Source organism: Grampus griseus, assembly GCF_964374135.1.
Source record: "Grampus griseus genome assembly, chromosome: X".
In the NCBI taxonomy this organism is placed as follows: domain Eukaryota; kingdom Metazoa; phylum Chordata; class Mammalia; order Artiodactyla; family Delphinidae; genus Grampus; species Grampus griseus.
In genome coordinates, this window is record NC_138999.1 from 10,773,042 (window position 1) to 10,878,993 (window position 105,952).

Sequence of the window (105,952 nt, forward strand, 5' to 3'; positions counted from 1 at the left end):
CCAGGACATCAGGAAAGGGATCAAATTCCCCACTTCATTCCTGAAGGTTAATGCCTGTGTCATTCTGCCCTCTGTAATTGCCCAGGTTAAGCTATGTTTAGAGTGTGGTAAAGAAAGAGCAGCGCTATTCAACATGTACTTATTACTTTTAAGAGAGCACATTGGATTTAGTTATGGATAGAGAAAAAATTATAATTTCAGTTTTTCCATCAGTGATGAAGATCTTGTAATAGTTTGCATCTTTATTTAGAATTTGAGTGCAGCTACATGCTAGGTTCTTGGTGAACTGCTGTGCCCTCATCCTGTACCAGCCCTGCCCACTGCTACTTGCTCATCATGAGTTACCTCCTCACTCATGCCTTCTCTGGTCCCATCACCCTGTATTCCCACCAGCCGCACCTTGTTTATTTCCTTCAAGGCCCTTAATCCAATTTATAACTGCACATTTATTTAGTTGCTTATTGAATGTCTTCTCCACTCTTCTGAGCTCTCTTAGGAAAGGGACTGAATCCAATTTATTCAGCAAGGTAAGGTCATATGATATAAACACAGCTGGTGGATAGAAGCAAAAATGAGGGAGGGTGCCTGGGGACACCCCTGAATTCCTCCAGTGTCTTGTCTACCCGCTGTAGTCTCAATGCCTGAGAGGTCACATATCTGATTATTTAGATACGTCATTTAATGGTCAAATTGCCGACCATTGAGTCCTGTGTTTTTTCCCTGTATGTGAAAAGTATAATCAATTTAATTTTCTTTCTTTTTTTTCTGGCCGCGCCACGGGCCATGCGGGATCTCAGTTCCCCGACCAGGGGACCAGGGATCAAACCCGCACCCCCTGCAGTGGAAGCGTGGAGTGTAAGAAGTCCACAGTCAGTTTAATTATAATCAATATTTATTATACCTGAATCTGGGGTCCACTTACTTGTAGCTTTTCATCAGAGACACCAGAGGTGATTTCTTTCAGACTCCAGCTTGAAATGGAGTATTAACTCCCAGTGCTCATAGTAATAAGTAGGTGTTATTTAAGGAAAGGAATCATTAATGCCCAGCAGCCTTGATCTCTTTTTCCTCCTTGAGTGATGCACTAGATGTTTACAGAATATAAAGGCGAAAACCCTAATTAGATGAAGGGGGCCAAAATACGTCAGTTCTTCAATGTTTTTCGTCAGTAAACAAGCTCATGGAGCAAGAGTGATAGAGACCATCTATCTAAGTTGTGTCAGCTTGCCAGCCACACATGTCCAACAACAAAAATGCCCCAAACTTGCCCTTCAGGGAAAAATCTTTCCACCCACCCTACTCTTGCACTGTCAAATCGATTAGGTAAAGAAGTGGATGGTGGGGACTTCCCTGGTGGCGCAGTGGCTAAGAATCCGCCTGCCGATGTAGGGGACATGAGTTCGATCCCTGGTCTGGGAAGATCCCACATACCGCGGAGCAACTAAGCCCGTGCACCACAACTACTGAGCCTGCGCTCTAGAGCCCATGAGCCTCAACTACTGAAGCCTGCGCCTAGAGCCCGTGCTCCACAACAGGAGAAGCCACCGCAATAAGAAGCCCACGTACCGCAACTAAGAGTAGCCCCTGCTCACAGCAATTAGAGAAAGCTCGCGCACAGCAATGAAGACCCAGTGCAGCCCAAAATAAATAAGTAAATTTAAAAAAAAGAAAAAGTGGATGGTGGAAGAGACCAAAATATACAAGTATTCTTAAGAGTCAGCTGGCTAGTGTCCAAGTAAGAGTTATTTCAGAAAAAGTAGCTTTCTGCAATTCTTTCTTCAGGTGCTGACTATGGCTACACTCAGATATGTTTATATGCCTCACTCACATTTTGGAACAGCGTAAGAATCACTTGTAGGACCTTCTTAGGGCCCTTTTTCGAAAAATCTTAGCTTTCTCAAGGCTTACTTTAAGTCAAGATACAATAATTTCGTAAGTGCACCTGTTAATAGCTGGTTGGTATTACCGGTTACAGAGATAAACCCTTACCCCGTCACTCCTTGGCTATGATTATGACACATGATTTTCAGGTAGCATTTCCTTAGTGACCCTATGGAATGCTTGTTGCAGTTTAGTCCAATGTATCTGACATTACGTATTTTTATTTTCTTTTGGAAAATTAACTCTAATGTTCTTATATGTTTGTTTTGTTGTGTAGTTTTAATTATGTGTTTTAAAATAAGATAATGAATATCTCTTCCTCCTCCCTATTGTCAATAGGTTTGTATTTTATAAGCCTTTACTCATGTTTCCTTGGGGAAATAACCTATATGGATAAGATTTTTTTTAATTTAATTAATTAATTTATTTTGGCTGCACCAGGTCTTAGTTGCAGCATGTGGGCTTCTTAGTTGCAGCATGCATGTGGGATCTAGTTCCCCCCACCAGGGATGGACCCCAGGTCCCCTGCATTGGGAGTGTCCAGTCTTACCCACTGGACCACCAGGGAAGCCCCTAAGATTTTTTTTTTCTATAAAAGAAAAATTCATTGAAGCTCAAACTAGAACTCAGTCTTTATTACATGTCCCACTTCCACAAGTATTCTAAAATTGTCTTTTATATTGATACTTGTGACAAACTCTCTCAAATAGAACCGTTCTAGTACTGAATGAAAAGTCTTAAATTAGATTCATTACCTGAAAATGACTCCCTAAAGAGCCAGAGGTTAATGATTGTGGGCCCAGGAAATAATAAAAGTGAGATCCTTCTCTTGGAAAATAAACAAACTAAATCTGCGCTACAAAATATATTTAGAGGGACTAAAAATCCCTCTTTGGTCTCCAGGAGCCTGTATCGGAAGACCCGTGCGATCAACTCCATGTTTAAAGTGAGGAATTAAGATGAGTTTCCTCAGTACCCCCTTTTCCCACTACTGCTTTTTATTTAGAGAGGACAGAGGCAGTAAAATTTTTAACAAGAGCAAGGAAATTTAAAAAATTTACTCAAAAATCCTGTTATTTCACAGTATCACAGCTGTTCTCATTTTTCATCTACTCGTTTGTCTATTTGCATATTCATTTCTCAACGTAATCACAGCATCCTGTGATTGTGCTTATGCGATCTGTATATTTCCACTTTACGTCACCCTTTAAAGATAACTATTATTTCGTGCTCTCTCTCGCGGAAGCGTAGCCGTAGGACCAGAGGAATAGCCGACCGGAGGAGAACCCGGGATTTAGCTAGAACTGACAGGCACGGAGCGGGTGAGGGCTGGGCGAAGGAGACCTCGAGGCCCCGCCGCCCCCGGGCCCCCCGACCAGGCCCCGCCCCGCCTTCCCAGGGTTCCCGCCGGCCAGGCCCCGCCCTCTTTTCCCCGGCCCCGCCCCGTCGCCATGTTGTTCCCTCGGTGCTGGACGGGAGCAGCTGTAGTCGGACCCGGACAGTGCTGCGGACGTCAGCTGGCCGCTGGGTCCTCGACCCTCTCTCTTTCCTCACTGCACCCGGACGGGCCGGCCCGGAGCTCCCGGGCTTCCTCCGTGTGGCGGCGAGGTGAGCGGGGCGCTGACTCCCCTCGGGGCCGGGCGGGGGCCTAGGCGGGCTGCGCGGGCGTCAGAGTCTGAGAGGAGCCCGCGGGCCGCGTGTGCGGCCTGGGCCTCGGGCAGCTGGGGCGGGAGGCGTGCGTGGCCCGTGCGGGTCACTCTCCCGCCCCCGGGGTGGCGGGGCGGCCTGTTGCCCCCTGCCTCCTACTGACTGACGCAGGTGGAAAGATGGGGTCGCGCACCCGGGGAGAGAGACACACGCCCCAAGACAGACGCCCAGACGTCCTGGAGACACACACACGGGGAAGGAGATCCATCGACACCTGGTGACACATACCCAAACACCCAGGGAAAGGGACACATCCACACCAACCCCCGGGGAGACACACAGGGTCACACGGAGAAACCCACCCAGGCACGCCAACCCAGCGCACTCCCGCATGACTCGGAGAGAAAGCAGAGGCGCGCACGATTTGATATTGGCGACCTCCGACCTGCTTCCCAGGTGGATATTTGCTAAGGTGTTGGGGCCACTCGGAAGACCAGTTGGGACGTGTGGGGTGTTATCGGATTCAGACTCTCGCTAGGGTTTCGTAATCGTGTTCCTCTCTTTCTTCCAACTTAGTATGTAGGGAGGCAAGATGAAAATTTTAAGTGCTGACCAAATAGTTGTGGAGGTATCAGTTGGTTTTTGGGTGGTGGTTTTTTTCTTTTCAAATGATGACACATCCCGTGACCGGGGTTCTTTTTAGGAATGACTTTTCTGCTAGTTTCCAAATTGTCACGTGACCACGCTCTTTTTGTAGGATTTCGGAGGCCTGATAAAAATCAATAGATTTTGGTTCCTTTTAAAAAAATCAATTAAAAAAATTTTTCTTCCGGGTTTGTCTTTCTCTGGCATCATTGTAGTGGAAAATACGTAAATTGCCCGTAATCTCAAAAACCGTTGGGTGGAACAAAACTGAAGAGATGAAGGAAGCTCGGTATTCTTCAGCCAGGGACTTTTAAGAAGACTGTTCTTTGTTTCGCTTTTAGAAGCTTAGGTTGAAGTTATCTTCACTGCTTGCCTCCTACTCTCTGCATCTGCTGTGGCCGTCTGGGGCTTTCAGTATTTTTGTGTGGACATTGTAAATTCCTCTTGTTTGTACTAAAAAGTTTCTGGCTTGCTGACTTATTTACTTTGGAGAGTTTTGTGAGTTGGGGATATTTTTGGTTTATCATTTGTGAGGTTAGAATAGACGGAGGAAAACTAAGTAGAACATTGCTGGCCTTGACTCCAAGCCGGGTTCTTGGAGACTAAGGAAATACTTCAGTGCTCTTCCCTCTTGTCCAGCCTCTCCTATTTTCATTTCTTTCTTCCTCAGCCACTTCTTCCATCTAGACTGTGGTACTCTGGAGGCCTGCAGATAAGTACCTTTGGTTCTAGAGACGAACTTTTAGTCTACCCTCATTTCTTACCATTTCTTGGGCGGCCACTCCAGCACTGGGAGTTCTGTGCATGTAAATCCTGTAAGTACATCATTTCATTTACTTCTCACAGCATTTCTGTGGTATTAGCTCCATTTTAAAGATGAAGAATTTGCTGGGGCGTAGGAGGGGTAGGTCTGGGTGGTGAGGGGGCAGAGCCGGGATTCAGAGCAGGGCTGTGTGAGTTTAGAGTGGTAGTTCTCAGTGGGGGGTGGAGGGTATTTGACAGTGTCTGCAGGCATTTTTGGTTCACACCTGAGAGGGTGTGCTGCAGGCACCTATTGGGTGGAGACCGGAGATGCTGCTCAACAGCCTACAATACACGGGACCCACGGCAAACAGTTGTCTGGCCCAGAATGTCGCTCGCACCCAGGTTGAGAAGCCCTGCTTGACCTCAGTCTGTGTAACTCCAGAGCTCACAGTCAGCGCTTCTCTAGTTCTTCAAATGTGATGTTGGTTCTTATTTAGGGTACCGCCTCCTCATTTTTAGAAAGAGCAGGGGGTGGGGAGGATTTGAGAACTTGAAGAGATTTCCCTTGATTAAGGGACATATTCATTCATTTGAAAGATTGACCAAAAAATTTCTGATAACAGAATCTCCCCCCACCCTTTTTTTAAATATTTATTTATTTGACTGTGCCGGGTCTTAGTTGCGGCACTTGGGATCTAGTTCCCTGACCAGGAATCGAACCTGGGCCCCCTGCATTGGGAGTGTGGAGTCTTAGCCACTGGACCACCAGGGAAATCCCTCCCCCCCTTTTTTCTTCCGAAGGCAAAAGTGTCAGAACTTGAGAGTCACTGAGAGCCCTTGAAGCAGACATAGGGAATTTGGTTTCTGTATTATTCCACTTGTCAACAAACATTTTCTGAGTAGCCCGTCGGTTGCTGATACAAAGGTGCTGGTGATATGAAGGGCAATGGGGAGTCCCCACCTCCCTGAAGCTTACAGTCTAATCACAGTCATGAGATCACGTTCTAACTTTGTCCTAGAACAAAATTTATTGCCCAGCCAAGGTCATGGGCCAGGTGTCTTTAAACAAAACAGCTGGGGCTTCCCTGGTGGCGCAGTGGTTAAGAATCTGCCTGCCAGTGCAGGGGACACGGGTTTGAGCCCTGGTCCGGGAAGATCCCACATGCCGCGGAGCAATGAATCCCGTGCGCCACAACTACTGAGCCCGCATGCCACAACGACTGAAGCCCGTGCACCTAGAGCCCATGCTCCATAACAAGAGAAGCCAACGCAGTGAGAGGCCCCCGCACCTCAACAAAGAGTAGGCCCCGCTCACCGCAACTAGAGAGAGCCTGTGCACAGCAACAAAGACCCAATGCAGCCATAAATAAATAAATAAATTTGTTAAAAATTTTAAAAAAAATAGCTGCACGCCAGCACATAGGTACCTGTGTCATGGCATTTACTGTGGGTGGACTTAGGTGAAATGGGGAAAGGTTGATGTGTTTTTCTTTTAAATTTTATTGGAGTATAGTTGATTTACAACGTTGTGTTAGTTTCAGGTGTACAGCAAAGTGATTCAGTTATACATATATGTATATTCATTCTTTTTCAGATTCATTTCCCATATAGGTTATTACAGAATATTGAATAGAGTTCCCTGTGCAGTACAGTAGGTCCTTGTTGGTTATCTATTTTATATATATATATTACTGTATGTATGTTAATCCTAAGCTCCTAATTTATAAGGTTGATGTGTTTTTGATAGTTTTGTCAGTTGACCACATGTGAATATTTACAAGAAACAAATTGGGAAGCCATTCTTGTTGAGCATAAAATTCTTCCTTGAATTAGCCTAAGTAGACAATAGTTCTGCATGCATTTTATCATTGAAATCAAGAAATATGGGGCTCCCCTGGTGGCGCAGTGGTTAAGAATCTGCCTGCCAATGCAGGGGACACAGGTTCGATCCCTGGCCCGGGAAGATCCCACATGCCGTGGAGCAACAAAGCCCGTGCGCCACAACTACAGAGCCCAGCCACCACAACTATTGAAGCCCACGCGCCTAGAGCCCGTGTTCCGCAACAAGAGAAGCCACCGCAGTGAGAAGACCACGCACTGCAACTAAGAGTAGCCCCCGCTCGCCGCAACTAGAGAAAGCCCATGCACAGCAACAAAGACCCAACACAGCCAAAAATAAAAATTAAAAATAAATTTATTTAAAAAAAAAGAACAAATAAGCGGTGACATTTTTTTAAATTGAATTTTGCATTCTTCCTCTGGCATTCTCCAGCCTGTTTTCACCATGCCTAAATCTAGCCCCTTCAGTCCATGTAGTGCTTCATTCTGGTGGCAGATATAACTCTTAGGTGAACTTTGGGAGTGAGTGAGAGGAGTCCAAAAGGGTTGGTTCTGGGAGTTCCCTGGTGGCCTAGTGGTTAGGATTCTGGGCTTTCACTGCTGTGGCCTGGGTTCAATCACCGGTTGGGGAACTGAGGTCCCACAAGCTGTGCAGCACGGCCAAAAAAAGGGTTGGCTCTGTTTAGCAATCACTGTGAGTGTTATTCTGTTATTCACGCGGTCGGCACGGCATCTTTTGTGAGGAGCTTTGCTTTTTGACTCGTGCTGATGGACAGTGTGTTGTTCATTGCTAATGGATAGATTTCTCTGCCTCTTATCAATTTTTGTCTGCTGTGGGGTAGAGGGAATGCTAAATTATACACCTAAAAATGATTGCTATCGCGTGGCGTCTAACAAAGGGATGTGTGCTCTGTTACTACTGGAGGGGTTTTATTCTGGGAAGGATCAGAGGAATTGGTGCAGGAAGAACATCCACTTGGAGGAGTCTTGCTGGATCTGCAGTTGGCTTGCTTCTCTGGCCAGGTTAGGTCACCACATTTCTTTCTTCATAAAATGAGATGCTTTTACTTTATAATGTATGTGTATGAGAATACATGACACCAAGTAAAGACGTCACATAATTGGCTTTCAAGTACAGGCATACCTCGGAGATATTTTGGATTTGGTTCCAGACCATCGCAATAAAGTGAGTCATACAAATTTGGTTTCCCAGTGCTTATAAAAGTTACATTTATACTGTACCTGTCTATTAAGTGTGCAGTAGCATTATGCCTAAGAAAAACAATGCTTGTACCTTAATTAAAAAATACTTTATTGCTAACAGATGTTAACCATCATTTGCGTCTTTAGTGAGTTGTAATCTTTTTGCAGTACTGACATCAGTGATCACCGATCAGCATAGCAAACATAATAATAATGAAAAAGTTTAAAATATTGCAAGAATTATGAAAATGTGACACAGAGACAAGTGAGCAAATGCTGTTGGAAAATGGCGCCGATAAACTTGCTCCATGCAAGGGTTTACCACAGACCTTCAATTTGTAAAAGCCCACAGTATCTGTGAAGTGCAATAAAACGAGGTGTGCCTGTAGTTCTGCCTCAGGCAATTTGCTGGTCAAGGAGAGAGAGAGAGAGAGAGAGAGGGAGAGAGGGAGAGAGGGAGGGAGGGAGGGAGAGAGGGAGAGAGAGAGAGAGAGAGAAACACATCTCACTTGAAAGCTAGCTAGGTAATAAATTTGTTAGTCAAAACCAAGGACAAGAAAACAGGGCCTGTGACTAAGTAGGTCTTCAGCAGAACATTTATTAAGGATTTTTTTTTTTTTGAGGGGGTGAACTCACAAAACGCCTCAGCGAGTTTGGAAAGCTGTGATGCAGATGAAAGGTCAGGGTACCTGAGGGAAGGAGGGGGGACCCAGGAGTGTAGGTGGAGAGGGGCCGGCTACCCTGGGTTAGGGAGGTGAGGCCAGAGCTTGCCAGAAAGCCTGGGCGTGCCCGCTGGGGAGAGAACTCGGAAAACTCTCCATTTCCCAGCGTGAATCTTGGTATTGTACGTGTAGTGAAGTTGAGCTCTCCGTGTTTCCACGTTCTGGGTTCTTCCATTACTTTCTGTTAGTTTTTGACCGTGGCCGGTACAGGGTTTAGGATGCTGTTGCTTATCATGAACACAGAGAAGATGAGATCTAAGTGAATGTAGGCGAGGTCATAGCTAGATCAGCATGGGCTCGGGAGAGCCGGCCGTGCGTTTTGGAAGAAATATAGAAAGAAGCGAAGCAGGCCTTGGAGGCTTCACGCGGCTTCACTGAACCCGGCTCATTTCATCACGGGGAGTCTGAACACAGGCTCCACTTGTGTCCGAGGCCTGATGCCTTACAAATGTCTACTGTGTTTGATGGGGATGGAGAAACAGTATGGAACAACTTTCTACATTCATCCCATGGCCACATTTCATTATCCAAGTGTGAAGGACAGCAGAGCAGTGTAGCCAGTGAACTGAGCTGCTGGGTCAGCGTGAACTGTTTTCATTCCAGGTTCTTATGAACTGGATTAGGTTTGGGGGTACAGAAGCCAAGCTCGTTTCCAGAAGGTTTGTTCTCTTGAGAGTGGTTGTGTTATCAGTGTTAGAGAAGCCTGAAAGACGCCTTACAGATTCCTGTTTCTGGAACTTGCTCTGTAGAACTTTAACAGATAGGGAGTGTTTAAATGATTTAACAGGTTTGCAAATGCTGGAATTCCCTGGGGTGTGGTGTGTGGCTAGGCGATCTCTCGGGTGTGCGCAGTTTCACACTTGCATGTGTAACCAGAGCAGTGATTAGGTGAATACACCTGAACATACATATGTGGTTTAGTTGGAAGTCAGAACAGAAGAGCTGCTTGAAGGCCACATGTTGGTGAGTGCAGAGCATTTTCTAGAATGAGTTCCAGTACTCTTAAATAAAATTTCAGCTATGCTCTTTGGGAGCAAACAGCTCCTACCCTCATATCCTCTTCCACATTAATATTTGCACAGTACCTGAATTTTATCACACTAGCCCTGGGAAACCCCGCCTCACAAAGATACGGTGTCATCGAAAGGAATGTGGTGTGAGCTAACGTGGGGACTGAACTCCCTTGAGCGCCAGTTGTGTGGCATCCTGTGGGCGGCCAGGACCTCTGTGGTGCCCTCCAAAATATCACATACCCTGCCCTGCCTGGTTTCCTGTGTGCACTGTCGCTTGATCTCCCCTCCCTCATCGTCCAGAGTGTTCCATCCCCAACTTCTGCTGCACACAGTTTATTAGGAAGTGGGTCTGCTGGTGGAGAAAGGGGCCCCTGGGTGCAGAGGAGGTGTCATGGGGTCTACCCTTGTGCTTTCCGCCCAGCCAGCCTGTCTCAGTCAGTGTTGAGAAGTGCCTCGTGCCCTCTGGGGTCTGTGTGCTCTCTGGGGCTGGTTTCTCATCGTCAGCTGCTTCTCCCCAAGTTAGGATTTCTGTCTCTTCAGTTTGTCACTGCTGGACCATTTGCTTTCCATCTTCTCGGTTTTGTTGTCTCTCATCTACAGTTGTTCTCTCTTATTGTCCTTTTTGGGTTTGTACATTTTTTAGACCTTTCCTGTCTTCTGATGGGAGTGAAGGTCACACATGTTTGACCTGCCCTGTTTAATGAGACCAGGGGGAAGTTATTTAATCTTTATGAACTTGGTTTATTGATCTATAAAACATGGGTGGTAGTGTCCGACTTGCAGGTGACTTCAAGGTGCTCTCTGCCAGGTACCTAGTAGACATTCAGTGAACAGTGGTGGCTGATGTTACTATGGTCATAGCGTTTGTTATTTGAGCAAACAAAAGAATGGCAGTAGGTAGGGAGGGAAGTGGACATGTTTCTTGTGTGGGTGAATGAAGTGGGTAAGACAGAAGAAGAAAGAGATTTTGAAAATGGGGGAAATACTTAGTTTGGTGTTAGATATGTTGAATTTGAACTGCCATCAGAGTACCAGATGAATATATTATAAAGGGGGTTGGAATTCTTATCTGGTGCCCAAGGGGTGGGAGGGTGGAGGTGGGCTTTAGTTTAGGAATCACTGGGTTTTATATCCCAGGAAGATATGGTTTGGGAAGAGGTAAGCTCATCAACCTTGTGGTACATCTCCTTAAGAGCCCGTTAGAAAAGGGAGCCATCTAGGTTGCAGAAAGCCAACGGGGTGAGGGGAAGAGAAAGCAGAAACTATTATCAGAGTAGTTTTATGAACAATGAAGTAGGAAGCATTTTCAAGGTCATTGCCAGGCTGTTTAGACCTAATAGAGGCAGTAATGGTGGCTGAGTCCTGGCTAAGACTTGAAGGTCCTACTGAGGCCTCCAGCTATGGATGTGATACTTACAAGACCCTTTCCTAGTTGGGCCTCCATTACCTTATTTGTTTAAAAAAAAAAAAAAAGCCTTGTGTACCCTTCTGAGATTTTATATCATGTACATTCAGATAAATCTCTACATCTCAGAGTTCACTGTCTACTAGGCGGGCCTCTGGTGAGAACATTGGTCAACCATGAGCGTGTGTCTCTAGAAGTGTACACAGGGAAGTCCTAAGAGAGGCACTTTTTTCATTATTTAGGGCTGCATGTGCCTTAGGGCATTTAGATGAGTACCGAGGAGAAGCCAATGGACTGGCCATTAGGAGGTCTCTGGTGACTTTTGCTGACATTCAGGGGGATAGAGGGGTTGAGAAGCTGCGTTTAGTGAGAGGGTAGAGGGTTGATCAGGCACAGAGCCGAAATGGGTAGTGATGGCAGAGTAAGTTGGGGCTTGGAAAGCTTTTTGTAAGCGAAGTCAGCTTCAGTACCTTGGTGGGGACAAACTGGAGCATCACTGATGGAGAAGTGGGATGAAGTGAACTTTATATTTCTTTAATTGATCACACGAAATATACAAAAGCTACCTGCAGTGCTCTTAAATTTCTTCTCATTTTGACTTGGTGACAACTTCCTTGAAGAATGGGAGCCTCTAATCTAATTGAGTCCTGTATGCCAGACATACAGCTGTTCTCTTTAAATAGACCTTGGGAAATTCCACTCCTCTTATTTAATTTCTCTAACAGCCAAAGAGTTCTACCTGCTGTGGCCCTCGTGGTCAGTGTTGCTATACTAACTCTTCCCTGAGCTTATATGGAAGTTCTCCAGCTCTTAACCTTTTCTGCTCCAAATTAAAGATACCAGTTTTCTTATCTAACTTGAAGAGACAAGTCAGAACCAAGGTTCCCTTAAGTTACAGCAGATCATTTAGGAATCACATTTAGTTTGTGTTTTGCTGCTTTAATGTATTTTTCTAACATGCATATTAAAATTCATTTCTTTCAGGACTTCCTTGGCAGTCCAGTGGTTAAGACTCCGTGCTTCCAATGTAGGGGGCGAGGGTTCGATCCCTGATCAGGGAACTAAGATCCCACATGCTGTGCGGCATGGCAAAAAAAAAAAAAAATCATTTCTTTCATAATGCAGTCTTCTTCCTGAAGTACCTAGGTGTACTTCCCAGTATAGTTTTCCTATTTTGTGACCTTTATCCATTTCTTTGCATTTTAATTCTGTCCCCCAAAGTGCAGCCTTTAACTATCCCCACTCTTTTCTGTCAAGCATTTCAAGTGCCTTTTTCAGGTGTCTTATTATAGGTAGATTTATGCTTGTTCCTTTTAAGGACTTCATTAAATAAAACAAAGAACAAAATGTGATCCTCACTTATAGGATTAGCAGTTTCCTGGGAATAAGTCTCTTCATTGAACTGTCACAGTTCATGGTCAAAGTGTAATATTAGGAAAGTCTTATGGGTGAGGGAAATAGTAACGCCACGTAAAGATGAAAGTCTTGAGGGTGTTATGAACTACACAGATCGATCACACGAAATATACAAATATTGCAGACATGTATTGATCATTTCTTGAGGTCCAGATTCCTTTAAGAATCTGGTGAAACCTTTTTATACTCTTTCCAGAGAAAGGCTCAAGTACATGCTTCCATCCGTACCCTCATCCTTATTTCACATGTGATTCTAGGAGGTGCATTTTCCCCCTGCAGCTCCTTCATTAAGCACACTGGATACCTGTACTGTTTAATACAATACTCATGTAGCTATTTAAGTTTAAACGAATTGATATGAAATAAAATTAACAATTCACTTCTTCAGCTGGACCAGCCGCATTTCAAGTGCTCAGGAGACACATGTGGTTAGTGACGACGGTATTGGGCATAAGAACATTTCCGTCATCACAGGAAGTTCTGTTGGATCATGCTGCTCTGTACTTTCAGGATGATTTAAGAAAATTGAATTCCTTAACCAAATCTGTTTTTTTCTCCTCTCTTCTCCCTTCCCACTCTCTCCACCACTGTTAATGGTTAGTATACCTAACTACAAAGGTGCCTTGTTTTAAGCAAAATTGAAAGTATGTATTTCTTTAAAGTTTAATTAGCTCATCTTCATAAAAGAGTACTTACTGAAACGAGTTCCTTAAGTAGAGTGAGCTGCTCTGATATCGTGGTAGCGTGGTTTGATTTACACAGCATTTTCCTTGTCTAGCTGTCTCTGAGGTAATGCTCAGTGGCCACCTAGATAATTTATTTCATCTGCCAAGTTGTGCCTCCAGTTTGATCTGTTCTTGTGGAATTTTGCTTAATGCTTTTTGTTTTGGTTGACCTTTTGCTGTAAGAGATCACGCCCATTATTACACTTAATGACTTCCTTGACTTGCCTCTCTCGTGTGTTTCAGCAAAGACGACCAGGAAGACTGGAAATAAAGGGTGGAGCTAATAGGCTGTTAAGAGAGACACCTGTATTAAGATATGAGGAAACAAATACACCTCAGGCGAAAATAGAAATAATGTAGGGATTATCCATGCTTTTGTTGCCTTGGTTAGTTTCTTCAAGCCTCGGTTTCTCAAGCTATGAAATGAAGTGGCGGGCTTCCCTGGTGGCGCAGCGGTTGGGAGTCTGCCTGGCGATGCAGGGGACACGGGTTCGTGCCCCGGTCCGGGAGGATCGCACATGCCGCGGAGCGGCTGGGCCCGTGAGCCATGGCCGCTGAGCCTGCGCGTCCGGAGCCTGTGCTCCGCGACAGGAGAGGCCCGCGTACCGCAAAAAAAAAAAAAAAAAAAAAAAAAAAAGAAATGAAGTGGCTTGCCTCTCACTAGGGTATTCAGAGTGAGTGCAAAAGGAATGTGTGATTTTGGGGGAAAAAAATTGTTCCTAAATTTAAACCAGGAGTGATAAATTCAGTTTAAGGTTTTGGAAGTGAGAGTTAGTCACGGGGTTTCAGATTTGAAAATCTGAAATTTTGAGGAAGCAGTTTATAAACCCAGCCTACTCTCCCTTTGATAACTTGTTAGAGGAATGTCGTTTTTCAGCGTTTCCTGTTGCATTCAGTACTTATTTTAAAGAGGTTTCCTCATGTGACTTTCAAGTAAGAATCAATTTTTTTGTCCTCTCCCACACATTTCCCCCCCCACACATTTTAATAGACCTCAAAAATAGAATGGGGGAAGGAACTAATTGAATAGAGAAACACAGAACTGTAAGTACGGTAAGTACAAATAGAAAAATAAGAGTAGAATAACAAGAATGAAGGAGGAAGTAGTTCACTCTTTGTTCTCAGTTTAGCATTCATTTGGTACCTCATCGAATGGAAAGCTTTGTACTAGATGTTGCAGAACCAAAAAAGGACAAATGAATGGATGGCATTAGGTGTTGTGTGTCCCTCCCAGGGAGTTGACGCTGTAATTAGGAAACACATGTACACAACTGACAGATGGTTAAAACATAAGTGAAGGAGAGCTGTAATAGAGGTGGAATGATGATGAGAATGAGGAGAAAGATTAGGTTTCAGGGGGCGGGGGGTGGGGGTGGCAAAAGTGGGCCTTCGGATGACTAGGATTTTCATAGCTGTTGATGTGTGCGGGGGTCCTGCTAGTCCAAGATAAGGACCTGAGCAAAGGCTGGACAGTAAATGCCTGTGATAGGTTTGGGGATGGTGACTTGTAGGGATATAATTGAGACAGGCAGGTATATGAGGTTGGATCGCTCTTGGAATGCCATGCCCAAAATCCTGTATAATAAAAGTTATAAAGAAATAAATGGGTTTCATTATCTGTAAGAATGGAGGCAGTTAGATCAATGACCAATAAATACTGTCTACCTTTAATCCATACAAACATTTCTATTTGAGATATATATTCTCCATGCTTGGGTCTGACTCCCCCTTGGTTTACTGTAATATAGTAATTGGCTTTGGAAGCCAGCATGGGGGTGGAGAAAGCCAGGGAAAAGGCTACTACTGATATACTATCCATAAACAATTGATAGTGCAAGATAAAAGTACACAATAGAAAAGCTGGAAAAATAGTGTTATGAAAAGGAAAGGGTTGGCATACAATGCACTTTTTTTATCTTTAGTTTTGAGGTATTTGCTGAAAGCATGGTTTATTTTCTTTCCTGCCAGTAACCTACTTAACCAACTTCCTGTTCAGATTACTGTGCGCCATGTATGACATGCATTGGTGCCACCACATGGTATTGTAATCCTAATAGAGTATCTATTGTGTGTGTAACTTTCTTATTGAAAAGGATACTGCTGAAGGGACAAGGAGATCATCTGTGGCACGTGTAAATCTAATGTTAGGGTCTTACTGCTAATTCTGAGGCCGATGTAATTCCCATACCGTAAAATTCACCTTTTTAATGTATACAATTCAGTTGTTTTTAGTATATACACTAAATTGTGCAACCGTCACCACTATCTAATTCCAGAGTATTTCTGTCATACCCGCCCCCCCGAAAAAAAAGAAAGAAAGCAACCCCATACCCATTAGCAGTTACTCCCGATTCCCTGGAACCACCAATCTACTTTCTGTCTCTATGGATTTGCCTATTCTGAACATTTCATATAAATGGGATAATATATATATGGCCTTTTGTGTGTGGCTTCTTTAAATTATAATGTTTCTGAGGTTCATCCACGTTGTTGCGTGCATCAGTACTTCATTCCTTTCTTTGACTGATTAATCTTCCATTGTATGGATAGGCTACATTTTATTATCTATTCATCAGTTGATGGACATTGGATTGTTTCCATTTTTTGGCTATTGTAAATACTGCTACTTTGAATATTCATGTACAAGTTTTTGTGTGGATGTGTTTTCATTTCTCTTAAGCATATGCCTAGGAGAGGAATTGGCTGGGTCATGATGTTAACTCTGTGTTTACACCTTTTTGGGGAACCGCAGAATCGTTGCACCATTTTACCTTCCTTCCAGCAGTGTATGAGACTTCTAGTTTTCCCACATCCTCAGCAACACTTGTTATTGTCTGCCTTTTTGGTTTTAGTCATCCTAGTGGGTGTGAAGTGGTGTCTCATTATAGTTTTGATTTGCATTTCACTACCTGGCCAATGATGTTGACCATTTTTGCCCATTTTTAAGTTTTTTTTTTAAAATTATTATTGTTTAATTTAAAGAGTTCTGGATACAGGTCCTTTATCAGATATATGATTTGCAAATATTTTCTCCCATCCTGTGGGTTGTCTTTTCACTTTCTTGACAGTATCCTTTGAAGCACAAAAGTTTTAAATTTTGATGAAGTTCAGTTTACCTAATTTTTCTTCTGTTGCTTGGGTTTTGGGCTTCATATTGAGTTATTTTTAATATAATCTGAGTTACAGAAAAATTTAAGAAGCAGTTGTCCTTAAGGTCTGGTGGATAGCAGTATTTGATGAAACTTTAAAAGAAAATCATTTCTATTTCATTTCAATTAAGGCATTCAGTCAAGCTAGGCTTTAAGTGAAAATGAAGCTTTAAAAAATACTTTTGAGTCTGCCAACCCCTGCCCAAATTGCAGATTCAAGAGCAAAATAAATTATTTTGGTTGCTTTAAAAAATACACATTTGACATTAAAAAAAGCAGTATGAATTTGCAACCAAATCAGGACTTTGAAGACTGAACTCGGTATTGATTATTTGAGGTTTTCTTGCAGACTTTCATGTTAACCTGTGAGCTTTTACATGGTGTCATCACGGTGTGCACGTTCTTCAAGTTTATCACTTAACAATGTATTTCTACAGACCCGAGTCTCCATGTCTCCTCAAGGGCGGCAGACGATCCCCAATTATGCATTTAGGTCATTTCCATTTGCCCCACTGGGAAAGTCCTTCCTTCCTTCCTTCCTTTCCCTCCCTTCCTTTCTTTCAAGATGGTTTTAGAATGGTATGGGTATGTATTTTTTGGTAGAGTCTAGAAAACTGACAACTCAGGGAAAAGTCTGGGCATTTTTGTCATGGTATAATACATTTCCATTAATTGAATCTTTTTAGAGAGCTTGTTTCATTATAAAAATGAAATTACCATGGGACTTCCCTGGTGGTGCAGTGGATAGGACTCCGTGCTCCCAATGCAGGGGGCCCAGGTTTGATCCCTGGTCAGGGAACTAGATCCCACATGCATGCCGCAATTAAGAGTTCGCGTGCCACAACTAAGGAGCCCGCGTGCCGCAACGAAGGAGCCCACGTGCTGCAACCAAGACCGCACGCATGCAAATAACTATTTAAAAAAATGAAATTGCCATGATAGGCATGCTGATTTCAGTATTGTCTCTGCACATAGAGGTACGTTTAGGGTGTGCTAGGAGCGCAGGGGAAGGGCTTCACGGGGAGACGAGGTCTAGCTGCATCTCCAAGGGTGAGCAGGAGTTCGCCGCCCACCAGAGAGCAGGAGGAAGGGTTTGTAGTGAATATCCTACTGCAGTCTCAAGTACGAGGCCCAACCACCGCAGTTTTCAACCCCAGAGCTCACTGATACCATTGGTATTGACAGTTGAGAGGGATCGTAAGGGATCCATCGCAGCTCTACCCGAGGCCTCCCTCCTGCCCTCGCCACAGTCTGCTCTTGATCGCAGCCAGCTACCTTTCTGGACTCCGCATCTGTTCAGGTTGTGGGCTGCAGAAGCCATTTCAGGGCTCCGCTCACTCCGAGGGTGTCAGCAGAAATCCTTCCGTGGCTGCTGAGGCCCTGCCCCTCCAGTCCCGTCGTCACAGCTTGCTCCGCTCTCCGCGGCTCCAGGTGTTTGGCCCACCCTGGGCTCTCCCAGGACGTGCGGGGTGCCTTGGCAGGGCCTTTGCACCACTGGTCCCGCTTCCTGGTTCTGGCCCCTCCCCCTTCTCACAGGTTCCTCCTCCTGCTGCTGAGCTTTGTCGGTGGTCAGACCAAATCCCCCAGCAGTGGACTCAGCCTTTGGGGAGGCTGGTCCTAAGGACAGCGTGCGCCTGACATGGTCATGGAGACGCTGCTTTTGAACAGCCCACGCTGGAGACTGGTGCATAGTCTCGCGCTAACGCAGGTGAACACTGCCAGTGGTCCTCTGGCCTTGGAAGTTACCACTTTCTTTAACTGAGCGGCAGGTGAAGTAGCTCTCTGTGTTACAGGATCGTGTTGGATGAAAATGTAATTCCCTTGATAGCTGGAATCACGCAGCTCCGTGAGATGCTCACACCTGGGGCCTGGTCTGACCTAGGGAGCCGCAGGGGCAGAATCCCTGCACTGTTTAAGCTGTTCTTTGGGTTTTGGTTGGGTGTTGTACTCTATAGCACGTACCTCTCATCTGTAAGACTTGCATCAGTTGTAACACAAGAGGGTTTGTGCCCGGATTGTCAGCTCCCCCAACTACTAGCCCCACCTGCCAGGGCCTGAGTGTGGCCTGCATCCTGAGTGCCTGGGCCGGAGAGGCACGCACTGAGGACTCCTGCAGAACTGCTTTCCCACCTGCTCCACGCGCTTCTGGGAGGCGCCGCAGGGTTCTGCAGATGTGTGATTGCAATTGCATTTAAAACATGTTCAAACTGTGGAAACTCTAATAGAACTCAGATGTGCTTTATCTATGTGTCAGTGGATTGAATACTAGTAGTTCTGTCAGATTAACTTGTTTTTGTGCAGGTCTCGAAATAAAGCAAGCAAGTGGAAGACGCTTGCCATTGCTACCCCTTCTTTTCATTGTACGTACGAGAGTAACAGGAGAACCCTCTGAAATAAATGCAAAGGCAGCCGAGACTGCCGCGCCTGTGGGTTAACTACTGCGCTTTGGAGTCGGTCGCATTCCGATCTCACTCCCCCCGTGCCCCCCCCACTAGCTGTGTGAGCTCAAGCAAGGACCGTAACGTCTCTGAGTCAGTCTTCATCCATAGGGTAGGGATAATGAGAGGCTTGTGAGGAGTGAACACAGTGAAGCAGAGTCAGTGGCTTGCAGGGCTCAGTCAGTGTTAGCGTGGTGATGGTGGTGATTTTATCCTTAACCCCCAAATATCAAGATTCTGAAGGGTAGCATTTTTTTCATCGATTGAATTTATAAGTTGAAGGCTGCTTTATGTAAGTCCCACAAAAATGCCCTTTGCTTTTAAAAAAGGGAGGGACAGGGGTTTGGAACTGTGGGTTTAGACCGAAAGAGGCTAGTACTTCAGCACAGCTCTGCCTACTCGGCACAGGAAACCTTCACCCTGAATTTGGTCTGTAGGACTGGGATCCTTTGGCTTCCTAATGTCTGCCTGCATTGCCCTCTCGTTTGTTCTGCCCATGACTCTTCTGAAATTTGACTGAAGAAATGGCCATAAAAGAAATCTACCTAGTTTCTGTAAAACTCTCAGTAAAGACTTCTTCATGCGTCCATTCCACAGAAACTCCCTGCACTCCTATAATGAGCCTGGCACAGTGGTGAACCGCTTTCCCTGTTGTCCATGTCCAAGTGGATCTCCCCGACAGCCCTAGAGGTAGGTACTGCTGTCACCAGAGTCCCCAGAGCTGCAGGATGTCAAATAGCTTGTCCACAAGTCTGTGCTCTTGGCCTTTGGCACGGGGAACCAGTTCTCCTTTCTGACGGTGGGCCTCCATTCGCTCACAAAGTTTCCTGTCTGCCTTGGCTGCCCAGAAAGAAGCTTCACGAAATTCTGCACTGCCTTTAGTCTTTGCCTGACGTTTCCTGTGTCACATTGGGTGCCTCTCCCTTGAGTGGTCCTTCTTTTTTCCTTCTTTGTGTTAGCTTTATTCTGTGGAATATGGTTGTTCTGAACCACTCAAAATTTGGGCAGATTTTGAATAATTTATATTTTACATTTCATCTTAACCAAATTTTACAGCTGTCTAAATGGGATACTTAGAAAGGTAGGATGGGTGGGGGCAGGTGAAAAACTTGTTGGAAAACAACAATGGTTAAAGTGTAGTATTTGATTCTAGGGCTATTTTTAGGCTGAGAAAGGTCATGGGCAGCTTTCAGGTGTAGTTTTCCTTTTAAATTAAGAATCTAGCTACTAATGGAAGTCAGACATTTCTTTTGCATTTTAATTCTTGTGTTTACTCTTAAAGTTATGAAAACAGATTGAATGTACATTGCTAAGGTGTGCTTTATGATTTTTTCTTTGCAGATGATGATGTTTGAACTGAACAATTAAGGTAAGATTATGGCTTATGTGACATGCTTTTCTTATGCATATTTCTTTGTAGGGTTTAGCTGATTGCTAAAGTCATGTTTTAGCTTGGGTGAAGAATATTGCCTTTGGGCAGTCCTTCTAAACTGGAGTATAAAAGGCCTTCATATTACATTTTAAGGTAAGTTTTGAAAAGAACGTATCAGGATACCTTTATTCATTCAGCTTATACTAAAGAAGTTTCAAAGCATTTTACTGTTTTCAGAGAAGAAAAAGGGAACATTTTTAATGTTCATAAACTCATTATGTTAATGTAGAGATTGCATGAAGCTAGCTTTTGTTAGATGTCAGTGGGAAATAAGATAGTTTGTATAATTATCTATATCACCATGCATGTTTATATTCAATGCTGCAGTTAGACTCGGAGAGCTGTTTGTGTCTGCATTAGTTGTTTGAGCAAATGCCAACGTACCCCCAAATAGGATATCTGGGAGGCCCCAAACTATAGATGAGAAATGTAAAAAATTGTACCCTATTTCCTGGTGTGTGGGTCTAGCATATCCCAAATTTGTTTGCTCAGAATAAGGGCACAAACTAGGAAATCCCACATTATTATGAAAAAAGAAAAGAACTATGGAAGTGTCCTGATAGAGTTAATGAATTACAAATCTCAAGGAATTTCTAAGACTTAATTTGGTAGATGTATGTAACCACACATCTGGGTGGAGGTTGTCAGATTGCACAGTCTGGTTTATAATTTGATGTACAGATCCTAACAAGTTGATGCTGTACAATGAAACTTTGTGTCCAGTGAGGCAGTTAGAGACTTATTAAAATCCTGAGATAAATGATAGACTAGAATTCAACACATCTGTTACACCCTTGTAACACAATGTGGAACGTCTGTGTTTATGTATCTTCAAAATCATGGGAAAGGAACAATCTTGGGATGGGGGGCTGCTGGGGGAGGTTCCCAGTGTGGGGGATGACTGTGCTGAGCGGTTCTGAGGGCCCCGTGGTTAGTTCGTGAAGCGGGGCTGGGTTCGCCAGCAGAGCGAGCAGCACGTGTCGGTACGAAGGCAAGGGCGAGCGTGAGGGCTGAGCCCGTGGATCTGAGTTTCACTTCCCTGTAACAGTGCGTTTCTGAATGGCTGATGCCAGGAATGGGGAGCAGGGTCAGGTGTCTTGCCTTAGAAGTTGGCCTTAGAACTGAATCTCTGGAGAAGCACTGAAGAATGTTAAGGAGGGAGCATTAGATGCTTTCCTTATGTCAGAATAGTTGGTGTGCTGTTTTGGTTTTGCTACTCTTTTTTTCTAAGTTGAAGTCGTGTAATCAAGATTCCAAAGAATTAAACAAAGGAACCGATTTAGTGCACTGTTACTATGTCAGGAAATTAAAGGGCTTGAGATAGTTTGAGTTTCCTCCCTAACATTAATTTAGCCGGGGCATTGGGCAGAGCCATCCACTGAAGTCGAAAAGTCTCCAAGTAGTACGCACTTTAACTGCCTCACACTTTTGTTGGCCAGTTTAAATTGTATTAATTATAGTAGTAATTACTGTAGTAATTTAAAAACACCAATAAGAGTTAGGGACGAGTTGCCACATATTTATAAGAATAGTGTGTAGCATGTAGTAGGAAATGCAGAATTCTTGCACGTTATGGGAATTGTTCAGTTACATTATACTGGGTCATACTTGCATATAACCAGGCGATTGCCAGATAATGTTTGTTTACTGCAGTGATTTTGCAAATTCATCCTAGTCAATACAACAATTATTGTTCATGTCTTTATTACCTTCCCATTGAGGGATTCACAATATCTACTTTCATGTGAAAGTTAATTACCAATTTTGCTCTAGGGCTGTGCTGTCCAATACAGCTGTTGGCTCTTTAAATGTGACTATTCAAATTAGTGAAAATAATATAAAATATTATTTTATATAAATTCATTTATATATATGTATATAATTATATAAAATATAATTTTATATAAATTCATTTTCATTTTATATAAATTCATTTCCTAGCTCCCACTAGCCACTTGTGGGTAGTAGCTGACAGTCCAGATGGAGGACATCTCCATCATTGCAGAAAATTCTGTTAGTGCTACTCTAAAGGTTGTCTTCCTTTACAAATATCTTAAAAGCCATTTAATACTGAAATATTTACAGTTTAAATGATATAATTTGATTCAGAATAATTGGGCAGAAGGAGAATGGGACGCTGTGGAGGAAACAAGATTTGCTGTAAGTTGATAATTGGTGAAGCTAGGTTTAGGGTCTGTGAGGTGTCATCATATTATTCTCATTATTCAGAAATTGTGTATGTTTGAAAATTTTCATAATAAAGAATTAAAACAGAAGCCTTAAATAGGAACAGTGCTCCCACCAGCCTACAAAAGGGCGTCTGAATCTCCGTACCCCCCCAGCCCCCCCCAGGGGACTGGTGGTGGGGAGGGGGAGTTAGTCCTGCCCCAGGGCTTCCCCTAAAGGGTACGCATGGTACCACAATTTTGTTTAATGTTCATTTTATTCCCCCTCGAAACACACGAGTAACAGCCCAGGCTCACATTTGTTCAGAAGAGTTGGAGCTGCCCAAATGAATCTTGTGGGTAGAATGTGCTAGGTTATAATATTATATCAAAAATTCGAGTGGTGCTGACATTAATGTTAGCCAACTCAAAATAGTGTTCCTAATGAAAAGAATAGAGTCCTTTACTCGGTGGTTGGCTTCGATCTGTTCACAGCCAGATCAGTCAGTTCTGTCTCTGGTTTCCTGCTTACCAGCTCCTGTGGTGATGGCGCTGGGAGAGAGAAAGAGGGGGGTTGTCTAGAAACCCGCTGGCCTGAGAGGAAAGCCATCAGTGAACACTGTCACCATGCCACCAGAGGGCTGTTTGCAGTTGCTACAGAAACGTGCCCACTTCGGTGTCCTACTGCATCTCTAACAGATGGTGGCAGGTCTTATTGTGAGCCAAGAGGAACGGTTGAGAGGACAGTCTTTGGGGTCAGACTTGGCCTTGAGTGCTAGCCTCAGTCAACGGTGGCCCGAAGAAGGGGAAGAATGAGCCCTCAGCAGCTGTCAGAGAGAGTGACGGTCGGGTGGTGCCTGGCATGAGGTGGAGGGCTCAGTAGGTGACATCTCTTGCCGTCCGGTATTCCCTGTGCAGAAAGGAATTGGGGCTCTGTGTTTTATTTCCCTTAGACACTGACATTCATAGAGGCATGTAGAACCATGTACAGGTCTAAAGGAATGTAATGGTACCCTTTTATTTTACAGGGTTCCGAAATCAGAGATCTTGAGATTAAAAATGGCAGGAAAATCATCGCTTTTTAAAGTAATTCTCCTTGGAGATGGTGGAGTTGGGAAGAGTTCTCTAATGAACAGATATGTGACTAATAAGTTTGATGCCCAACTCTTCCATACAATAGGTGTGGAATTTTTAAATAAAGATTTGGAGGTGGATGGACATTTTGTTACCATGCAGATTTGGGACACCGCCGGTCAAGAGCGGTTCAGAAGCCTGAGGACGCCATTTTACAGAGGTTCTGACTGTTGCCTGCTTACATTTAGCGTCGATGATTCTCAAAGCTTCCAGAATTTGAGTAACTGGAAGAAAGAATTCATATATTATGCGGATGTGAAAGAGCCCGAAAGTTTTCCTTTTGTGATTTTGGGTAACAAGGTTGACATCAGCGAGCGGCAGGTGTCTGCAGAAGAAGCTCAAGCCTGGTGCAGGGACAACGGCGACTATCCTTACTTTGAAACAAGTGCAAAAGATGCCACGAATGTTGCAGCGGCCTTTGAGGAAGCAGTTCGAAGAGTGCTTGCTACCGAGGATAGGTCAGATCACTTGATTCAGACAGACACGGTCAGTCTGCACCGAAAGCCCAAGCCCAGCTCATCTTGCTGTTGAAGTTCGAGAGGTTGCCCTGGCGATCTAACCAGGTCACACACATGCACAGATAAGCACAGGGTGGAGACAAGAATTCGTGTTTGCAGCAATGGATCGTGTACTCATAAAATTAAACTAACCATATTGCTGCCTTGTTAGTGGGTGGGAGAAGGGACACATCCACTCACAGGAGAATCTCTTTACGCAGTAATGGCACCTTACCTTTATAAGTTGTAACGGCTGTCTAATAATGTTTAATTTAAATATGTATGTCACAGAGCTAATAAATGAGATGACCAAGACTTTATAATTAAAACAAAACACTTGAGTATTCTAGAAGTTACTGTTTTTTCCCCGGGAAAATGGAGAACTACTTTTTCTATGTGTATATTTTTATGTAATTAGCACTCTGTTCCTGGTTCAGGGAAAACATGTCCTAAAGCAATAATGTTAGATATTAAAGATTAAAATCCAGTGCATTTGCCGTGTAGTCATGTGATTTGAGGATGTGTTCATTCGGTTTAGAATTATGTGCGTGTTCGCTTTTTCATTCTACGTATCAGGATTGATCTCTCTTGTAATCACTTGTCGTTTGTGTGCCCCCCTCAACCCCCAACACAGAAGCCGGCTTTATCACTCTTGGAGGAGGTACTGCTTCTGGATTGTACTGTGTGTGCGGGTAAATGAAGACATCTTTATTTGGTCATGTATTTATTCTGTGTCTTCTACGTCACTGAGCTTTGTTTAGTGATTTGGTCTCAAGGAGCTTTTTCGTCATTCTGCTGCAATGAGCAGCCTTATTGATAGAGCAAGTTGTGGTCTTTCATGGGTAAAGTGCACCCACTGCGCCATTCATGCCGATCCCATCCCGCAGAGGCACACCAATGCCAGGCGCACGTGTTAGAGAGGACAGGACCCTTGGCTGTGGAGCGGTGGGTTATCAAGCGACAAGCTTTGGGGGGGCTGTCCTGTGCGGGGGAGTACATTTCGGAACAGCTAGGTTGGGAGATTTCTCTCCCTGGCCCCGCTCCTTGGAACCACTTGACACAGAACGCCAATACAGTAAGCTCAGCTTTTGAAAATCTAATTTCCTAACACAACAGATTTGGCTCTAAGCAAAACATTTTCACATTTTAAATCTGGGGAAATTAAATCTCCTTAAAGTCTCAGGTTAGAGAGAGCTGTAGTTTTTATTATTTATAATCAATTCCGCCCCGCCCCACCAAACTATAATCCTCCATTCAGAAAACAAAATAGGAATCCACCATTAAGAAACGAGTGTGTATTATATATTCCCTTTGTTTTTTTCTCTAGGGGACATGCTTTGTTATTTTAAATCATGTGTACTCATTGTTTTGTGACTTGCCCTTTTCTCTCAATCTGTCTGGGTATATGTCCATTATATAGTAGATCTACCTCATTTATCTGCTGCATGGATGTCTAACAGTTTATTCAAACCGTTCTCTGCTGATAGCTAGCTAGCAGTAGTATATTAAAGTTTCCCACACCTTGCTCACCAATGGATGTTAGGAGTACTTTTTTTATCATTTGAATAGATGATAGAGTCACACGGTTGAACATTATAAGGCACAAGGGACAAATATCTACCCTTGCCACCGAGTTCCTGCACGTGGAGGCAGCCGTGTGTCAGTTTCTTGGGTATCCGTCTAGATTTTTAGTATCTAAGGGAAGCATATTGTGTTAGTTCACTACTGCTGCCATAACATGCATACCCGGTGGTTTAAACAATAGGGATTTCTTTTCTCACAGTTGTGGAGGCTAGAGGTCCAAGATCAAGGTGTTGATAGGTTTAGTTTTTCCTGAGTCCTCTCTCCATGGCTCGCAGGGGATCTTTCTCACACACACACACACACACACACACACACACAGACACACACACAGACACACACACAGACACACACACACACACACACACACAGACACACAGACACACACACACACACACACACACACACACACACACACACACACAGACACACACACACACCCGTCTCTCTGTGTCCAGATTTCCTCCTCTTATAAGAACACCAGTGAGACTGGATTAAGGGACCACCCTAATGGGCTCAATTGAACTCACATTAACTCCTTAAACTCCTTAAAGGGCCTGTCTCCAAATACAGTTACGTTCTGAGGGACTGGGGGCTAGGTCTGTTGATTATGAATTTTGGGTGGGGGGGGACACAATTCAGCTCATTACACGTCTGTGTGTGTGTGTGTAGGTATTTACAAAATGTATAATTTTGATACTTGTGTAGATTTAACTAGTACCTTAGTGGTTTTTCTAAACTTTGAAGCATCTTTTCAATAACCTCTTTTTCAGCTAAATATTCAGGGATTAGATTAGTTGGCATTCCAGAGGTCTAGAGCTGGGCAGCGAAAAAGGATCAAAGGACCGAATCCTCGTGTGTGTAGACAGGCTGACGGAAGGGAGAGTAATGGAGCTTCACAGCGTGACTTAAAGGGACCCAGTGAACAGAGGCTGACCAAACCCAGTACTGAAATGGGACGAGAGGAGGAGGAACAGGACCTGACTGACTAGCTTCCTCCTTCACAGCAACGACAACTCGTTCACCTGACGGAGGAGCTCTTCAGACAGCAGCAGAAGGTAGCTGAAAATCTGAATCTTTTAAGAAAGTAACACGGGCTTTGCCTGGCTGGTGTTACTTACACAAAGATGAGAACTAGGGAAAAAGTGAGAGCTGGGGAGCAAAGCAGGCGACTGCGGTGGCGGCAAGAGGGGCGGAGCAGCTGCGGAGCAGGCAGGAGGGAAGGACTGCGGAGCGCGCTGTCCCGTTCAGGGCCGGGCCCCAGTGTTAGAGGCCGGCGACTGCCGCCGTGATGACAGGTGCTTTCGTGCTGTCTGCGCATGTAAAGCCTTGGAGACAGAGTTCAGGGTTAAGAAAAAGGCAAACTACTGAACTTGGGAGGATGGACAGATGTACACTTGCCAGTCGATGTAGCAATTACAATGTGCCGCGTGGAAGATGGAAAAGTGCACATTCCTCAGTGAATTACTGCTTTTGTGACCTTCTTCCCCCTTGGGGAAAACTCCCTAGTTGAAGTTAAAACATCCTAGATGGTCCTCATGTTAAAACCTGGCGTTTTACATTTCTATAAAACCTTGTGTAAGCTTTCACTTCAATAGCATGACCCTGGGATGCCAGTTCCATCCACAGTGCCAGCGGCTTGTGGGGCAAGGAAGCGTTAGGTAGAAAAGAGGATCTTTGTAGTCAGTGGATTCTGAGAAGTTACCACCGTGGACTGTCAACCAGGAAGTGCTGTCGTGACCATAAAGTGAAAGGACACGGGTGTAGCAGGGTGGAGGAGAGACCAAAGGTCTCTACATACATGGAGAACGTGGGCACCACCAAAGCATCCTAGGCAATGGAAGAGGACCAAACCCGATTTGTGCATTCTATTTGGATCACTTCGGGAGTGCTAACGTAGATTACAGGTTTAATACTGACTTGCGTGTGCTCAGTGGAGCCTGATGCCCTGGGTGCTACTGATGTCCCCCAGTTGGTCTTGTGTTCCAGAGCTTTAAGTGACGGTCACCTACTACCAGATCTGAGTTTTGCCGGCTCTTTTGCCGTTTTTTTGTTTTGTTTTGTTTTGTTTTTTGCGGTACGCGGGCCTCCCACTGTTGGGGCCTCTCCCGTTGAGGAGCACAGGCTCCGGACGCGCAGGCCCAGTGGCCATGGCTCACGGGCCCAGCCGCTCTGCGGCATGTGGGATCTTCCCGGACCGGGGCACGAACCCATGTCCCCTGCATCGGCAGGCGGACTCTCAACCACTGCGCCACCAGGGAAGCCCTTCTTTTGCTTTTTTAATGGTCAGCGCCTGGTTTTCCCCTTGTACCAGCCCTGGTTCCATCCTTTGGGCTGTCCTATCCGTGTGCACACAGGCTTTCCCAGCACGGCCCTCCTTTGAGGTCCTACCCACTCCTACGCTCATCACTGAATCTGCCTTCATGCTCCTTCAGAGGCAGTCATACGTGAAATCTGACACTTAACTACACTGATCTACTCCCATGGGGCCTGTGTTATTCGTTCCCATCTCACCATCACAAGCCTGGTGCCAAGGCTGTTTGCAGGGCACTGCTGTTGTGTGGCTGAGCTGGGATCCAAACCATCTCCATGCTACAGCCTCCTGAAGCACCACGCCACTACTCCTCACTGGAGCATTGCCACCCTCTGCACTACATGCTCATTGAGGGCAGAGCAAACTGTATACAGTAAGTACATGTGTGGGTCTCTCCAATTAGCATGGCGGACATCACTCCTGGATTTCTAGCTGAGTATCTCTTATTCTGCTCCGGCACCTAAGTTTGAGGCGATTTGAATCCTGTAAAATGAGTTGCAATATATGTTAATATGCAGACTTTCATTAGGGGAAACAGGACTAAAATGGTAGTAGTAGTGGTGGGGTGAGTAGCACTTAAAAAATTCAATATTGGGACTCCCCTGGCGGTCCAGTGGTTAGGGCTCGGCGTTTTCACTGCCCGGGCCCGTGTTTGATCCCTGGTCAGGGAACTAAGATCCTGCAAGCCGCGCGGGGTGGCCAAAAAAAAAAGAATAAAAAAAATCGATATTAAACTTTCATAATCTTGGACAAACATCTTTATTTAGGAAATCAAATAAATATGGTAAAAAATTATGCTAGCAACTTCACGCAAAGATACAGGACCAAACTTAGAATTACTTGCTCAGGTTATTCAGAATGGAACAAAATTCTTCAGGTGCTCACTATTAGCACAGAAAATAACGCGGTTATATTACTTGCTTTTCAATGGACATTTACTGGTTTACTGTAAGATCCCACGCTCTTACAGTACAAAAGAGAGGCCACTCCTGCCCCCTCCGGTATACAGCCTAAGTGGCCAAGATGGCCAAGAGCGCAAGTGTTAATGTGATGCAAGCTTTTCTTTGTTTACAATTCTAAAACTGCCTTACAGCTGTTTACTAGTACAGCTATCAACGGGTTCACTTAATCTTTAGTTTACTGTCTGAGGGAAAGGAAACATAAGAACATAACCTGTCACTTTGGTCCTAGCCTCCCACTTGACAAACATGGATCCAGGATTCTAGGATTACAGCAGGATCACTGTTCCCAGTCTCCGACAGGGGCAGACCTGTGGCACTTGGCACTGCAAAGCTGTCTGCTCTGGCTTCTTGGCTTCTTAGTGTACATATACTACTTCTGTGTATACTACCTATACCTTTTCATAACATCTCTAGATGTATAGATGAACCCATGTATGTGCTATCAACTTCATTCCCTACTGCAGAAGCTTTTGGGTTTAAATCTGCCTCTACCAAATCTTGACCATGACATTCGGTTCAGGATTGTTACAACAAGATCAAGCTATCTGAATAAGGAAAGTCAAAAGCTTATTCTCAATTTTTAAAATAAAAATACTTCAAGCTTACTGATAAAGAGCTCTTCATAAATAACACTGTTCACAAGCAAATAACAATCTGTTGATAATCATAAGAAACTGAATATGCTATTTTTAAATATAAAAGCAATTTCATTAGGTTTAGATAAATTGAGACTACAACTAAAATTTTTCCATGCTGTTTAATCAAGTTACTTACAATGTACACATTCCTGAGTACACCCCATTGTAGTGACACTGTTTACTTCTGAATTTTTTGCATTCAGCTTAAAAGGTGTTTCTTCCCAAGAAACTGAACTTTTCTGTCAAATGCGCTTGATCGAATAGGAGAATTGGGTTCATAAAATGGATTCATTGCAAACTAGAAGAGAAGAAAGTATTAAGGTGAGCTTGTCAAAGTAAAAAGGCTGACATCATTAAGTCTCTAAAAGGAAAATCTTTTAAAGTTTTAAATTAAGTCATTAAAGACATTCAAAGCAAAAGTCTGAAGACCACATTTTTAAGTTTTAATGAAGATGTTCCACTGTTAAATATTAACAGCCCCTTAAGGAAATTTCTGTCTTGGTGTTTAAGGGAAGTACCTGTGGCAAAACCCATGGTGGCACGTATGGTAAGTGCTGCCTGTGTGAGCAAAACCAACTCCTGGGATCCACCGTGTGTGTGAAATACAACTAGATTCAACGTTCATTATCAAGATGTGGATTCATCCGGTAGGCCCTTTGGCTATATGAAACACACTAAAAATCTGATATGCTCAGAGTGGAGGAAAAGTTATACCACACTGCTTTTAAAAGTTACTCTTGTGCGGTAGTTTTTAAGAATCAGGTTTTTAATACTCTCCTTTAACACAAGGTAAGCGATCAGTTTCTCAGATAATGTAATGAGTATATCATAATATGTGTGAGGGAAAATTAGTACTGGATGGAATCACAAATGAGGAAAGGAGTTACCAACTTTTACACCTTAATCACTTGATGTTGTCCATCTTGATAAGATGGCTAAATATTCTTATTTGCTACTTCTGACTAGGAATATTGATTGTTAACTGTGCTGATATGCAAAAAATCTTGTCCAAATAGAGAATGTTTAAATTATTAAGAATATACTGTCAGCACTGCAGTTTAACCACTCATATCTTATTAACTATTTCATTTTTTCCAAATGAGTATCAAGAAACGCGTGTGGCCCCTTTCTCCTTGAGTGACTTTGATAATACATGAATCACTTCCTGTTTATGATCTACATTCATTGCACTGTAACTTACTTGTTAAGTAGATGGAAAACATTTTACATTAAAATTATGAAGCAACTTCCCTTATACAGACTGCTTCTGTCTCTCGCTTTAGGGTTCCCTCATAAAATCAACTATATGCACCAAAAGGGGGAGAATGAAACCGATTTAAAAATAACTAAGTTGTTGTCCTGCATACGTGTTAAGCTGGTGGTAAAGACCTGCCTGGTGAGGGAGCTGTCGGAATGGTCCTGCTGGAGGAGAGCTCTGCTGAGAGGAGAGCTGTGCGGTCTAAGGGGGCTGCCTCAACAGGCCAGTGTCCTGCCAAAGTTGGAATCTCTTTTATAACCAGAGTTTACAAGGTACAGAACATACCATACCTTTATATATAAATCATAGACATCAGTAAAGAAGTTCTTTATCCCGTCTTCTTGCCTGATGTCATGCAGCATAATAAATCTCATATGTGAAATAATTAAGGTATAATCTTTAGAAATGAAAACTGAAAAGCGATCAGTCACAATATTCTTCAAATGAGTCACATGCAGTGTATTTTGCGATGGAAAAGGTGAATCCGTAAACTGGGTTCAAAGTTAGGTTAGTTTTATCTTGAAGAGAACATAATCTTTTTAAGTTAGAAAATAACTACAAAATAAAATCACCATTGATATGGTTCAGATAAACCTTAACTTTATATATGAAACTTGGTTTTAAAATTATCTATTAAACAAAAGGTGTTTTTTCCCCCTAAAAAAATAAAAGCCCCGTAAGTGGCAATGTTTACCTAATATTTTGCAGTCCACAGACTCAGAACCTGGCATCTAGGTCCCATGTTGGTCTAGTCTGTTACCCCAACCCTGTGTTAGAGCTCTTTATTAAACAGGTAAGGATATGACCCGCAGTGACGAATGCTGAAACAAACCACTCATTGAACTTGTCCACCGTCTTCAAGTACATGTTGTTTGACAGCCACATGTTCTCATCTACGAGGTCGAGAGCCGCGTGAGCTATGAACTGGTTCAGATGGCGGTGATCGTCCTAGGTGGCAGCGAGCAGCACCAGATTAACATTTCCTTACAGCGCCAAGACAGCCAGACTTCACTCTGCAAACGCTAGACACAGCTCTCTGGGGTGCGGGGGGAAGCTTTCTGCTTTTACTTCGATTATTGTCATGAGACAGAGGTCTTCAGTGCTTTCACATTATTTTCTATTTTCTAATCTGGTATCGAAAACTCAATAAATAGAAACAGCCAATTAGTAATTGAAATGTGTCCAAGAAACTATATTTTTAAAATTTTGCAAGAAGGAAGTTACCAAGTTCTGTAACCATTTAAGCATGTGAAAAAAGGATATACTACATTAAAAGAAAAAAGTAGATCCTGCTTTTTTGTTTGTTTTTCTCCCCCTCCCCATTCCTCCCCTCCCCTCAGCTCAGATCCTGCTTTCAAGAAGCTCGCATCTTTTTAGAGGAGGAAGACAGGAAAAAAACAAGGTAGGCTGGGGCTAAACAGGTGGTGAGTACAGGCCTCGGGTGGGGCTGGGGGTAGGAGACGGGGCTTCGTGTGCGGTGACACCCGGTGAGCAGTGGAGACAGCCTGGCACAGGCCGTCTTGAGGTACAGGGAGCTCACATGGCAGGGCACCCGGGAATGGCAGGCAGCCAGGCTCAGCCCCAGCTGCGTACAGTCCCTTGTGCCGACAGCGCCAGGTGGTCCTGTCAAAGCCGCGGGTGTTCTTTTCATGGACTGTAAAGGCCTAACTGAAGAAGGAGGGGCTGTCCCAGCAAAATGTGCAGAAGGAATTCATAACCTGGAATGCAGTCTCACTCCTGTGGAATTCTTACTTTCAAAATGCATTTTTCAAAGAACACCTCTGTTACAGGTTGAATTTGTGCCCCCTCCCCCAATCCCTATGTTGCAGTCCTAACCCTCGGTACCTTAGAATGTGGCCGTATTTGGAAAGAGGGTCATTGCAGATGTAATTAGTAACCATGAGGTCATGCTACGGTTGAATGGGTCCCTAATACAATGACTGATGTATTTATAAAAGGGGGGGATCTGGAGACAGTCGCACACCCAGGGAGATTGGCATGTGAGGACTGCAGTTCTCCTGCCACAAGCCGAGAACTGCCGGAAGCTGGGAGAAAGGCCTGGAACAGACCTTCCCTAGCGCCTCTGGACGGGCATGGCCCTGCTGACAGCTTGATCTCAGACTCAGGCCTCCCCAACTGAGACAAGACGTTTCTGTTCTAAGGCACACCGTTTCTGGTACTCTGTGACACCGGCCCTGGGAAACGAACATAAATAACTTCCTTGCTGAGGAGGCTGTTCCCGTGACTGGGCGGCCATGTTGCCCTGGAATCCCTCGCGTAGGTAAAGCATGTTTATACTTCACTCACGGCACCGTGACGAAGCTAATTTAATCCTCAGGGAAATGGATGTGTTTTGTCTGGCTCACAGTAGTGTCTTCCTTTACACTGATGATCAATCTTGAGACATTAGAAGAAAACTGTAGAAATGGTTTACGAAGGTAAGCGGTAGCAGGAGAAAGATCAAGTCACGTGACGCTAGTTTTACACGCACTGTTTTGCCTACCGCGAGGCCGCTGGAGTGAGAGAAACTGCCAGTAGCCGTATACCTAGGCTGCAGGGATGCCTCACATCCAAGTTTTAACGAGCAATGTGCTCATGTGAATGTGGGAAAATAATGTAGCAACACCTGCTAGGATAATACCTTGGATTTCTATCATACTTAGTGGCAAGATCTGAATAGTTGAAAAGTGTCTTGCACTGGACATTACACGTCACAACTAATTTCAAACATCAGTTCCTGTCTTAAGGGACTTTCAAGCCTATTTTTGGAGGTTGGGAGAAACATAGCATAACCTGTCGGCAATTTATTTGGAATGTGCACTTGTACAGGGAGATGGAAGGCACCAGCTATGCTCATCCCAAGACTCTATGGCTCTGTTTACTCTCAGTGGCAACATGTTCCTGAAGCTTGTTTTTCGGGAACCACTCTTGACAGCAAGAAGGTTGGGTGGCGTCACGGGAGAGGAGAGCACGAGGGCACCACGCGGCCAGTGGGTGCCACGTGGGGGTCGCCGAAAAAGGCCGCCGTCTCAGGGGCAGTAGAAGGACGTGTAAGTCGGGGTCTCTTTTAACCCTCCTGGGGTAGTGGATCTAGCACGTATGTCCTGCTGAAAAAGGTGATTCACGGGGACAGAAGGGACTTCCCTGGCATTTCAGGGCAGCACCACCTGCTCCTGCAGAGCCACTGCAGGTGAGCTATGTTTCTATGTGCTCAAGGAGCCACCTTCACAGGAGGTGAAAGAGGGAACTGATGACCAGGGAGAGGAGACCCAGGGCATCTGCTAGTGCGTGCTATGTGTGTGCTGAATTAGAGCACGAACAAACAATTCAGAGGATGCTCCTGGCTGGCTTCTATCAACCTGTGGGACTGCAGAGCAAGCCTCATTTGTGCTGGGTTTGTAGTTACCTCATCTGTCCAGATCTCTTGCAGTTCTAAAATCACATCACACCATTATCGTTACAACAACAGAACAATTGTTATGGAATTTGTTAAGGTTCCATACGCACTTTGGATTCTGCTTTTCCAGCTGGCAAAAACTCCATTTCAAAAACTGGATTATCATGGTGACCAACAATGACAAAGTAGAAGCTTCCAGACATTGTCTTCAATATATAGCTCCTAGTTAAATGAAAATAACACATATTTTTAGTACTCAATACTGAAAACCAAAAACCAGGAACTGGTTTTTGCCGAACTCCATTTTTTTTTTTTAACTTAAACCTGAATTGCAGAGGAGGTGGCCCCTAAGCTCGGCATGCTTTCCAGTATGCCACCGTAGATACATGGCTTTTGGATGATACAAATTCTTTATCTGTGATATGTCCTGGAGAATCCACTACTACATTTTCATAGGGAAACTGGAAGACCTCTAATATGAAATCATAAGAACAACATTCTCATGATCTGAAAGTGTGGAACATTTAGGGTAAGCTGGCTTAAACTTGGACTAGATCAGTCAGCATTGGCACTAACACCTGGGTGCTGATGAGGAAATAACTGACTTGCCTTAGAAATTTTCAGGAAGGATGCTTCCAAAGAAGCTAAGAACCACTCTAGCGCGTGTCCTTTACAGAAAGGAGAGCTCCTAGAGCGGTCAGCTACAGACTGTGTGGTACTTGTATTCCTACCTGAAGGGTCTATGCTATGAATGTAACTCTGCACATAAAAGAGCCTGTTATATGCCTCTTCAAACACCATTTATGAGAGAGGAAGAAACAGTTTTGTACTCTAGAAGAGATGGAAGAAGTCATAATCCAAAAGGAAGACATTCTGAGTCATTAAGAGGTCTTGGAACGAGGATTAATAGGTTTGCTACAGGAATAAAACAGAGAAAGGGGGGGTGGGGGAGAAATCAGTGATTCTGGGGCATTTAGCACAATCGAAATCTGGATGGATGGACGGACAGATGGGCGGATGCATTTATGTATGCATTTTTCATACAAGATCTTTGGAATCAGACCAAGCTAGGTTCACGTCTAGCTCTAGCGACATGAGCGCAGGCACGTGGAGACGTGGGGCCTAGGAAGGCCCCCTCATGGGGCGGGGATCTGCTTCACTGGGAGCGTACAGTAAGGTGTGTCTGAACCCAGGGCCCATCGAGCCTCACTGGGACTTCCATGCGACGACATCCGAAGACTTCGGAAATGTATTTCCTGATGAGTACAACATTTTGTAGAGGAAATCACGGCACGGCTGGCCCCTTTCACTCTGGAATTGGAAGCCCGTGACTGGAAGAAAAGGAAGATAGGAGACCTGTGGCATGATGAAGTGAGTCAGATTTAAAAGGTTATTTGGGGCAGCGGTTGGCACACTACGGCCTGCAGGCCCTATCTGGCCTGGTCCGTCCTCTTACTACCGCCTAAGGCTGCTCTTGCCCTACAATGGCAGCATGGGGTGGTCGCCACAGAAACCATCTGGCCCTTTACAGAAAGAGGGGAAAGATGAGAAAAAGACCCAAACAGTAAAACTGGACAACAAAGACGGGCAGGAATGATACAAAAACTCTGCAAAACTAGGAGAATTGGCAGTAATTCTCAAGCACAAGTGAGGGGAAGAGGGATGGGAGCCTGAAATTTTAACCAAGTAAACAATGACATCATTCATTCTTGCCGGAATAGGTTTCATAGCTGGAGTTTGCCAAGGGAAGGGCTTACTTTCTTCAGCACAAACATTTAAGCAGCAGCAGGGGAAAAAAAATACTGTAAGGAAGATGCTTCTCCCCCTGCACACATTTAGAAGCAGCAAGAGACAATGTATGTATAAGGAAGATTACCCTCCTCCCCGCCTTCCCCCAAACCCACTCAACCCTATACGGAGACCTGGGTCTGGGAGACAAGCACATCCTAAGAACAGCGTGAGGATAAACAGAAAGGCAACTGCAGGAAATACCGCATAAACGGTCGATCACAAACTGCTCAGCTACGCAGAACCAGAGCTGCCAATCGTGTGATTTCACACACAGCTGAAGAAGGTATGCAGCTCTCGATTCCATTCTGACAAGGAAAAGCTGAAAGGTGTAGTGGAAGAAAAGGAAGCCGCAGGAGAACATAACCGTTTTGTCTCAGGAAGGGAATGTCCACAGTCATTTAATACTTGGGGCTTCTCTGCCTAGGTAGTGAGCAGAGGTGAGACACACTCTAGAATTCCGTGCTGTCTGATAAGGGAACTTTCCGCGAGGATGGAGATGATCTACACCTGCTCAATTTTTCCATCACCTAAAATAGGGGCCCTTCAAGTGTCTCCAAGGGCTTGAGGTTATGGAGGCAGTCACACAGAGCTTGGCAATGGATTAAACTGGGGAGCTGCGGGACGAATCTAGCATGTTTCCAAAATGTCTGGCTGAGGTGATCAAGCAGAATATCAAGATGATGAACCTATTCACTGAGAACAGAAATAAGAAAGAGAGGAAAGAGGGATGGAAATGAACAGGTCAGTTTTGAACGTGTGGTGGTAGCCAGAATAGCTCCCCCGAGCCCCACCAAGATGTCCACATCCTAATCTCGGAAACCTGTGAATGTTAACGTATTCAATACATGGCAAAGGGCATTAAGGCTGCAGATGGAACTAAGGCTGCTCATCAGCTGATCTTCAGATAGGGCGAGAATCCTGGGCTACTCAGGTGGGCCCAATGTAATTACACGGGCCTTTAAAAGTGGAAGAGGGCAGGCCCAGAGCATAGTCAGGGGGAAGCGTGGCTGTGGAAGGATCGCCACGGAGCTACAACATTGCTCGCTTTGAAGATGGAGGAGGGCGTCATGCGCCGAGGAATGCGAGCAGCCTCTAGAAGCTGGAAAGGACAAAGAAACAGATTCTTTTTTTTTTTTTTGCGGTACGCGGGCCTCTCACTGTTGTGGCGTCTCCCGTTGCGGAGCACAGGCTCTGGATGCGCAGGCTCAGCGGCCATGGCTCACGGGCCCAGCCACCCCGTGGCATGTGGGATCCTCCCGGACCGGGGCTCGAACCTGTATCCCCCGCATCGGCAGGCAGACTCTCAACCACTGCGCCACCAGGGAAGCCCAAGAAACAGATTCTTCCCGAGAGCCTCCAGAGGGGATTTCAGCCCAGTGAGACCCATGTTGGACGTGTATGCTACAGAACTGTAAGATGGTAAATTTGTGTCGTTTTAAGCCAGTAAATCTGTGGTAATGTGTTATGGGCACAGTAGGAAACTAACACGTCAAAGTGAAAAAACCTGCAGGTATAAGAAAAAAGGAAATACTCCCGTAAGTGTCAGCAATAAAGGTAGAAGGTGCATTCTATAGAGACTGGGGACAAAATGAGTTTATTTTCCATGGGACGCGGGTTTCAGAGCCCTATGGCAAGCGGGGGGGAGGGCGGGCCATGGTGCATCGAGGAGAAGCCCCTGGGAGCAGTAGGGGGATGAGAGTATGGAAGAGAACAGCGGCTGGGGCTGGGTTTTTCCAGCAAGTATCCCCTACAGCTAACACAGCCTTTCCGCCCCCCTTGCCGAAAGGACCTGTGAGGAGGGGGCCGTCGCTTGGGCAGAGTGTGTGTGGGGCGCGAGGGACGGTGCTGGAATATAGGAGAGGGAATGCAGGAAAGAGAGGCGTTGTGGGGATTAACTCTCCTCAACAAGGACGAGAACCTTCTGAAAGTTCCAGTGCTGAGGCCCTCGGGGCCTGACTGATGAATGCTGTGTCTGGGTTGATGAACAGCACGTTTGTGAGAAGTTGCCATAGTTGTTAAAGTACCAATGAAGAAATCCTCCTTTATAAGGGCAGGACTTGTTGGCTGAAGGGAGGGGAGCCAGGACTCCCATTTGTGGTGAAAACAGCTGTCTGTGGTGGCTAGAGTGTCTTGAGCTGCTTTTGAGAGAGGTAACTAAAGAAATGCACAAGGAGCTCTGGATTTCCCTGAAAAGACCGTGTACAGGATGTAAGAAGGAGGGCACTAACTAGTAATGAACATAAAAATGGGACCAGAAACCTGTGAGGCTAGCATCAGAAGGGCAAAAGCCCAAAACAAGCTGAAATGTGTGGAAGGCTTTCAGGCTACCACAAGGAAAAGCAAGGGAGAAAGGTCAATTAGTTGAGGCACCTGGTACATAAATAACATGGGACACAGGTGTGCTGAACTTGGGTTTTCTCAAAGAATGATTTCACATGGCAAGTGTGGAAGCAGTTAGGTTAGGCAGGCTGTGAACCCCAAGACATATGTTAAAGAAACAGTTGGGTTGACAGCTGACGGTGTAACTACTGGTCAGTGACGTTTGAGAAATCACAGGAACAGAAAAGAGCCAGTAACTGTCATTCCAACTCTGAGAAACAGAGGCTTGCCTCCTGGTCTGAGTACTTCCGAAGAGATTAAAACACCAACAGAAATAGGTATTAAATGCCTGTCGTCAGTCAGACACCATGCTGGGGGCTTTTATGACAAACTAAGTCATTTAATGTGAATCCCTAGACAAAAAGAGTGGGTTACGACTCACTCACTTGTTCTAGGAGAACAAGTTATGTCAGACCTACACTCGCTGTTGAGGAAGGGAAATACGGAGACGGTGAGTCACTTTCTGAAGTCCTGTAGTTATCTACCTAAGAGACCTGTAGCCTGGATGACAGCCTGTGGTACCCCCAGAGCCACAGCAGTGCCGGGGCCCGGGAAGTGCTCGTTCTCTGCTGAAGGAGGGACGGTGCAGGGCTGACTGGAATGTCAAAGTGCTCCACATCAGTCGACAGCATGGGGTCTCTAGGGAGCCTTTGAGGTTGACCTTAACCTAGTCCAGCCCAAGGTTTGCATCAGTAACTGAGATGAAGCCAATTTACCACACCCAAAGATAACAAGTTAAGGGCACCTAATTTATTAGAAGGCTAAAGTTAGGATTCCAAAGATCTCCACGGCTAGGAGAAATAGGTGACGTGAACAGGATGGAATCTAAAAGGATTTGAAATAAAGTCCTGTACTTGGGCTTAAATCAACCGCACGACAATAGGATGCGGGAAACCTAGTATAAGAGCAGCTAGCTCATCTATGAGAACCGGTTTTCATTTATTGCCAGCTAAATCGCAGGTGGCAATCTGATACAGTGGCCGAAAAAGCGAATGCAATTCTAGGCTGCATTAAGAGAAGATGATATCCTCATCACTAATAATACTATCTCTGCGGGACATGCTCAGTTCTGGGAATCACATTTTAAAATCATTAACTCTGAACTGTGTGTGCTGGGAGGAGGGAGACATCTAGGCTAGGGAATGCTCTGGAAACAAGACAAAAGCTACTGAAGGAACTGAGGATGTTTAAACCGGGGGCGGGGGGGAGACGTTTTTTGCGGGGACAGTGGGCTATGGTGCAGTCTTTAAATACGATGCTGTCTAATGGGAAGGGATTTGACTAGGGATGGCAAATGGGTTTTTTCCCATGAGCCCATTCTAATCAACTAGCAGTGAAGGCCAGGAACTGGTGCTGAGAAAGATTCTGAGACTAACGGTGGTCCGGGGGAAAGACTGCTGTGATCAGTTACCCGCATCTGCTACGGGTTTGGGAGAGGGCAGTGCCTATGGGAGCGCCAAGTATTTGCTAGCTCTGAACTAGACAGACTAACTCCAAACTGTTACAGAGGCCAAGCCTAGGGCTGCTCCTTTGAGGTTACATGGAAAGACATTTGGGTCAATATAATTGAGAACTTTGTAATAATTAAAGAACTATCAGACTGCCTTGTGAAGTGACACACCACCCCCCCACCCCGATCACTAGAAGTGTGATAAGGGGAAGCTGGAAGACCACTAGTAGTGCCAGAGTGGGAGGATGAACCCAATGAACTTAGAAGGCCCCTCCGAGACAACTCATGGATGCCAGTTCCAAAACCACCCATTTTTACAGCAAACCTCTTTACAGCCTCTATAGGGAAACTTCTGGAAAACTTCCCTATGCTCCCAACAGCAGTGGCTTCACTAGTTCCACAGACCTGGAGCTGGAAGACTAACCTAGTGTGGCACAAGACATGTCCACTGCAATAAGCAGGATGAATACCGTTGATCTCTAATAGGGTTATTTTTCCTATTAATATTAAAAGCAATTCCTCTACCTCACCATAAGTGAGGTTATGCTGGCTTTTGGACATTTAATCTAAATCTATTCAATTTGGGCACCAAAGGTTGGGGGTAAGAGGGTCTTCGGGCACAGATGTTTCTATTTAACAGTACTTGCAACATATTAACATTGTCTTAGAACATTTTTCATCATCTCACTATTTGCTCAAAAGCCTTAATGTTTCTCATCTACAGGGATCAAGTACCAGTATCAAAAATGTATCCCATGTTGCTCTGTAGAGCTTTTCTCAGCCTCATTGCTCTACCTTGGCTACAGTGGACTGGTATACTTTTTTTCTCCCCAACTGATCGTGTCCACTCCAGATTTATTTCTCTCTCCATGCCTGGAATACTCTCCCTGATTCCATGTGTAAACCTCACCCGTCTTTCAAAGCCCACCCAAATTCCTCCTTCTCCAAGTATTTCCGAACACCAACCTACACGCTCTCTACCTCTTATGGAAGCCCTGTCACTCTTGATGCCTCTTAAATTCTCTAAGTCTTTCACCGCCAGGGGTGAAAATTCATTGTACTCATCAGTGCTGTTCACAAAACCATCACTGGCCCAATTTTGTCCTCATGGGGCTTAGATACCTTATACCCACAGCATGGGACTCTGGAGCCAGGCCAGATGCCTCACTGCTCTTGAAAGGGTCCTGATTTTTTTTATTAACTTTTCAGAGATGTGCCCACTCATGTCCATCTCCAACCACTTTTTCTAAAATCTTTACCCAGTCTACAATGCATCTTAGCTCTTAGTCAATTCTCTGGCTGTAATGTTTTCATTATTGCTTCTCGAGAGCCTGGTTCCTTTCCTTTCTAATTAGATTTAAGTATATGGGGGACCCGGCTCACCTATCTTCACAGCACGTACAACGATGGGTACTCAAAGTTTACCTCACTGGTTTTCAACCACGGGTAATTTTGCCTCCCAGAGTACACATGGCAGTGTCCGGAGACATTCACGGTTCTCCGAACCGGGGGCAGGGGAGTGCAGGTGCTACTGGCATCTATTGGGTAGAAACCAGGGATGCTTGCTCAACATCCTGCAGTACACAGGACAGCCCCACAACGGAGCATTTTCCGGCTCCAAACGGCAATAATGCCGCGGTCAAAAACCCGGGGTGAGCTGAATGACCCAGTGAAAGGTACAAGAAGCAAAGCCCCCGAGCAGGTGGACGTTTGCAGGTTGAATCGCGCTGTGGACTGGCCCGGTGGGTTGTGAAGAGCTCAGCCGGCCCCGGGGCAGAGGGGAGAGACAGGGCCAACACTCGCATCCCGTGGGGCCGCGGACATGCCCCAGAGTCCCGGAGCGCCAGCCCCCCACTCGCTCCATTCCCTACCTGCGGCGAGACGCCGGGAACGGAAACGCCCAGTCAGTTCCCGCGGCCGAGACCCGCGTTCCGCAGCTTCCGTAGGGACTCCTCAAGCAGCCCTCGCGAGACTCTGCCGTTGCGCTCTCGCGATAGTGGGCAGAGCTTCCAGTCGCAGCGCGGCGGCGCAGCTCCGGGCTTGCGCTGTAATGCTCCAGAGTAGGGCGGCTGGGCTCGGAGGACCTCGGGGAGGGGTGGACTCAGGTCAGAGCGGTTCGAACTCCGGCTAGTGCCGCGCCTTCTCTGGCCTTCTGTCTCCTGTCTCAGCCTTCCAGGCGCCAGTGAGAGTTCCGCGTGGGCCACAACCACGCCCACCTGTCAGAACCGCGGAGAAAGGAAGTGCGTGTCTCTGCCTGAGTTCTTAGTTCGGAGTTCTGCTTGTTCCTCCCGTTTTTCTGGAACAGCGGCAGGGCTCTCCGGCCAGGGATTCCCTTAGGCCTAGGCTTGCACCCCGGTCTCGGGGTCCAACTCCGGGCACAGTGGGGAGGGCTCGGGAGGAAGCTGACACCTGATATCTCAGGTAGATACATCTGCCCCCTCCTCGGGGCGGGCGGAAGTGAATCCTTTGTTTCCGTTAAACCGCCTTTGGCTTCCTTGGAGGCCACCGATCCGTCTTCAGAAATTCACGTCCCTCTGCCCGCCAGCTAACCCGTAACCGTTTTATCTTCTAGTCCACCATGCTCCCCAAATCTGACGTGTTGACTCAAGATGAACTGCGCAAAAAGCTGTACCAGACGTTTAAGGATCGGGGTATACTGGACTCACTGAAGGTATCACTTTTAGGCATATCTCTTACATAAATTTTACAAGGGTAACCTGTAACAGGTAGTCCACATGTAAAGACATCCATGTCTTGGGTTTTAAAAATAGCATGATACACAGATTGTATTGGTGAATTACACTGCTCTGTTCCTGTGTAACTGTTAAATCGTAAAACAAACACATTTTAGTAAGGTTAGTAAGTGGTTTTGTAATACTCATATTTGAACAGAGGATATTGTCACCATATAGAAAACATTAAGGGACTGCTTACTGTAGGAAAGTTGGGGGAATGAGGAATTTCTTCTTTAAAAAATATTGAAATGTATAAATACTTGAGCAGCAAATATTTCTTAGTACACTTTCATGTATGAATTAACAGCAAGGAGTAGGATTAGCTGAAATGTGTTTTCATTACTGTATACATTTCAAAAGACCATTTTACACTTAAAATGGGAAAATTAAGGACTTTTTTTCTTGTCTCCTCCATTGTTTTTGTAACTTAAAAATACTTCAGACTCATCCGAAAAATACTTCAGACTCATCTGAAATATAGAAAAGCATACAAGAGAAGTCATCTCTAATACAAGTACTAATTGGCATAATGTTGTGTGTATTTGTGTATCCTCTTTAGTATTATATGGTGAGCATTTTCCTGTGTCCTTAAATGTGTCTTGAAATCCTCATTTTCATTGGCACCAGGCTCATCTTTGGATCTTTGGACATATGGGTAATTTATGCAGCATTCCCCTGTTATTGAACATTTAGGTTATACCCAGGTTTACACATTCCTTCAATTGCATCTCTCACTTTTTGCCTAGGATAGATGAAGTGGTATTAATGAATCAAAGGGCGTGAACATTTGTAAGGTTCTTGGTGTACACGTCTTGTTTTAGAAAGGTTGTAATACAACTGACCCTTGAACAACACGGGTTTGAACTGCTCAGGTCCACTTATTTGTGGACTTTTTTCAATAAATACCTAGTATAATACTACACTGTCTGTGGTTGGTTGAATCTGCTGATGCAAAACTGGCGATATGGAGGGAGCTCCTAACCCCCGGTGGTTCGAGGGTCAACTTCAGTTTATATTCCACCAGCAGTTTGAGAATGCACGTCTCTCTCCAGTAGTATGATCATGACGTGTTTTAAACCAATCTAAGACTGAGAAACTCTATTTTAACATCCTTTCTTTTATCAGTGAGGTTGCATATATTTTCTGGCCATTTGTATGCTTTCCATGGATTGGTGCTTCATGTTCCCCTTGTCCGTTTTTTCCCCCTAGGGTGCTAGTGTTTTCTTATTGATACGAGTCCTTTTAATGGAAACTTAATCTTTTTTTCTATTTTTGTGACAATACTATCTGTCTTCAATTTTAATTTGGCTCTAAAAATACTGAAGTTACATTTTTATGTGGTCAGGTCTATTGTTTACTTTTTTTGTGCTGATTATTCTCAGTCATTTTCCACTGGCAATGAATATTCACTTTAAGTTTTTAAAAAGGCTGCTTTTTTTTTTTTAACAGTTAATTCCTTAACCCACCTGAAATTAATTGTACATCACGCATTAGTCCACTTTCTTAGGCGGAATGGTTCTTGCCTCTGGGCATGGTGTTTGTTCTCTTACTGTCCTTTGGGTTTGGTTTGGTAGGGTTTTACTTCATGTCTATAGTCCAGTTGATAATGACCTATCATTATCCATTTGGAGCTATTCTTGTTAGGCTTTGGTATCAGGATTATTGCTAGCCTTGTTCATTTTACAGCTGCAGCCTATCCTAAGGAGAAATACTGTTTCTTGTTTGCAGCTGGCCATTCCGTTTGTTATTCTAGCGTGATCAATGGCAGGGGGGATTTTGGCAGGGGAGATTTTTACTTTCTCAGTCTGAACTAATTTACTTTGTCAGTTTAATGACCTGAGTGAGTTCTAATTTTTACAGTTGAAGTTTTGAGTGGCCTAATTCACTTTCTCTTTGGGTGTTTGGAAAGAATTTGTATTTATGATTAAGTACAGAGTCATATGGGTATCTGGTAAATGAAGTTTATGAAAAATCTTCTTTTTCCTTATTTTGAGTCTACTCTGTCAATTGCTGAGAGATGTGCTGAGGGTTCTGGGTCCCTAAGTCTTGTCTCTCCTACTTCCCCTTCCCCCACAATAATTGGCCTTCTTTCTTTCTTTCTCTTTTTCTTTTATTTTTGAGCAGAGAAAGGTTTATTGCAGGGCCAAGCAAGGAAAACAGGTGGCTCATGCTCAAACCCGAACTCCCCTATGGTTTTTTGGGGAGAGGTTTTCATAGGCACAATTTGGGGTGAGGGCTCTGTCCTTATTTCTGTCTTAGGGACGTTGCAAGCTTTAATTCTGAATAGATTTCCCTCTTGGCACTGGCTGCTGGAAAGCCCCCGGCCAGTTTTTGGATTCCTTCCAGCAAGTGCTAGATGGCATGCTTTTTGGGCGTGTCAAGATGGAAATTCATCTGTAATGTCATTCCACTGTTTGCTACTCTTCCTTTTACCCTGCTTAAATCCCTCATTTAGTTCTTAGCCATTTCAATACTTGTTTGCAAGACACCCTAAATCCTTTTGTTAATTAAGATGAATCTAAGTATATTTCTTCATTACTATGTTACAAATTTAATTAAACCACTAAAGTTTACTGGTGGAGGAGGCTTTAGTTTTCTCTTTTCAGTTACTTAACTGTATCAGATGAGGCGAAGCATATATATTCTGTTTAGTGTAAATGTGTTTTTTTACTATAGGATTTTATTTTATTTTTATTTTTGAATTTTTGAATCTTAGTTTTTTATACAGCAGGTTCTTATTAGTCATCTGTTTTATCCATATTAGTGTATCCATGTCAATCCCAATCTCCCAGTTCATCCCACCACCACCCCACCCCCTGGCCACTTTCCCACCTTGGTGTCCATATGTTTTTTCTCTACATCTGTGTCTATTTCTGCCCTGCAAACCAGTTCATCTGTATCATTTTTCTAGGTTCCACATATATGCGTTAATATACGATATTTGTTTTTCTCTTTCTGACTTGCTTCACTCTGTATGACAGTCTCTAGATACATCCACGTCTCTACAGATGACCCAGTTTCGTTCCTTTTTATGACTGAGTAATATTCCATTGTATATATGTGCCACATCTTCTTTATCCTTTCATCTGTTGATGGGCATTTAGGTTGCTTCCATGACCTGGCTATTGTAAATAGTGCTGCAGTGAACATTGGGGTGCATGTGTCTTTTTTGAATTATGGTTTTCTCTGGGTATATGCCCAGTACTATAGGATTTTAGATACACATATAAGTTCTGTTCTGTACTGCTAATATAGAACTATATATAGAACTAATATATTTTCTTTAGCTAAAGGATAGAAGAAAGAGATGTAACGAGAACTTCATTTGTTTCTTGTTTGTATTCTATTAATAACAATTCCTTAGATGTTATTTACTGCTGAACCCCATGAATCTAGGCAGTGTACTCTTAAGCTCCGCCCAATTGTATGTTTCAGATTATGTGCAAAATAAATTAGAACAAATATCCAGCAGTCTGATTAGGGGATTTTTTTTTAAAACCAAAATGAATAATAACAGTGGTATTATAACTTTGAGAAAATTAGCCACCTTGAGCCTAAATTCCTCATTTATAAAATAGGGGAAAATTATTATATTTCATAACATATAGAATTGTAAGTAGTCCACGTGAAAGTGAATCTTAATAAGCCTTTTTTGGGTTTACTGATTTTTCTCTTGTGTATACTATTTCCCTTTTGGGAACCTAATTTTATTTTGATCAATATACTTGAATATATTTAACCCAGTATTATTTTCGTATCCTCCAACAATTTGCAGAGAGGTGAGGAAGTAGCAGAGTTTTCTCCTGTATTTGGTACCCCAGTGAAAAGTTGCTGAACTGGGCTCGTAGGGAAGTGAAGTTAGTCTCACCATGTTCCGGCTCACCACCAGCTCACTAGGAAGCTGGTGAAAGCAAGCTACTCTTTCTAGAACCCACTGGGCTGCTTGTCTCACAGGGTAAGACAGAGTGTCCAGGGGAAGGTTCCTAACTTGTGGCCATGGATTTAGAACCATTCTGGAAACTAAAGGAAGGATTCTAATTCATGTGACAAGTCTGTGTCCCGCCAGTGGAAAAAATCCTGCTGAAAATTTTTTTCCCCTCTTGTTTCATTTTGTATTTGATCTAGACGCAACTCCGAAACCAGCTAATTCACGAACTGATGCACCCTGTACTGAGTGGCGAAGTGCAGTCCCTGTCCATCTCAGTGGAAGGGAGCTCCCTCTTAATAGGAGCTTCCAACTCTCTAGTGGCAGATCACTTACAGAGATGTGGCTATGAATGTTCACTTTCTGTCTTCTTTCCCGAAAGTGGTTTGGCAAAAGAAAAGGTAACATCTTTGCTTTTCTCTGAATTTTCTGTTAACAGCTTCTCCCTCAGATAATAGCTAAGTGCTCCTTGGCTAGCTGGGTCCCTTTCTTGTTTATCTTTGAAATTACATCATGTGTTTGTTATAATGTGACCAAGGAGTATGAAATCTGACATTGTTACCAATTCCTTGGTATCTTAATTTGTCTTTATAAAATTGTAATGTTTTGGAGCTAGAAGTGATCTGACACTCCATGTAGTCTGAGGACACAAAACTGCCATTTGTGTTGAATGTCTGTTGTGAGGCTGGCACTGCTGGTCACTCTGCAGGTGGTACATGTATTACAGATGAGGATCCAGAGTCTGGAGAGGTGGGGTGATTTGCTCAAGGTCACATGATTTGGAAGTGGCAATGCAGGGCAGTAAATCTAGATCTACAGTGTGCCGTCTTCAGTATGCTACAGTCTCTTCAGATATTTGTCGTCTTTGTGATGACATAAGAGAAGTGAGGGATAAGTAACTTTTGAACACCTGTGGAGTGCTTAAATATTAGAACACCTTTTACCACTTTCCTAATTATTGTAACTATCTTTCCACCAACCACTGAACATACTAGTCACACTTGGTTATTTTAAAGGCAGATACAGCAAACTTTCCCTATTTTTTTTAATAGACGTAATTTTTTAGAGCAGTTTCGGTTCACAGCGAAAATGTGCAGAAAGGGAGATTGCCCATCTGCTCCCTAATCCCACATGGGCAGGCCTCCCCTGCTCTCAACATTTTTTTTTTTTTTTGCGGTACACAGGCCTCTCACTGTTGTGGCCTCTCCCGTTGCAGAGCACAGGCTCTGGACGCGCAGGCTCAGCGGCCGTGGCTCACGGGCCCAGCCGCTCAGTGGCATGTGGGATCTTCCCAGACTGGGGCACGAACCCGTGTCCCCTGCATCGGCAGGCAGACTCTCAACCACTGCGCCACCAGGGAAGCCCAACATTTTTTACTCTACATTTTTACGTTCAGTGAACCTACATTGGCACATCATTATCACCTGAAGTCCATAGTTTACATTAGGGTTGAGTCTTGGGGTTGTGCCTATGTTTTTACTCTTTATCTTGGCCATAATTGTCCAGAAGTGTGGTATTCAGCTGTTTTAAGAGAACAGCAGTGTTATTATTGGAAAAACTTAAAATTTAAATATGCTGTATTTATTCATTAACAATCAGATTTTACCAGCATTAGGAATTCTTTGTTGATCCTTCTAACTTTCTAATTACATTTCACAATTTTGCTTCTAGAATGAATAATGTGTCAATTATATTGTTATAGCAGTGATTATCTAGTTCCCACACTTAAAGGTTTCTATACGCTAAAATACTGTGCAGAATATTCTTTAATGGAAAACTAATTGTAGATGGTATCAGTGTTCTCAGAGTAGACACAGCATGTATTTCTATAGTGTGTATTGTTTACTAAGAATACTCAAACTCTTTGACCACATGTATATGTAAAATAGTTTTAAACATTTTGTAGTTGTAAAGATAGTACAAACTTAGTTTATTTACATTTTGAAGCAATAGTAATTTAAAAATGTCATTGCAATTGAAAGACCCTGGAATGCACTCATATATTCATTGGTGCCTCAGATGTTTGAGTGTTTCTTATCTGTAAGACATTAACCATTTCTGTTTTTTCTGTTAGGCACATCATTTTTGCTGTGAATTATTTGGAGGTTAATTACGTGATCAAAAGAAAAATTTTATCCTTTTGACTTCAGCGTTTATTGTAACTTAATATAAGAAAGCTTACGTGTTACATTATTAGCATAGTTATAATCTTATTTAGTCTGAACCATGATTTTTAGTCTTAAATTGGGATGTTTCTGAATATATCACTTACACATTGATGTTAAAATCTGTGTACTTTTTTTTTTAAGGTATTTACTATGCAGGATCTATTACAACTCATTAAAATCAACCCTGAATCCAGTCTCTATAAATCACTGGTAGGATTGTTTCGTTTTTATAACCTGCTTTGGTTTGTTAATAATACCTGAATAGTTGAATAAAGGTAAAATATTTTCTTTTAACAGATTTCAGGATTTGATAAAGAAAACCATAAAGGTAGGAGCCTTCATCTTTGTAGAGAATAGGAACATTTTTGTTATGTATTGTTTTGTATAAAAGTATGAAACTAATAATTTTCAGGTGGAAGAATAGGGAATTTGAATTGAATCATTTGACTTTTTTCCTTGCTGACAATACCTTTTTAAATAGAACAATTCATCTGTTTTACAAATGTGGATCCTTTCCCCAAAATTTTAACATTTTAAAATCGCTATTACTCAAATGAGAAAACTAGAGACAGCATCAAGAGCCCTACGAATGGACTGAAAGCTGGTCTTTGTAGAGATACCCACTGTTTGGAACATTTGCAAAACAAAAACAAATAACATTTAGGCCACTATCTTTGTATCCTAGATAGGCCCCTAAGTACAATATATAGAGTATTGTATTAATATTGGCTTAAAGAATGAAATATCTGTTCAGTAATGTGCTTGTTTTTGTTGTTTATATAGGCCTGATAAATTGCATTAATATTGGCCTTGATAATAACCTTCAAAGAGTCCATAACTACTCTGAGATAATAGACAATGTATATATTGGTCTCTGCCCCCAGTTCCTGGTACACAGCTCCCAAAATCCTTGTAATTTCCTAAGTGATAAGAACACAAGCAGCATATCTTGTTCTAGTATTGGTCTTTGACCTCCATTCTTGACACAGGTCTCCTGAAACCCTTGTAATTTCCTGGGTGACAGGAGTGTCTTGTGTTCAAATGAGCCAACACTACGTGGGTCCCTGGATGGCTCCTGGGTGAGGGCTGGTCACTGGAAAGACCAAGCCATGATTAGAAGCTTGAGGTTTTCAGCTTTGCTCCCCATTCTATTGAAGGGAGGAGGACTGAAAATGAATAATCAGTCATTTTTGTGAATAATCGATCATGAATGTGTGATGAAGCCTCCATAAATCCCCAAAGTATGGGGTTCAGAGAGCTTCCAGGTTGGTGAACACATGGAGGTGCTAGGAGATTGGCACACCTGGAGACGGCATAGAAGCTCTGGGCTCCTTCCCACATGTACCTCGCCCTGTGTGTCTCTTCTATTTAGCTGTTCAACTATGTCCTTTATCATATCCCTTTTTTTATATATAAGTGTATTTATTTTATTTATTTATTTTTGGCTGCATTGGGTCTTCGCTGCTGCACGTGGGCTTTCTCTAGTTGCGGTGAGCGGGGGCTACTCTTTGTTGCAGTGCACGGGCTTCTCGTTGTGGTGGCTTCTCATTGCGGAGCACAGGCTCTAGGCATGCGGGCTTCAGTAGTTGTGGCACATGGACTCAGTAGTTGTGGCTCACGGGCTCTAGAGCACAGGCTCAGTAGTTGTGGCACACGGGCTTAGTTGCTCCGCGGCATGTGGGATCTTTCTGGACCAGGGCTTGAACCCATGTCCCCTGCATTGGCAGGTGGATTCTCAACCACTGCGCCACCAGGGAAGCCGCTTATCATATCCTTTAATAAACTGGTAAACGTAAGAAAGTGTTTCCCTGAGTTTTTTGAGCTGTTCTGGTACATTAATGAAGCCCAAGGAGGAGGTTGTGGGAACCTCCTACGTATAGCCAGTTGCTCAGAAGCCCAGGTGACAACGTGGGCATGTGACTGGCACCTGACGAATGTATAGGTATGGTGGCAGGGGGTGGTCGGTGTGGGACTGAGGCCCTTAACCCATGGGGTCGGATGCTGCCTCCAGGTGGACAGTGTCAGAATAGAGTTCAAGTGTAGGCCATCCATCCGGTGTCGCAGAGAATGGCTTGGTGTGAGGAAAAGCCCCACACACTGGGTGACCAGGAGAGTCGGAAGTAAGTGTTGTGAAGTGTTCTGTATAAAAGTCAAGGGGCTCACAGGGAGGGGAGAGATGGGAGGGAAGAGGTGGTTTTTTCCGTACACAGAAGGAGGGAAGCTGAGGGTTTTTTCCTTTACAACTGCTGTGGGTGACAGGCCACAGGCTGGACTTGATGACGGACTTGGTAGTATGAACATACACGTTACAGGCAAGTTACCAGCTTACTTGTTACTTAGATCTTTTCCAAAAAATCTGTAACATCATGTAATGGCCTTTTTGTGTTAGTGTGCTCCTTGATTTTGTCTGTTGCCAGAATTGCTACCATCCCTGCTGGGACATTAATTCAGGACTTGCCATTTGGCAGACACTTGAGTACCTACTTGCTGCCAGTCATTATTCTGTGACTTAACTGCCTGGTCTCCTGGGAGTAATGTAAGTAGAGGATAAGTAAATTGGATCAAAAGACATTCTGTTTTTATTTTACTGTATTATTGAAGTATAGTTGACCTACAATGTTGTTAATTTCTGCTGTACAGCTAAGTGATTCCGTTATACATACATGTACATTCTTTTTCATATTCTTTTCCGTTACGGTTTATCACAGGATATTGGGTATAGTTCCCTGTGCTCTATAGTAGGAGCTTGTTGTTTTCCATCCAATGTATAATATTTGGATCACAAGACATTCTAGATCACCTGCAAAGTAGGTCATCCTTACTGAAGTTGAGGATGCTATGTGATCCTAGGTTGTAGATTCTATGGCCGTGCTGTTTAGTGTAACTCTGAGATGGGAATGTCTGTATGTGTGTTGCCTGATACGGTAGCCGCTAGCCACATGGGGCTATTGAGCATTTGAAATGTGGGTAGTGTGACTGAGGAACTGAGATTTTAATTTAAGTAGCTACACGTGACTAGTGGCTGTCACGTTGGACAGCACAGTTCTAAGTAAATAGCTGCTGTCTGTAGTGTAACTATTTCAGAAAGGAATTTAGAGCTTGAAGGTATATTAAGAAATAATTCATTTATTTATAGGTATTTATACTATTAAAAATAGCTTTTCACCTTTAAGCACTCTTTAAATCTTTCTAGTTCAGAAAGACATCTGGCTAACATTTCTTACCAGGTTTGCCCAGCATCCTAGTAAAATTTCTGAAACTCAGAAAAACTGAGTTGCAGACATGTCATGCATCCTAATGACATAATTTGGATAGAATTCTTGGCTAACAGTAAAGCAGCTACTTTTAAAATGAAATGATTTAAAAACTGGTGGCTCCCCATTAAGAGACTGAGACCATCAGAAAACATGTAAGAAGATGTTTTGTACCTAACTGTTGTGTATTCCCTGACAGAGATCTTTGGTCTTACCTTACTGTGTCTATACTTTGAGGGTGCTGATCTGTTACATGGTTACAGTACTTTTCCCCTAGATTCCACTCACACATCCTTCCCACCCCTAATTTTTCCTTTCAAAGATAATGATACCCAGAAAATAGCTGGCCAGAGGATTTGGGCACTGGCTCTTTTCTTTCTGGAAGTTAAAATCCTTGCCTGTGATTGGCAAAAGAATAGATAGATATAGATAGATCAGTGGGAAAGAATAGAGAGCCCAGAAATAGGTCTACACAAACATAGTCAACTAGCCTTTAACACAGGCAATTCAATGGAGGACATATAGTCTTGTCAACAAGTGGTGCTGGAACAGTTGGACATTCATATGCACAGATATGAACCTGGACGCAGACCTTACACAAAAATTAACTGAAAACGAATCATATCTAAATGTAAAACACAAAACTATAAAACTTCTGGAAGAAAACATAGAAAATCTTTGTGACCTGCTGTTTGGCGATGAGATATAATACCAAAAGCATGATACATGAAAGAAAAAATAGACCAGTTAGACTTTATTAAAATTTAAAAACGTCTGCTCTATGAAAGAGTGAAAAGACAAATTACAGACTGGGAGAGGGTATTGGCAAAAGACATCCAATAAAGGACTTGCATCAAAAATACACAAAGAACTCTGAAAACTCAACACTAAAGGGACAAGTCAGTTAAAAAATGGGCAAAGGATCTGAACAGATAGCTCTCCAAAGAAGATATACAGGTGGCAAATAAGCATGAAAAGATGCTGCATGTTATTTGTTAGAGACATGCAAATTAAAACAAAAATGAGATAACATGGCCAAAATCCAGAACACCTTCAGCACTAAATGCTGGTAAGGATGTGAAGCGATATGAACTGTCACTCATTGCTGGTGGGAATACAAAATGGTACAGCCACCTGGGGAGATAGCTTGGTGGTTTCTTTTTTTTTAAAATAAATTTATTTATTTTTGGCTGCATTGGGTCTTCGTTGCTACGCGTGGGCTTTCTCTAGTTGCGGTGAGCGGGGGCCACTCTTCGTTGAGGTGCGCGGGCTTCTCACTGCGGTGGCTTCTCTTGTTGCGGAGCACGGACTCTAGGCGCGCAGGCTTCAGCAGTTGCGACACACAGGCTCAGTAGTTGTGGCTCGTGGGCTTAGTTGCTCCGCGGCATGTGGGATCCTCCCAGACCAGGGCTCGAACCCATGTCCCCTGCATTGGCGGGCAGATTCTTAACCACTGCGCCACCAGGGAAGCCCAGTTTGGTGGTTTCTTACAAAACTAAACATAGTCTTACCCTACAATCCAACAGTCATTGTCTTAGGTATGTACCCAAGTGACTTGACAGCTTAAGTCCACACAGACACCTGCACGTGAATGTTTGTAGCAACTTTATTCATAATTGTCAGAAATTGGGAACAACCAAGATGTTATTTGGTAGCTGAACGGATAAACAAGCTGTGGTACTTCCAGACAGGGAAATACTATTCAGCAAAGAGGAATGAGCTACCAAGCCATGCAAAGAGATGAATGAGTCGCAAATGTGTATTGTTAATGTAAGAAGCCTGCCTGAAAAGGCTACGTGCTATATGATTCCATTTATGTGACATTCTGGAAAAGGCGAAGCTATAGTGATAGTAAACACATCAGTGGTTGCTAGGGGTTTGGAGGGAAGGGGTAGGAGGTTGAAGAGGTGAAGCACAGGATTTTTTTTAGGGTGGTGAAAGTATTCTTCCGATACCTGTAATGGTATGATACATGGCACCAGACATTTGCCTAAAACCTGTAGAACTTTACAAAGAACAAGCCTTCATGTATGCAAATTTAGGAGGTCAGGTGATGTCAGGATGGGATGCGGACTGTGACAAAACAATCTAACTGTAGTAACCTCACTGAAGGGGGTGGGGATAAAACATGCTGAGCTATCTAACTTGGGAAAGGAATGAAGACTAAGACAAAAGACAGAAGCAACTGTACATAAGCTGTGTATTCAAGGTGAGAGTTATTTCTCATGGGAGTGCTGGTTAACAGTTCTGAAACCATGATACACGTATGCTGGAATTGAACAATTAAGTAAGTGGATAGAAGATGGCGGGAGCCAGGTGTTCACTGCTGGAGCGGGACTTTACAGATAAACAAGGGGAGGAGACTGGGATGATCCATACGGTAATGGCTTAGTTGGAGACATTAGTATGAACTCATGTTTAGCTTAATATAGATACAGATGATACATAGAGATATTTATAGATATGTTTGTGTACACAGGTTAGTGTACGTTCATATTTCCTTGCTGTCTCGACTGAGGGGCTGGAAGCAGTGACACCCCAGTTGTAATGAGCACACCTCGAGCCCAGTTTGCAGTACTAAGATTCGGTTTCTAATACCATTCCATAATAATAGGAACCAGGGCTCCTTGGAGCAGTGGTTGATTGCAGGAGTGGAACAGAGACTATACAAGATGAGCTTGGAGCCCCTTACAGTGCTAGAACCTAAGGAAGTGCTTAAGACAAAAACCCATGATGAAAGTGCTCCCAGAGGCCAAAGCTGGAACAATTGGAGCAACAAAATAAAAGAGTGGGTTTTATCAGTGAGTTGTAGAATTACACGTGAATTATAATTACCAAGGTATAAAACAGGAGTCTATACGGATATAAATAAATGACTGGATAAAGGAGGAGACTAGACGTATCCTTCTTGGGTGAGGGTGTGGAGGGGAGAGAGGGGAAGTGGAACTAATTAGGGGCCTGCGGAAAGCACTGCAGAACTGGGAAAAGGCACCAGCGTTAGAAATGCTGAGGTGGAAGAGCACACCGCCAAAGATGACCTCCTGCAGGATCTTGAAGATTTCTGTCAAACGTTGACCTTTGTCCATAGAGGGAGCCAAGATCTGCCCTCAGCATGACAGCAGGAAGGGGTGAGGTGAGAACAGGCTGATAGGAAATGGTCAGAAGAAGAGGGTGGACGAGACAGAAGAGTTGCAAGGCAATGAATATGAAAGAACAGAGTTTATATCTACAGTGGGGAAGTAAAAGAGAGTGTGTTGTATGATATCACTTATAGGTTCATTTGTGTCATACTTTAGATTCCACATATCTATGAAACAGACTCACAGACATAGGGAACAGACTTGTGGTGGCCAAGGGAGAGAGGGGATGGGAGAGGGATGGAGTGGGAGGCTGGGGTGAGCAGATGTGAGCTATTATATATGGAGTGGATAAATAACAAGGCCCTACTGTACAGCACTATATTCAGTATCCTATGATAAACCATAATGGAAAAGAATATGAAAAAGTGTATATATGTATAACTGAATCACTTTGCTGTATAGCAGAAATTAACACAACATTGTCAATCAACTATACTTCAATTTAAGGAAACAGTATATTGTATCTTCAGTAGAAAAGAAAAATAAGCCCTTAACTTGGCTGATGCAGAAGTCCATTCATCTCTTCCAAGAAAGTGAAAACTTCTAAAATTTATACTCATGACTTAAAAAAAAAAAGTTTCAGGGAATTTCCTGGCAGTCCAGTGGTTAGGACTCTGTGCTTCCACTCCCAGGGCCCTGGGTTTGATCCCTGGTCTGGGAACTAACATCTCACAAGCTGCACGGCGTGGCCAAAAAGAAAAACAAATTTTGAACTATTCAGAAGGGTATGAAGTTAAAGAAGAGTAGGAATTTCTGTTCATATTCTCTAATTTCACTTTTTGCTGATAACTAGAATGAAGAGTGTCTTGTTTATCCTACCAGAAGTTAGTTCACAGGTGTCAAAGTCTATATGTAATCAAAACATATACTCATACATGGAATCATATTATAGATACTGTTGGGCAATTTGCTTTCTTTATCCACCAATATATCTTTCTCTAGCCGTGTACTTGGACTAATTCTTTTTTAGAATGTATTTAATTAACCCCCTGTTGATGGAGATTTTATTGTTTCATCGCTTGGTTTTTGCCATTAGAAGCATGCAGTGTGCAGTGCTACACCCTTTTGGGAAAGTATAGCTGTGTAAATTCAGAGAGGTGGAATGACTAGGTGAAAGGGCACTTGCATTTTGAATATCCATAAACACTGACAAATTTCCCTCCCAAGTGAAAGAGCACGCCTGCTTCCCCGCTCCCTTGCTGACACTTAGAGCGCTAAGATTAAAATTTTGGTAATACGTTTATCGGGAAAATACGATCTTTCTGTTGTAGTGTTAATTTGCATTTATTTATAATTTTGTTCATGTTTATTCAACATTGAAAATTTTTTCTGTGAACTTTGTCCATGTCTTGCCCTATTTTTCTGTTTTCTTACTGATTTGTTAAAAACTCTTTGATGTTTATGAAGATTAGTTCTCTGTCTCTGTATTATGCCAAATAGCTGTTTCCAGTGTATCACTTGTCTTTTGACTTTGCTATTTCACGCCACATATAAGTTCTTAATTTGTACGTTTGATGAATATTTCTCCTTATTGCTTGTAGGTTTCTGTATCATGCTTGGAAACGCCTTTCCTCAGAAATTATTCTTAAAATATACATGATGTAAAAAAGATAATGTTATAAAACCAAGATTGCATAAACAGTGATTGAGCAACAGTTGAATGAAAGAAAGTTGTAAAACGAAACTATACACGTTGTGTCGTTTAGGTTTTCTCATGGAGTTTCTGAAAGAATTGGCAGAATATCATCAGGCTAAAGAGAGTTGCAGTATGGGAACTCAGACAAGTTCAACATTTCCCGTCAAAGACTCCCTTGGTAATTATGGTCTTCCATAATTTCACTTCTTCCGTTTTCTCTTTTGAATGAAGGAGATGACCTGAGGTACCGTATTATGTATTTGTTGCTTGACTGGGAGGGATGCAGGCTGCTGCCGGTAGGGGCGCCCATTTTTTCTGGGATCACTGCTGGGAGGGACCAGGAACTGCTCTCCAGGGCTGCTCCTCCCTTCATGGCCGCCAAGGCTATGCTTTCCAAATCTCGTGGGGATCCAAAGGCCCACTTCCTTGTCTGTTGGGTTGAACCTCTCTTGACTGGGAGGTTCTTCCCTGTGTCTCATCTAACTTTATAGCCACTAAAGTGAGAAGATCTTAGACTATTTGCATTGCAGAGAACTAGAGAAGTGAGTGGGCCATCCCTTCATTTTATAAGTTGAGAAAACTGAGGTCACCAGAGGAAGAGCAACTTGGCAATGCCGAGTCTCGGTCAGAACTGATATGAGTCCAAGTTTTCTGGTCAGTGATCCAGAGCCTTTTCTGCTGTGCAGGCTTTCTGTAATACCATCCTGCCCTTGAGTTGTGTGCTCAGGAGAGAAGGGAAACAGCTGGCTAATAGGATATGGTTAATCGATTTCTTGGCCCTTCCTTACTCTTAAACTGCACTAGTGCCTTTAACTTGTAAAAACATAAGTTCGTAACTTGTAAAGACCATATTGTATGACTGTGCCTTTCATTTATTTAGGTGTAGGTTTTATTCCATTAGAAACATAGAACATGCTTATTCTACAGCAGTTCTGTTCAATAATATGAGCCACATGTGTAATAAAAATTTTCTAGTAGCCAAAGTAGAAAAGGTAAGAAGAAACAGGTGAAATTTGTTTTGGTAATATATTTTATATAACTTCGTATGTCTAAGATATTATTCCAATATGAAATCAATATGAAAAATATTAATGAGGTATTTTACGTTTATTTTTTTGTACTCGGTCCTTGATATCTGGTGTGTCTTTTACACTTAGAGTACATCTCATTTTGAACTGGTCACATTCCATGTACTCAGTATGGCCAAATGTGGCTAGCGGCCTGCATTGGACAGTCCAGAGCATTTGGAAAATCCAGAAAAGTAGATGGAAATTGTTGCCGACGAGAGACATACCGCCAATATTTTAATCTGCTTCTGCCAGCCTGCTTTTTGGTGGTATTGGTGTTACACATGATTGAGATTGTATGCGAGGGCCAGGTTTGCAGTGTGCTACGTGGTTGGTTTCAAATCCACAGTTGGTTTGAGGGCTGCAGGTCTGCCGGAAAGAGTGCCAGAATGCGAGGCAGTCATAGACCTGGCTTTAGCCCCGCTGACGCCATTATAGAGTTGCTTAGCCCTCTGAACGTCACTTCAACTGTATGGGCGTCTGTTTCCTCTTCTGTGGAGAGGAGGAGTTGAAACACATGATCTTTGATTCATCTTAAGGTCAGTGTTTTGAAAGTGAGTCAGCTTTAACCAAAGTCCAATGAAGAGCTCTCTCCCATGGCATTTAGACACTAGAAAGAGATGCCCGTGTTTTCTGACTTGAACTGTACTTTTTTTCTTTTCCCCTGACATTTTATGATGAGGATTCTCAGACATTCAGAAAAGTTGACACAGTTTTACAGCACACACTTGTATACCTCAAGTCTGCCATGAAATTTGCATTATACTTGCTTGATCACTTACCTGTCCATCCATTAAGTTCTCTCACTTTTTTGATGCATTACCAAGTAAATTGCAGACATCCTTACACTTTCCCTTAAGTACACTCTTTGTGTTTGAACAGAGCTCTGGCCTCTTGCTCACCTGCCCACGTTTCTCTAACCTTTCCTGTGTTGTTTTTTGATAGCTGAGAAGCTTCAGCTTATTGACGACGAGTTTGCAGGTGCTTACCCTCAGCATCCAAAGTTAGAATCTTTAGAAATCAAGTTAAACGAATATAAGAGAGAAATTGAACAGCAGCTACGGGCAGAAATGAGTCAAAAGGTAAGATTTATCATGTTATAACCGAGGGTGATGTTTTTGCTTGTCTTTTAATGTCTTCATCTTAGGTATATGGGGAAATAACTAGAATCTTTACTAATGAATGTGATACTATACTGTTGTGCATGTTATTTCTCTTTCCAGATGATGTCATTTCTTTATGACTTTTGAACGCACCCTATAAGTACAGTGAATGAGATGAAACAAAGACGAATTAAAACTAAATATATCTAGACAGCATTAACGTTAAACCTAACAGTGAAGAGAGAATGTTACTGTTTCTTTAGTATAGTTATTGGCATTTACAATTATTTGTCATCAATTGGCAGTTGAAGTATTTTAAAGATACTGAAATAGCGAAAATTAAAACGGAAGAGAAAAGAAAGTGTGAGAAGGAGTTAGCTGAGTTGCGGAATGGATTTGAGAGAGCTTGTCAAGCAAAATCTGAAGCCCTGATTTCTCAGCAAAAGATGACCCTTAAGAGAATTCAAAAGCACCAGGAGGTAATATTCTAAAATCATTTACCGGGTGGCTATTTCCGGGCCGTTTCCCAAGTAGGGACTGGGGTCAATAACACAAGTAGAAGCATGGGGCTTGGAAAGGATGTGCAGACACCCTTCCTCTGAGATGGCTGGAGGGAAAGGACCGGGGACGGGACCATCCATGCTGGCAGTGGGAGAAACTCGTACCAGAGAGGCGGCAGATTTGAGGCTTCGGTAGCAGCCTGGGGGAGAGGATCAGAGGTGTGGAATGGCTGCTTGCAGTAAAGGAAGTGCAGCCCTGGGAAGCAGATGGGGCTGCCTGAGCTATGTTGAGGCCCCAGCCGAGGTGGGCAGCCTGGAATGGCAGTAGACCAAATCCAGTGCTTACAGGCGATGGCTCTGGTGCAGCTCTCAGGACGATGTGTAGTGTTGGTGAGGGCAGAAGGATAGAGGTGCTTGGGGAGAGGAGCTCGAGAGCACCGAGTTTCTTTGGCTTTGGAAAGGCAGCCCGTTCCGTGGAAGACGTGGGGGTTGGGTGGGGTGAGGAAGGCAGCCCAAGAGGAGGCTAATATAGGGCAGCAGGGAGGGTGACGGGGCCGTCTGGAAGACATCGAGAAGCAGGTCTGAGGATTCCTATGGGTGGAAGAAGGACGGGCCAAGAGGACAGAGTTGCAGGTGGAAGTTTCAGGTCAAGTCTGGAAACAAAGCACAGTGTGCTGCCATGGGGGCAGAGGTGAGGTCCCCGGAGTGGAGGCGTCCAGGGCTGCCGGGGTCATCCATGTGGCCATTTGATCTTGTCCCCCAGGAAGGTGGCTGGACGGGAGGTGGAGAGGTTGCCAAGTGGCGGGAGGGCGTGTCGAGAGGGATTGGATCCATTGCTTTGGGAAAAACAGGTTCCTTTGCCAAGGGCATGTCTTAGACCAGGCTGGATCTGAGGCCTTGTTTCCTATGGACAGCAGGAGCTTCTATCAGGAAGTTCTGTTAAAAGTAGCAGGCTTCCTCCCAGCGTCCACCCTTGCTTAGAGCTTCTCAATAAGACCCAGTTATTTAATGGTAATTGTACCCCCTCTACAAGTTGTATATAGCAGTTCTGGGAATTGGGCTTGCTTAGCTATAAAATAAATGTTGGAGGCACAGGTGTTTGAGAAGCTTGGATTATGTTTATACTAACAGCGTCATCTTCAAGATAGGTGATTGACTAAGTCAGAAAGAAAGACAAATAGCATATGATATCACTCATGAGGAATCTAAAATATGACACAAATGAACCTATCTATGAAACAGAAACAAAATCAGGGACATAGAGAATAGATTGGTGGTCCCCGAGGGGGATGGGGGAGGGGGGATGGAGTGGGAGTTTGGGATTAGCAGAGGCAAACTATTACAGAATGGATAAACAACAAGGTCCTGCTCTAGAGCACAGGGAACTGTATTCATTATCCCTGTGATAAAGCATAATGGAAAAGAATATGAAAAAGAATATGTATTTGTATGACTGAGTCACTTTGCTGTACAGCGAAATTAACACAGCATTGTAAATCAACTATACGTCAATAAAATTAAAAGATAGATGACTGACTAGATCAGATCAACCAGTTAACAGACTCAAACCCTCGTTTAGTCACCTGATTCTCTGAAGGCACTAGAGAAGGTTGCCATCCTTGTGAAGAGCACCGTGGCTTTATTCCACCACCTGGAATGCCTCTCCCCTTCTCTGCCTGATAAAAGCATCCAGTCCTTCAAAATCCAGCCGGAATGTCACGTCCTCATGACGCCTTTCCTGACCCCCACTGATGGAGTCCTTTGGGCTTTGTTCGTGCTGTCGAGTGTTGATGTACTTTGGTTGTGAAATCATCACACCGTAGTGTGACTGTTGGTTTGTCTCTCTCTCCCTGACTAAACTGTGAGTCTTTTAAAGGTTGGGGACTGTCCTATATCTGTCCATCATTGTGTATCCAGCTCCCAGTGTGCCCTTGGACATGTGACAGGTGTTCAGGAAACCCTTGCTGAGGGAACACATACATGGAAGTGTGGCCATTCATTCAGGACATCAGGCGAGCTTGCTGACTGAGCCAGAATGACCTCTGAATTGAAACTTTCAGACAGCGATGGAACTATGGGGATTCTTTTAAGATTTATTGCTGAATACGCATTTGTTTCATTTTTTCTTGCTGAAGAACTTAGCGAAATTTTGTAAGTGTCTGAGAGATGTTAATTATGTAATAAAATAACAAGACAAGGGATGTTAGGAATATAGGGTAATGTGGCTTAACAGCCCTCCTTAACAGGAGGAGGGAATAAATTTTTGTGGAAAAAAAGGCAGAACATATACCTCGCATTGGAACCTCTTGAAAGTGAAATTGTTCCTCTAAGTGTCCGTACTTTGCTTTCTGGAATTTAGGAAACAGGGTATTAGTTCAAATCTCTTTTGTTTTCTTTAGCTTGCTTGCTAAAAATGAATACTTTCCTCTACAGGATGAAACAAAAGAAATATATACTCAAAGGCAGCTTCTCCTAAAAGATATGGATTTTCTGAGAGACAGAGAAGCTGAGCTGAAGCAAAGAATTGAAGCTTTTGAATTGTAAGTAATGTGTATTCATTTTGGACATTCAGAATGAATGAAATGCAAAAAAGAACTACTAAAATGTCTACATAGTCTAATGTTAGCTGTAAAATAGAGTTCTTGGTTGTAAAGGTGATAGCACCTAACTTTCAAAAGGCACAAGTTAAGAGAAACAGGGACGAGGGTTTCACTTTTGAAATATTAGACACTGGGAAGAAAGCAGAAGGAGACACCATCGTCAGGCTTCAGTGAGACCAGACAAATGATACGCAGAAGCGAATAACGCTTTAACAGATCATACGTTTCGCATTTATGTTCAACCATTCAAATCTCAGTTTCATGTGCGTGTAGTAACTGAATTCCAGAGAGTCAGACCTGCCACACTGACCTGCTCTGCTGGCGAAAAAGGGAAATACGGTGGCTCTGAGTTGACTTGTACTAGGTGAAAGTATTTCTTGTGATGTGTGTGTTGCTTTTTCCAAGTGCTCACCAACGTTTCATGCTTCACTTCTTACCTGGGATTCATAGCAAGCTCAGCAGTTTTATAGTTTATGGAGTAAGCCTTCTTTCCCATTTGGTGTGTGCCATTAATTGGCACTCACAGATCCAGGAGCCTTCTTTCATTAAAGGATTTGTCTTCATCTTCATTGATGTGGTTTTCTCATTTATATAAGCTCGGTTTGTTTGATTTCTTCTCTCTGCCAACCTTACTCTCTTTCTGGCAACACCGAAGAGGTAAATTGATCATAAGAGAGAGAAGGAACACAATTTGGGTAGAGATAGTTCATGATTATGTAATCACTTATTTACCTCCGCTTCCCCTCCTCCTTCTCCCTTCTAAGCATAGTATATAAGCTAAATAAATGTACTGGTTTACTGCTCCTTTGTGGACAGATTAACCAGCAGAGGGAGCAAACACACAGAGCTTTTATCCTTTGCTTGGAATAGTCTGGGTTCCCTAGCACTTCTCATTATGGCTTGATCTAAGTCCCTGTGAACCCAGTTCCTTGGCTCTGGAATTGATCTTGTGCTTGATTTCAGGTCTCACCAGGAAGATCATTCCTTTCTTCGGTGTTGGGACTTTCTGATTGATCCATCGATCTTTTGCTCTCTTTTCAGTATTTACTTTTCCGTATTGAATTAGTAGCCTGTGAAATGCCAGAATGAATCTTCTGTCTTTAATAGCTATGGGCTAGTCAATTAAATCTTACAGTTAGAAACACTATTATAGAAGAAACAAGCACTTAAGTGCGCTAGCTGAAGTTTGGTTTGTAGCTTTGTAACAAAAAACATCATTCTTTCACCCCTGAATTGATTATGGCTACTTTCCACTTATGACCTTTTTTTTTTTTTTTTTTTTAAGTCCGAACCATCTCCTGTGAGAAACCACTTTGGTTTTGGCACTTTCCCACTCCCGCCAGCCAGATGCCACCGTAGAGCTCCATTTGCTAGTTCAGATCCATCGTCACTAGGTCAGCTCATTATAAAAGAGGTGGGAGACTTCTGGCTCTTCGTTCGCATTTACTCCCCACAGCCGTGACAGGCACAGAACAGTTGAGTCTGTGGAGCTAGAAACACATGGTATCTTTTTCCCCTAAATTCTTCAAGTATTAAAGTTTGCTGATTTGCCTTATCTGTTTTTGCTAATTTCAGGGCCCAGAAGCTACAAGAAGAAAAAAACAGAAGCATGACTGACGGGCTTAGGAGGCGGGAGCTGAATATAAAGCGTATTGAGGAGGCCTATGACCAAAAGCTCGAGAATGAACTTCTAAAGTAATTCTTTGGCATCTTTAAAAAAAGTATCATGTTTGAATTAAGTTGATGGAAACACAGCAACACTAATGAACTAGATAAGACTAATATTTTATGGCAAAATCCAGTATTTAAAAAAAATACGTGTTTTCATTGGCAGTCAAGCCTTTCCCATGAGTATTTGAGTTAAGATGGTTTTAAAAAGATACAGTACAGAGAATAGCATCCTCTGTTCACTCTTGTCTCTCCTCTGGTATTTATTGAGGGCCTGTGATTTGCTTGAATTTCTTAGGGCACCTTGTAACTTGCTGAAAAGCTATAAAATGGGAATTATCGTCACTTTTATCTTTTCCTCTACCCCACTCATAGTGCCATTAAGATGGGGATGTCTAATAATTTATGAATTATTCTGCTTATTGGTTAAAGTATTTGTCGATCTGTATTCCTTCAAGATTCTGCAAAGCCGGAATCGAAAGAAACTAGAATTAACTATATAAAGGAAAAAATGATAGAGGAAAAGGAAAATACGGACAACTCTGATACTATGGCTTTGCTCTAGTCTGAGTTTTGCTGTGTTCGGGTGAATAGTCTGAGTTTTGCTGTGTTCGGGTGAATAGTATCTTAGTGCAGAGCCATTAAGCCCATATATGGTAACTTTTCTCTCCAGTGCTCAGCAGCTCTGGGTATTTCTTAATCATCGGCCTCTCTACTGCTTTGTCCATAATTTGGCATTGATAGTCCATTATGTAGTACCTTCAAAGGTTTTTTGAGGTTTTTCTTTAAAACAATTCTAATAAAAAATATAGCACTTCTCCGTGTATCAGTTTTGACATGATATAGATTTTATCCTCATATTTTACGTCCGCTCCTCTAGTACAGCAGTAAGCTCTGAAGAATCTGTAGTTGTTAAACTTCCAGGAATAAATCAATAAAAGTGTGTATGTTAGCTTGACATAGCCATGGAGTAGGGAACTGTTAGGTATTGATGTCTTTGTCTGGCCGTGGGTGTCCTCAGTATGACTTTGGCAATTGTTGGGTTTCGGAGGATATTCACCACAGGAGTGCTTCTTTCCTTTCTCTCATCTCTGAACCAGAAAGTCAGCTGGTAATAGCTGGTGGAGATAGTAAAATTCCATGAAAACGTGCCTTTCGGTATCGCCAATCCGTATATAATTCTGTTGGCAGTGGCTCTCAGTACTGTGCTCAGTTCCTGAGGGGGAAAGTTCTTATCCTGCTTGGGGGTGGGGAGGCAGGATAGGTGGATTGGAAGCGACTGGCTTGTTATCCTTTGGGATTTAAAGTCTGTTGTGTACAGTGTAAAAGTAACTAAATTTACTTTCTTGCGTCAGCGGACGCCAACTGAGAAACAGTGGCCTCTGTAACCTCAATAACATGACCCTTCATTTTGTGCTTGAGTTTACAGGATTGCAGCAGGATTTTACTGGACCTTTTATAGCCAGGATTCGGATCCCTGGCCTTAGTACTGAGTGACCTTGAAGTTCATGCATTGTCCTGTTCAGTGCCCTTCGGTGCCCTGGTGCCATAGATAAGCTCAGGTACTGATAGCAGTCTGTCTAGGAAGGTGACCAGGAACTCATTTTCCATCCTTCTATTTCTCAGGTATCAACTTGAACTGAAGGAGGACTGCATCGCTAGAACTAATAGATTGATTGAAGGTAAGAGGAAGAATAAAGGTGACCCTTGGTGGGAAAAAAAGCTGTACTTCTCAGTTTCGATGGAGGTTATCAGCTTCCTAAGTTGGGTCTGTTCTGTAATCCAAAATATATGTACCTTCCACTTCATTGTTGCTATAAACTGACACATTTTTTGTCCTTTTAATTTTACAAAATGAAAAAAATAATCACCGTCTTTCACTGTGTTTTTGCAAACCTTCATGTTTAACCTTTTGTATATTCTCAAAGATCAGTAATTTATCGGTAGAATTTTATTCAATTTTATTTCAGTATATTTTGATGAATAAATCTGTGATGGCAGGAAGGCGGCAGCAACTTATTTCCCTCGGTTAATATTACTCTAAGCCATGAGAGATTTCATTTTTTACTTCGGGAAAATTTTAACTTCTCTGTCCTCTGTGACCTGGTTTCTTATTTCTCTTACTTCTAATATATATTTATGCTTCATGATATTTAAACTTGACATATAACCTCCTAAACTCATATGTATTACCCCAAGACTAGGAAAGTTGGGTAATTTTTCGATCTTTCAGACATTTTACATTTCAGTATATTTCTAGGAACCAACCTGTAACAAGGACTTTTGGTGGGCATTTCAAATGGATTCTTGGGAGTGAACCAGGGCTGGGTGCTTGATACCCATCAGAAGGTCACCCAGTGTGTATGGCTGCTCCTTTGCTGAGACTAATACCTCTTGAGGAATTAGTACTGTCCTGTAGTCAGCATGTGATTTTTTTTTTTTTTTTTTTGCGGAACGTGGGCCTCTCACTGTTGTGGCCTCCCCCATTGCGGAGCACAGGCTCCGGACGCGCACGCTCAGTGGCCATGGCTCACGGGCCCAGCCGCTCCGCGGCATGTGGGTTCTTCCCGGACCGGGGCACGAACCCGTGTCCCCTGCATCGGCAGGCGGACTCTCAAACACTGCGCCACCAGGGAAGCCCAGCATGTGATTTTTTTGATGATATATGTATAGAGTCTTGTGTTAGATGAAGTGAAAATGACAAAATAATAACTACAAATAACTACAGTCTTACAGAGCAGTCTTTGTCTTAAGGAAGTTCAGAGCCGTCGGCATGAGGGCCCCGCACTCTGTGCAGGTGGTGTAACTCTGGTGACTTGTGTAGCAGGAAGTTCACCACATGTATGACCATTACAACCAACTTCCCATCACCTATTGAGTAATGGGGCTTACTTACTCGCTCGCTGATGTTTTCTTTTTTTTGACCCAAATATCTGCTATTTTACGTGTGTGTGTGTGTGTGTGTGTGTGTGTGTGTGTGTGTGTGTGTGTGTGTTTTACCATGCAACGCAGCTTGCTGGATCTTACTTCCCCAACCAAGGATCAAACCCGCACCCTCGGCAGTAAAAACGTAGAGTCCTGACCTCTGGGCTGCCAGGGAATTCCCTCTGCTATTTTAGATGATGAAATAATGGTCATTAGATCTGACATACTGGCTATAAATGATTAAATGAGTTTTGTATTCACTGGGAAAACTTTATGATGTTTAGTTGGTTGGCTCTGTCTTTCAGAAAAAGCTCTGCATTTCCAAGAGGAGTTTGCAACTCTTAATTTTAAAAAGGAAGAACTGCATCGTTCTGTAAATCGTGTGAAAGAACTTGAGGTAATTGTTAAGCCTATTGGTTTTTTTGAAATAGTTATTCGACAACACAGGAAATTTTAACTTCAGTCATACATAATTTATCTCGAGTTATCCTCTTGGTATGTTTGGACTGTTTATTATATGACTCAGAGGGTGACGGTTGAACTTAATTCAGTAGTTACTTATTTCAATCCTAGTCTCCTAGAGAAGCATAGAAAGAGCATGTCGTTTGCGGCCCAGAGTCGTCCTTGAATCCTTTGTGTCTCCCTCACTGCTTGTGTGCCTCTGGGCAAGATCTGTGACCTCAGATCCTTTCTCCGAAAACTCTGGGGTATTGCCCACATCCCATGGTTGATGAGGGACTTCAGTGAGCTGGTTTACTGTGCCTGGCCCATAGCAGGCGGCTGGTGTATACTATTATCTACTCAGCCTCTTCTCCCTTCGCCTCAGCAACAGGTGAAAATTCGTATCACTACATCAGGATCTCACAAATTAAAGCAAAATGAGAGGCATTTTTCACATGATACTGTTACTTTTTTTCTGTCCATGTGTGTGCTTGCTATCCAAAGGACAGGACTGGAACTTCAGGAACTTAAAATATGTTCTGTATATAAAATTTATTTTTGCAACTATGATGACTTGTTTGAGAACTTTATAGGCTCCGGTCTCCAAACGAGCTATATTAGACTAAGAAAAGGAAAGCACCTCACAGCATGTTATTGGTATCGGTCTTACCTTTTCATATTAAAAAATAGACATATTATTAACTCTGTGATGGCTTTTTGGTCCTTAGTTGCATCTGGAAAATGGGGTGATAATCCGAAAGACTTGCTTTGTAGGACAGGGTTCTGCATAAATTGAGTTGGATGAACTTGCCCCATCCCCAGCTCCAGGGCAGAAGTTGTAGTTAGGGTTGTCTTGTTGAAGAAAACGACACTTCAGTCAAGTGACCGAAATTAAATTATGCTGCCCAGCTGAGAGCAGCCCACCAGCATCTACCTGTGCAGTCCTGTAAAGTCACTGTTCAAGTACAAGTTTTCCTTTTCCAATTCTAGCTTGAGTTGGAGTCCGTCAAAGCTCAGTGTTTTTCATTAACAAAGCAAAACCATATGCTGAGCAAGAAGGTTAAAGAGATGAGCAACTATTCACTACTGAAAGAAGGGAACCTGGAGCTTGAGGCGCAAAATAAACTACTTAAACGACAACTGGAAGACGTGAAAAGTGAAAACTTGAATCTCCTAAACCGTAAGTCTTTTTTTTTTCTGATTTGCCTGTGTTTGTAATGCATGTTACGTTCATATTAGGAAACTCCTCTAAGCGAGGCTTCAATTGGGAAGATTTTATAAAGTTAAGATTCTGAGATTGAAATTCCTTTCTTTTTGCTTGCTATTCCATAATTTGTAGCGTAAGAAGAAACATTTTTTTAAATTTAATGTTTATTTTTTATTAGAATATAGTTGATTTACAATGTGTAGTTGATTTACAGTGTTTTGTTAGTTTCAGGTATACAGCAAAGGGATTCAGTTATATGTATACACATATCCATTCTTTTTCAGATTTTTTTTCCCGTATAGCTTATTACAGATCATTGAGCAGAGTTCCCTATGCTATACAGTGTGTCCTTGTTGATTATCTATTTTACATATGGTAGTGTGTGTATGTTAATCCCAAACTCCTAATTTTATCCCTCCCCCCGACTTTCCCCTTTGATAAGTTTGTTTTCGAACTCTGTCTGTTTCTGTTTTGTAAATAAGTTCATTTGTATCGTTTTTTTTAGATTCCACATATAAGTGACATCATAAGATATTTGTCTTTTCTGTCTGACTTATTCCACTTAGTTATGATATTCCCTAGTTGCATCCATGTTGTTGCAAATGGCATTATTTTGTTCTTTTTATGTCTGAGTAATATTCCATTGTATATATGTAACACATCTTCTTTATCCATTCCTCTGTTGATGGACATTTCAGTCACTTCCATGTCTTGGCTACTGTAAATAGTGCTGCAGTGAACACTGAGGTGCATATATCTTTTGGATTTATGGTTTTCTCTGGATGTATGCCCAGGAGTGTGGTTGCTGGATCATATGGTAGTTTTGTTTTTAGTTTTTGAAGGAACCTCCACACTGTTCTCCATAGTGGTTGAACCAATTTACATTCCCACCAACAGTGTAGGCAGGTTCCCTTTTCTCCACACACTCTCTAGCATTGATTGTTTATAGACAGTTTTTTTAAAGGAATTTTTTCTTTTTTTTTTTAAACTTATTATTTATTTTATTTTTGGCTGAGTTGGGTCTTTGTTGCTCCACGTGGGCTTTCTTTAGTTGCAGAGAGCGGGGGCTCCTCTTCATTGTGGTGCACAGGCTTCTCATTGCAGTGGCTTCTCTTGTTGTGGATCATGGCCTCTAGGTGTGCGGGCTTCAGTAGTTGTGGCTCGTGGGTTCTAGAGCACAGACTCAGTAGTTGTGGCGCGTGGGCTTAGTTGCTCCGCAGCATGTGGGCTCTTCCCGGACCAGGGCTCGAACCCGTGTCCCCTGCATTGGCAGGCGGATTCTTAACCACCGCGCCACCAGGGAAGCCCTGTTTATAGACATTTTGATGATGGCCATTATGACTGGTGTGAGGTGATATCTCATTGTAGTTTTGATTTGCATTTCTCTAAAAACTAGCAAAGTTGAGCATCTTTTCATGTGCCTGTTGGCCATCTGTATGTCTTTGGAGAAGTGTCTATTTAAATATTTTTCCCATTTTTTGATTGGGTTGTTTGAGCTGCACAAGCTGTTTGTATATGTTGGAGATTAATCCCTTGTCGGTTGCTTCATTCGCAAACGTTTTCTCCCATTCTGTGGGTTGTCTTTTCATTTTGTTTATGGTTTCCTTTGCTGTGCAAAACCTTTTAAGTTTAATTAGGTCCCATTTGTTTTTTCTGTTTTTTTTAATTTTCATTACTGTAGGAGGTGGATCCAAAAAGATACTACTGCAGTTTATGTCAGAGTGTTCTGCCTATGTTTTTCTCTAAGAGTTTTATAATATCTGGCCTTACATTTAGGTCTTCAATCCATTTTGAGTTTATTTTTGTGTACGGTGTTAGAGAATGTTTTAATCTCATTCGTTTACATGTAACTGTCCACTTTTCCCAGCACCACTTGGTGAAAAGACTGTCTTTTCTCCATTGTATATTCTTGTTCCTTTGTTGTAGATTAATTGACCATAGGGTCATGGGTTTATTTCTGGGCTTTCCTGTTCATTGAGCTATATTTCTGTTTTTGTGCCAGTACCATACTGTTTTGATTATTGTAGCTTTGTAGTATAGTCTGAAGTCAGGGAGTCTGACTGCTCCAGTTCCGTTTTTCTTTTTCTTTCTTTTTTTTTTTTTAAATTTTTTTAGTTTAATTAAGTTATTTATTTGGCTGCGTTTGGTCTTCGTTGCAGTGAGCGGGCTTTCTCTAATTGTGGCGAGTGGGGGCTACTCTTTGTTGTGATGCATGGGCTTCTCATTGTGGTGGCTTCTCTTGTTGTGGAGCACGGACTCTAGGCGCGCAGGTTTCGGTAGTTGTGGCTCGTGGGCTCTAGAGTGCAGGCTCAGTAGTTGTGGCACATAGGCTTAGTTGCTCCGCGGCATGTGGGATTTTCCTGGAGCAGGGCTTGAACCTGTGTCCCCTGCATTGGCAGGCGGATTCTTAACCACTGCACCACCAGGGAAGTCCCTTCAGTTGCGTTTTTCTTGCTCAGGTTTGCTTTGGCTATTCGGGGTCTTTTGTATTTCTGTACAAATGAAAATTTTTTTTCTTCTAGTTCTGTGAAAAATGCCATTGGTAATTTGATAGGGATTGCATTGAATCTGTAGATTTCCTTGGGTAGTATAGTCATTTTGACAATATTGATTCTTCCAATCCAAAAACATGGTATATCTTTCCATCTGTTTATGTCATCTTCTGTTTCTTTTATCAGCATCTTATAGTTTTCAGAGTACAGGTCCTTTGCCTCCTTAGGTAGGTTTATTCCTAGGTATTTTATTCTTTTTGATGTAATGGTAAATGGGATTGTTTCAGTAAAGGTGCACCTTTACTGAATTCATGGATGAGCTCTAGTAAGTTTTCTGGTAGCATCTTAAGGATTTTCTACGTATAGTATCATGTCATCTGCAAACAGTGACAGTTTTACTTCTTTTCCAGTTTGGATCCCTTTTATATCTTTCTCTTCTCTGATAGTTTTGGAAGTCCTATGCACAGCAATGTTGTTTCAAAGTGGTGAGAGTGCATATCCTTGTCTTGTTCCTGATCTAAGAGGTAATGCTTTCAGCTTTTCACTGTTCAGTATGATGTTAGCTGTGGGTTTGTCATAGATGGCCTTTATTATGTTGAGGTAGGTTCCCTCTATACCCACTTTCTGTAGAGTTTTTATCATAAATGGGTGTTGAATTTTGTCAAAAGCTTTCTCTACATCTATTGAGATGATCATATAGTATTTGTTCGTCACTGATCGATTTATGGATATTGAAAAATCCTTGCAACCCTGGGATAAATCCCACTTGATCGTGGTGTATGGTCCATTTAATGTATTGTTGGATTGATTCAGTTTGCTAGTATTTTGTTGAGGATTTTCGCATCTATGCTCATCAGTGATATTGGCCTGTACTTTTCTTGTGGTATCCTTGTCTGGTTTTGGTGTGAGGGTGATGATGGCCTCATGAAATGAGTTTGCGAGTGTTCCTTCTGCAGTTTTTTGGAATAGTCTCAGAATGATAGGTGTGTTAACTCTTCTCTAAATGTTTCATAGAATTTGCCTGTGAAGCCATCTAGTCCTGGATTTTGTTTGTTGTTAGTTTTTGTGTGTGTGTGTGTCTTATTTTTTATTGAAGTATAGTTGAATTACAATGTTGCATTAATTACTGCTGTATAGCAAAGTGACTCAATTCTAGATATATATACATTCTTTTTAGTATTCCTTTCCATCATGGTTCATCACAGGATATTGAATATAGTTCCCTGTGCTATACAGTAGGATCTTGTCGTTTATCCATTCTATATATACCAGTTTGCATCTGCTAATCCCAAAGTCCCACTCCTACCCTCTCCCACCCCCCCTCACCCCCTTGGCAACCACCAGTCTATTCTCTATGTCCCTGATTTTGTTCCTCTTTCATAGATAAGTGTCATATTTCATTTTATTTTTTACTTCTTTCAAGTCACTTAACCTTTTATTTTAGTTTTTTTAATTAATTTTTGGGCTTCACTGGTGGTGCAGTGGTTGAGAGTCCGCCTGCCGATGCAGGGGACATGGGTTCGTGCCCCAGTCCAGGAAGATCCCACATGCCGTGGAGCGGCTGGGCCCATGAGCCATGGCCGCTGAGCCTGTGCGTCTGGAGCCTGCACGTCCGGAGCCTGTGTTCCACAACGGGAGAGGCCACAACAGTGAGAGGCCCGCGTACCGCAAAAACAAACAAACAAAATTTTTATTGGAGTATAGTTGCTTTACATGTCATATTTTATATTGCACATATAAGTGATATCATATGGTATTTGTTTTTCTCTTTCAGACTTACTTCACTTAGTATGATAATCTCTAGTTGCATCTGTGTTGTTGCAAATGGCATTATTTCGTTCTTTTTCATGGCTGAGTAATATTCCATTGTATATATGTACCACATCATCTCTTATCCATTCATCTCTTGATGGATATTTAGGTTGTTTCCATGTCTTGGCTATTGTGAATAGTGCTGCTATGAACATAAGGGTGCATGTATCTTTTTTAATTAGAGTTTTCTCCAGATATATGCCCAGGAGTGGGATTGCTGGATCATATGGTAATTCTATTTTTAGTTTTCTGAGAAACCTCCATACTGTTTTCCACAGTGGCTGCACCGACTTACATTCCCACCAACAGTGTAGGAGGGTTCCGTTTTCTCCACATCCTCTCCAGCAATTTGTCATTTGTAGACTTTTTAATAATGGCCATTCTGACCACTGTGCGATGGTACCTCATTGTGGTTTTGATTTGCATTTCTCTAATAGTCAGCCATATTGAGCATCTTTTCATGTGCCTATTGGCCCTCTCTATTTATTTTTTGGAGAAATGTCTACTTCAGTCTTCTGCCAATTTTTCGGTTCCATTGTTTGTTCTTTTATTGTCGAGCTGTGTGAGCTGTTTGTATATTTTGGAAATTAAGCCCTTGACAGTCGCATCATTTGCAAATATTTTCTCCCATTCTGTACGTTGTCTTTTTGTTTTGTTTACAGTTTCCTTTGCTGTGCAGAAGCTTGTAAGTTTGATTAGGTCCCATTTGTTTATTTTTGCTTTTATTTCTATTGCCTTGCGAGACTGACCTAAGAAAACGTTGGTACGATTTATGTCAGAATGTTTTGCCCCTGTTGTCTTCTAGACATTTTATGGTGTCATAGCCTATGTTTAAGTCTTTAAGCCATTTTGAGTTTATTTTTGTGTATGGTGAGAGGTCGTGTTGTAACTTCATTGATTTACATGCAGCTGTCCAACTTCCCCAACACCAGTTGCTGAAGAGTCTGTCTTTTTTCCGTTGTATATTCTTGCCTCCTGTGTCGAAGATTAATTGACCATAGGTGTGTGGGTTTATTTTGGGGCTCTCTGTTCTGTTCCATTGATCCATATGTTTGTTTTTGTGCCAATGCCATGCTGTTTTGATTACTGTAGCTTTGTAGTATTGTCTGAAGTTTGGGATGGTTATGCTCTTCAAGTCTTTTAATCACAGTTTCAATTTCAATACTTGTGATTGGTCTGTTCTTACTTTCTATTTCTTCCTGGTTCAGTCTTGGAAGATTTCACCTTTCTAAGAATTTGTCTATTTATTCTAGTTGTCCATTTTATTGGTAGATAGTTGGTTGTAGTAGTCTCTTATGATCCTTTGTATTTCTGTGGTGTCAGTTGTAACTTCTTTTTTGTTTCTAATTTTATTGATTTGAGCCCTCCCTTTTTTTCTTGATGAGTCTGGCTAAAAGTTTATCAATTTTCTTTATCTTTTCAAAGAACCGTCCTTCAGTTTCATTGATCTCTTCTATTGTTTCCTTCATCTCTCTTTCATTTATTTCTGCTCTCATCTTTATGATTTCTTTCCTTCTACTAACTTTGTGTTTTGTTTGTTCTTTCTCTAGTGGCTTTAGGTGTAAGTAACCTTAGGTTGTTTGAGATTTTTCTTGTTTCTTGAGGTAAGATTGTATTGCTATAAACTTCCCTCTTAGAACTCCTTTTGTTGCATCTCATAACTTTTGGATTGTCATGTTTTCGTTTTCATTTGTCTCTAGGTATTTTTTGATTTCCTCTTTGATTTCTTCAGTGATCCGTTGGTTGTTTAGTAACATATTGTTTAGCCTCCATGTGTTTGTGTTTTTTCGTTGTTTTGTTGTAGTCGATTTTTAATCTCATAGTGTTGTGGTAGGAGAAGATGCTTGATATGATTTCACTTTTCTTAAATTTACTGAGGCTTGCTTTGTGACCAAGCATGTGGTCTATCCTGGAGAATGTTCCATGTGCACTTGAGAAAAATGTGTACTCTGCTGCTTTCAGATGGAACGTTCTATAAATATCAGTTAAATCCATCTGGTCTCATGTGTCACATAAGGCCTGTGTTTCCTTATTGATCTTCTGCCTGTATGATCCGTCCATTGATGAAAGTGGGGTGTTAAAGTCCCCCACTACTACTGTGTTACTGTCGATTTCTCCTTTTATGGCTGTGAGCATTTGCCTTCTATATTGCTCCTGTGTTGGGTGCATAAATACTTAAAATTGTTATATCTTCTTCTTGGATTGATCCCTTGATCATTATGTACTGTCCTTTTTTGTCTCTTGTAATAGTCTTTATTTTACAGTCTATATTGTCTGATATGACTATTGCTACTCCAGCTTTCTTTTGATTTCCATTTGCATGGAATACATTTTACCATCCCCTCACTTTCAGTCTGTATGTGTCCCTAGATCTGAAGTGGGGTTCTTGTAGACAGCATATATACAGGTCTTGTGTTTGTATCCATTCAGCCGGTCTATCTTTTGGTTGGAGCATTTAATCCATTTACATTTAAGGTAATTACTGATATGTACTTACTGACGTTTTGTTAATTGTTTTGGCTTTGTTTTTGAAGGTCTTTTTTCTTCCCTTCCTCTTTTGTTCTCTTGTGACTTGATGTCTGTCTTTAGTGTTGTGTTTGGATTGCTTGTTCTTTTTTGTATGTGTATCTATTGTACATCTTTGGTTTGTGGTTCCCATGAGGTTTTGATATAGCAGTCTGTATATGTACAAGATTGCTTTAAGTTGCTGGTCTCTTAATTTCCAGTGCATTTCCAATATCCTGCATTTGTATTCTCCTCTTCCCATGATTGCTGGTTTTGATAACATATTTGTGTGGGGGTGATTTCCTACCTTTGTTTTATGTTTGCCTTTACCGATGAGCTTTCCCATTCATAATTTTCTGGATTCTAGTTGTGGCCTTTTCTGCCTAGAGAAGTTCCTTTAGGATTTGTTGTAAAAGCTGGTTTGGTGATGCTGAATTCTCTTAGCTTTTGCTTGTCTGTAAAGCTTTTGATTTCTCCATTGAATCTGAATGAGAGCCTTGCTGGGTAGAGTATTCTTGGTTGTAGGTTTTTCTCCTTCATCACTTTAAATATATCTTGCCATTTCCTTCTGGCCTGCAGAGTTTCTGCTGAAAAATCAGTTGATAACCTTATGGGAATTTCCTTGTATGTTATTTGTTTCTTTTCTCTGTTCTTTGTAATATTTTATCTTTGTCTTAATTTTTTGGTCAGTTTCATTAATATGTGTCTTGGCGTGTTCCTCCTTGGGTTTATCCTGTGTGGTGCTCTCTGAGCCTCCTGGACTTGAGTGTTTCCTTTCCCATGTTAGGGAAGCTTTTGGCTGTTAGCTCTTCAAATATTTTCTCAGCCCCTTTCTCTCTCCTCTCCTTCTGGGACCCCTTTAATGCCAATGTTGTGGATTTAATGTTGTCCTAGAAGTCTCTTAGACTGGCCTCATTTCTTTTCATTCTTCTGTCTTTATTCTGTTCCTCGGCAGTGATTTCCACCAATTTGTCTTCCAGCTCACTTACTCGTTCTACTGCCCCATTTATTCTGCTATTGATTCCTTCTAGTATGTTTTTCATTTCAGTTATTGTATTGTTCATCTCTGTTCATTAAAGCTTCTAACTCTTTATTAAACATTTCTTGTATCCTCTTGGTCTGTGTCTCCATTGTTTTTCTTCTTGGTCTTGGATCATCTTTACTATCATTACTCTGAAATCTTTTTCAGGTAGGTTGCCTATCTCCGCTTCACTTAGTTGTTCTTCTGGGGTTTTATCTTGTTCCTTAGTCTGGAAGATATTTCTCCACTGTCTGGTATTGTCTCACTTGCTGTGTTTTTGTGGTCTCCATTCCTCAGGCCGTAGGATTATAATTCTTCTTGGTTCCGGTGTCTGTCCCCTGGTGGGTGAGGTTGGTCCAGGGGCTTGTGCAGGCTTTCTGGTGGGAGGAACTGGTGCCTGCACACTGGTGGGTGGAGCTGTGTCATGTCCCCCTGGTGGGCAGGGCCATGTCAAGGGGTATGTTTATAGGTGGCTCTTGGCTCAGGACAACTTTAGACAGCCTGTCTCCTGATGGGTGGGGCTGTGTTCCTACCCTGTTCATTGTTTGGCCTGAGGCGTCCCAGGACTGGAGCCTGCAGGCTGTTGGGTGGGGCTGATCATTGGTGCCAAAATGGAGACACCCCCCCACCCCCCGAGAGCTCACGCCCAAGAGTTTTCCTTTGGGCCCCACGGTGAGCCACAGCCGACCCCCGACTCTGCCAGAGACCCTACAGTACCCGCAGGTAGGTCTGGCCCAGGCTCTTACGAAGTCAGTGCTTTGCCCTGGGTCCCAGTGCACATGAAACCTTGTGTGCGGCCTCCAAGAGGGCCATCTGTTTTCCTCAGTCCTGAGGAGCTCCTGCACTCGAGCCCTGCTGGCCTTCAAAGCCAAATGCTCTGGGGGGCTCCTCCTCCTGATGCCAGGCCCCCAGGCTGGGGAGCCTGACGTGGGGCTCCAGACTCACTCATATGGGAGAACCTCTGTGATAGAATTACTTTCCAGTTTGTGGATCGCCCACCTGGAAGGTATGGGATTTGATCGTAATGCAAAAGTGAACTTCCTAATGTCTCACTGTGGCTTCTTCTTGGTCTTTGGATGTAGAATATCTTTTTTGGAAGGTTCAAGTCTTTTTTGTCAGTGGTTGTTTAGCAATTAGTTGTGATTTTGGTGTTTTCATAAGGGGAGGTGAGCTGAAGTCCTTTTACTCCACCATCTTGTCTCTCCCGCCAGTCCTGAAGAAACATTTTAAAACTGTCCGAATTTGCCCCTCCAGATGGTACCGGGCTTCCCTTGCCCTCTGACTGCTGGTCAGGTGTGCCGAGTGCCCGCAAGCACTGGGAGGGAGGGAGGAGAGAGGTCAAGGTTGTTTGCCCTCCTGCCACCTCCATATACAGCGTCCCTGGGCTGGCCCTGCGCCTTTCAGCCATGCAAGGTCCGAGTGTTTGTGGGATGGCCTCTCTAGCATTCTGCAGCAGCTCGCTCTCTCCAGTTCTGGGAGGTCCTGCCTCCCCGGCCCTCTAGGCCCAAGGGCTACAAACAGCATGGCTCTGCTAGTAGCCTAGGGAACTATGCCATCCTTTGTGGCTACGGACCCAGCCTAAGTCAGTCTGTATTGAAGGGTTCTCCGATGACCTGAATTGGGCATGCCGTCTGTTTTCTGCCTGGACCCTGAGAGCCCCTGACAGATGCACAGATCGAATTGGACCTCAGGGCAGTCATTGACAGGTTTTGGTAGAGCACTCCTTATCTGCCTCTGTAGGGAGAAGAGGCGGGCTTTCAACTTAATTTGAGGATTTGAAAGAATTGTATTACATGGAGAAGGATGTGAGAATAGTAAAATTTGCATTTATGTGCATTAAATTATTTTGTTTTGAAATTTGTGAGTCAGAATTGCCTGTAGTCCATTTGATAGAATTAATACAATATTGTATGCATACAAAAAAAAGAAGAACAATTTGAAACTTGTTTGGCTGCTTTTAAAAGTCAAGCGACGGAAGTCAGAAAGAGAAAGACATATAATATTGCTTATGTGAAATCTAGAAAAATGGTACAGATGTGACCTTATTTGCAAAGCAGAAATAGAGACACAGATGTAGAAAACAAACTTATGATTACCAAGGGGGAAAGGGGGTGTGGGATGAATTGGGAGATTGGGATTGACATATATACACTACTATGTATAAAATAGGTAACTAATGAGAACTGACTGTATAGCACAGGGAACTCAGTGCTCTGTAGTGACCTAAATGGGAAGGAAATCTAAAAAAGAGTGGGTATATGTATAACTGACTCACTTCGTTGTACAGCAGAAACTAATACAACATTGTAAAGCAGCTGTACCCCAATTTAAAAAAAAATAGGTAAACAATAAGGACTACTGTATACCACAGGAAAGAATACTCAATATCTTGTGATAACCTATAATGAAAAAGGATCTGAAAAAGAATATATAGGGCTTCCCTGGTGGCGCAGTGGTTGAGGGTCCACCTGCTGATGCAGGGGACGCGGGTTCGTGACCCGGTCCGGGAGGGTCCCACATGCCGTGGAGCGGTTGGGCCCGTGAGCCGTGGCCGCTGGGCCTGCGCGTCCGGAGCCTGTGCTCCGCAACGGGAGAGGCCACAACAGTGAGAGGCCCCCGTACCGCAAAAAACGAAAAAAAAAAAAGAATATATATTATGTATATGTATAACTTAGTCACTTTGGTGTACACTTGGAACTAGCACAACATTGTAAATTAACTAAACTTAAATTAAAAAAAAAAGTCAAGGGCTTCCCTGGTGGCGCAGTGGTTGAGAGTCCGCCTGCCAATGCAGGGGACACGGGTTCGTGCCCCGGTCCAGGAAGATCCCACATGCCGCGGAGCGGCTGGGCCCGTGAGCCATGGCCGCTGAGCCTGCGCATGCGGAGTCTGTGCTCCACAACGGGAGAGGCCACAGCAGTGAGAGGCCCGCATACCGCAAAAAAAAAAAAAAAAAAAAAAAAGTCAAGCGAAATGAAAACACTTCAGGTTGGTAACGACCAGGCTCTTCTACTTTCTTAGGCATAGCTCAGCCATCTCCTAAACTGCTGATTTTTCAGAAAGAATTACAGAAAGCAGAAAATGCTATCACCTCGGAGCATAAGGAGTTTGCAACCCAGAAACAAGCTCTGCAACAACAACTACAAAGTGAAGTGAGTATTTCTCCTTGAGCACCCAGGGATCAGGCCAGTCCACTGCATAGACGTGTGAACTTGGCACATGCCACACTGGTGTGAGTGGAATTTATTTTAACATCAGATATCCCTTAAGGTGCTAAAGGGTGTCCTTTCTCCTCTGAGAGAAACTGTCCAGTGGTCATGTGACTCTATATTCATAATAGTCACAAAATCCAGAGGCAAGCAAACTCACACACAAAATTTTCCAAGTCCTGATGGTGCCCACAGTGGAAGTATCTCGATGCTCACCCTGTGACTTGGAAATACTGCTGCCCTCTCTCTGGTGTCTTCCCATGCCCTGGAGTAGCTGCTCTGACGTGCATGTAAGAAGAAATGGAAACTTGCATCATCGGTCGTCATTTTAAAGGGACCCTGTGGTTTACGGGTATAAAGCTGCTCAGAGTTGGCAAAACAAAAAGAGAGAATAAGCCCAATGAGAGAATTGTTCCCTTTGAAGTGAGCTGTGATTTGTTTTATGTTGATTTTTTTTTCTTCTCTAATTCTCTGCAGATTGAGCACTGTGCCCAGCTGAAGGCCCGGATATTAGAATACGATGCTTCTGTCAAGAGGTTAACTGTGCAGGTTACCGATTTAAAATTGCAACTGAAACAAACTCAGATAGGTTAGAGACATTTTTAACCTGTGTGTGTGTGTGTGTGTGTGTATGTGTGTGTGTGTGTAAAACTTCTGACATTTGTGGAAATGTAATAATTGTTACTCATTGAATTTTCAGTAATTCTCATAGTAGAGGTAAAGCCATAGAGCCATGGGCCATCTTAGAAGTCAAACTCCCTGTCCATTTCACGGATACCAGCCAGGTCATCAGCTGAAGTGACTTGCTTTCACAGGTGCCCCATGCTTGGGGGAGCCTCATGCCCCAGATAGGAAAGGTGTGGTAGTGATGCAGAGGCCCCCAAATGCTTCCTGGACCTAGGTTTTCCTGTTTTATTTGCTACCCTGATAATAAGAGCAGTCTACTCTTCAGTGGTTTTATATACTCCTTGACAGGTGTATATACCTGTGGGAGAAGCAGAGTGCCCTGGCAAAAAGAGGGCTGCCGCTGGAATCAGAAAATTTGTTTTGTACCCCAATTTTGAAGTTAGTTGTTTGGCCTTGGACATGTTGCTTTTAACTTCCTTGGGCCTCAGTTGCCCCCTTTGTAATGAGGATAATAATACCTTCTGTGCCATGGAGGACGAAGGGGAAAGGTGATTGGCTCCAGTACAGTGCCTGGGGCATATGAAACACTGGGGAGATGGCCAGTGCTACCATCTGATTACTATGTCTTCCTGTGGATGCGTGACATCTGCCCCTCCTCCTTCATAACAAGTGTTCCGAGGCTTAGACACTTCCTTTAGCTGCTTCCAAGCTCAGTGGAAGTTCCTGAGTGTTCGTGATTTTGAGCCTTCTTCAGTTCCTTCTTCCCACTTAGGCCCTTGGCCCCTTCTCCCCACGCCACTTTTATTGTGGTCTCTTTACTCATCTCTACTCTTTCCCGTTCCTCATTTTCTCTCCACAATTCTGCCTTTGCCAAACTGCCCACAGCTGAAGCCTGTACCAAGCTCCTGTCATTAGAAATAGTTTAATGAGGTTGGAAGCTTCTGGAACATGGGCATCACAAGCATCTGTCCCGTGGCATCATCAAGGTGGCTTTGCAGGAGAGGAGTGATCACATTTACTGGCTTTGCATTAGGCCAGCACAGTGGCTCGATGCCTCGCTAACTGGGGGATTCAGCCGCAGTCCCCCATCCGTGGCATGGGAGCCGTGAGAGTTCTGGGCCCACAGTGGTGTCCTGACCGCATGTCCTCCTTATCTGAGACTCAGGCCGTATGCAGTGGATTTTGCCGCAGCCCTGGGAGTTCGGGGGCAGCATCCTGTAGTGCGACGCGTTCATTATTTTGAAGTCAAATGTGTGAACATTCATGCTGGGTGAAATAATTAAAGATTATAAATGGGTTTATATCAGCTCAGGTCAGATTTTTCAACCACATGAGTTCAAGTCTGGTTAGGCTTTGTCCCCTAATACATTGTAAATACCTTTTCAGTTCTCAAAGCTTTTAGATTTCAAGGTCGTGCATAATGGATTGTGAAATAATAACATGCATTACGAATGAAGGCATATGAAGCAGTAGCTGGTACACATGAGCTCTCAAGTAAATGTTAATAATTACTGTTATGACCGTGCTTTCACAAACTATTTTATTTTTTTATTTTTATTTATTGAAGTATAGTTGATTAACAATGTTAATTTCTGCTGTACAGCAGACTGATTCAGTTACACGTATATATATATTCTTTTTGATACTATTTTCCATTATGGTTTATCATAGGATACTGAATATAGTTTCCTGTGCTATACAGTAGGACCTTGTTGTTTATCCATTCTATATATAATAGCTTACATCTGCTAACCCCAACCTCCCATTCCATCCCTCCCCCAACCCCCTCCCTCTTGGCAACCACAAGTCTGTTCTCTTTGTCCATGAGTCTTTCTGTTTCGTAAATGTGACACAATTGAACACATCTTAGATTCCACATGTGGTATCACATGGTATTTGTTTTCTCTTTCTGACTTACTTCACTTGGTGTGATATTCTCTGGTTGCATCCATGTTGCTGCAAGTGGCATTATTGTCTTCTTTTTTTTTTACAGCTGAGTGATATTCCATTGTGTGTGTGTGTGTGTGTGTGTGTGTACCACATCTTCTTTATCCATCCATCTGTTGATGGACATTTAGGTTTCCATGTCTTAGTTCTTGTAAATAGTGCTGCTATGAACTTATGGGTGCATATATCTTTTTGGATTAGAGTTTTGTCTGTATACATGCCCAGGAGTGGGATTGCTGGATCATATGGTAATTCTATTTTTACTTTACTGAGGAACCTCCATACTGTTTTCCATAATGGCTGTACCAATATACATTCCCACCAACAGTGTAGGAGGGTTCCCTTTTCTCCACACCCTCTCCAGCATTTGTTATTTGTAGATTTTTTAATGATGGCTATTCTGACTGGTGTGTGGTGGTACCTCATTGTAGTTTTGATTTGAATTTCTCTAATGATTAGAGATGTTGAGTGTCTTTTCATGTGCCTATTGGCCATTTGTATTTCTTCTTTGGAGAAATGTCTACATAGGTCTTCTGACAATTTTTTGATTCCGTTGTTTGTTTTTTTGTTGTTGAACTGTATGAGCTCTGTGTATATTTTGGAAATTAAGCCCTTGTTGGTCACATCGTTATCAAATATTTTCTCCCATTCTGTGGGTTGGCTTTTGTTTCATGGTTTCCTTTGCTGTGCAGAAGCTTGTAAGTTTGATTAGGTTCTGTTTGTTTATTTTTGCTCTTATTTCTATTGCCTTGGGAGACTGACCTAAGAAAACATTGGTACGATTTATGTCAGAGAATGGTTTGCCTGTGTTCTCTTCTACATATTTTATGGTGTCATGTCTTATGTTTAAGTCTTTAAGCCATTTTGAGTTTATTTTTGTGTATCGTGAGAGGGTGTGTTCTGACTTCATTGATTTATATGTAGCTGTCCAACTTTCCCAACACCACTTGCTGAAGAGTCTGTCCTTTTTCCATTGTATAAGTATATTCTTGCCTTTTTTGTTGAAGATTAATTGACCATAGGTGTGTGAGTTTATTTCTGGGCTCTTTATTCTGTTCCATTGATCCATATGTCTGTTTTTGTCCCAATACCATGCCGTTTTGATTACTGTAGCTTTGTAGTATTGTCTGAAGTCTGGGAGGGTAATGCCTCCTGCTTTGTGTTTTTGCCTTAGGATTGCTTTGGCAATTCTGGGTCTTTTATGGTTCTATATAAATTTTAGGATTATTCTAGTTCTGTGAAAAATGTCATGGGTCGTTTGATAGGGATCGCATTAAATCTGTAGATTGCTTTGGGTAGTATGGCCATTTTAACAACATTCTTCCAATCCAAGAGCATGGGCTATCATTTCTATTTCTTTGAGTCATCTTCAGTTTCCTTTACTAATGTTTCATAATTCTCAGCGTATAAGTCTTCCACCTCCTTGGTCAGGTTCATTCCTAAGTATTTTATTTTTTGAGGTGTGATTTTGAAAGGTATTGTTTTTTTACATTCCCTTCTGTTATTTCTTTGTTAGTGTAAAGAAATGCAACAGATTTCTGTATGTTAATCTTGTATCCTGCTACCTTGCTGAATTCGTTTATCGGTTCTGGTAGTTTTTGTGTGGCGTCTTTAGGGTTTTCTGTATATGGTATCATGTCACCTGCATATAGTGACCATTTTACCTCTTCCCTTTCAATTTGGATACCTTTTATTTCTTTGTCTTGTCTGATTGCTGTGGCTAGGACTTTCAGTACTATGTTGAATAGAAGGGGTGAGGGTGGGCATCCTTGAGTTGTTCCAGATTTTAGCAGGAAGGCTTTCAGCTTTTCACTGTTGAGTATTACATTGGCTGTGGGTTTGTCATAAGTAGCTTTTATTATGTTGAGACATGCTCCCTCTATACCCACTTTGGTGAGAGTTCTTATCATGAATGGATGTTGAATTTTGTCAGATGCTTTTTCTGCATCTGTTGAGATGACCATGTGGTTTTTGTCTTTTCTTTTGTTGATATGGTATATCACATTGATTGATTTGCATATGTTGAACCATCCTTGTGAAGTTGGGATGAATCCCACTTGGTCGTGGTGTATGATCTTTGTATGTGTTGTTGGATTCGGTTTGCTAATAGTTTGTTGAGGATTTTTGAATCTATAGTCATCAGAGATATTGGCCTGAAGTTTTCTTTTTTGGCGGTGTCTTTGTCTGGTTTTGGTATCAGGGTGATGGTGGCTTCATAGAATGTGTTTGGGAGTGTTTCCTCCTCCTCAAATTTTTGGAAGAGTCTGAGAAGGATCAGTATAAGTTCTTTTTTGTATGTTTGGTAGAATTTGGGTGTGAAGCCATCTGGTCCTGGACTTCTGTTTGTAGGGAGTTTGTTGACTACAGATTCTATTTCACTTCTAATATCCGTCTGTTGAAATTCTTTATTTCTTCTTGATTCCATTTTGGTGGGCTATATGTTTCTAGAAAGTTGTCCAGTTCTTCTAGGTTGTCAAATTTGTTAGCATATAATTGTTCATAGTATTCCCTTAGGGTTTTTTGTATTTCTGTGGTATTGGTCGTTATATCTCCTTTTTCCTTTCTTTATTTTGTTTCGTTGGGTTCTCTGTCTTCTTGGTGAGCCTGGCCAGAGGTTTGTCAATCTTGTTTACCCTTTCATAGAACCAGTTCTTGGTTTTATTGGCCTTTTCTATTTTTTTAATCTCTATTTTCTCTCTCATCTTTATTATTCCTTCCTTCTGGTGACTTTAGGTTTTGTTTGTTCTTCTTTTTCTAATTTTTTTAAGTGGTAGGTTAGGTTTTTTATTTGACACTTTTCTCATTTTTTTTGTTTTTTTGTTTTTTTTGAGGAAGGCCTGTATCACTATGAACTTCCCTCTAAGAACTGCTTTTGCTATGTCCCATAGATTTTTTATGGTTCTGTTTTCATTGTCATTTGTCTTGAGGTATTTTTTAATTTCCTCTTTGATTTCATCACTGATCCATTGCTTTTTTTTTTTTTTTTGGCGGTATGTGAGCCTCTCACTGTTGTGGCCTCTCCTGTTTGCGGAGCACAGGCTCCGGACGCGCAGGCCCAGCGGCCATGGCTCACGGGCCCAGCCGCTCCACAGCACATGGGGTCCTGCCAGACCGGGGCACGAACCCGCGTCCCCTGCATTGGCAGGCGGACTCTCAACCACTGCGCCACCAGGGAAGCCCGATCCGTTGCTTTTTTAGTAGCATGTTGTTTAGTCTCCATGTAATCGTTTTTTCTCATTTCTTTTTCTGTGGTTGATTTCTAGTTTCATGCCACTGTAGTCAGAAAAGATGCTTGAGATAATCTCTGTACTCTTAAATTTGTTGAGGCTTTTTTTGTGCCCTAGTATGTGGTCAATCCTAGAGAATGTTCCATGTGCACTTGTGAAGCATGTGTATTCTGGTTTTCTTTTTGTTTTGTTTTGCATGTAGTGTTCTGAAACTATCAGTTAAGTCTAACTGTAGTGTTGTTTAGTATCTCTGTTGCCTTACTGATTTTTTTTTTTTTTTTTTTTTTGTCTACAAGATCCATCCATTGATGTGAGTGGGATGTTTAAGTTTCCTACTATTATTCTTGTCAGTTTCTCCCTTATGTCTGTTAGTATTTGTTTTATGTATTTGGGTCCTCCTGTATTAGGTGCATATATGTTGATGTCTGTAAAATCCTCTTCTTGTATTGATCCTTTTATCATTGTATAGTGTCCTCCTTTATCTTTCTTTATGGCCTTTGTTTTAAAGTCTATTTTGTCTGATGTGAGTATTGCAACCCCTGCTTTCTTGTCATTTCCGTTTGAATGAAATATCTTTTTACATACCCTCACTTTCAATCTATGTGTGTCCTTTGCCCTAAAGTGGGTCTCTTGTAGTCAGCCTATTGTAGGCTCTTGTTTTCTTTTTAATCCAATCTGCCACTTTGTGTCTTTTGATTGGAGCATTCAGTCTGTTTACACTTAAGATGATTATTGATAGATATGTATTTATTGCAGTTTTAAGCCTTGTTTTCCCATTGATTTTATATTTGTCCATTTATTTTTGTTTTTCCTTGGGTGGTTTGATGATTTTCTTTTGTATTATGCTTACGTTCTCTTGTTTTTGTTTTTTTGTGAATCTGTTGTATGTTTTTGATTTGTGGTTACCCTGTTTTCAAGTATATTAACCCCATTCTGTATCTACTTGCCTTAGACTGGTAGCCATATAGCCTGAAACGCATTCTAGGAAATGAAAAAATAATCTACGTTTTCTTAATCTCCTCCCCCACATTTTAAGATTTTGATGTCCCCTTTTACATCTTTATATTCATTCTTTTGCTGTTCATTGTGGTTATCGTCATTTCACAGAAATTTTTTGATTCTTTTTTAATCTGTGTACTGGCTTATTTAGTCGATTTGCTTTTTCCTCTTTTCTATTTAGAGAAGACCTTTCAATGTTTCCTTTAGGATAGGTTTAGTGTTGCTGTATTCTTTTAGTTTTCACTTGTCTGAGAAATTCTTAATCTCTCCTTGTATTCTAAATGATAATTTTGCTGGGTAGAGTATCCTAGGTTGCAGATTTTTCCCTTTCAGGACTTTGAATCAATCCCTCGCCACTCCCTTCTGGCCTGCAGTGTTTGTGTAAAGAAGTCAGCTGATAGCTTTATGGGGGTTCCCTTGTAATTAACTCCTTGTTTTTCTCTTGCTGCTGTTAGCATCTTCTCTTTAACTTTTACCATTTTTATTATAATATGTCTTGCTATAGATCTCTTTGGGTTTACATTGTTTGGGACCCTCTGTGCCTCCTGCACTTGGATATCTGTTTACTTCTTGAGGTTTGAGAAGTTTTCAGCCATAGTTTCTTCAAATACATTTTCGATCCCCTTTTCTCTTTCTTCCACTTCTGGAATCCCTATTATGCATAGATTGGCACACTTTATATTGTCCCATAGTTCTCTTATATTGGTTTCATTTTTTTTTTCATTTTGCTTTCTGTCTGCTGTCCTGATTGGGTGATTTCCATTATTCTATCTTCCAGATGATTTATTCGTTCTTCTGCATTATTTGTTTTGTTGTGGCCATGCTGCACAGCTTGCGGGATCTTAGTTTCCTGACCAGGGATTGAACCTGCACCCTCGGCAGTGAAAGCGCAGAGTCCTAACCACTGGACCACCAGGGAATTGCCTGTTCTTTTGCATTATTCATTCTACTATTCTTTGCCTTTAGTTCAGTTTTCGTCTCGGCAAATGAGTTTTCTAATTTTTCTTGGTTCCTCTTTATAGTTTCTAGTTCCTTTTTACAGTATTCTGCATTTTTGTTGATATCCTTTCTTAATTCCTTCAGTATTTTCCTCATCTCCTTTTTGAAATTGATGTCTAATAAACTGAAGAGATCTGTTTCATTGTTTGTTCTTTTAGGGGAATTTTCTTGGTCTTTTAACTGGGAGTGGTTCCTCTGCTTCTTCATTTTACTTATATTTCTCTTATTCTGTGAGTTTAGGAGAATCAGTTATCTACTGTGGTCTTAGAGGGCTATTTATATGTGGCATCATCCCTGTGTAGCGTCTGTGGATTTCATATTTTTTGGCATGAGAGCCGTTTTTAGTATGGATGCCTGTCGCCTCTTTCCTCAACGTGTGCTGGTCGTTATCCCCTTGATCGAGAGGGTGTGCAGACGCGGCAGCTGCTGCCCAGTCCTGGAGTTCTCGGCAGCGGTGGGGTCTCGTGCACCCCTGGAGCACACAGTGGGAGCAGAGGCAGCTTGCAACTGCTCCTGGGGCCTGGGAAGGCAGCTGTGGTGGCTTGCAACCACTCCTGGAGTCTGGGAGGGCAGTGGTGGTGGCAGCTGGAGACTGCTCCTGTAGCTCCTGTAGGTGGTGTCCTGCTGCCTTAGAGCGTGCACAGCGAAAAAGGCTGCAGTGGTGGGCCCCACCCCTCCCCTCCCCTCGCTCACCCCCCAAACAGTGGCACCTGGCTTCCTCTGCCTACACCCTCAGGTGTGGTTGCATCAGACTTCAGCTCCTTCAGGCTGTTTCCATGCAGCCCACCCCAGTCCTCTCCCTGGGTCTGATCTCTGAAGCGTGAGCTTCAGCACCCAGCCCCGGCCCACACTGGCGGACGCGCATCTCAGGCTGGGGAGTACAGGGCGGTGGCACAGACCTTTTGTGCAGGTCTCTCTCCATCCTAGCTGCTGCAGACTGGTTGCTGCGTTCTCCTCCAAAGCTCTGTGTCTGTCCCGGCTGATCTCCATGCCGATGAAGGGACTTCCTGGGGTGCAGGAACCTGGCCTCTTTAACAGCTCCCTCCCAGGGTGCAGGTCCTGTCCCGATTCCTTTCTCACTTTCTTTCTTTTGTTTCTTTTTTCTTTTGTCCTACCTGGTTGCATGGAGATTTTCTTGCTCTTTCAGATGTCTGAGGTCTTCTGCTAGCGTTCCGTAGATATTCTGTGAGAATCATTACACATGTAGATATATTTTTGATGTATTTATGGGAGGAGGTGAGCTCCATGTCCTGCTCTTCCGCCATCTTGATTGCTCCCTCCACAAACTGTTTAATGTGCCAGTTTGCCCTTATTACTTTGATTTTTCAGAAAAGAAATTCTCAGTAAATTTTAATTTGATTCTCCACCTTTTCCCTTCCTGTCTCACACTGTCTGTCTGTTTGTAACCCGTAGCTCTGGAGAATGAACTGTACCGCAACACGAAGCAGTCTTTGTTACATCACTCCATCAGTGGGTTAATGAGTGGCAAGGAGGGACCTTGTGATGACGACATAAGCGGGGATTTCTTGAAAAATCCTCTGAGACAAGATGAACTGATGGCGGGCCCAGTTATACCACAGATCCCCAGTTACCCAAATGCCAGCACGGAGAGTAGTTCCCCCGATTCCGACCTTGAGTTTGTAGCCAATACCATGGCAAGGGTGAGAGAGCTGGAGCAAGAGGCCGAGCGCTTGGAAAAAGCTTTCCAAAACTACCATCGAAGGGTCAGTCGGTGCCCCGCCAAGAGCCCATCGGCAAACAGGAGCCTGCCCACCCTGCACCTGCTGAGAGCTCTCAAGAACGTCCCTGCAGGTGCTCCTGAGAGGTGTGTGTTTGCAGAGAACAGAGTTGCCTCTCAGCAGCCTCTGTTGAATGCGCATAGAGGGGATGAGAGTGAGGTATCTGACGTGCCAGGCAGCACAGCCTCAAGGTCACACAAGGATACGGCCTCCAGACGCCTCTCCTCCACTCCCGTCCCCAAAGCAAGGAGAAGCCTTGATAGTGAGATGTACCTGGAAGGTAAGCTACTGCCACAGGGGTTGGGGATGCTCTGGATGTGGGTGGGTTGGTCCTCATCGGCCCAGGATGAGGACCGCAGGAGCGCAGCCAGCGCAGCAGCAGGTCGTGGGAGCCGGGCCCAGGAGAGCCCTGCCTTTGAACCGCGGGCTCCTGGGGAACCATGGCGTCTGCCCCGAGCCGCAGTTGTTGTGGGAGGCCGTGGGACAGAGCGTCAAGTGCCAGCGTATTGCTCGGCACGGAAAGGTGCTCAGAGACTGGCACTGGCTTTGCCTTGGCTGCCGGTTACTTTCATGTGTTTTCTTGTTACCGCTGCAGTTTCATTCAGGTGCCTGAATTGTCAGTTCTGTGGATCATTTACACAACTCCACTGTTTGCAAGGATGATAGAATTCATTTTCAAAGTAATAGAATTCTTTAGAAACCACACTGCTGTCTTCTCCCCACAATCTGTAACATGCTCACCCTGGTTCCTCCTGCCTTGTAGGTCTGGGCCAGTCCCCGGCCACTGTCCCCTGTCCCGACAGAACGCCACAGCCTTCACCTGCCGAGTCCAGGTACAGCCTCTCTGTGCACTCACTCTCCAGCCCTGCGGAGCAGAAGCCCGGGTATGTACCGCCTTCTGCCCAGTCTCTGCCAAGGCTGGTTGCTGCCTATGATCTCCGTCATGGCGTGTTTGGTCTTTTAGGTGATATTAAAGACTACGTGGCAGTATAGAATTTGCAGTCAGATTGTGAGATGTGTGATCTTTGGGAATCATCTGCATTACTTGGGGGGAAAAAGACTCCTTTTAGCAAATGAGTAATTTTTACTCGTTTGCTAAACTTGATGTATAAAATATATACTATGGATGGGCTTCCCTGGTGGCACAGTGGTTGAGAGTCTGCCTGCCGATGCAAGGGACGTGGGTTCGTGCCCCGGTCCGGGAAGAGCCCACATGCCGTGGAGCCATGGCCGCTGAGCCTGCGCGTCCGGAGCCTGTGCTCCGCAACGGGAGGGGCCAAAACAGTGAGAGGCCCGTGTACCGCAAGAAAAAAAAAGAAGAATATGTACTATGGTATTAATAAGCATTTGCATAGTTCCACGAATAGACTTGGTTTATAAAGATAAAACAGATGTACAGACTCTGCAAAAGCAAATAAATTCAGTGTAAACTTAAAATAGTTTCATACATCATTAAAAAGTCACAGATATTTAGGCATTTAAATATAAGCAAATAAGTTTCCACTTTGTAAATCATTGAAATAAATTCGAAAGTGGTAGTGGGTCCTAGGATATGATGGCTGAAGCAGGATGCGGTGGGTGTGTTGAGAAGCTCGGGGGAGGGAGGGGCAGGCTGGGATTCGAGTCACATGGGGGACTCCTGCCTGTGCCCAGTCCCCATGGCAGGAGATTCTGACTCCTTTGTTCTGGGCTCAGGCCTAGGCATCTATGTGTTGATGCAGTTCTACTGTACAGAGTTGAAAACTGCCACATGTGCCTGTCCTGGTCCTCAAGTATGTAATATTTTTTATATCACTCCTTCTGTGCTAAAGCCAAGAGGAGAGGCAGGACACACATGGGCCGAGGTAGGGCACTGTGGTGTGTTGCATCTTTAGCTGGCTCATGCTAAAGGTGTGCACAGTTTTTCAAAAACTTGTCAAAAATTTTTTGTAGTTCTTTTTAAAAAAAAAAATTCCTTCTAGGAACAGCCTTGAGAGTGCAACGTTATTCTTTGTTAACAGTGGTAGTACCTACCTCACAGCATGAGGTGGTCTGGAGGAGTGGCTGAGTTAAAGTATATTAACTGTTTGGAATGATGCCTGGTGCGTGGAGAGCGCCCAGTGCACCATAGCTCTTATTCTCTATGAGTGCACGAAAAATTAATTATCTAAAGCATTTTCTTGAGTCACAAAAGGCTTTTTCATCACCCTGTGCTCTTGTGTCTTATATTATTAAAGCTTCACATTCTTGAATTTTATTCTTCCCATCCAGTCTTTATCAAAGAGAAACAGAACTTCAAGACAAAAGTGAATTTTCAAATCTGGACAAGCTAGCTTTTAAGGATCATGAGGAATTTGAACCGTCTTTTGAATGTAAGTTTAAATATTAATACTTGTTTTTATAAGTTCAAAATGTAGAAAGTTTAGTTTTGGCAAAACATACCCATTGTTATAAAAAATAAAGCAGTTACAAATTAGGACACTCATTTTATGATAAAACCACACATACAGATACAGTGCCTCGTTTTTGTATCAGAAAGATTTTCAGGTTCTGAGTTCCATTTTTTAAAAATTTCAGGATAACTAATTGCAAAGTCGGAGCTAAGCCCATAAGTGAATCCTTAATTTATGAAGTTTAGGATTGCCTCAGGTTTAAAATAAGTGACTTCTTAAAATTTGCTTTTTTTTCCTCTTTTATGGAATGTGAAAAAGTTGTTGTTATTTTTTTTTTTTGAATTATACTGATTCCATCAATTGCCTCAGATTGAGAAAACCCTTTCTTAGTTAGAGAATGGAGGTAAAAGAGTATTAGCTTAAGGGCTTCCCTGGTGGCGCAGTGGTTGAGAGTCCGCCTGCCAATGCAGGGGACACAGGTTCTGCCCCAGTCCGGGAAGATCCCACATGCCACGGAGCGGCTGGGCCCGTGAGCCATGGCCGCTGAGCCTGCGCGTCCGGAGCCTGTGCTCCGCAACGGGAGAGGCCACAACAGTGAGAGGCCCGCATACCGCAAAAAAAAAAAAAAAAAAATTAGCTTAAGAGTCTAGAAACTGGTGTCCTGACTTTGGCCCTGCCTTATACTGAAGCAGGAGGCTCCGAGGTAGAACAGTCTAAAATAAGGATGTAGAGTCAACCAGCTCTGAGGTTCTTTCCGTCTTGGCAAGTCTTGGTTTTTTTTTTGGTTATAGAAGCTTTGTTCATGATAGCCAGAAACTTGAAACAACCCAGGTATCCTTCAATTAGTGAATGGTTAAACAGATGATGGCAAATCTATACGGTGAACTACCACTCAGCAATTAGTGAAACAGACTGTTGATACATGCAACAGTTTGCATGGATCTGCACGGAATTAGCTTAGTGAGAAAAATCAATCCTAAGATTACATACTATAGTAACTAGTTTATGTAGCATTCTTTTTTTATTGAAGTACAGTTGATGTACAATATTATAGAAGTTACTATGTACAATATAGTGGCTCAGAATTTTTAGAGGTTATACTCCGTTTATAGTTATTATGGAGTATTGGCTCTCTTCCCTGTGTTATATCGGGAAGTCTTTTTTTTTCTTATTGGAGTATAGTTGATTTACAATGTGGAGCTAATTTCTGCTGTACAGCAAAGTGACTCAATTATATGCATATATACATTTTTTTAATATTCTTTTCCATTATGGTTTATCCCAGGAGATTGGATATAGTTTCCTGTACTCTACAGTAGGACCTTGTTGTTTATTCATTCTAAATGTAATAGTTTGCATCTACTAACCCCAGACTTCTAGTCCATCCCTCTCCCTCCCCCCTTCCCCCTTGGCAACCACAAGTCTGTTCTCTATGTCTGTGAGTCTGTTCCTGTTTCATAGATAGGTTCCTTTGTGCCATATTTTAGATTCCCCATTCAAGTGATATCATATGGACTTTGTCTTTCTCTTTCTGACGTACTTAGTATGATAATCTCTAGATCCGTCTGTGTTGATGCAGATGGCATCATTTTGTTCCTTGTTATGGCTGAGTGGTATTCCATTGTATATATGCACCACATCTTCTTTATCCATTCATCTGGCGATGGACATTTAGGTTGTTTCCTTGTCTTGGCTATTGTGAATAGTGCTGCTATGAACATAGGGGTGCATATATCTTTCTCGATTCGAGTTTTGTCTGGGTATATGCCCAGGAGTGGGATTGCTGGACCATATGATAATTCTATGTTTAGTTTTCTAAGGAACTGCTATACTGTTTTCCATAGTGGCTGCAACAACTTACATTCCCACCAACAGTGTAGGAGAGTTCTCTTTTCTCCACACCATCTCCAGCATTTATTATTTGTAGACTTTTTAACGATGGCCATTCTGAGTGGTGTGAGATGGTACCTCATTGTAGTTTTGATTTGCATTTCTCTGATAATTAGTGATGTTGAGCATCTTTTCTTTTTTTAATAAATTATCCCAATATGTGATTCATTAATATTTAACTTATAATTTACAGAATACTTTGATTTACATATTATTTGGTCTACCTGATTCTGTCCTTACTCTACTAAAATATGTTCTCAACAAAATAGAGTGTTAAAACACAGTCAAATAATGATATATCACTCCTCTTCTCAAAACCCTATACTGGCTTCTCAAGTATCCCACTCAGATTAAAAGTCCAGGTCCTTATGCTGAGGTTACCATTTCTCTCTGTGGTATTCACTGTCCCCGCACATCTTCCCTTTTTGCTTATAAAGGGGTCTCAAATTATCACCATTAGTATTACCCATTCAGTTCAGGGCCATTAAAACCAATTAAGTCATGGGACTTCCCTGGCAGTCCAGTGGTTAAGAGTCTGTGCTTCCAATGCAGGGGGCACAGGTTCCATCCCTGGTTGGGGAACTAAGATCCCACATGCTGTGGCCAAAATAAATAAATAAATAAAACCAATTAAGTCAGGTGATCTGGAACATGCACTCTGGCCCTCTTGATCTAGTTCCCTTTACTTCTCAGATTTCAGCTCACTTTCCCGGCTCATTCAGTTTAGGCACCCAGGCTTCCTGGCTCTTTTCCCAACACTGTACCCTTTTTATATATTGTCACATTCAATTTGCTAAAGTTTTGTTAAGAATCTTTGCATCTAGAGCATCTTTTCTTTACTGGCCATCTGTATGTCTTCCTTGGAGAAATGTCCATTAAAGTCTTCAGCCCATTTTTTGATTGTGTTGTTTGTTCTTTTGTTGTCGAGTTGTAGGAGCTGTTTGTATATTTTGGAGATTAAGCCCTTGTTAGTCGCATCACTTGCAAATATTTTCTCCCATTCTGAGGGTTGTCTTTTCATCTTGTTTATGGTTTCCTTTGATGTGCAAAAGCTTAAAAGTTTGATTAGGTCTCATTTGTTTATTTTTGTTTTTATTTCTATTGCCTTGGGAGACTGACCTAAAAAACATTGTTACAATTTATGTCAGAAAATGTTTTCCCTAGGATTTTTCCTAGGATTTTTATGGTGTCATGTCTTATGTTTAAATCTTTAACCCATTTTGAGTTTATTTTTGTGTATGGTGAGATGGTGTGTTCTAAATTCATTAATTTACATGCAGCTGTCCAACTTTCCCAACACCACTTGCTGAAGAGACCGTCTTTTTCCCATTGTATATTCTTTCCTTCTTTGTCGAAGATTGACCGTAAGTGTATGGGTTTGTTTCTGGGCTCTGTTCCGTTTCATTGATCCATATGTCTATTTTTGTGCCAGTACTATGCTGTTTTGATTACTGTAGCTTTGTAGTACTGTCTGAAGTCTCGGAGGGAAATGCCTCCTGCCTTGTTTTTTTGCCTCAGGATTGCTTTGGCAATTCTGGGTCTTTTATGGTTCAATGTAAATTTTAGAATTATTTGTTCTAGTTCTGTGAAAAATGTCATGGGTCATTTGATAGGGATCACATTAAAGCTGTAGGTTGCTTTGGGTAATATGGCCATTTTAACAACATTGTTCCAATCCAAGAGCATGGGATATCTTCCTATTTCTTTGAATCCTCTTTAATTTCCTTATTTATGTTTTATAGTTCTCAGTGTATAAGTCTTTCACTTCCTTGGTCATGTTTATTCCTCGGTTTTTTTGTTTTTTGGGTTCTGGTGCTATTTTAAAAGGTATTGTTTTTTTACATTCCCGTTCTGTTATTTCATTGTTAGTGTAAAGAAAGGCAACAGATTTCCAAATGTTAATCTTGTTTCCTGCTACTTAGCTGAATTCATTTATTAGATCTAGTAGTTTTTGTGTGGAGTCCTTAGGGTGTTCTATATATTGAATATAGTGTCATGTCATCTGCATATAGTGACCATTTTACCTCTTCCCTTCCAATTTGGATATCTTTTATTTCTTTGTCTTGTCTGATTGCTGTGGCTAGGACTTTCAGTACTATGTTGAATAGAAGAGGTGAGAGTGGGCATCCTTGAGTTCTAGATTTTAGCAGAAAGGCTTTCAGCTTTTGGGTGTTACATTGGGTATTACATTGGCTGTGGGTTTGTCATAGATAGCTTTTATTATGTTGAGAGATGCTCCCTCTATACCCACTTTGGTGAGAGTTTTTATCATGAATGGATGTTGAATTTTGTCAGATGCTTTTTCTGCATCTATTGAGATGACCATGTGGTTTTTGTCTTTTCTTTTGTTGATGTGGTGTATCACATTGATTGATTTGCATATGTTGAACCATCCTTGTGAAGTTGGGATGAATCCCACTTGGTCGTGGTGTATGATCTTTTTTATGTGTTGTTGGGTTTGGTTTGCTAATAGTTTGTTGAGGATTTTTGCATCTGCATGCATCAAAGATATTGGCCTGTAATTTTCCTTCTTGGTGGTGTGTTTGTCTGGTTTGTCCCTGGTGTCAGGGTGATGGTGGCTTCATAGAATGTCTGGGAGTGTTCCCTCCTCAAGTTTTTGGAAGAGTTTGAGAAGAATCAGTGTAAGTTCATCTTTGTATGTTTGGTAGAATTTGGGTGTGAAGCCATCTGGTCCTGGACTTCTGTTTGTAGGAAGTTTTTTGACTATGGATTCTATTTCACTTCTAGTGATCGGTCTGTTCAAATTATTTATTGCTTCTTGATTCCATTTTGGTGGGCTGCATGTTTCTAGAAAGTTGTCCGTTTCTTCTACATTGTTGAATTTGGTGGCATATAATTGTTCATAGTATTGTCTTACGGTTTTTTGTATTTCTGAAGTATCAGTTGAGATTTCTCCTTTTTCATTTTTTTATTTTGTTTATTTGGATTGTCTCTCTTCTCTTCTTGGTGAGCCTGGCCAGAGGTTTGTTCATTTTGTTTACCCTTTCAAAGCACCAGCTCTTGTTTTTACTGATTTTTTTCTATTGTTTTTTAAATCTCTATTTTATTCATTTCCTCCCTGATCTTTATTATTTCCTTCCTTCCGCTGACTTTCAGTTTTGTTTGTTCTTTTTCTAATTCTTTGAGGTGGCATATTAGGTTATTTGAGATTTTGTTTGTTTGTTTGTTTTGAGGAAAGCCTGTATCGCTATGCACTTCCCTCTAAGAACTGCTTTTGCTGTGTCCCATAGATTTTGTATGGTTGTGTTTTCATTGCCATTGGTCTCAAGGTATTTTTAATTTTTCTTTTTTTAAAAAAATATTTGTTTATTAATTTATTTGGTTGTGCCAAGTCTTGGTTGTGGCACGTGGCATCTTTGTCACCATGTGTGGGATCTTCGTTGCAGCATGTGGGATCTTTAGTTGCGGCACACGGGATCTAGTTCCCTGACCAGGGATCGAACCCAGGCCCCCTGCATTGGGCATGCAGAGTCTTAACCACTTGACCACCAGGCAAGTCCCTAATTTTCTTTTTGAATTCCTCATTGACCCATTGGTTTTTTAGTAACATGTTGTTTAGTCTCTGTGTAATCGTTTTTTTCTCATTTCTTTTTCTGTGCTTGATTTCTGGTTTCATGCTGTTGTGGTCAGAGAAGAAATATGCTTGAAATAATTTCTGTATGCTTAAATTTGTTGAGGTTAGTTTTGTGCCCTAGTATGTGGTCAGTCTTAGAGAATGGTCCATGTGCACTTGAAAAGAATGCATATTCTGTTCTTTTTCTTGGATATAATGTCCTGAAAATATCAATTCTAACCTCTCTACTGTATCATTTAGGACCTCTGTTGCCTTATTGATCTTGTCCAGAAGATCTGTCCATTGATGTTAGTGTGTGTTAAAATCTCCTACTACTATTGTATTCCCATCAGTTTCTCCCTTTATGTCTGTTAGTATTTGTTTTATGTATTTGGGTGCCTCCTATATTACGTGCATATATGTTGATGCGTGTAAAAGCCTCTTCTTGTATTGATCCTTTTACCATTATATAGTGTCCTTCTTTATGTTTCTTTATGATCTTTGTTTTAAAGTCTATTTTGTCTGTTATGAGTATTGCAACTGCTGCATTCTTGTCATTTCCGTTTGCATGATATCTTTTTCCATCCCCTCACTCTCCATCTATGTGTGTCCTTTGCGCTAAGGTGGGTCTCTTGTAGGCAGCATATTGTAGGCTCTTGTTTTTTAATCCAGTCTGCCACTGTGGTTGTTTTTTTTAATTAATTAATTTATTTGGTAGTGCTGGGTCTTAGTTGCAGCACATTGGCTCCTTAGTTGCGGCAGGTGGGCTTCTTAGTTGCAGCATGCCTGTGGGATCTAGTTCCCTGACCAGGGATTGAACCTGAGCCCCCTGCATTGGGAGCACGGAGTCTTAACCACTGCGCCACCAGGGAAGTCCTGTGTATTTTTATTGGAGCGTTCAGTCCATTGACATTTAAGGTACTTATTGATACATATGTATTTATTGCCATTTTAAATCTTGTTTTCCAGTTGATTCTATGTTTCTTCTTTGTTCCTTTTGTGGTTTGAGGATTTCCCTTTATGCTTGTGTTTTCTTTCTGGTTTTTGTGAATCTATTGTATGTTTTTGACTTGCAGTTGCCCTGTTTTTCAAGTATGTGAACCCCTTCCTGTATCTGCTTGTTTTAGACTGATAGTCATATAGGCCCAAACACATTCTTAAAAAAGTCTACATTTTCTTACTTTCCTTCCCCACCTTTTATGGTTTTGATGTCCTTTTTTTTTTACGTCTTCATGTTTATCCTTTTGCTGTTCCTTGTTTTATTGTCGCTTTCACAAATTGGTTTTTGATTTTTTCTTTTTGATCTATATATACTGGCTAATTTAAGTGATTTACTTTCCAATAGTGATTTCGTCCTTCCTGTATCTTTTTGTTTCTTTTCTATTTAGAGAAGACCTTTCAATATTTCTTTTCAGATAGGTTTAGTATTGCTGTTTTCTTTTTGTTTTTGCTTGTCTGAGAAATTCTTTATTTCTCCTCCTCTTCTAAATGATAATCTTGCTGGGTAGAGTATTCTAGGTTACAGATTTTCCCATTTCAAGACTTTGAATATATTTTGCCACTCACTTCTGGCCTGCAGCATTTCTTTAGAAAAATTAGCTGATAGCCTTATGGGAGGGTTCCCTTTTAATTAATCTTTGTTTTAAGTTTTTTTTAATCTTAATTATCTTTTAATCTTTTAATTAATCTTTTAATCTTTGTTTTTCTTTTGCTGCCTTTAGAATTCTCTCTTTAACTTTTGCCATGTTTATTATAATATGTCTTGGTATAGGTCTACTTTGCGTTTACCTTATTTGGAACTCTCTGTGCTTCCTTATCTAGATATCTGTTTCTTTAGGCTTGGCAAGTTTTCAGCCATAGTTTCTTCAAATACATTTTTTATCCCCTTTTTTCTTTCTTCTCCTTCTGGAATCCCCATTGTGGGTAGATTGACCTGCTTTATATTATCCCATTGGTCTCTTACATTGCTTTGTTTTTTCATTTGGTTTTCTGTCTGCTGTTTTGATTGTGTAATTTCCATTATTCTGTCTTCCAGGTCACTTATTGTTTCTTCATTATTCATTCTGGTATTCATTGCCTTTAGCTCCCCTTTAGTATTGGCAAATGAATTTTCTAATTTTTCTTAGCTCCTCCTTATAGTTTCTAGTTCCTTTTTATAGTTATCCACATTTCTGTTGATAGCCTTCCTTAATTCCTTCAGTAGTTTCTTTTCTTTCTTTTTTTTTTTTAACTCAGTGTCTGTTAGACTGAAGAGGTGTGTTTCACCGTTTGTTCCTTCAGGGGAATTCTCTTGGTCTTTTACCTGGGAGTGGTTCCTCTGCTTCTGTATTTTACTTATATTTCTCTTACTCTGTGAATTTAGGAGAAACAGTTATCTACTGTGGTCTTGGAGCGCTATTTATATGCAAAAGCTTCCCTGCATAGCTTGTGTGAGTTTAGTATTCTTTTTGCGTGAGGGCCGTTTTTGGTTTGGATGTTTACCGTCTCTTTCCTCAGTGTGTGCTGGTTGTTATCCCTGTGATAGGGGCTGTGCAGGTGTGCGGCCAAAACATCCTCCCAGGAGGGCAGGGGCAGTGATTGGTGCCCGGTTGTGGGATCCTCAGCAGTGGCAGTGGTTGCACCTGCCCCCAGAGCTTGTGTAAGTGGTGCCCTGCCACCTGAGAGTGCGCATGGAGAAGCTCCTATGGTGGTCCCGCTCCTTTCCTTGCGCGTCCCCCAACAACGGCGCCTTGCCTATCTGGCCGTCCCAGGCTTCTTCCCATACTCCCCCAGTTATGACACACCACACCCGAGCGCCCTCAGGCTATCTCCCCGGTTCTGACCTCTGAAGCCTGAGCCTCAGCACCTAGCCCCCAACCACCCCAGCAGGCTGAGGGGTGCCGGGTGGCAGCACCAGCCATCTGTGCAGGTCTCTGTTTCCCCACCAGTGAGGGGACTTGCCAGGGTGCGGAAACCTTTCCTTTTTTGCAGTTCCTTCCCACGGGCGCAGGTTTTGTCCCGATTCCTTTCTCTCTTTTTTTTTTTCTTTTTTCTTTTATCCTACCCACTCACCTGGCGTTTTCCTCACCCTTTTGGAAGTCTGAGGTTCTCTGCCAGTGTTCAGTCGATGTTTTGTGAGAATCGTTCCACGTGTAGATGTATTTTTGATGTATTTGTGGGAGAAGGTGAGCTCCATGTCCTACTCCTCCACCATCTTGATCCAATCCCCCAGGAAGTCTTTATATTTGTATATTAACCTATTGTTTGCCTTGTGAGCTTCATCCTCAAGTCCGAGTGTATAGTATTTTGAATAGGTAAACGAAAGGGCTTAGTATGTTTTACCAAATCTTTGTAACCAACTTCATTAACTTTGTTAAATCATTGATATTTAAATAGAATTCAAATGATTATCTGCCAAGCCAGGTGAATTCTTCTGTCACTGGATTGATTTTCCTACTGGGTAACAAATTGAATTTGTAAATGAATCTCCTAAGAATGCTTTGAGAAACAGATACATTGGCAAGTGGCTAGGCTGACTTCCTAGAATCCTGTAAGGAAAGAGCTGGCCCAGTTGCTTTGTCTGAAACTTAAATGCTCAGCAAGGAGTTATCCCCACCCTCCCTTCTCTTGCTGCTGCTGTGAAGGACTCATGGGGGACTCGTTTGCACCTCATGTAGATGCAGGGAACGTACCAAGGCAGTTTGAGATGGACGGCCTCCATCCTGCTGGCAACGTGCCTCATGTGGACGGTGCTGCAGCCACTGTGCCTGCCAGACGTGTCTCTTATCAGTACCCAAGTAAGTTTTTCTTTAACTAATGAGATATGTTAATAATAATAATTAATATTATTTTTCTTTCTGTCTCTTTGCTTCCTTCATGCCTTAAAAAATTAGGAAAGTTAACCCTTTATATTTCAGTCTTCAGAAAAGCTGATGATATTGGAGGAAAAGTGATCATCAGACTTAACTTGTCTGGCCCACTTTGTCTCTCCCTCTCCCTTCTCCAGACTCCCCCCTTCCCTTAGCAGCCTGTGGAGGGGGAGATGGGAGCTTTGGTTCGGGGCTTGGCCAATAGCCAGGTCCTTTTCTCCTTGGAGCAAAGTGCTGAAGCCTTATACTGGCAATTCCTCAAGTAAAACCACCTACTAGTCGTTTGCAAATTCCGAGAACATCATCCCCCAAACCTACGTAAAGCCTCTTGTAAGCAGTTTGTTTGAAGTCACAGTACTCAGGAATATGTGAGTTGCTGACAGAAGCAAGAGTTTTTTGAGAGGGTTGATTTTGCTGATTCCCACGTAAATCATTCTGGAAAGCACTCTTTCAGGGCAGCTTGATCAAGAGCTTTTTCTGTGCTGGGCACTTTCATGGAGGCTGGGAATTCAGCAGTGAACCAGCCCAAGTCCCTGCTTCACAGAGCTTCTAGTGAAAGGGTGGGATGGTCAGCAAGCCATCACCAAGGACCTCCAGTCGGATGGGTACTGAGTAGGGATGGTGGCCACCTGAGAGCGGACCTGATGGGCAGCCGTCTGGCAGAGATGGGAATAAAAATAATAGAATAGGGCTTCCCTGGTGGCACAGTGGTTGAGAGTCCGCCTGCCGATGCAGGGGACACGGATTCGTGCCCCGGTCCGCGAAGATCCCACATGCCGCAGAGCGGCTGGGCCCATGAGCCATGGCCGCTGAGCCTGCGCGTCCCGAGCCTATGCTCCGCAACGCGAGAGGCCACAGCAGTGAGAGGCCCACGTACCGCAAAAAAAAAAAAATAATAATAGAATAAGGAAAACCAACTGAGTAGATAGGTGTTCTGCCTCTGAGATGGAATGGAGATTATAATAATGGCTTTTTAAATGATTATTAAGTAGTGTGGCCGCATTTTGATCATTGAGAAATTCTCTGCTGTTCATGTGACCTCTGCATCTGGGCCCAAAGAGAAATGAAAAGGCTGAAATTTGGTATCTTTGAGGTGCCCAGTGGAAAAGCTTCTTTTTTTTTTTTTTTTAAACTCTTAATCCAAAGAGGTTTTTGTCCAAGAGGTTTTTGTATGCCACTCTGCAGCCACAAAGTATACCCCACGGCAAAGAAGGAGCCCTTTTTTCTTCCTTCTTTAACTTTTTAAATTGGCACCAAACAGCATTCCTATCTGAGGTCCCTGTTCCATGTGAGAAAGCGACACCATTTGGGAGTGACCCTTCTCCCCCAGCAAGGAGGCAGAAGGTTGCATTTCTGCCTGTGGAAATGACCAGCTGCCGCCTCTGGTGTTCAAGTTCATGGCCAGGATCAAGGGACAGAGAAGGCTGTTACCTCTCTCCTATTAGGAAAGCTAGCTCAGTTCTGTTGGTGATGTAGAACAGGGCATGGCAAAGAGGTTCAAAGTCCTCTGGTGTGAATCTACGAGTTTGTCTGTTTCTCAGCATTGTTTAGGGGGGAAGAAATGAGGTTGTAGACTGGAGCTGGTGGAGAAAGGTCAGCATAATCATCAGCAGGATTGGAATTTAATTAAACCTGTGAGGCACAGGGACTTGTGCTGTGGGCTATAGGGAGTCAACACATAATTAAAGCATGGGCCTCGCCTGGAAGGAATAGAAGTAGTAAAAAGATACACAGGGTTTGGGGCAAGGCAGGCACGAAATACCGTGTGAATATGGCGCTGGAGAGGCTCCCTGTCCCTGTGGGGACACATAGGTGCGCTTGGATTGGGGCTCGCGGGGTAGGTAGGGTTTTGTGGGAGGGGTGGCGGGGGAGGGAGCGTGTCGGGTCGGGGAGCCCGCGGACGCAAGGGTGGGAGCAGGCAAGAGCAGCTGGAGTCGGGGATTGGTGAGTGTGCTGGCGCAGGGATAGGGTGTTTCAGGTGCAGGAGTGGTGGTGATGGGGAGGAAGTCAGTGCAGAAAGAAAAAGGCAGGGTGTCGGGGCCTAGGCTGCCGTGGGTGTGGACCCTGCCAGAGCAGAGACGACACACAGCAAATCCTGGCCTTCAGGGAGTGACTGGTGCTAACGAAGCGGGGTTGTTTGAAGGCCGAGCGACTGGTGTTGGGGAGAGCGTAGACTCCGGTAGTGGAGCTGTGCAGGAGCTGGTGGTAAGGACCCTCACCACAGCAGTGGGAGCCGGAGGCAGAAGCCATAAGCCCTGGTGGCTTGCTGGGCAGAGCGTAGGAAGAGCGCAGTGAAAGGGACAGGAATGCAACTGGCAGGGAACTGCCCCGCTGACAGCACGGATGTGAGGCCTGGGAGAGAGATCAGGATGAGAGAGAATGTGTGGGGATGACCAGGACGGAGGTGCTAACCAAAACCCCGGGGAGGGATCAGCCCGGAGGAAGTGGGGTGACGGCAAGGTGGCCCGAGCGGGGAAGCGGGGAGGGTGGTGGTTTTGTCGTGCTCCGGGCTCAGGAGACTCGAGTGCCTCTGAGGGAGTGGGTGGCGGGTGGGGAGTGACAAAAGTGCTGTGGAAGTAAATGGGGACAAATGTGTGTGCATCAGAATCCTAAGGATGGGGCGGGCTTGGAAACCAATGCAGAGGCAGAAATGCAGGGCTTGCCTTGGCAAGGATGGAGGAAGGAGGAGATGGGGGCGGAGGGGAGGACAGTGGATGTCGTGGTGCTGAGGATGACCTGGGCTCATCTCAGTGAGGTGAGAGGTGGGCGGCGCTCGCTCCCGGGAGTGGGTCTGGAGCCTCGAAGGCCGTGAGTGGGGAGCAGTTGCTCAAAGTAGGTGCACAGAGGCGGCCGAGAATCACGCGGTCTCCCTGGGGCTTGGCAAGGCCCCTGCCAAAGCCGATCCCAAGTTTGTTTGAAAAGTCTGCTGCTGGAAGCTGTTGATTCTTTATTTTCTGTCTCGTTAGGTGTAGATCAGAAACCACTTGGAGAACAGGAGGAAGAAGAAACAATATGGGAACAACAAGCAAAGGAACGAAGTCAGGGAGAAGAGCAGAGGCAGAGCAGGTGGCAAGAAGCTCTGGAAAGGGAACGGCAAGAAGTAGAAAAGCTGGATCAGGAAAGGGTGAGGATGCGCAGTGAGTTCTCTGTCCTAGCCGCTTCGTGGCCCCCTGCAGTAAGTGCCCTGCTCTTGGGAGGGCGAGTCCTTCGTGTGTCCTGAAGTCCTAGGAGCGGCAGATAAGTGAACAAGCCACTGGTGGCCTCCGACCCTCTTCTTTGCTGGAGAGCACTGAGGACGGCTGCGGGGCGTGCAGGCCTCGTGCCTTTCCTGGTTCAGGGTAGCATGGCCAGCCCCATTCATGTGCATCCTCATCTGGTCCTGAAAACAGGCTCGGAAACGAGGAGGACCTTGTTTTGCTGTTGATCTTCTCGTTGCAAATGAGGTTGAAAGAAGAGACTCGCAGGGTTGGCTAGCTGGGACTCAAGGAACCCCAGGGAGGTGGCTTCCGGGGCACCCCTGCCCTCCGCGTTTGGTGCTCTTCTGGCCCTGGTTCTGGTCCCAGATGGGTGACTCGGGCCACTTCGCCTGCCTGCTGAGGCTTATGTGAACTAATCCTCCGTGTGAGGGGTCCTCGGCCTCCTGGTTAATGTGGTCTACAGCACAGGACAGTTGAGGCAGATTCATCCTTTCCTTCATTGAGATGACAGGTTTTTATCCCCCTTTGATAGTAGCAATGACTTCAGTTAAAAAAAGAAACAGTTCTCTGGCATGCAGGTTGTACTTAAAGGATCAGGATTATATTACTGTGCATTTTTCAACCCTTAGAAGTTTTAAAAGATGTCATTGTATATTTCTTATTTTGGCCCTCACCTGTTTCAGAGGCTAATTGAAGAATCGTTGAAGATGGAAATGGAAAAAGAATTCGAAATGAGCATTCAGGAAACGAAAGACAAATCTAAATCTGTCTGTAGTGAAAATCCTTTAGAGAAGTACATGAAGATCCTCCAATGGGGTCAAGACCGGGATACCACAGATAAGGTGCCGATGCTGTGGACGGGCGTCTGTGGGTGCGGGTGCCGAGGGCTTCTGTGGTTTACTTGAAACCTGGGGAATTAGGATCTGCCTTCTCCACTGGGGACAAAGGTAAAAGCATAGATAGTCCAGAGTTCACATGGAGCCTCAGTACACTCCTGACAAAATGTCATCCCTTTTGCTTGGGTAAAAGATTGAAGAGATTTTGATTTGTCAAAGTTTGTGAAAGTTGGGATGTCTCTATTATTTTAAGAACAAGAAATAAATGTAATGAAAGCCCTATGAACAAATACTGAACGCATTAGCCCTAAGACAGTAATATTTGATGTAAGTCTAAAGTACTATGGGTGTTGAGAATGCCTTCCAGGTAGTTTATTCTGATGTGCTTGCTAAATGTCAAGTTTAAAAGTCACTGCTTTTTTAGACGCTTAAATTACATATATATTTCAAAAGTAGTTCTTAGAGAAATCATAAAGTGTTTAATAAAATGAATCCACATCTAATTGCAAAATTCTTCTCCCCGCCCCTTTGTGTCAGAGTTCAAAAAAGGTGGTCATAGAGGACTCACAGGTGGACACACTGCCATCTAGTGACAAAGATGAAAGGTATGGCGTCCCCTACGTTGTGTTCTTGTGCAAACCATTATCATATTGCTGCTTTTGTCAGCCAGGGAAAGGTTCAGATATCTGAGTTTGCCTTTAAGAAACTGAATCAGTCAAAATGACTGACTTAAAAAAAAAAATCGATTGCATTTTGTAACCTGTGAAATTGCTACTGATGCAGATCGTAAGCAAGGGCAGAAATCCCACAGGGAAGGAAAGAGAGCATGACAGAGATCCCTGAATAAACTTAACAAGAATTTAACAAATTTTTAAATTTTTTGTCTTTCCCTAATTTAGTTTGACAGGCTTTTCTCACGAGGAACCAGATGACACTTGGTAACCGTGTTCTTGCTGTGCAGCTGCTTACTCAGATACTGTAACTAAAGGCCTATGATTTCTCTGTGATAAGACGAAATGCTCAATAAAAAATCATGTGTGATCCAGTGTGATTTTTTTTTTTCATAATTCTGTTTGGTACTATAGTGTATAAATGAAAAATAAGTGACATCTGTGGGGCGGGGGGATGAATTGGGAGATTGGGATTGACATATATATACTAATATGTATAAAATAGATAACTAATAAGACACTGCTGTATAAAAAATAAAATACAGTTCAAAAAAAACACAAAGGGACACCTCTTCAGCATGTCTCATTCTTAGGCCCTTCATTACACTGAAATGAGCTGCTAATTTTTTGTTTTGCATTTTTGTCTTAGGTTATGTCTACTTGAAAACTTACCTTATTGGTCAAGTTCTAGGCCTGCATTTTGGAAGTTTCATCTGTGTTCCTTCCTCTCCAGAGTCGGGCTACCAGCTGTCAAACAGAAGGCCGTCTTCCCTGACACTCTTGTTTGTGATTT

General features: G+C 42.9%; 3 protein-coding genes across 8 annotated transcripts; 2 read left to right on the top strand and 1 right to left on the bottom strand.

Annotated features, from left to right (window-relative positions):
- The first annotated feature begins 3,326 nt into the window (after positions 1–3,326).
- Positions 3,327–24,546, top strand: RAB9A (RAB9A, member RAS oncogene family). Of its 4 annotated transcripts, none has more exons than XM_082680973.1 (5): positions 3,327–3,489; positions 4,844–4,988; positions 19,425–19,517; positions 20,169–20,196; positions 23,453–24,546. In XM_082680973.1, the coding sequence occupies exon 5, from the start codon at positions 23,484–23,486 to the stop codon at positions 24,087–24,089; it is 606 nt and encodes a 201-aa protein (XP_082537099.1). In that variant the 5' UTR covers positions 3,327–3,489; positions 4,844–4,988; positions 19,425–19,517; positions 20,169–20,196; positions 23,453–23,483; the 3' UTR covers positions 24,090–24,546. The 4 variants fall into 4 exon arrangements, with proteins under 4 accessions (XP_082537099.1, XP_082537101.1, XP_082537100.1 ...); XM_082680975.1 differs by lacking the exon at positions 20,169–20,196 and adding an exon at positions 20,248–20,352; XM_082680974.1 differs by lacking the exon at positions 4,844–4,988.
- A 4,166-nt stretch (positions 24,547–28,712) lies between these two features.
- TRAPPC2 (trafficking protein particle complex subunit 2) lies at positions 28,713–41,790 on the bottom strand. Its single transcript, XM_082681331.1, has 5 exons — positions 41,697–41,790; positions 34,316–34,427; positions 31,608–31,756; positions 31,099–31,180; positions 28,713–29,848 (listed from the first exon to the last, which is right to left on the bottom strand). The coding sequence occupies exons 2-5, from the start codon at positions 34,406–34,408 to the stop codon at positions 29,750–29,752; spliced, it is 423 nt and encodes a 140-aa protein (XP_082537457.1). The 5' UTR covers positions 34,409–34,427; positions 41,697–41,790; the 3' UTR covers positions 28,713–29,749.
- Positions 41,791–41,907: 117 nt separating this feature from the next.
- On the top strand, positions 41,908–105,520 carry OFD1 (OFD1 centriole and centriolar satellite protein). Of its 3 annotated transcripts, XM_082681948.1 has the most exons (23): positions 41,908–42,065; positions 42,398–42,496; positions 46,686–46,886; positions 48,795–48,863; positions 48,951–48,981; positions 56,754–56,861; positions 58,696–58,832; positions 59,159–59,332; positions 61,787–61,893; positions 63,529–63,648; positions 65,248–65,303; positions 66,852–66,943; positions 67,978–68,167; positions 79,046–79,176; positions 79,711–79,822; positions 88,446–89,051; positions 89,535–89,655; positions 91,022–91,122; positions 100,264–100,383; positions 103,422–103,579; positions 104,336–104,494; positions 105,026–105,093; positions 105,388–105,520. In XM_082681948.1, exons 2-23 carry the CDS (start codon positions 42,404–42,406, stop codon positions 105,428–105,430), a joined length of 2,997 nt encoding a protein of 998 aa, XP_082538074.1. In that variant the 5' UTR covers positions 41,908–42,065; positions 42,398–42,403; the 3' UTR covers positions 105,431–105,520. The 3 variants fall into 3 exon arrangements, with proteins under 3 accessions (XP_082538074.1, XP_082538076.1, XP_082538075.1); XM_082681949.1 differs by lacking the exon at positions 41,908–42,065 and having other exon boundaries at positions 42,382–42,496; XM_082681950.1 differs by lacking the exons at positions 79,046–79,176; positions 79,711–79,822.
- Positions 105,521–105,952: the final 432 nt, after the last annotated feature.

Coding starts and splice junctions, on each gene's coding strand:
- RAB9A (XM_082680973.1), top strand. CDS start 23,484: ATGGCAGGAAAATCATCGCTTTTTAAAGTAATTCTCCTTGGAGATGGT.
- TRAPPC2 (XM_082681331.1), bottom strand. CDS start 34,408: ATGTCTGGAAGCTTCTACTTTGTCATTGTTGGTCACCATGATAATCCA. Junction 31,757..34,315: donor CTGGAAAAGCAGAATCCAAA/GTGCGTATGGAA, acceptor GCTGCCACCTAG/GACGATCACCGCCATCTGAA. Junction 29,849..31,098: donor TCTATGATTTATATATAAAG/GTATGGTATGTT, acceptor CTTCTCTTCTAG/TTTGCAATGAATCCATTTTA.
- OFD1 (XM_082681948.1), top strand. CDS start 42,404: ATGCTCCCCAAATCTGACGTGTTGACTCAAGATGAACTGCGCAAAAAG. Junction 58,833..59,158: donor GGGCAGAAATGAGTCAAAAG/GTAAGATTTATC, acceptor ATCAATTGGCAG/TTGAAGTATTTTAAAGATAC. Junction 63,649..65,247: donor CTCGAGAATGAACTTCTAAA/GTAATTCTTTGG, acceptor TCTATTTCTCAG/GTATCAACTTGAACTGAAGG.